We start from the raw sequence: 144,179 nt of genomic DNA, 5'->3' as shown, positions 1-144,179 counted from the left end.
TTATTGGGGGAAAAAATGTGGATTTGTGAGAGAGGGAAGAGGTAAAGCAAAGGAAAAGGATGAACTTTGGGAAGTTCAAACTTTTTTTAAACAGTATTTTATTAATTTTTTTATAATCACAAATCCTTAATGTTTTATCAGCAACATGTTGTCTGGGTTCCGATATTTAGCTTACTAATACATGTTAAACTCCTTTCTCTCTACCTCATTTTTCTAGCCATTGATAAAATGTATCCCATGTTCTAAAGTTTCTCTTTCATTTTCAGTGTAAGTCTGTCCATTTCTGCACAGTCCAAAATTTTCTTAGTTGTCTCTTCCTCCACTGGTAATTCTTCATCTTTCCAATGTTCATCAAATACAATTCTCTCTGCAGTTAGTATATGTAACATTAAATATACACGTTCTTTTTCATAATTTCCTACAATTATACCTAACAAAAATAATTCTGGCTTAAAATCTACATTTTTTTAATCATTTTCTCTAATCATATATGTATTCTTGACCAAAATCGTTTGGCTTTAGGGCATGTCCACCAAAGATGATAGTATGTGCTTGGTTTTTGTCTACATTTCCAACAATTGCTAGACATCTTTTTGAACATTTTTGCTAACCTCATATGTGTTAAGTGTCATCTGTAAAACATTTTATGTAGGCTTTCTTTGTAAGCCAGCCGCCTTTGTTATTTTAGAGTTTTTTTCCCAAAGGGAAGTTCATCTTTGAGCTGCTGCCTTTGCATGCAGGGGGCTGGCGAGAGTTAGGAAAAGCCTATAGTCTTCCAATTGCCAGTTGGTTGGAGTAGAGGCTTAGCCAAAAGGGTGGTTTCCTTCTTTTGCAAAACATCACCAGTGAATGGATCGGAAGCGTCGGAGCTTCTCATGACCAAGCACCAAGAGCCGTGGTGACGCACTGGTTAGAATGCAGTATTGCAGGCTGATTCTGCCCACAGCCAGGACTTCGATCCTAATTGGCTCAAGTTGACTCAGCCTTCCATCCTTCTGAGGTTAGTAAAATGATGAACCAGATTGTTGGGGGCAACATGTTGACTCTGTAAACCGCTTTAAACACCGTCAAGCGGTATATAAGTCTAAGTGCTATTGCTACTGCTATGGTTTGGAAGCTTCCTTGGCATTTAAAGGGATGCTGGGTCCTAATCTAGCTGGGCTCTGCCCTGTGGCACCCCACCCTTCTCCACACTGACCTGTTTTTGGATTTGCAAAGCTTTTTGCTGTTTTATGCCTCCTTTCTGGACCCAGCTGGGTGGCAAGTCTCCCAGTGTGTGCCCCACCTCTGGATCACCCCAGGTTTTGCTTAATGACCCATGCGAGTGTTTAAGGACTGCATCAGGGAGAGCAGGGAGTGGTAGTCATAAAATGAGGCCATCTCACTTAAAAGGCTGTCAGGACTTGCTGACCCTAATGAGCAGGCTCCATTATGGTAATCAGTCAAGGACTACTGCATAAAGACAGGGAGATCATTAAATCTGCTCAGTTGCCTGCAGTCTCTGTAGCAGACCAATTTGCCTTTGAATTTGCCATAGTTGCTGGCAAAACATGAAGAAATCTGTTCTATAGTTCGTGGTCACTAAACTCTGAAACCCAGCACTGCCAAACTACTTTGCTGAAGTAAATATCTTTCTTAAACTGTCTTATTTTCTCCATTATCCATCTTACTGCTAGCTCTTGGAGTCATACAAAGTACATCCATTTACTTTAAGAAATGCCCATTTCTTTGACATTTCTCTTTTCATGCTACAATCTTAGACAAAACTCCCGATTCCCTTTAGGTAAGTTCAGAATCTACAAACCTTCAGCCTATTGCCCTGGCGGCATTTGATGTGCAGCATCTGCTTCCCAACTCTGCTATCAATGTAAGCCTTGCTGCTTACCTCACCCTTAATACCAATGGATGGCTAAACCGCAGGTCTCCAACACCCTCCATCCCTGCAAGTAATTACAAGCCTTTGTAGCAAGCCGGATAAATAACTTTGCCAAATTGTAAACTGGAGAACCAGAGTTATAGCTTTAAAAGAACACAGCTTCTTCCAGATGTATCCTTCCCTTCCCTTTTTGCCCATTCGATCTTAACCATCGTGTACCAGGTTGGTTTCTGCATCACAGCAAAAGAATGGATGAGGAAAGCCATAGCTACACACATCCTGTTTCAACTGTTACTTCAACTGTTACTTCAAAGGTTTCAACACAGAGCTCTTTTGTTGAAACTAGTACTGGGCTGAAAAGCACTATTATAGCTTTTTAACCATCCATATTCAGCATGATAAAAAAAATTCCTGTTGATATTTTTCAAAAGGAAGGAAGGAAGGAAGGAAGGAAGGAAGGAAGGAAGGAAGGAAGGAAGGAAGGAAGGATACAATATTTGTATGGTGGAAATGCAATAAGATCTTCATTAGGTGGCTGAAAGCTTCCTGCCCTTTGCTGTACAATGAACCTCCTGATGGTCTGCAGCCCCCTTAGCTACCCACAGTCCACAGAAATAGTGAAGGGAGGAACACTTCAAATCAAGAGAGAGACAAAGAACGCTAGCAAGGCTGCTGAGTGACGGGAAACCTGCAATTGCTCTAAGTCTTCACTATCTCATCACAATCAAGTAAAAACAATGGTAAAAGAAAAATCAAATACATTCTAAAACACTCCCAGAATGGTAGAGACAAAGGGAAGGCTCTTTTTTCAGGAGAAAAAAAGTTATCACATTTTGGGTACAAGAACAAAAACTTTGGGCGCAGTAGATAGGCAAAACAATCAACATCAGATTCCGGAAAGAACATGTCTACCATATGTTGTGAAGAAAGTAGGCTGAAGAGATAAGAAAGTCAATCTGAAACGAGCAGCCGGAGGTAGGACGGTTCACTGCTGTGCTGCAAGGTCTGTTTAACTCAGAAACTTAGCAGATCAATGAAAAACAACAACAACTAAAGTGATACAAGAGTGCTGACAGAACGCAGCTGGCAAAGATGGAAAAGAAAGACTGTAGGAGGGCTAGTTGGAACTCCCCTATTCAGATGCCATTCTCCTCCAAGAACACTTCTGTCTTCCCCAGTCCCTGTGTATCACCTGGCCAGGGTGCAGCAATTCAAGGAAGTATGTGTGTGTTTAATTTTTAAGCAATTGTGAATTTTTTTTGTAAGTTATGTCTGAGACTCTCTGTACGCTGTATGTTCCTTTGAGCATCTCATTTACTGTGTTAAGATCTCAAAAATCCAGATTTAACAGAATTTCTGGAAAATAGGAGAACAAGCTTTAAGCACAGGATTTGTTTAAATCCAGCAATCTTACCTGTAAATTCCACAAGTACTTTAGTCCCTGTAAATTATAGATATAAGAAAGCAATTATACGATCCCACATCTCTCTGGAAAGCAGCAAAAGGAATCATTTTTTCTCAATAGTTATATGTCACAACATTTTTGAGACTTTGCTTTTATTCTAGGCATTTTTCCCTAAAGGTAATTGCTTTCATCTAACATTTCTTCAACAATGTTGTTCACTTTTTACAAAAAAAAAAAGCTTTCCAAGAATTCTTTTCCAAGATCCAATACAAAATGTGTGTTTACTTTAGCTCTTCTCCAAACAAGCTTTAAATAAACAGTGTAACACCTGGTATTCTAAATCAAAATAGTGTGTTGAGGTTTCTGTGTTGTTATTGTTGTTGTGTGTAATGTATGTGTATGTGTGTTTGTAGCATAGCCAGGTGAGTATTGAAGGAATGAAGTGGGAAGTAGAACAGCTGCATATTTCCCTGTGCCTCCAGCACAGCCACCATGTCCAGGCAAGTACTGAGCAACCTTAATTAACTCTAATTAATAAAACATATAAAGTTGCTCTAACCTGAATCCTGGTCATCTATTTTTACAGTGACTCCTCTCATTATCTATAACTTTTTTAAACAGCAATGAGCCTTAGTAATAGCACAGGAACCCCCAAGGGGCTGGGGAATAAGGTGTAATATCTGGCTATCATCTAACTAACCATGACTATTTCAACCCCAATAACAGTGCTATGAGAACCAATCTGGTGTAGTAATGGCATTAGGCTAGAAACCAGAAGACTGTAAGTTCTATTCCTGCCCTAGACATAAAGGCAGCTGGGTGACCTTAGGCTAGTCACTTTCTCTCAAGCTGTAGGAAAGAGGCACAGAAACACAGAACTGTAGAATCATATGACCGGAAGAGATCTCAGAAGTCTTCTAGTCCAATCCCCTGCTCAAGGCAGGAATCTTATACCATTCCAGTCAAATGGTTGTCCAGTCTACTTTTGGAAACCTCCGGTGATGGAGCACCCACAACCCCAGGACGCAAGGTATTCCACTGATTAGTTGTTCTTGCTGTCAGAAAATTTCTCTTTACTTCTAGGTTAGATCTCTCTTTAATAAGCTTCCACACATTACTTTGCGTCCTGCTTTCTGGTGCTTTGGGAAATAAGTTAGTCCCCTCTTTTCTGTGACAGCCCCTCAAATACTAGAAGACCGTTATCATGTCCCCACTAATCCTTCTCTTTGATAGGCTAGCTAGAGACATACCTAGCTCCCTCAACCATCATACAATTTAGCCTCCAGATCGTTTATCATCTTTGTTGCTCTTTTCTGCATACTTTCCAGGGTCTCAATTTTATTTGGGGGGGGGGGGGTATTGTGGTGACCAGAATTAGACACAATATTGCAGGTATAGTCTCACCAGCGCATAGTAAAGCGGTACTATCACTTCCCATTTTCTTGATGCTATTCTTCTGTTGGGTTGGGCAAACCACTTCTGAAAAATCTTGCCAAGAAAATTGCAGGGACTTGTCCAGGCAGTCTCTGAGAATCGGAAACAATTGGATGGAAGGGGTGGGGGGCAGAAACAGTGCTATGGATAAAACATTTTCTTAAAGGAACCACACTCTTAACCATTCAGAACCAAAATATATTGACATCTGCTATCTAGACAGAGATGAGCAAATGAGCGACCTCCATATGTTTTGGCTATAATTCCTTCAGTCTTTTATCATTAACGTTTCAATCTGGGATTTATAGAGATACTTACCTTGCCTTCCTGAGTATTTTCATAATGGATACTCTTTTATCTCTTTTATAGTTTGGACAATTTGTACACAGAAGACTCTGAAGAATGTCTGCTCTTCAGGACTTCCTTTTGTCAGTGGTGTTAAATCTCTTGAAAGTTTTAGGGTTTATCTGGACCAGTTTCATCTTTAAGGACAGAAGTAAATGATAAACCATACAAAGGTAAAAATAAAAAAATGCAAAAAAAAGTCCTTAAGGAGAAAAAATGCACTATATTCAGATTTAAAATGTCAGCATATTTAGAAAGTGTAAACATGTATTTCATTTCATGTTATGATTACCTCCAGTTCAAACTCAGTGCAGGATAACATAGTAATCATCAAGGACTAATCCCATTCTTTTTATGTTTAAAAATGTGTTCTTTCATGCCACAGATCTAGGCACCGTTCCCAGGATATTTTTCTTCCTGGTACAGGCTTTTCAGCCGTTCATTCATATAAAGGCCCCAAGTATGATGTATGGGAAAACTATTTCCTTTTTGCAAAACTTTGGACTTCTTCATTTGTCACTTTGATTACTCTGTGAGTGATTTACACTTTTCAAAACACAGTGAGAGCACACATTGTAATGTTCTTGTACGACTTGTTCCAGTGGATTATACTGTGAGAATTTTTGTCCATAGACCTTGTTATCTCATTAAGAGCCTGCTAAACCTAAGTTTTCTTATTTCAGTGAAAAGCCACTGAATCTAACATGGAATCTATTATGGCAGACATGTCAAACTTGCGACGTCACGTGACGTCGCACAACGTATCGGAACTTTTTCTCCATTGCCGGCAATGGGGTGGGTGCGGTTTCCTGATGACGTGTCTGGCCCACCCCTGTCTTATGGTAATCAGCTCCAGAATAAAAAAGGGGAAAAATGTGTTAGATGTCTTCTTAGTTTAACGACTGAATATTTAAAGAGAAAAGAAATAGGTAATTTTGATGCTTTATGGTGCAATGAGATTTTTTAAAATAGCCGAGAAATCTGTTTTGTTGGTTACATTTGTTTTCTCAAAACAGTTTTTTTTTAAAATCCCATTTATATCCCACCCTTCTCCGAAGACTCAGGGCGGCTTACAATTTAAAGCACAAATCAACGTGCTTAGCAATAGCCTTCATTCTATGTATATGCCTGCTTATTAGGGCTTTCACATACACCCCAAGCGGCATTATTACAAAGTCAGCTTATTGCCCCCAACAATCTGGGTCCTCATTTTACCTACCTCGGAAGGATGGAAGGCTGAGTCAACCTTGAGCCTGATGGGATGCGAACCTGCACTAATTGCAGGCAGCTGGTGTTACTTAAGGAGGCATTAGCCCACTGCTCCACCAAGTTTACTTTGGATCAACTGAATTCTGCTGTGATTGTTTCTTAATTTTTTTTAATCAAACTTGATTTAGTTGCCTGGCCTAACTCTTGGCAGTTCATTCAACTTAAACATTAACTGTTTGTAATATTAAATGTTCATATTTAATAAAGTATTATTGCTGCCATTATTGTCTACGAATTTCCATACAGTAGGGGCTTTTGAGAGCTCATTAGAGGCTTGTAGGCTGGCAATTCACTTTTACAATAAACGGAAGGAAATGTAAAATAGATTTTTTTTTGAATGTTGAAATAATAAACTTGAAAGTTTTGCCTTTGTGAAAGGGTGAAAGGTTACCTTAAAGTAGCTGAATGTTTTTAATTTTAAAATAAAGTTAACACAAATTCTTCTTCTTATATAGTGGACATCTCAGTTAATATTGAATAAAGGTTGGTTGTAATTACCTCACAGCTGGGAGCACAATTTAAAAATTATAACAACTATGGATTGGGTTTATCCTATTATCAATATATTTTCAGCTGAAATAAAAAGAATTGTTGACATGATTTTAGAACAAGCATTGCCAGATTATTTCTGCTTGTCTATAACTCTTTTATTTAGGATGTCTCAAGACCTTTCAATGAAATATACAACATTGGAAAGACATCCTTCATCTGATTTGGAACAATATCTTCATCTGTCAACATCTTAATATTTATTTATTTTGACAAAAGGGTAAGGAAGAAAATTTTTGAGCCATTTTGTTCTATTTCTGAATAGGGCAGGTTGGAGCCCATTGGAGAAGACGGTCTTCCAAAAACCTCATATCAACATAAGAACATTAGCAGTGCCTGCTAGATTGGCTCATGCAATCCAGCAGTCGATTCTCACAGTAGTTAATCAGTTGCACAAGAAAATCTACTACTTCCAGCAGAGGGCCTTCAAAGGCAGTCACATGACTTTCATGAATGGGTCCCACCATTTTTGAAGACAGCCAAGCTGGTGGATAGCACAAGAAATATATGGCTGTACAGGTTAGAATCAGCACTTTGAATTGTTCTTTAAAATATATAGGGAGCCAGTGTAAGGCCTGAAACCAATGTAAAGTGTTCATGTCAGCATCTACCCAGCAACACCCAGGCCACTGCATGCTGGATCAAATATGGCTCCTGGGTGATCTTTAGAGACAGCTGTATGTAGACTGAACTACATGCTATTAACTATAAATGACAATCTAACAAGAATAGGTAAAAAGGTAAAGGTTCCCCCGCACATGCGTGCTAGTCGTTTCCGACTCTAGGGGCCGGTGCTCATCTCCGTTTCAAAGCCGAAGAGCCAGTGCTTGTCCGAGGACATCTCCGTGGTCATGTGGCCGGCATGACTAGACGCCAAAGGCGCACGGAACGCTGTTACCTTCCCACCGGAGTGGTACCTATTTTTCTACTTGCATTTTTACGTGCTTTCGAACTGCTAGGTTGGCAGAAGCTGGGACGAGTAACAGGCGCTCACTCTGCTATGCGGCACTCAGGATTCAACCCGCCAAACTGCCAACCTTCTGATCAACAAGCTCAGCTTCCTAACCCACTGAGCCACCGTGTCCCTAACAAGAATAAGACTCATTAAAACATGATTTTAAAAATTGCAGGTATATGCTAGAAAATAAGGAACTACACTAATCTAGTATATCTTCCTGAGGATAAATTCCATTTAACAAGATCTCAGTTTCTCGCTGTGTACTGGATTGTATTCTAATACATACACCTATCAACTTATGCAATTCTGCCCTCTTGTGCTTTATTTAATGTATACAAAAAATTTTTTCAGGAAGGGGGTTGAGTTTGGTCGAGACTGGCATTTGAAATAATCTTTTAAAACTAAGCACACCAATCTCAGTCCTGCCAACCTACTGAAGCTTGTTTTCTTTTTATAAAATCCTAAACACATTAAATGTCAACATGCATATTATATGTCACCCAACTAAGTACCCAGTCAAACTTGGTTTATCTCATACAGGCTCAGTTAGTGCTTCAATTGGAAACCATCAGGGAACTTCAGGGCTGAAGACTAGAGTGGAAAGTAGGAAAATCATAATAGAAGTCAATGGTAACTGGCTTATACATGTAGACAACTCTACGGACTTGTCCTGAAATAATTGCAAGTCAAGTTCAATTCGGACCTGTTCTTTGTTGTTATTGTTGTTCAATTGTTAAGTTGTTTCTGACTCTTCGTGACCCCATGGGCCACAGCACACTAGGCCCTCCTGTAGTTCACCTGAACCCATGTCCACTATGTCACTGCCACTTTCTAACCATCTCATTCTCTTCCCTTTATCTTCTATCTTTCCCAACACCAGGAGGGTCTTTTTCAATGAGGACCTGTTCCTAAAGTAAAGGTAAAGGTTCCCCCGCACATGCATGCTAGTCATTTCCAACTCTAGGGGCTGACGCTCATCTCCGTTTCAAAGCCAAAGAGCCAGCGCTTGTCCGAGGACATCTCTGTGGTCATGTGGCTGGCATGACTAGACGCCAAAGGTGTACGGAACGCTGTTACCTTCCCACCGGATTAGTCCCTATTTTTCTACTTGCATTTTTACCTGCTTTCAAACTGCTAGGTTGGCAGAAGCTGGGACGAGTAACAGGCACTCACTCTGTTACGCGGCACTCGGGATTTGACCCGCCAAAATGCCGACCTTCTGATCGACAGGCTCAGCGTCCTAACCCACTGAGCCACCGCGTCCTGTTCCTACTTTATTACAAAAAACCAAATGAACATCATTTGTTTTATAATTTTCCCTATTTTTCCAGAATCCTTGACCAAAGATAGACCTTTCTGATCTCAAGCAGTTTGCAACAGGTTGCTCTTGAAAACAGAGGGAAAGAAGAAGATAATCAAAACGTTTTCATCCAGAGCAACAGCACTTCTCTTCAATCAAATTGTCACTGGAGCTTTGCTTTCTGTTCGCTGTGTTGGCATAGCACACCCATGATTAACGGGATCGTATCTTATTCAATCAGCTGGTTCGTATGATATACTGAATTATAAACTAATTACAGACATTGGATTGCACAACATAGGCAAAATGTGAGTTGCAATTCATTGTGGAAGCACATGAACTTACATGGAAAGTTTGGTTACTGTGGGATAAGTAGAAAAAAGATCTTGATCTTGTAAACTCAGATAATCTGAGATTTTCAGGCAGTTTTCAAGCAGCCCTTTTCTTTCTTCCTGAACACAGACATGTTCACATACAGTTTATCATCCACTCAGTTTATTCTGAATAGATAGTACATAGATCCAAAGGTATGGGGAGCAAATATGGTCCTAGGATCCCTGGAGATCCTCCAAGACACTCTCAGGGATTTCAAAAGCAAAACTATTTGCCGGCCTATGTTGAAAAATAAGCAATATTGTATTGTCAACTGTAACAATTGCAACCAATTTTACATGGGACAAGCATCACTTCAATTGAAAGCCAGGATCCACAAACACCGGCTGACAGTCAAACACCACGATCCCAAATCCTTAATCTCCAAACAACACCAGTTTGATTGGAGCAACACAAAAATCATCAGCCACACTACCTCCCGCCACGCTTGTGAGTTTATTGAAGCCTGGCACCCCACAAGCAATTCCATCAACAGACACACTGACCTACAAGCAGCCTACAAACCCCTCAGAATCCAAATCAATCGCACAGCCAACCAGCAACAACACTGACCCTCAACCAACCCATGCAAGCCCCCCCTCCCCCACCAGCAGTTCACCTCCCAATGACCCTGACCTGAGGTAACCTCCCCATCACAAGATTCACCCACCACAGACCCTCACTTGACATACCCACACCTGAAGCCCTTATAAACAGCAGAACACTGACACTGACATCCCCTGAAGATGTTACCTAGCCTGGTAACAAAACCCACAAGCTCAGAGAACGAATCTGCACCCTCAAGCAATATTAAAATCCTATCAAACAATCATGAGAAGTTGCAGAGCCAGTGAATGCATCAATTTTGAATTCTAATACGGTAAGTTTCTATAAATATAATCTGTACAAACAAAAGCTATTTTGAGATTGTCCGTAGTTTTCAAATATGGAAAGAGATCCCGAGAGAAAATATTTTGAGGATTTTTAAGGATTTTGAGGATTTTAAATTCAGTTATTCCCGGTTTTGTACACCAGATGGCAGTAAATGGCTGTTCTATAGGATGAAATTAACCTTGGCTACTATCATTAGGTTTCCCAATAACTGTTAATCATTCTGAATCTGAAGCAATTATCAGCTTAATACACCTGATAAGATGGCAATACTCAGATATAGTGAGCTCTAGTCTGCATTTATCCAAATAAATGACAATACAAATAAAAACTTTTAAAAACCTGTTTAGATTGCATTGCAGTTCTTAACCAGGTTAGGATGAGTGGTTAGTAATACAAGCAAAGAGAATAGAGCTGAAAGGGACCTTGGAGGTCTTCTAGTCTAGACCCCTGCTCAAGCTGGAGAACCTATACCATCTCAGACAAGTGACTGTCCAGTCTCTTCTTAAAAACCTCCAGTGATGGAGCACCCACGATTTCTGGGGGCAAGCTGTTCCACTGGTTAATTGTCCTCACTGTTAGGAACTTTCTCCTTAATTCCAGGTTGCTTCTCTCTTTGATAGGTTTCCAACCATTGTTTCTTGTCCTGCCCTCTGGTGCTTTGGAGAATAATGTGACACCCCCCCCCCTCTTCTTTGTGGCAGCCCCTCAAATACTGGAATACTGCTATCATGTCACCCGTTTCTTCTTTTCTTTAGACTAGCCAAACCCAAGTCCTGCAACCGTTCTTCATTTATAAAACAATCTTTAACAATTAATTTCTATAGTCAATATTCCATCTGACAATTTTGTTTGATTTCCCCTATCTCAAACTTATCATTCTTTGCAAGGCATTAAATTAAAACAGCTTTGTTTGTTTAACAACAGTTAAATGTAAATTTTCAATAATCCTATATATCGTTTTAGTTGCCTTATCATAGGTCCTGGCACTATATTTATTTCAGCTTATTTCCCCCCTCCCAAAAAGAATATTTACAAACAACAATCTTTTTTTTTAACACTGAACTGTATTTTCGTTGATGAATTTCATTTCTTTTTTCTCCCTTCATGTAAACCCTCTCATACTTTAGATTTCCCAGTCAATGAGTAAATGTAAAAAGAAGAACAAAAAAGACAATAAAGAATAAGAACAACTTATTTCTCCCTTAACATTCTAAATATTCTTACAAATAACAATCAATTTAACATTCAACTATATTAATATTTATAAATTTAATTCTCTTTTTTCCATATAGACCCTCTATACTTTTATATTTCTTAATAAAAATAGTAAAGAAAAACAGATATAAAGTTAGAGAGAGAAAAAGGAAAGAAAAAAGAAAATTTTATATAAATAATATATAATAAATAATATATAAATAATATATAATAAATAATATAATATATATATATATAGATAGATATATAGATAGATAGATAGATAGATAGATAGATAGATAGATAGATAGATAGATAGATAGATAGATATAGATATAGATATAGATATATATATAGAGAGAGGGGGGGAGGAAAAAATGTATATTTCTTCCAATTCAGAATATATCCATTCCTTCAATTTCCACTCTTCTCAACCTGTACTGAAAATATATTTAATCTATTTAAGCTTTAAACATTCCCTTCAATATTTCTAGTCATCTAGTCCTCTAAAGCTCATTTAAAAATATCTTTTATGTTTCATTCCTATTTAGATCATTCCAACTTGGAAGAATAAAACAAAAGAGCAAAAGAAAAAGGGAAGAAGGAAGAAATTTTTCTTTTTTCTCTGAAAATAATATATTTCAAAATTTTCCCATTGTTTAGCCAAATTCAAATAGATGGTTCTTCTTTCCCCTATACTCCAAATTGTTTAGAAATATTAAATATAAATATATTTAATCTATTTAAGCTTTAAACATTCCCTTCAATATTTCTAGTCATCTAGTCCTCTAAAGCTCATTTAAAAATATCTTTTATGTTTCATTCCTATTTAGATCATTCCAACTTGGAAGAATAAAACAAAAGAGCAAAAGAAAAAAGGAAGAAGGAAGAAATTTTTCTTTTTTCTCTGAAAATAATATATTTCAGAATTTTCCCATTGTTTAGCCAAATTCAAATAGATGGTTCTTCTTTCCCCTATACTCCAAATTGTTTAGAAATATTAAAATATTTCCCATTTGAATTAAATCATAGTTTTTTGTTTTGTATAGTTCCATCCTCCAATCTCTTTCCTCAAAGTTGCATTTAATCATCTCTGGTATCTTTTCCTGAAAGAATTCTTGAAGTGAAGTTGAATTGAAAATAAGTTGGTTCATACTCTCAGGGTTCTTCTGTATTATCTTGTAGTATAAAATCATTATCCCTTGGGAGTTTTGCTGCTTAATGTATGATTCCTTCTGTAGAGCAAGTATTTCCATTTTTTGTTCTATATTTTCAGAGATTTCTTGAAGTGAAATTACATTGAGAATAAGTTGATTCATCCTTTCAAAATTATTCTGCATCTCTATGTAATTTAAAATCGTTGTCCTTTGAAAGTATTGTTGCTCATCGCATATTTCTTTTTGTAGCATATTCATTCTTTCAGACATGTTATTGTTTACACAAGTGCAGTCCAAGAGCTTAAAAGTTCAAAAACAAAGGAAAAGAAGAAAGAGAGATCCTCATCCACCAGCAGGTGTCAGCATTTACTCATTTATCATGTCTTTCTACTTGTTTTCTTTCTCCGGACTGCGACAGGGACACCGCCCAAACAAAAGAGACAGAACAAATATTCCTCCCCCTCTCTCTTCGGAGATTTTATCTTGGGGGTTTCTTCTTCAGGAAGAGTAGATAGGATAGAGAAAATCAATATTCGTACCCAGATTCAAGCATGCTGTTTATTATCTGCTTATTTGATCACTTTTGACTTCTCTTGGCATTCAGCTGTGACTGGACGCGACGTTAGCCAGCCTTTTTTCTGTTGGTTTTTTGAGAGGGTTCTCCTGGGCTATTTGGAGAGATTGCCGTCTCTCCTAGGTCCCTGGAATTTCCTTCCTTCAGTCCACCCCTCCAAGGTGGATTCTGGCCCCTTAGGGTCCCCAACAAAAAGAAATTTCAGCCGGAGGATCAAGTCCTCTGGCTGTCTCTCGCTGAAACCGGAACAGCCAAAGTGGGTATATTTATATATTGTCTTCCTTGTCTATGATGTTTCTTCTTCTAGAAAACACATCTTTTGAAGAAGATGGGGAGATCCTTGAGTTACACTTTGTATCTAGGTATTCTCATTTGTCCAGAATGGCATGGGGTCTCCTGCTTGAGCACCAGGGAGGACTAGAAAATCTCCAAGGTCCTTTCCAACACTGCTTTCTGTTATTATTATTCTACAACCCTCCCTTTCTACCAACCACATGCACCAGCCACCTCATACAGACCTTGCAAAGTATCATGCAACTATATCAGTAAGTATCTACCTTTCTCACTTCCCCTGGAGTCCCACTGTCTCTAGGATTCCAGATTCATTTTTCTTGCTGAAACATTCCAATCTCTAATGCAAAACTTTATTGAGCACACCATATTGGCACAGATGAATATAAAACCAACTCTGGCTTAAATTGGCTCCAAATCAGTATATTAAAAATATAGAAACTCCCTTCCCCCACTGACAGTGCAGGTCACATTACCCAATTAAGCTTCAGACAATTATTTATGAGTAAAGGTTTTTAGTCCTCATAAACAATATCTTGCACAACCTTGATTCCCAGACTTCACAGCTCACATCTGCAAATGCACATTCCACTCATCCCTCCTCCCCACTGTGTTCTGTAGGGAAGCCAAGAAACTGAAATGGCTGAAGCATCATGAGGTTTCTTTGAAGCTTGACAGCAGCATTGCAGGCAAACTCTGCCCAGAGCCTGGAATTCATTCCTGAAAGGGATTAAGGTTGACTCAGCCTCCCAACCTTCCAAGGGTGGTAAAATGAGGACTCAGAGTGTTGGAGGCAATATTCAAATAATGCTGACATTTTAAACTAACCAGAGTGTGCTGTAAAGCACTATGGGGTGGTATATAAGACTAGAGTGAACATAAGTGAACATACGGACCTGGCTTGCATTACGGAGACCTGGTTGGGCCCAGAAGGTGGCGTGCCTCTGGTTGATCTCTACCCACCAGACTTCCGAGTGCTTCACCGACCTCGGACTCAGAGTAGAGGCGGGGGAGTGGCAGTAGTTATAAGAAAGACTCTTTGTCCTCAGGAGACCACCATTGTCCAAATAACCGGATGTGAATCCCTCCTCCTAAGATGTGGCCCTAGGTCACAGCTAGGCATACTACTGATATACATCCCGCCTAGTCGTACATCAACGGCCCTGCCTGAGCTTCTCGATATCCTCTCGGGGCTGGTGGTTGAATTCCCCAAGTTTATAGTTTTGGGTGACTTCAATCTACCATCCCTAGGAGGATCATCTGAGTTAGCCCGAGAGTTCATGGTTTCCATGACGGCCATGGACCTGATAGTAATTCAGGGACCGACACATGTAGGAGGCCACACGCTTGATTTGGTTTTTCTATCTAAACGATGGTTAGATGATCTCGGTGGGGGTTCCCCAATTATTACACCCCTGTCATGGACTGATCATCACCTCCTGAGACTGGTCTTCTACTATGCCACTCCTCGTTGTGGAGTTGTGGAACCATCAAGATGGTTCCATCCCAGGCGCTTAATGAACCCTGAGAAGTTCCAGGCAGCACTGGGATCTCCACCTGCCTCCTTTGCTCACAACTCGGTTGATGCCTTAGTGGAAGCCTGGGAAAAGGCTGCCACGGATGCACTTAACCTAGTTGTTCCCTTGCGACCCCTGACCCGATGCAGATCCCAATTCGCTCCATGGTTTTCCATGGAGCTCCGGGAGATGAAGCATCATAGAAGGGGCCTAGAGAGCCGTTGGAGATCCACCCCATCTGAATCTGACTGATCAAGACTAAGATCCTTTACTAGATCTTATCTTGCAGCAATGAGGATAATGAGGTCCAATTACTTCGCTACACTCATTGCATCTGCAGATAACCGCCCGGCCACCTTGTTTAGGATAACTCACTCCCTCCTTAATCAAGAGGTGAGGGAGGATCCCTTGCAGGGTTGTGCCGAGGAGTTTTGCCAACATCTATCGGACAAAATCACTCGGATCCAGACCGGCTTAGACTCCGACTGGGCAGAGTCTAACGATCAGAACATGGGTGATCTTGTCAATATTATATGGGACGAGTTCGACCCTGTGACCCCAAAGGAAGTGGACAGAATTATGAAGAAGCTGAGCTCCATCACGTGTTTACTAGATCCGTGCCCTTCTTGGCTGGTTTATTCAGCTCGAGAGGGAACACGAACCTGGATCCAGGCAGTGATATCCGCCTCCTTGAGTGAGGGTTGTTTCCCCTCCGTCTTGAAAGAAGCAGTGGTGAGACCCCTCCTCAAGAAACCTACCTTGGACCCAACTATATTAAACAACTTCCGTCCGGTCTCCAACCTTCGCTTTCTTGCTAAGGTTGTTGAGAGTGTGGTGGCACATCAGCTCCCTTCGGTTCTGGAGGAAACTGACTATCTAGACCCCTACCAATCGGGTTTCAGGCCCGGACACAGCACAGAAACGGCATTGGTCGCACTAATAAATGATCTCTGGAGAGCTCGGGACAGAGGCTGTTCCTCTATCCTAGTTCTTCTAGACCTCTCAGCGGCTTTTGATACCATCGACTATGGTATCTTGCTGCAGCGTCTCAGGGATTGGGAGTGGGAGGCACGGTTCTCCAATGGTTCTCCTCCTATCTCATGGGACGTTCGCAGTCGGTATTAACAGGAGGGCAGAGATCAAGTTCGAGGCCTCTCACTTGTGGAGTCCCTCAAGGATCGGTCCTCTCGCCTCTCCTATTCAACATTTATATGAAACCGCTAGGTGAGATCATTCGTGGTTTTGGAGTCGGGTATCACCAGTATGCTGATGATACCCAGCTTTTTATTTCAACCCCAAACCACCTCAGTGATGCCCTGGATGTGATGTCCCGTTGCCTGGAAGCAGTTCGGGTCTGGATGGGGAAGAACAGGCTTCAACTCAACCCTGACAAGACTGAGTGGCTGTACGTACCTGCATCTCGGGATACTTAGAACATTCCATCTCTTTCTATAGGGGGTGAGTTATTACCCCCCACAGATAAGGCTCGCAACTTGGGAGTCCTCCTAGATTCACAGCTTTCCTTGGAAGACCACATAACATCTGTGACTAGGGGAACCTTTGCCCAGGTTCGCCTGGTGTGCCAATTACGGCCCTATCTAGACCGAGATGCCCTATGTACGGTCACCCATGCACTCGTGACCTCTTGTCTGGACTACTGCAATGCTCTTTACATGGGGCTACCCTTGAAAACCACTCGGAGGCTCCAACTGGTACAGAATGCAGCCGCGAGAGTTGTGTTGGGAGTCTCCCGATACTCCCATGTTACACCTCTACTCCGTGAACTGCATTGGCTCCCAGTTATCCTCCGGGTAAGATTCAAGGTGCTGGTAATGGTTTTCAAAGCCCTACATGGCATGGGTCCGGAGTACCTTAGGAATCACCTGCTGCCAGCGTCAACGTCCCTCCGTCCAGTGCGCTCCCACAGAGAGGGCCTCCTCAGGGTACCGCCGTTCGGAGAATGCCGTCTGGTGGCTCCCAGGGGGAGGGCGTTCTCTGTGGGCGCGCCTGACCTATGGAACCGTTTACCGGTTGAGCTCCGGATGGCTCCCGACCTTCGCTCCTTCCGACGTGACCTAAAAACACATCTGTTTAAGCAATCCGGTCTGGTCTGATGGGTTCTTTTGTAATTATTATCTTAAGGTAACTATCTTCTACATTTGGGCTAAATTAGGGTTTAATTTATTTTTCAATATCTATATTTGTACATTCTATTATTTATGTCACTGTTCACTGAGTCCTTAGGGAGAAGGGCGGTATACAAATTAAATAAATAAATAAATAAATAAATAAATAAATAAATAAATAAATAAATAAATAAATGCTATTACTATGGCTATCCTAGTAATCTTTTTTTTATTAAAAAGTTTTAACATACATTTTATCTTTAACAATCCCCCCTCCCCCTCCCATACCCATCCCTCCCTACCCCTCCCCCCCTCCCCCCCCCGACTTCCCAGAGCTAAGTACAGGGTATAAAAACAAAAAAAACAATCATGAACATCCAAATGCTAACAACCATAAACTCTAAAATCTATCACTCTCTAGCTCATATAGGATAACTACAAACACTATTACTATTAAATATTAAAAAAAAAGAAAAGAAAGGAAGACTTATTCAAATGCTACATGAAACTTTTTAGTCCCATATTTGTTCTGGATATACTCAATCCATTTTCTCCACTCCATAATGTAACGTTCTTGCGAGTGATCTTTCAAATAAGCCGAGATCTTTGCCATCTCTGCCAGGTCAGAAACCTTTAAAGTCCATTCTTCTATAGTCGGCAGTTCCTCCTTCTTCCAATATTGACCTATTAAGAGTCTTGCTGCCGTAATTAAATTCAACATCAACTTAGTGTCCACAACCGTAGCATCTGTAATTATACCTAACAAAAAAAGTTGCGGGCAAAACTTTATCCTTTGCTTGAAAATCTTCTGCATGTTCCACCAAATTTTTATCCAAAAGGCCTTAACCTTTTTACAAGTCCACCATATGTGAAAATATGTTGCATCTTCATCGCCACACCTCCAGCACTTGGGCTGATAATTCGGATACATACTTGCAAGCTTTTTAGGATCTAGATGCCATCTATAAAACATTTTATAAAAGTTCTCTCTTAAGTTTTGAGCTTGTGTAAATTTTACGTTCCTCACCCAAATCTTTTCCCACATATCCATTGTAATAACTTCTTGAATGTTTTGGGCCCATTTTATCATACAATCTTTAACAAGTTCTGTTTCTGAGTCAATTTCTATCAGTGCAAGATATATCCATTTGATATGTGCTGGACCCTGCTTTCTAATTTGCTTTATCAGATTTTCATCAGTCATTGTAAAACCAGTTTTCTGATCTTCTTTCCACCTGGCCCGTAGCTGAATATATTGGAACCAAGTTTGAACAATCTTCTCATCTCGCAAGAGACTGTACGGTTTCAGACACCAGACATTTCTTTCCAAACTTAAAATCTCCTTATACGTGGTCACATCATGTTTAAAACCAACATTTATATTTTCTATTGCGTGTTTTGGGATTGCCCACAATGGTATCTTACAACCTAACTTATGTCTGTACTTCTTCCAAACTCTCAACAATGCCTGTCTTAAAATATGCGCTTTAAACACATTATCTACCTTTTTATCATACAACAAATATGCATGCCAGCCAAACAACAAGTCGTGGCCCTCAAGATTTAATAATCTCTCTTGTGTCAAATTAATCCAATCACTTATTCCTGCTAACGCAGCAGCTTCATAATATAATTTAAGATTGGGCATTTTAAGACCACCTCTTTCACGAGTATCCTGCATAATCTTAAGTTTAACTCGTGGCCTTTTCCCTGCCCAGACAAATTTATTGATACCTCGCTGCCATTCCTCCAGATTAGAATCTTTCTTAAGAACCGGTATCATTTGAAATAAGAATAAGAATTTAGGCAGGACATTCATTTTCACTGCTGCGATTCGCCCCAACAAAGACAATTGCAATTTTTCCCAGCTCTCCATTTCATTTTGGATTTTTCCCCACAATCTTTCATAGTTATTTTTATATAACTTTGTATTAGAGGGTGACAGAAACACCCCCAAATATTTGACCCTCCTAACAATCTCAAATCCAGTTAGTCCTTCTAAAAGAGCCTTTTGCGATACTGTCATATTTTTGGCCAAAATTTTAGTTTTTTGTGCATTAACTTTAAATCCAGAAACCTTCCCATATTGTATTATTATCTCCATCAGGTCCACAACAGAGTTCTCCGGCTGGGTCACCGTAACAACCAGATCATCTGCGAACGCTCTCAATCTATAATCCTGATCTCTAATTTGTATACCCTTAATTCTTTCCGAATTCCGTATTTTTACCAATAATATCTCCAATGTTAACACAAATAACAAAGGCGATAACGGACACCCTTGCCTTGTGCCCTTCTCAATATTACAAACTTCAGTCAACATATTGTTAACTATTATTCGGGCAGTTTGTTTTTGATATAATGCCCTAATTGGTTGCAAAAATTTATCCCCAAAATTCATTTTATCTAAAACTTTCATCAAAAATTGCCAATTCAATTGATCAAAAGCTTTTTCCGCATCTAAAAAAATTAGCGCCGCAGGGATCTGGTTATTCCTTTCCAAAAACTCTAACACATCAACTATATGCCTCACATTATTTTTCATTTGCCTACCACTGATAAACCCAGTTTGATCCCCATGAATCACCTGTTGCAGAACCCTCATCAGTCTATTAGCCAACACCTTAGCAAATATCTTATAATCTGTATTTAAAAGTGATATCGGTCTATAATTTTTTACTTGAGTAGCATCTTGATCTTCCTTCGGAATCAAAGAAATAAAAGCAGTTCTCCAAGACGGAGGCACCTTTCCCCCTCTCTGAATTATCTGAAACAGTTCCTTTAATGGCTTTATCAACTCCATTTGTAAATTTTTGTAGTAAACCGCAGTCAAACCATCCGTACCTGGCGCTTTATCCAACTTCAATTCCTTAATTGCTGTAAGAATTTCTTCTTCTGTTATTAATTGGTTAATCTCCTCTTTTTGTGCCTGCGTAAGAACCGGGATGCTAGCATTCTCCAAATATACATCAATATCCTTTTCATTAATCTTCTCCTTAGCATATAACTTAGAATAAAAGTCCAGAAAGGCTTCCTTAATGAGATCCTGTTGAAACACCACCTTTCCCTTATGTTCAATTTTGTCTATATTAGAAGCCCTTTGCTTTTTCCTAAGTCTATAAGCTAGCCATCTACCTGGCTTATTAGCATTGCAAAAAGTATTATGCCTAGCAAACCGCAAATTGGTTGCCACTTGGTCAGCCATTAATTTGTCAAATTGTCCTCTTAATAGCTTAATAACCTCCTTAGTCTTCACATCCAATGGGTTCAAGATCAAGGCCTTTTCTTTTTCCTTAATTTCGTTCTCCAATACTATCCTAGTAATCTTAAAGGTGATGTGATTCTGCTTAGAACACGACTCTATCTCATTTGGTCCTCATCAAGGGCAAGTGGAAAGATTGATCCTAGTTCATTCAATGGCCCTGTAAATATGTACAATTTCTAATTGAAACTTCTAAAATAAAATTTATTTTAAGTCAAGCTTAGTTCCTGATGAACTTCCTATTTACTTTCTGTTCTGTCTACCTTACCATATAGGTCACTGAACAATTGTAGAGGATGAAATTCGTTATTTTCTAAACAATGATCAGAAGAAAAATATACAGGTGGTTCAGCTAAAATATGAACACGAGAGCTACAAAATTTTGCATTTTAGATGATTCTGAGCATCACTCTTTGCCATATTTCCAACTCTCAGGGCTCCAGGGAAGGACTCAAATGTCTGTACCGCTAATTCCCTTAGGTCAGAGGTAGGCAACCTTGGCTCTGTTATGACTCGTGGACTTCAACTCCCAGAATTCCTAAGCCAGCATGGTTGCCTACCCCCTCTAACCTGCAATGGAATAAATTTCATCCTTCTGCTGACAAAAGTTAACTTTTGTTGGCAAAGAGGCCAATGAACTCTAAAATCTTATAATTTTTTCTCCCTTTCTGGTCAATAAGAATTTTTTAAAAGACAGATCCTATACTTCAGGGGTCTTCAAACTTGGCCCTTTTATGATTTGTGGACTTAAACTCCAGAATTCCTCAGCCAACATGCCTGGCTGAGGAATTATGGGAGTTAAAGTCCACAAATCATAAAAGGGCCAAGTTTGAAGCCCCCTGCTATACCTGTGCACTCCCAGTCCTACTGTGAGGGAGATGGGCAATTTATAAATTTGATAAATCCATTAAAACAATACATAAACAATACATAATATGAAGGATGTCAGAAACATCTTCCTATATCAGCCCAAATGCCTTTCCAGTTCAGCTTTTTATTGCTACAGTAGTGAAGGATTATCTGTGGAAAGCTCATAAACGTATCAGCCATTGTACCTCCTCTTGTTCCTGTTGCCCAGCAACTGATTAGAAAAGACAAATTGCTTTTAAAATCGCAAGTGTTGGCATTAAAAGCCAGTGATCGCCTTACCTGTTATTAATTTGGTTCTCCCCCTTGTAAAGCCAACTAAATGTGGCCCTCGCATCCTATTTTGCTAAGTTCTTTGACCTGCATTGGGTGACAAGTGTTCTGCACTTGTGTTTCTGCAATGTGGCTCATAAAAGACTTACATAGGGAGAGTAAGAACATCATGTGTGAATAAGGCTGGCATCTGAGGGTGGGATCTTTATTTCTGGGTTCCTAAAACTCATGTGGATGTGCCAAATGGTTTAAGCAACTTATTTTGTTTGCCTCTGAAACCTGACAGGAAGTCTTGCCTTTAGAAGCTTGCCACTGAATTTCAGCTATATGGCCTTGAGATACAGGGCCCACACACAGCTATGGCTTGCCCAAACCTGCACACTATGAAGTCCTTCTTCTTCTCTGTCCTGAATCTTCCATCAAAGGATTTAGAATTCTGAAAAAGGAATGGAAGTTTTTCCCTATCCACTTTTTCCATCTCTGCATTTGGAAGGACTTCTAGCATGTCCTCTATTACTTCCTTTTTTGAAATACTGTAAATTCTTACTTTTACAAAAGAAAGGTACCAAAATATATTATTTTTCCAAAGAAGGAAACTGCTTTAACTTTTTGAACAATATTTTTATCGCTCCTAGTTATACAATATATGTTTAAAGTTAAAGCAATTAGATTTCTGCTACAATAGGCTGTTGACCATGATAGTGAGGGAAAATTGCTTGTTTTCAAACAAGTGTCTCTTTTTTCATGCACAAGGTACACATCACTACTATTTTTTTTCACTAAGGATGTCACCTAAAATTATTGTTATGGTTCCTGTTCTACTTTATTACTTAACTCAGTCCATATTGGTTATGATCCTTCTTTAAGACTCGAGGAAGACATTTTTGCTATATTGTAGTCTACAACTTCTCTACATAATTGATGTTTCTAGGAATAAAAAGTTTGCTTTACATCAACGTCAAGATTTGTGGCCAACTGTGGACGTGGGAAAAGGAATGTAAAAGTTGATGAAGTTCTTTTTCTACATATATCTAGGAATGAAATAGTTTTAAAAGATCCCTTAGTTCAACTTATGGCCTCAAAAGAATGGACTGGTTTTACATTCTGATTTACATAGATAAATCAAGAATGGGGCCTCTCTGGCCCACTAATTTGGTCTACTGCAGAGGTCCCCATCCTTGGGCCACAGACTGGTACCAGTTCATGGCCAATTAGATGGAGGCGAGTGGCAGCTGTAAGCAACCGAAATCCAAACCATCCCTGCCCAGTCCTTGGAAAAAAGTTCTATCACAAAACCGGTCTCTAGTGCCAAAAAGGTTGGAGACTGCTGGTCTATAGGATGAAAGAGGGTTGAGTTAACCCTCTCTGAAGCCTTTCCCCTAATTACCACTAGCAGGAATCAAATTTGCCATGACTGCTATTATAGATGTAAGGAACTGTAACATCCCCTGCAATACAAGATTTTGTAAATATGCACGTAAGTATATGTATAAATACTCTCTTGGTTATAAGGATTATCAGAATTCTATTCTATTCTATTCTATTCTATTCTATTCTATTCTATTCTATTCTATTTCTATTTCTATTTCTATTTCTATTCTACCCCGTTCCGTTCCTACTCTACTCTACTCTACTTGATTCTATTTGGTCTTATTCACAAAAGTGAAGTTAGGTGACATACTTATAGCAAACAATTACAGCATAGGAAAGGATCATTCTCCTCAAACTCACTTCCCACCATAAGTATTTGATCTAGAACACCCAGAGCTCCAAGCCAATACAGATGGGAATCTATTTATCTCTTTTTGAGATTTATAATCTTCATCTCCTTTGGGAGTATAAGGTGAAATATACTTCCTCCTATGTTTTCCCCATATCAACAACCCTGACAGGTAAGATAGGCTCAGACGACCCAGTGAACCTCCATGGTGTAGAATGTCCTAGAGTCCACCTCCTTCACCTCTGCTGTATACCTACAGCTCCAAAATACAGGGAGTGCAGAATTATTAGGCAAGTTGTATTTTTGAGGATTAATTTTATTATTGAACAACAACCATGTTCTCAATGAACCCAAAAAACTCATTAATATCAAAGCTGAATATTTTTGGAAGTAGTTTTTAGTTTGTTTTTAGTTATAGCTATTTTAGGGGGATATCTGTGTGTGCAGGTGACTATTACTGTGCATAATTATTAGGCAACTTAACAAAAAACAAATATATACCCATTTCAATTATTTATTTTTACCAGTGAAACCAATATAACATCTCAACATTCACAAATATACATTTCTGACATTCAAAAACATAACAAAAACAAATCAGTGACCAATATAGCCACCTTTCTTTGCAAGGACACTCAAAAGCCTGCCATCCATGGATTCTGTCAGTGTTTTGATCTGTTCACCATCAACATTGCGTGCAGCAGCAACCACAGCCTCCCAGACACTGTTCAGAGAGGTGTACTGTTTTCCCTCCTTGTAAATCTCACATTTGATGATGGACCACAGGTTCTCAATGGGGTTCAGATCAGGTGAACAAGGAGGCCATGTCATTAGATTTCCTTCTTTTATACCCTTTCTTGCCAGCCACGCTGTGGAGTACTTGGACGCGTGTGATGGAGCATTGTCCTGCATGAAAATCATGTTTTTCTTGAAGGATGAAGACTTCTTCCTGTACCACTGCTTGAAGAAGGTGTCTTCCAGAAACTGGCAGTAGGACTGGGAGTTGAGCTTGACTCCATCCTCAACCCGAAAAGGCCCCACAAGCTCATCTTTGATGATACCAGCCCAAACCAGTACTCCACCTCCACCTTGCTGGCGTCTGAGTCGGACTGGAGCTCTCTGCCCTTTACCAATCCAGCCACGGGCCCATCCATCTGGCCCATCAAGACTCACTCTCATTTCATCAGTCCATAAAACCTTAGAAAAATCAGTCTTGAGATATTTCTTGGCCCAGTCTTGACGTTTCAGCTTGTGTGTCTTGTTCAGTGGTGGTCGTCTTTCAGCCTTTCTTACCTTGGCCATGTCTCTGAGTATTGCACACCTTGTGCTTTTGGGCACTCCAGTGATGTTGCAGCTCTGAAATATGGCCAAACTGGTGGCAAGTGGCATCTTGGCAGCTGCACGCTTGACTTTTCTCAGTTCATGGGCAGTTATTTTGCGCCTTGGTTTCTCCACACGCTTCTTGCGACCCTGTTGACTATTTTGAATGAAACGCTTGATTGTTCGATGATCACGCTTCAGAAGCTTTGCAATTTTAAGAGTGCTGCATCCCTCTGCAAGATATCTCACTATTTTTGACTTTTCTGAGCCTGTCAAGTCCTTCTTTTGACCCATTTTGCCAAAGGAAAGGAAGTTGCCTAATAATTATGCACACCTGATACAGGGTGTTGATGTCATTAGACCACACCCCTTCTCATTACAGAGATGCACATCACCTAATATGCTTAATTGGTAGTAGGCTTTCGAGCCTATACAGCTTGGAGTAAGACAACATGCATAAAGAGGATGATGTGGTCAAAATACTCATTTGCCTAATAATTCTGCACTCCCTGTATGCGGATGACACAGGCTATTTGTAAAATGAACATCTTATTAACATTATTTAATGAATAGATATGATAGCTTAATGAATTGGAGAAAAAAGTAGAGAGGAAAATGACATTTTGGTACAATCTAATTGAATAGGTTTGTATTATGTTAAAAAAAGCAAAATAATCAGTATGCTAGTTGAGCAGATTTAACATAGTGAGGATGACTAAGAGTAACTATGGAAATGAAAAGATTTCATTTCATTTGTCTGGTGTATGTAAAACCTAGTAAGTAAGCTTTATTGGTATCCTCTCAGAACAAGAGGAGCATAATTAATTTTTTACATATCAAAGGAGCCTCTCTCAGGGTACAAAGGACAAAGAAAAGAGTCCTTAGAGTTCTTGTGGTGGTTCCTTTTGCAAACAATTTTTAAAAAGCCTTTGATCTCATAAAAAATATGAAGTGGAGACTGATTTCCATTGTTAGAAACCCAAATTGATTAATATCAATTAGCTCCTATTTCTATGAGAGGAAGGAAGGAAGGAAGGAAGGAAGGAAGGAAGGAAGGAAGGAAGGAAGGAAGGAAGGAAGGAAGGAAGGATCATTTAAATCTGATTTTTCTTCAGAAGTGCTTTCAATGATTTGTAAATTACTCCTTGCCATTATTTCTCTTTGCTGGGTTGCCATCTGCTATTAACAGATGGTGCAACTTACAGTAGCAGAATAGCTACAAAATAAAGACACATAGGAGGAAAACAGCAAAAAAATTAAGAGGGAACATGAAGGTTTTGGGAAAATAGTTATCTGATTAGTTTTCACAAGAGAAAAACAGAATCTGCACAGAATAATTTAGCTGCTGAACATTTCATACAAAACATTGACAACATCAGTGGAAAAGAAGGCAAATGCAAGGAAAATGTCTTCACTGTGTCTGTGCATTTAAAAGCAACAGCACTTTTGCTGACCCTTTGGCTTTTTAAAAAATACAGCACCTTGACTCCATAAGTATTTGAAGTATATGTTCTTTCCACTATCAGAAACTATGATAGGCAGAAATCATGACTATGTATTTAAAATGGAAAACATTATTATATTATAAAGTATTGCTGTTTTGAATGGGTGAGGGAGGGACAAGAAAAAAATTACTACTTGACTGCACATCAAATCTGACTTTGATCAGATATTTATGATAAAATCTTGGGTAAAGCTAAATTTAGCCCAGTTGCTGAGAGGATCCTTGCATTATCAGGTGGCGAAATATGTTAAACTAATCTTTGTGATTAGTTTTGTCCTTAATGTTATTGATTTAGTCCCCGCTTTGGAACAAGTCTGCAAATTTTAAAAAGCATGGCAATGTTGTTATCTGTATTTTATACAATTGGATAGTTGATTATTCAATTATCACAAAAAGTATACATCATTGAGATGTTCCTATGTGCATTAAGTAGTTGGATAGTATGCACTTTTTATGGTTCCCAAAGTTCATTTGAGCTTAAAAAAATACTTAGAGGGAAGATAAATAAGTAACCACTGTGATTCATGGATGAAGCCTCTAATGAAAGAATCTAGATGACATCAGTGTTGAGAGGTCAGAGTAGTAAAGCTGGAAAAATCAGTGGGATGTCATCAAACAGTAGAAACTAAAATGTCAATTCATAAGGTCAAAGTGGACTAAAAGATCTGAAGATGGGTGGAGTACAGCCAGGAGAACTAGAAATGAACTTAGACAACAATCATCACTGCAGTGAAACCAAAAGGCATCTTGGTTCAAGAATAAAGGAACTGTAAGTAGATGTCAGAACTCAGAAGAAATTGACATTACAATGTTGGGTTTAGAGAGGCTTATACCAATGTAACTATAAGAATATTCTCACTTCTATTTCCAAACCAAGACATCTTCAAATGCGATTTGGTGAGGGTATTGCAAATCTTCTATCCAAGATTCCCAGCTGTGCTTATGAGCACAAGAAAGTGTAATATATATGGCTGGCTGGAGCAACCTAGATCCTATTAACATTGGTATAATCAAAGTTCTCTAAACAACATGAAGAAATTGTTTGGAAATGTATAACTGGTCAAAATACAGTGCATTTTCCATATGTCCAGGAGTAGTGATGAAAAGCTTCTTGCCCCATTCTTCACAGAAGATCATCCAGACAGCCAGTGTTTCTTCAGTCTAAAACATTATAGTACAACAATATAATTAGTTTTACCCTGACAACCAAGCTCTAATTTGCTTTAGTAACAGGGTCAATGTGGTATTGTTCTTCCAGCTTGATGTGGGACACATTAAAGAAAGCAATAGTTAGATTTTGTGTGGTTGGGGATGATATGTGATGGGTCTAGAACTAAGGAAAAAGATTATTTTTGACAGATAGGTTGACCTATGGGCTTATTGTAAGGGTCTTCAAACTTGGCCCTTTTATGACTTGTGGACTTCAACTCCCAGAATTCCTCAGCCAGAGTGCCTGGGTGAGGAATTCTGGGAGTTGAAGTCCACAAGTCATAAAAGGGCTAAGTTTGAAGACCCCTGGCTTATTGGGTAGGCTATATAACTTGACCATGGTACAGGTAGAGCAGATATTGAATATTTTAACATTTCTCAAGGACTGGTAGCAGGTTGCAAAACACTCTTTAGAAAACGTTGCCTCAAGCTTTTTCCTTCTACCATTCTAAGGTAGTGAAGAATTGGTGGTTCACTTGAAGACCTTGGACAATTTAGTAGTACTTTTGTAAGTCCTCTCTTATCTGGGAGCTGCAGGTTGTCACCTTGCCAAAGTCAACCTTACACAAAGATCTTCTGCCGCTCTTTATCCTTTCCTCCCAAATGGATTTTCTGTGCTAAGAAAAAGAATAAGAACATCGTGTGATGACAGGGGAGAGGAAAGAAAAGCATCTGAGCTTCATTTCCTTCCTTAAAATTCCTTGAATGAAGCAGGTTCAGAAAAACAATACTGTAAAAGCTTATTTGGAATTCAACAAAATGCTTTGTTATGTTACCAACCCAGTATCGTTGATGGAAGTTTTAATAATCTTAATGACTATGGGAGTTACTTTGACTAGTCAGGGTGAGTTGTTTCATACACATACTGTACACACTATACTGTGAATGATTCATTTAACATTTAACGGGTTGTGTTTTTCCCATGACAAAGGCTGATAGAAATTACAGATAAAAAGGGTTTGGCCCTTGCTCCTGTGTTTATGACAGAGAAATCTGATAATTTAAACATTCAGCTCCATTTGCATCGACTTCTTCATATGAACACTGTAGTCTGTCTAGAGAAGATGGAGCTGTTGGCATCTGATAATATAAGCTTCCTAGCTGCCTATTTACACAATAGTTTATCAGACCGCTTAGCATCACAACCATCCTACCATTGACAGCTGCTTTGTATAAAAATAATCCATACTGGAAAAAAATAAGAAAGGCAAACTGAGACCCAACTGAGCTAAATGGCAGATATTGGCAGATAGCAACAGGATTGGTTATTGTAGACATGTGTTCCATTTAGCCTACCAGCAAACCCACTCTCTTTGGATGGGATGGGAGATACTGGTTTATCACTGGTGCTGAATGAAGCCTGTTTCCTGTCTGAATGGTGTGGGTTGGACACGGTGGGAAGAAATGCCATCTTCTCCTTTCTCCAGGCAAGAAAATGCATTGGGCTAGTCTTGCAACAGGTTCAGCACAAATCTCTCTGTGGGCAATATACAATATTTATTTATTTATATTTAAAACATTTTTATTGCTGCCCATCTTGACTCAAACTGTGGGAAGCTCACAACCCAAAAATAAACAATAGAACCAACTGGCCCCACATTTGATTAGTGCAGAACCAATACTTTTTCCAAAAAGTGAAAAAACTTTAAAATGTGTCTTTCTTTCTTTCTTTCTTTCTTTCTTTCTTTCTTTCTTTCTTTCTTTCTTTCTTTTCTTTTCTTTCCTTCTTTTTTCTTTCCTTTCTTTCCTTATACAGTACATACACAGACCATATTTACAAATAACAGAATTATTTGTAATAGAGTGTTTTGAAAACAATTGCAACTGAAAAATCCAATTGATATAATTAAAAGATCTGATTTATTTAAACACATGCAGGAAACTACACACCAATCAGTCTAACATCAATACCTGGGAAGATCCTGGAAAAGATAATCGAAAAACAGATCTGCGAACAACTAGAAGCAAACAAAGTTATAAGTGGTAGCCAGCATGGGTTTGTTAAAAACAGATGCCAAACTAATCTTATTTCATTCTTTGATAAAGTGACCAAATTAGTAGACCAGCGAAACTCTGTGGACATAGTATACTTGGATTTCAGTAAGGCATTCGACAAAGTAGACCACACTCTACTGCTTGGTAAGCTAGAAAAAGGTGGAATAGACAACATCACCACCAGATGGATCTGTAGCTGGCTGACAAACTCAATGAGTAGTTCTCAATGGCACTACATCCACATGGAGAGAAAGAAGCAGTGGGGTACCACAAGGTTCCGTCTTAGGCCCAGTACTCTTCAATATCTTCATCAATGACTTAGATGAGGGAATAGAAGGGGAACTCATCAAATTTGCAGATGACACTAAACTGGCAGGAATAGCCAACTCCCCAGAAGACAAGCTCAGGATTCAAAAACATCTTGACAAACTTGAACAATGGGCCCTATCCAGCAAAATGAGTTTTAATGTGTTGAAACGTTTTACATTTAGGCAGGAAAAATCAAAGATATAAGTACAGAGTAGGTGAAACCTGGCCAAAAACAGCAACTGTGAGAGGGACCTTGGAGTCCTAGTGAACGATCACTTGACTATGAGCCAGCAATGTGCAGCAACAGCCAAAAAAGCTAATACAATCCTGGGTTGTATAAACAGAGACATAGAATCAAGATCACACAAAGTATTAGTATCACTTTATAAAAAGCTAGTGAGATCACACCTGGAAATACTGCAACCAATTTTGGTCACCATACCGCAAAAAAGATGTTGAGAGTTCGGAAAAAATTCAGAGAAGAGCAACTAAGATGATCAAAGGCCTGGAGACTAAAACATATGAAGAACAGCTGCAGGACTTGGGTTTGGCTAGTTTAAAGAAAAGAAGAAATAGGGGAGACATGATAGCAGTATTCCAGTATTTGAGGGGCTGCCACAAAGAAGAGGGGGTCACATTATTCACCAAAGCACCAGAGGGCAAGACAAGAAACAATGGTTGGAAACCAATCAAAGAGAGAAGCAACCTGGAATTAAAGAGAAAGTTCCTAACAGTGAGGACAATTGACCAGTAGAACAGCTTGTCTCCAGAAATCGTGGGCGCTCCATCACTGGAGGTTTTTAAGAAGAGACTGGACAGTCACTTGTCTGAGATGATATAGGTTCTCCTGCTTGAGCAGGGGGCTGGACTAGAAGACCTCCAAGGTCCCTTCCAGCTCTATTCTATTCTATTCTATTCTATTCTATTCTATTCTATTCTATTCTATTCTATTCTATTCTATTCTATTCTGATTTGATTTAAATCATGATTTAAATCACTAGTAAAAAGGCTTGATTTAAATCATAATTTTCAAAGAGCAGCTGTCATCTCTGTCCTGCAGTGGCTCCTCCTCTGACCCGCTGTTGACTCACCAACAGTCCCTCTCACTTTAATGGGATGGCTGGTGATGTGGCAATGACACAACAAGGTGAGGAATTTGGTGGGAAGCAGGTGAGTGGATGCCCGCTAACAGGCGCTGCCATGATGGATCTGAAATGACAGTTGCTCTTTAAATGTAAAGACTCATTCTTGTTGGTAGCTAGAATCTTTTAATATTATTTTATTTAATTAAAACACTTAGAGCCTGGTATGGATGCATTTCTCTTCAAACAATCATACAGTTTGTAGTGTACATAGATTTGCAAAACAATGGCATAAAGGAATATTCCTAAACTTTATTTTATGATTTATCTCATGGTTACTGTGAAATTATGTGAATGCATCAATGCAGTGCATGTTATCTCAGCTTGCAGAGCTTGGATTCATTGAATGAGTTTACCAAAAATGTAAATATTGCAAAATATACAGCCTCATGCTACATAACTAAGCTACATTTCATGCTAAAAAACTAAATTATTAATTTACATTACAGTATTTAGATAGACTTTTACGTCAAAAGCATTGTATTAAAATAAATTTGATAAAAATAAAAAAAATCCAATTTGAACCAAAAATCTGATTTAAATAAAAAAAATCTTTATTTTTTTTAAAAACATGATTATTATCCTTCTATTCTATTCTAATTCTAATTCTATTCTATTCTATTCATATTAAATATAAAATGAACATTGTGTCACTCTAATAGGAAATGCTTTTTTTAATCAAGACATATTTATTATGTACAAATCTTCAGATGAAGCATTATTTCTACATGAAATCACATTGCAGAACTTGGAATTGTTATTTAAAATTTTACCAAAGCACTTGACTCACAAAAGGGTCAAGGACAGGTTTTTAGGTTAACAATCTCTCTTTTACCACATTAAAACAATATGATTATTTATTTTACTACTACTTATGGTCCTATTCAGGAAATTACACCCACAGGAAGAAATCAGCCGGAATCTGAAAAGTCAAACAGCAAATTCCTAAGATTCTGCTTACAGTGATAGCTTATTGTTCTTCCTATATCAAGTATGAAATTGTAAATGCTAGGTTGTAAATGCTAGGTTTTATAATGATATTTAGAAAGTTGGGTATTTGGAGCTGGTTGTGTTCTCCTTTCTTCAACCATAAACTGTTGCCATCTGTACTATACTGTAGTAGTAAAAAATGTTGAAAAGTCAACATAAAGCTGTAGCTCTTGTCATTCACATAATGTTATGAAATAATAATGAAATAATGTTTTCTCACCCGTGTCAATGGTGATTTCAACTCTTTTAAGTCTTAGTTCTTATAAAGTTAAAATAGTACCACCTACTAGCAAGAATATAATAGCAGCTGTGAGGAAAAATATAGAGCATCTGTGTGTACGTGTGTGTGTGTGCGCGCACACGTACACACACACACACATTAGGAGAAGTAACCTTGAGGGCAATAGGTACAGCACAGAATGCATATGAACAGCCAAAATGTATGGCTCAAGAAATATTTAAAAAAAAACATAAAGAAGCAGCTAGAATCCTGAACAGAGAACATTTCACACATTTTCTTCCAGCCCCTTTTCTAAAACTTAAACTTTAAATGAAATTTAATTTTAAAAAGTGTAAAATAAACCGTAAAAGAAGCTTGAAGTAATTCATTTCCTGAGCGTGCCATATGATACCTAAGGAGGCTGTCCAAGTTTTCCAGGATGAATGACTCTGCTGCTCACATGGGTGGAATCAAGTTGCAGAGGATTGTTCAACACTTTTTGGAAACTCCCTTCTTAACTACAGTCTGATTCACCAATAAGGATAGAATGCTTTTCCAAGTTCTTCCTGTACATCTTCACGTAAGGCAGATAAATACAGGGTGCTTCTTTGTTTTGCACTGGCCAGTAATTAAACATGCACCCTTGGTTGGAATGGGATTAGATTCCCTGGTATGCTACTTAGAACAATCAGGATACAATCCAGACATTTTGAATCCCATTGCCTTCAATAATAGCATTACCACTGCTTTCTTTAACTTATACTGCATCCATATACCTAGAGCAGCGGCTCCCAACCTTTTCTATAACCCACACCCCTAGAACACTTCTGATATTTTCTCACACCCCTTACAAAGGTTCGAAATAATGACAACGAATTATGCATGTATACCAGGGGTGTCAAACTCAATTTCATTGAGGGCCGCATCAGCATTGCAGTTGCCCTCAGGGGGCCGGGCGGGTATGGCCAGGGTGGGCATGGCCTACTGGGTGGGCATGGCTAGAGTGCGTATGGCCTACTGGGTGGACGTGGCCAGCTCTACATCGTTCGCATCAAGAGTGCCTATGGGGGCCTGGGCAGGAGTGGGACAGATCTGAGGGTCTCTGGCAGGAGGAGGTCTCTGGGCCAGGGCCAAGGCAGCAGGGGCCGTCCCCTCACTGTTTCCAGGATGGCTTTGCGGGCCACATGAAACCACTTCGCGGGCCGGATCTGGCCCCCGGGCCTTGTGTTTGACATGTCTGATGTATACTATAAATGTGAAAACCCAAGTTTTCACACCCCCTGGAATATCGTCTCGCACCCCCCAGTTGGGAACCCCTGACCTAGAGGTTTAATTCTGTTTTGAATGGGTTGTCTCCCAGAATAATATCAAGAAAAAGAAGAAAAAAAGTAAAGAAACACCACCCATAGTCAAGATAGCATTATTTGTATGGCGACAAACACTTTAAATTTTGTCTAAAAAAGAAAACGTCTGTCTATAATTAATCTGGGGATTTATTTATTTTATAGTATTCCTATAACACAGGTCAAAACAGCTTTCACTTCTGATTCACAGCATTCAATTTCCACAATTTTGTAGCAATCATCTCTATTTTCTAAAACATTAACCCTAACAATTGAGAGACAACTATCTTCTGAAATGAAAAGAGAGACTTACGGTACATTATCTTACATTTTGTGTTTGTTTTAGCCACAGGGTGATGTTTATTCCACTTGTTCCTGAACTGTGTTCACATTTCTCCCTCAAGCTATTTCATGATTGCAGTATAGGATTTCTGGAGGAGTCTGTTGACAGAGTATGTATGTATGCCATTTCCTAGCTGTAATTTAGACAACTGGGAATGCAGGGACTGGATCCCCTCAATAATATTCTAGTGATTTTTTTCCTCTAAGTTTCTTTGTATTTCCAAAACACAAAGCAGAGAATGTTCTGAATACGGTGTTCCCTGGCAATGAAGAATATGGGGCAATTTCCTGTGTGTCAAATAGACCAATACACTGAATATCGAGTTATTTCTGGCTATAGCATATAGATCATAGATGGCTTGATCACCTACCCCAGTGGTCCCTAATCTTTGTGGCTTGGTAGTCCGAAGTGGGGGGAGAGGGGAATTAGGCAGCACACACACACGGAGCTTAATTTGCACAAGTGGTGGGCCTGCAAGCACATGCATGCGCACACAGCTCGACTTGTACAAGTGGAGATGTACGTGCATGTGCACACATGCTGGCTTGTCACTCGTGCAAGTCGAGCTGCGTGTGTGTGCACCAGCCCACTGCTCATGCAACCCATCGCCCAGTACGCTCACACAGAGAAGGCCTCCTCAGGGTACCGTCGGCTAGACAATGTCGGCTAGCGACCCCCAGGGGGAGAGCCTTCTCTTTGGGAGCGCCAGCCCTATGGAACCAGCTCCCCCCTGAGCTTCGGATGGCCCCAGATCTCCAGTCCTTTCACCGCGGCCTCAAAACACTCCTTTTCCACCTGGCTGACCTAGACTGACAGGGATTTTAATTATGTTTTTAATTTTTAACTCTAATTTATAATTTATTTTAATTTTTATTTTTATTTATTCTACAGGGGCCTTTAATTTTAATTTTTATTTTAACTTCTGTATTTATTGTACGTTATTGTTGTTAGCCGCCCTGAGTCCTTCGGGAGATAGGGCGGCATATAAGTCCCAATAATAAATAAATAAATAAATAAACCCAGTGCAAATAGGCCATGGACCAGAAGCAGGCCATGGAGCGGTGGTTGGGGACTCCTGACCTACCCTATATGTCCATTTTCCCCCATTACAAAGCATATGTGAACAGATGTGAACAGAACTGTCAACTTGGTCTTGGGACAATTGAATGAAAATCCTTATTACATTATATAGATCACTAGATGACCTAATTCACACATTACATTAAGCCATGGTTTAATTAGCAAACTGTCTGTTGACTAATCATTATTTGGCTGGGTTTGTGCATCACATGACTTCTCCCAATGTTTTTTCCTCACTCTAACCTATTGCCCTGGATCTCTTCCCTCTGAGCCCTAAACAGCCAGGTCCTCTTTAGTCTTTTGAGATCAGCCAAGGTCATCCAGGTGATGTCACCTACTAACACTGATAGGCCCTTAATTAAAGTTGTTTAACATCATTATGCATGGAAATACAGAACCAGAACATTTTGTACAAGTAATAATGCTAAGTAATGATGCTGATATCTAACAAGTGAACCATCAGTTTTCTCAGATACTGCTGGTAGAGAGAGCAATCCTGGAATTGTAGAAATGTCAATATCAGGGGCGGGGGAAATAGGGCAGCCATTAGCAATAATGATTTCAAAGAAAAAAGAATTAGACATCACGCATGCATTCTTTTGTGGATATATCATCCACACCTGTTTCATAGTTAATGTGTTGCTTTGTCAGCCATGTCTTTTGGTGCCTTCACTACTTGATGGTATGGTTGGACAGCATGATGTCATTTTTAGGCATTGCAGTACTTATTCTAAGGCATTTTGTGGGGGTTGATGTTGCCATGGCAACTCAAGTTGCGACTCTGGAAGTGTGAGGGGGTGGATACAGTTACTACTGTAGCAGTGACACTGACTTTAGGAAAATCTTACAGCGTTTTGTTATGATGAAGAAACAGATACGCTACCACAGAACCCTTGAAGATGAAGAGCTTCTAGAATTACCAATTCATAGGCATCATGCAGCTATGCTATCTCCCTAGCCTTTTTTGCTTTAACAAGAAAAGGCTCGCCTCTTCTATCATACAATCCTATGAAATCACAGATGATTGCAGAAGAAAACTCTTGTCTTAAAAGCCACACACACACAAAATCATAGGACACTACTAGACTCATAGACTTGTGATGTAAAAAATCATGAAGACGGCAGAAGAGAAGCAGGGAACAGATTCTCGTATGCTAAAATGTTCTCATTCTCCAAGAACAAATTTGCTGCCAGACAAGCTTATATAGTTATAATGGCACAATCTGTAATAAAAAAAGATGAGTAGACTGGTTGAATGATAAGACTATCAAAATTAAAGGACTGGAGAGAAGAACATATGGGGAGAACCCCTTCTGTTAACTTTTAAAGGGAGAAGCAAACCCAAAACATCTGAATTAGGACTGAATATGCTCAGTGGAGAGGAAAAAGAAGGGCTATAGTTGACTGCATCATTGAACAGGAACACTGCATTATGTAATTTATTGCAAGTCCCAATTGTGTAAATGTAATACCTCCTGTTACTTTGCTATTCTTTAGAAAAGTTCTTTTGACATTCAGTATAGTAATCATTGCTAAAAGGTAAAGGTAAAGGTTCCCCCGCACATGCGTGCTAGTCGTTTCCAACTCTAGGGGCCGGTGCTCATCTCCGTTTCAAAGCCGAAGAGCCAGCGCTTGTCCAAGGACGTCTCCGTGGTCATGTGGCCGGCTAGACGCCAAAGGCGAACGGAACGCTGTTACCTTCCCACCGTAGTGGTCCCTATTTTTCTACTTGCATTTTTACGTGCTTTCGAACTGCTAGGTTGGCAGAAGCTGGGACGAGTAACAGGCGCTCACTCTGTTACGGGATTTGACCCGCCAAACTGCCAACCATCTGATCGACAAGCTCAGCGTCCTAACCCACTGAGCTAAAATAGCAAAGAAGAATAGAAATATAGAGTAGCAGAGAGTGTTTTGAGATAAAGAAGCTTTAGGGAAAAAATAAATAAAATAAAATAGAAATTATACAACATATTTTCATCAATTTCAAAGTGATAAAGTAACAACAGTGGAACTTACCTGGTTTACAGTTACATTCTTTACAATAGCATCTTCCTGTTTTATTTCTTGTTTCCTTAAAATCCTAAATGATTATAAAACATTCTTTTACTTTGACAAAATCACATAATTTTGCAGAAAGTTCATTAACTAACAATGAAGCACTGAATTAGGGAATCAACTTCACATCTCTGCAAAGGGCAAATAGTAATATGGAATGGGCAGATTACTTCATATGGACTTTTCCTATTAGCTCCTCTCTTTTGTATGGAACAATAATAAGTTCTTTTTCCCTCTACAGTCTTCAGGTCTCAATATTATTAGAAATCCCATGGCCGACATTCTTTTGAAATTCAAAGGGGACTGCAAAACTTTAAAATTCTGTGTAAAATAAAATTAAGAGAATATTGTATGAATATCCATTTTAGTAAGATTATTTACTATAATTTTAAGACACTTTATGTTTTTTGTTTAAACTTAAGAGAGATGATTGTATTGTTATCTCTATAAGACAGCCAAAGGTCATCTTATAAATCTTATAAATTCATTTGATATAGTTTTTGTCATTTTCAATTTGTTTTGTTATTCCTTTTCCCTTTTATGTTAGTTTGTATTTTAATCTTTGATGTTGAAATTTAATAAATGTATTATAAAAAAAATAAAAATTCTAGGCATGAACACAACTTAGAGGTCACAGATTATTTCAGGTTCAGCTTTTATCTGATGGCTTCTGGTTATTATCTGAAAGGTTAATTCCTTTAGCCTCTCTCTTATATTAAATCTTAACAGGGACATTCAAATTACATGACAATGCATATGACTTGTCATGTACTTTTAATGTTCCCTATAAGGTATTAGATTATCAAATGCATCATCTCACTCCAGGTGACTCTTCTCATTGCAATATGGCAACCAGGAAACAGCAGTCCATTTGAATATACACTGTTGTCTACTTAGTATTTCTACATGGAGGTAACTAGGCAGAGTGGCATTGACTGGTTATAAATTTATGGGGTTGTCATCTGAACACATATGGCAAAATTTTAATATTGAAGACGAATTTGGGGGTATATTGTTGGGAAAAAATAATTTATAAAGTTCATTATAAGTGTCACTTGGTAAATTGTCATCTGAACACATATGGCAAAATTTTAATATTGAAGAGGAATTGGGGGGGTATATTGTTGGGAAAAAATAATTTATAAAGTTCATTATAAGTGTCACTTGGTAAATTGTAGTTAAACAGCAAAATGAGGATAATTCCATAAAAGAAATGAGGCAGCTGAGCATAATTATATCAAAAATGGAATATGCAAGACTTCACAGTTCGCTTCCCCCCCCCCACATTAAAGCATTCTTTTGTTTCTGTGTTATTACAAAGCTGGGCTAGGCACTGTCTCCCCCCCCCTTTTTTTTTTTTTCTTTTTCTTTTGGAGACTGGTGGGGCATGTTATTTGCCAGGAACAGTTTAACAGTTGAACTGCAATCAGGCTGATTGCAAATTAAAATTTCTTTACATTGGAGATCAGCAATGAAGAAAGCCACTTTTATTAAGTGTCAGTTTTCCCAGATACAATTTTTCCTGTATATATTTCTTATAGTAGGCCTAGGATTTATCAACACAGAAATAGGGTATGCTGGAAACATTGTTACAGAGCACATACTTGGAGAAGGCTTCACATAAAAGACTATAAAACTTGGGTTTTGTAAAGATCCCTTAAATCAGAGATAGAAAGACTTTTGGTCAGTAGGAGTATTTTTTTTTAACCAGGGCACTGAGATTTAGCAGAGATTGATGCAAAATATATTAAAGAACACGTAGTATTCCAAGATGTTTTTATTTCAGCAATATGATTGCTGTTGGTTTTATAATTAAAAAAACAGTTGAGTCAGAAACCATTCGCTGGTCTACTGGTATTCAGAAAAACTCTAAAGATCACTGATTTGCCCCTACCCCAAAGCTTTGAAAAAGCTAATCTCTTTCCATTTACAGTCTATTCCTGGAGTCTAAAATGTGCAATTTTTAGTAGCAATGCCACATTGTTTCCTTACTTTCCTGCGTTCTTCTGGAACATGTTTCACTACCCAGTCCAGCCTAGGATCTCCTGATAGCTTCCCATCCAGATTACTAACCAGATCCGGCACTGCTTGCTTTTCGAGATCAGCCGAGCAATTAGGCGCTGCTAACCGCGTTTAACAACAGAGGTGTTAGGATCTGTCACAGGTAAACGCTGCTTGGGAACAGAAGCAGCGGCTGCCCTGCGAGGCAGTGCCCCAAAAGCGCGGGGGGGGGTGTAAACCGAGGGCTGGGTGGAGAGGGAAGCATAGGATTATCGATCCGAATTCCGCAAGGAACAAATACACGCAGAAGCAGACGTGGGTGACCCAACACCGGTCGGCACAGCCGGAGGGGGAATCACCGGGCGAAGGGGGACCCCGGTCGGCTCTCAGAACCCTTACATCCGGGTCCCGCCCGTTCCAAGCAGCCACTTATACACACAACTGCTGGCAGGGCGGGAGCGCGTACGCACGCGCACCCGCGCGGCAGTCCTCTCTCTCTCTCTCTCTCTCGCTCTCGCTCTTCCCCTTCCCTCGCAAGTTACAATCGTTCAAGCGGGCGGGCCCAACAAGAGCGTTTATCCTCGTTCTTGACTCGTTTACTCTTCAGCCGCACGGTTCGGATTGGTTGGCCGGATCGAAGGCGGAACACAAGCCTCGTCTTTGGAGGCCTATTGGGCAGCAGGCGCAAGCTCTCTCCGACGATTGGCCCAGAGGCGGGCAGGGGCTTGATGCGGGGGGGAGAAGCCATTGGCTGGAAAGTAGGTTAGTGGTGCGACGTTCAGCGGCCAGCCAGGCGGAAAGTAGGTCAGGTATAGGGGTTGCTTGTGCCGGCCGTCGTTTTTTTTCCTTCGGCTACGCTGGCGAGCCGCTTTGAGAGGAGGCCAGGCACCGAGATCTCCCCCACCCACCCACCCTCCCGTCCTTCTAAGCACGGTGAGGACTCGGAGGTACCTGCAGTCGGGCTGGCAGGGAAAGAGGGTCGGGGCGGCGGCGTTGAAGGAGAGGCGAGGTGGTGGAGGAGATTCCCCCTTGGATGCCCGGGCGCGACGGAGGGGATTCGGAACGTCCGCCCGGCAGGTTGGGGAGGCAGGGAGGGAGACTTCTGCCGAGGTGGTTCCCGCGCCGGCTGCATTCCGCTTCGGTCTTCTGCTTGGACAGGTGGGCGGAGGAAGCGAGCGAGCGAGCGAGCGCTGGTTTGTAATGGGCACACTGTTGAGGGTTTTAGCGGGTGGGTGCCAGCCTACGGACCGGAGAACCGAGGAGGGCGTGCGAAAGGGCTTCAGGTTTCAGGGTAAGCTTTCATGTGCGGCGAGCCTTTTTGGGGGTGGGGGACCTCCCAATGCCTCCGCCTCCCCTTCTTGGGAATGACCCGGGGTGGGGAGGAGAAGAGAGGGAGAGAGAGAGAGAGAGAGAGGGAGGGAGAGAGAGAGAGAGAGAGAGAGAGAGAGAGAGAGAGAGAGAGAGAGAGAGAGAGAGAGAGAGACGTTTCCTCCTTGGGGGTCTCCGGCGGCATTAACGGAAAGGTTTGGGGAGAGTGGAAGGAAGATCAATACTTGGGGTTTGAACGAATTGTCCCCTTTTTCTACTTCTGGGTTATTATATCGCGGGGCATTTGCTCAGGAGGGAGATGGAAGTGAAATTAGATGCTCTTCCTCTCGATTGGAGAGCAGGAAACGAAGCGTTTATTTTGATAGGGTTGTCCTTAAAAAACCCGGAGCCTCGGACTGGCAAGTTCCGTGCCGTGGGTTTTGTTTTTGTTTTTGATGGGATTTCTTTCAAACAAATAAACAAACAAACATACAAACAAAAATCCGGTCCCCGATGTGTACCTGAGATGGAACTTGACATCGGGACTTGTCACTCTCCTCCGCCTCCCCCCTCCTCTCCCCTCCCCCAGTTTACTTACTTGCCCCCTTTCCCTCTTTTCTTTATTTTTGGAAACGGGCTTGTTGAAAACTTTTCGGCTTTTTTGTTTGTTTTTTTTTAGGAAAGCTGTAACGACCTTTTCGCGTTAATGTTTCGGTGTGGAAATGACTGCAAATGTTATGAGTTTAATCATTCTTGGGCATGTTAGAGGCAAAACACGCGGAGAGTCGAGGAGAGAGAGAAAAGATTGTGTTTCCCTAGGAAGGAAACCTGTTTACAACATTGAGAGTGAAGTCCTGCTGATTTTCATCTGGACATAACTTTCTTGTAATTGGACATATGAGTCACTTTTTTGGATTCTGGTGTTTTGTTTTTTCCTGTGAAAAGAAATCTCAGCTACGTGTTAACGGAGTCTTTTCTGGTTTAGATTTATGAGTAAATCTCATAATGTTATAATTTATAAAACGTTGTTCTGAAGTAGATATTTTAACAGTTTAATGAAGAATCCGTGTATGTTTTACATGTGGCTCTTGCTTTTAGCATGTGCCTATCACAATCACATGTTTAAAAACTTGACACAACTTATCATGCAATATTCCATCCCTTCTTTAATGCAGATGTTGATGCAAATTATATATATTTCATGGTGTCACTGAGCATAAAGTTACCTCATTTTAGCCTCATGCTGAAATAAGGACTGAATGAAGGTTTAAAAAGTAAAGCCCCAAACATGCTGTTAAAATATTTTTAAAAAAACTTGAGGGCATTAAAATGCCTAGAATGAAAAAAAAATATTGCATTACTATTTAAGAAATTTCTATCATAACATTAGCCTAACAAATGTATTTTTATGTATTTGGAGGAATTCCATGAGGCTTACTTCCTTATTTAAGCATTGCACTTGAAATTTATTGACAAGATGAGCTTTTAAAGGTTAAGATAACATAATTTGAAGTCTAATCTTGGTGTCTAAATAGTTTGAACTTTGGAGTATTTGGTGCTCTCTTGAGTGTAGTTTCTTTGCAGGTGTTTTATACTCAACTAAGTAACATCATTAGTAGTTTGGACTTGTTTTTCCCCAGTGTTCTTAAGGACCAGTATCTCTTTTTAAAGTGAATACACAGAAACATCCATTTCCTCTTTGTTTGCCATGTGTGAGCCAGTAGTCTTCAATAGATACATAAAGATAAATCACTTTTACACACCATTCAATAATAAGCTAAGAAGGAAACGAAAAGACTAAAACACATCCTCTCCAGCAATCAGCCCCTACCTTAGATAAGCGGAGATTAACACTGGACAAACATCGACCAGCAAACAGTACACTAATCAAGAAATGCCAGGAAGAAAACCTTACCCCCGTAAATACTGGCAGGGCAAGCTATTGTATATAAATAGGGAGCAAACCCCACACTCACTAGCATTGTGGGACTAGAATATAATTCCAGCCCAAGAGGTTCTTTTGATTATTAATATACCATACCCAATAGCTCCACTTCTGGGGGCAAAATGTATAATAATGTGAGTTTTGGAAACAGACATCACAAAATATGTCCTTGTCTATCTTGCTCCCCAAGTTGCTCAAACAAAGAATTTTAGGAGGAGCCTCAAATGCAATTACACCTCAACATGTGGTTAGGAATTCAATTTTATTCATAAGCAAGGTCTTTTCTAAGCAGAAAAATCATATTATTGACAGATATGATATCCTGGGTCCACATAATGCAAGGAGCTTGGTGGGATTTCTTTTTAATGGAACTAATCATGCTGCAATTCAATTGTTATTAGTAAGTTGGTTGTTTTAGCTTTTGATGTATACCATACTAGGAAATCTTTGACCCATTGGGCCATTGTTTCAGAAATATTTCCTTGGCAGATTTCTCAATTATTTCAACAATGGCAGAGGTTTTAATATATTGCCTTCGCTAGAGAAGTTCTTTAAAAACCAGGGAAATGTTTAGAGATATATCTGCCTTAAAAATAGATCATATTGAACTGCATAGCACAGGCAACATCAGGAGTTGACCAGAGGAAATGTTTTGTAAAATTTGGCCAATTTCATTTCTGTAAGAGTCATGGGTCCCCGATTTTGGATGCATTCTATAAGTTGTCCCATGATGTACCATTTTGCTCAGTTAAAAGTTAAACACAGCTTTAATATATAGTATAGTACTATATGCTAGCTATGAGACAAGAATGCTATTATTGTAGCTCTACACAATTAATTTCCCAGTGAATTTAACTGAAATTTAGTTTTGAATAAAAATGTACACAACTCTGTTGCAGACAATGACCCACAAAATATAGTTTTTAACATGCCAGGCACATGACAATTAGTGGGTGGCTATTTTTTAAAGAGAAACACCCACTCCCCCCCCACATACATTTCAAAAGTATTGCAGTTATAGGGCCAAGGGATTGGTCTCATTACTGTTCTCACTGACAATATCCAGTAAGCACTCAAGCTATCCACTTCCCACATAATAGGATCCTGAATATGCTTGTTCAGATTAAGAACATTTTCATAGCAACAAAATATTTTAATCTGAACACTAAGAAAATATAATATTTCTGCAATTAAAACTCTGCTTTAAGACATTTCATCTAGATACTGAATCTCATATGATAATTTTTTATGCATAGGCTCCTGATAAAAACTCATCATTAGAAATGTACCTGCACTAAAATTAGTGTTAATTACTTGCAAGGAAGTGTGTTTAAGACTATGTTCAAATAAAAGAAGATAACCTTGACATTATGACTAACATATTATTTGTTGTAGTTTTATTACTTCCAAAGAACAAATTTAATTATTCTGAGTACCTGCTCAAATTCTGGGTTTATAAGTTAGAATGAAATACAGCAAATAAATATAATTACTTAAATTATCAAACTTTTACCATAGCTAAAATTTTACATTGCTTCATAAAATATTCATGATTTGGAATAAGGGTGATTGTTGAAATTATGCACTGAAGTAATCTAGGTTTAAGATTGTTTTGGTCAACTTTTTGTCAATTGTGTGAGAAAGATGGAAGTATGTTGAGCCCAAACTATGACAGCTAAGGATTTTTTAATGAAATACAAAGGTAGTTAGAATACAACTACTGTAATATGTTTCACTAGACATTCTCAGAACTGTTTTTGAGCAGTAACTGCAAGTCCAGAAGGATTCCCAAGGTGCCCACTAGTCACGAAAGGGGAAGTACAGCCCCATCCAAGACTACCAGTAGTAACATTCCAAACCCTGGGGGTCCAACAATAACAGTAACTTAATCATGTTAGGATAGAGCTGAGGTCTGCTCTGCTCCATCCAGATCCAAATATCCTTCAGACACTCAGTCAGTACATTGACAGGTTCATCTGTGCAGCTCATCTGTGCAGCTCAGGGTTGTAGTGTCTAGGTCTCATCAGTATACTGATAATACAGAACTCCGCACTAGTGCAGGGGTCTCCAACCCCTGGTCCATGGACCAGTACCGGGCCGCACAAACAAGCAAAGCCCCATCCGTGGGATGTAGGCAGCACACAAAACCACGCGCCCTCTGGCCCGCAGAAAAATCTCTCTCCATGGAACCGGTCCCTGGTGCCCAAAAGGTTGGGGACCTCTGCACTAGTGGATGATCTAGTGGATGATGAACAGGAGAGGGAAGAGACTTGAAGTGTTCCACATAACAGGCCACAGGTGGGATCTCTTCTCTACCCCCCACCAACCACTGAGGAACAATTTGATCCAGTGACTGCCATTTCTAAGCTGTACAGCCAGGACAGAAGGATACTATGGTCAACAGTATTGAAAGCCTCTGCAAGATCAAGAAGTACTAGGAAGGATGCATCATCCTCATGCTGCTCTGCCAAAAGTCATCAAGTGTGAACAGAGCTGTCTCTGTACTGGATCCTGCCCTAAAATCAGACTAAAATGGTCCAGATAATCTGTTTCCTGCAAGAACCTCTGTAGCTGTCATCCAGCCAGCTTTTCTACTACCTTCCTCAAGAATGGAAGGTTGGAAACTAGCCAATAATTTTCCAACAGGAAAGGATCCAGTGATGACCTCTTGAAGAGGGGCTGTACCACTGTTTCCTTCAGGTGTGAGAGGAACATCCCGTCTCTCAAAGAGGTTGAAGCCACCATTGTTAGTCACCTCCCAGACTGCTTTAATAACCCAGGAGAGCCAGTGTCTAACAAACAGGTGGCTGAACAAACACAAAAAAACCTTACCCACTTTCTCAAATTCAGTCCAAATAACATCACAAGATTGTCCCTTGAACTTGCCTAGTCAGAATCTAACTCTGAGAGATTTTGTCTGCCAAGTTGCAGGAATATTCATTCCTCAGCGTGGCTTTGCAGATGATTCTATGCATTCCCCACCCCCTGAACAGCTTACCCTAAACAGGGCCATTGGACAGCTATCGGGAGATGCTACAGGGTGGAAGAATAGCAACTTTTCACTACCCTTATCACTGTGATGTAGGCTCCCACTTCTGTTTGTTTGGATATACACTTTGACTTTCTCAAACAGCACTTCAGGCATCACTTCTAGCATTTAATCTCCTGGAACTCCTCAGAAGACTCTTGGATTGATGGACAGAAAGAGGCTGCCTAGGAGCAGTCTGATCCAGGGTGTCAATCACATGCTTATACTAGGCTGAACCCAAAGTCTCAGCCAAACTGCCTGATAAAACCCTAAGCTCCCCCTGGGACCCAAAATGGCCCATCAGTTGCCTGGGGTGGACCAATCTGTTAGGTCCTTTCAGATAACAGAAATGGCAGATTATATATAGTAGCGACTAAGGCTACAATTCTTTTGTGCCTACTTAGGTAAAAATCAGTTCTATTTCTAAATACAAGTATATCAGATTGCTGAGTGTGATGGGAAGTTTGTCTGAAAATAAATCTCTTTACTTGAATGTAGTTACATATTTTGAAAGTAATGTATTTCGTCTATTCTGCTAACAACCAGTAGGTTATGGGCTATTATATGAAGAGAATAGCAAAAATGTACTGCATTAGTGACCTTACCCTATTACACAATACTCTTTAGAAAACAGTATAAAGTAGCCCCTGGCATACTTCAGAGTTCTGCTTGGAACTAAAGAGAATACAATATATAAATGGACATATTTGAAAAGATAAAAAAAACCTCTTCCACATTTACAAATGAGGAAAAGCTAATAACCTACTGAAGTAAATGGGGAAAAATCAGTAATTTCTCACACCCCCTGAGTCTGAATATCTGTAGTTACATACTTAGTATGATTAAACTGTCACTGACAGACATCTTTTTTATTTTATTTATTTATTTATTTTTATTACATTTATATCCCGCCCTTCTCCGAAGACTCAGGGCGGCTTACAAGCTTAGCAGTAGCCTTCATTCTATGTACCGTATATGCCTGCTTGTTAGGGCTTTCACACACACCCCAAGCGGCATTATTACAAAGAGCTTATTGCCCCCAACAATCTGGGTCCTCATGTATGTACAGAATTCCAAAAACTAGTTATTTCTTATTGTCAGGAATTCCAGCTGTGCTTCCTTCTTCAGTACTCATCTCTTAAAATATAATTGGATAGTGCCTACAGTGACTGCCTTTATATCTTGATTCATTGTAACAGAGAACCTTTAACTGTAGGAGCATTCATGTTGATCATGTATTAATTTGTTCGGGCCCTGAACAAGGAGTATATATCGGAGGTGGTGACCCTTTGAGAGCTGTATGCAACGAAATTTCATTTTGATGTATGCCGATTGGTGTACATTCAAAGTGACAATAAAGTTATCATCATCATCATCATCATCATAAATGTGTCAATAAAGCTTTTGCCATTACTTTTTCCTGATTTTTTTTCAGTTTAATGTTATGACACTCATTTCAAAAAGGTGAGATAATATTCAAAGGATAATTTCTGGTTTATTTATATTACACACCTAGAGAAAAATATTTGCTGAATGAGCAGTTGTGTTTTATTGTTTTTATGACTCGACCATAGCCAAGGGGTTGGATTTTTGTTTTTTGTTTGTATTACAACAACAAGCCACTTCTCACAGTTCATCTTTTTTCACATACAAACTTAATACGTTTTAGGTGCTGTACATAAACATTATAACCTTTTCAACCTCATGCTATTTGAGAAGCTTGGTATTAAGAATTTCAACAGCTGTAAGATGTTTCCAAGTCAGCTGTACAAGCTGGAACAACTTGTGATATTGGTTTGATGCCATGCTGTAGTGTTCTAGTTGATTTCTAGTAGGAACCATGCCATTACGCTTATCCTGAAGCAAGCAGTATTATCAATGAATGGCATTAACAATTATAAAGTTCTTGTAACTTCAGTCACACTTCAGTGAAGCTTATTCATAGACAAAACTTAAATACAATATACATCATACAATTCAGACTATCTACTTGGAAGAAAATCTTCAGATTTCAACTGGAGCTGACCTCAAGTGGATCTTAACGACTTTTTTTGAAGATTACTACAAGTCATATTATTCCCACTGAGGGTAATAGGAACAATGTTTATCTTGGCTTGCAATATAGTAATAAGAAATTTAGTTTGAATTACTTAAAAGACATCATGTGACAAAGCTGCAGTGGAAGGCTTGCAAAATTCTGGCACTGGAAAATGATAATTATGTAGCTTAAAATGCAGCTTTGAGCTCTTTGAAGGAAAGATCAAACAAAGCACCGTATCTAATGTGGCAGAAAAATAAAGTACTTGCGTAACTTTCTCTTCCATGTCCTTTTGGTTCAGAGACTATATTTTTCACAAATCCTCCAGGAATTACTTATTTAACGTAAATAAAAACTTCTTTAAAGACAAACATTCGGTGATATCCATTTGATTTATTTTGCTGCAATGCTTAAATCCTGCCTTAGAGAAAGTAGATGTATGGAGTTTGCCCAATTATATTTTCACAACAATATCATGCACTAGTAAGGACTGAAAAAGGGAGACTGCTCCAAGGTTTTATTTATGCTCCAAAGTAAAATTAGGAATGTGTTTCGGTATAATATTAATGGATAAAACAGATTTGTATGTATGTATGAATCCTACTGGGTTTAGAAAGATGATTTGGGAAGCTTTATTAAATGGGCCTAATACGACTAGCACGCATGTGCGGGGGAACCTTTACCTTTAATATATTCTGAATTAAATTCTTTATTATTTATTAAAACATTTAAAACTGTCAGCATTTTTTCATATATTGAAGTTAGTTTGTGTGTGCTGGAATGCTAAAATAGGGTTGAAATAGTGGAAATAATGATTCCTTATTTATATTTTTTGGAAGGACAAGCATTTGCTATGAGGCATGTATGAATTATTATTGCCATTTGTTACAGATTATTTGCTATTTTATTGACTACTTGATAAGCATAATCTGTATGCAATTAATGTTGCTTTGCCTCTTAAAAATACCATTCTTGTTTTGCTTATGCCAATAAAAATAATGATGATAAGGCCGTTGTTAATTGTAATGTTTGATCTAGTATATAACAGCTCCATAGCTACACATAGTACGCACTTTGGAAGTGTACATATATTACAGTTTGTTGTAGTATAGCTTTGGTTTTATCTCTCTTTTTCTTTTATGAAGAGTCCTGATAATCTGCGTTTATAAGAAATTCAACCCATAGAATGTGGATTATGTGTGAAATATGGAATGTTTGTGACGACTTGCTGAAGTAGAAAATGCACAGAACTCTTTCCCTGTGGGATTTATTTTGGTACTGTTCTGGCAGTGTAGTGACTTCTCTGCTGTAGTGTTATCTATTTGGTATTCTCATTGTGCTCTTTTCTTCAGCAAGGTATTTAGAAAGCAGCACGGGGAAGATATGAACTATAAGGAAGAAATACGGTAGCTGTAGAAATTGTTGGATATTGAGGAAGCCTGCTGATTAGAGGTCAAGTCAAAGTTGATTGAGGATTATTAGAAAGGAGCAACAAATAAGGCAAATAAAAGAGCAGTTTAAACTGAGCTGAATTCATAAGCTTTGGAACATTTGGGGCAAAATAGTAGATCTATTTTAAAAATGAATCTGGCTAAGAGCCAAGTGGAGATTTTGCTGTTTTTATAAAGAAGCATGTAAATAGGGCAGTTAAAAAAAACAGAAAAAAGGCTAAGGAAGAAATTGCAGCAAACATGGCAGTGATACTTTCCCCCCCCCCCCCTCAAAAAACTGTCTCAGGAATCTTAGTAGTGCTTGCAAAGTTTCTGACCAGTGGGGGAAAAAATTATAAAAAATTGTGCTTGCTGTTAAGCCCTTAACATTTTATATATTTACATGCATATAATTTTGTGTAGAGTGCCGGATCTGTGAATCCACTGTACAAATAATTCGTTTCTACTGTTTAAATTATCACTATTCTAAGCTGTTTTTATGATTTTATGCCATAATTATTATGCATAGCTTACTAACTTGATAATGTGTGTACAGCAGAATAATGCCTTACACGGCTTTTGAAGATAGTAGCAATAACGATTTAACTGGCCATGCAAGTAACCTTATCTCTTGTTTCTTTCTATGTCATTAGATTGTATATTACAATATATAGCAGCTAACAGGTAGTCTTACTAGAGGTATAGGTTTGGGTAAATATCACAGTTTTAGATGGCTGTGTGGATGTCAATCATCCCATTTAGTCATCTAGCAAAGAAAGATTCCTGGCCATTTGTTTTTGCCAAGAGTATGCTTTACTGAAGCTTAGGTGGTTACAGAAGTAGTGTAACCTGAATCTGAGGTTTTCCTGTGCAAACAATACAAAGTAAATTTTCCTGTTTCCCCTTCCCCTAGTTATCTGTAAATGTCCAATTAGGTGCTTGTATATTGTTTAGGAAACAGGTTCTCAGTTCCCAATTCTGCATATCGATAATTGACCTTGCCTGGCTGAAGTTTCTCACAAAGCACAGCTGGGCTTCCATCCTCCCCTTCTTCCTTACATTTCAATCTTTCTCTCAACTCCCTCCTCCCCCCCCTGCGCTAATGTCAGGCTGTCAGCTCATGAAGCTTGGTTAGGAGAGATGCAGCCATGACAGTGGAAATTAGTTTTAGAGGAAGAAACTTCCCAAATCACTGTTTTATAGAGAGCTATGATGTGGGGCACCCTAACTTTTTTCTGTGCTTGGTCCCTTTAAATGTACAAGTTTCTTTGTCTGAAACAACTCTCAGCGGTGCCTCACATTGACCAACATTTTTAAAATTCTTCCCTAGATAATAAATGCTCTCTATTATAATTAGTCATAATAGGAGATGGACAAAATTCTCTTAAATGTACAGAACAGGAAGTATTAGACTAGTATGCATACATGTAATGCATAATAACCAGGCAAAAGTATATTAAAGACATAGCTGAAGATTTTTTTAAAAAAAATTGAATTTAGAAGGTTAATTATCTACAGTATAGAAATGGGCCACTCTGAACATGCATTTTCATTTGTACTGTTTATGTTTAAGGATTGTTTTTATTTAACATTGCAATGGAATGAATAAGAGGTAGTAATTTTTTTAAGAATAACTTGTAATAGGTTTATAAATACTTGGACAAAGGATTTCCCAAAAAAAATCCTATATAAAGAAAAGAATGTTTTCATGTATCTGCTTTTGTTAAAAACTTTCAAGAAAGAGAAATTAAAACAGGCTGACAGGTTGCTGGCTTTAATACAAGCCCAGATAAAAATATTGTCACATAAGGCTGCAATTCTGTGCCTGTCCACTCAAAAGCAAATTCCAGTAAGTGGGTCTTTCTTCAAAATAAATGAGCAAAGTTTTGCAATCTTGTTTTCTCCCACACTTTTGACTCCTTTGGTAATTGTAACTTCCTACTATGCATGTCTTAAAATATGCTGTGGAAACTCTTTCAGGACAGAATTGAAAGCAGCATGAAGGACTGTTTCTTTGGATCAACAGATTTGGTACTGTAGAAGTCATGTACAGTAACAAAATGTTGAGCAATAGAACATTTGCAATTATATTATCACTATCAAATCTTGCATTAATTTTTAAACAGCCATATTTCAAATTAGGAGTACACAAAACTTTAAACCATTTGGAGGTCAAACATCTGGCTCATACCACTTCCAAATGGGTGGAGGTATTCAATGGCTTTGTGCTCAAACAGGGTTTTTGCAAACTTTTGTGCTTGAAAGAAATTTTTTTTACACGTCCTTTATTTCAGGAAGCTTTCTAGCAAATAAAAATAGGCTACTGTTTTGATATTTACAAAGAGTCGTGATTGATAACTATAATACAGCATTTTTAAACATAATAAATGTTGGAATGTAGATAAACGGGGAAAGCCAAAGCAACTGGTACTCTCTAGAGATTTTGGATTATGTCTGGACAATTGGCCATCTTGTTTCTATACATATGTAAATTTTGAACATTTAGATCACACAGTCTCAAGTTAGACATTACTCATTGTATCTTGTCTGGTTTATTGTTAATATTCCAGAATTTGTTAGAGCTGCCCTTTAGGAAATGATTGGCCAATTGGACAGAGTTACTAGACTTCTAGATTTCTTTTTAACTTTGGTTATTAAAACCCAGCTCTTTAAAGAGAACTATGTACTGCTTCTTTCTACTTTCCTAAAAAATGCTGTGGAAAGTGTTCCAACTTTTGGAACCATTTTAGAGGACTACTATGGGATTGACCCTTTCCTGTCTAATTGGTGGTCATTTCTACTACTAGATTGTCCTAAAAGAGCTTTTTAATATGACTATTGAGGCATTATCAAGCACAGGTAGATCTATAGAAGAATATCAAAATTATTGCCAGTAAATGATCTAGAAATATGTTTCTGATGCCTTGGAAATGAAAAATATTTTTCATCACAGGGTATGCAACAGTTTACTTACTGCAAGTCCATATTCCAATTATAATAATAGTGTATAAATAATCTGGAATGAAGGAAAAATCTTCATCCTTTTTAATCTTTAGTTTTGTTAAGTGTTTAAAAAAGAAACAGAGGGAATTTGCATGCTGTTTGGATTTTTATTTTTATTTTTTGCATTTGCTCATCCATCAAGTCAGATTGAGTGTAACATTTTGTTGATGAAATATTACCTAAAGAAAAAAATCTTGGTTGTTATGTATATGGTACATATTCATTCATTATGGATACTCACCTTGATATTTTTGAATTTTAGGAACAAATGTTCAGAAGAGAAATTACAAAATAGATAAAGTATTTTCTACACTTTAGAAAATGCATTTATTAAATGGGGACAGTTGTTGCAGTATCTTTTCACAAATATGTAAATAAGAGCATTTTCATTGATATTCTTTAAACATTTTGTTGACTTTTCAGTCTTAGACCTTGTTCCACACTAATTTTTATGTGACAAAAGCTGACACAAGAGTATTTATCTTATCAATCACATGACATATATTTCACAGGACTGCATCCCATGAGATAGTCCTACTGTAACTATATTAACTATCTCAAAAGAAAGCTTATGAACAACCATGGAAGTTTCTTCATCAGGGCATGTCCATTAAAATAACTGCAAGGACCAGTAAAAAGAGGCTTTTCTCTGTTTATATGAAGAAATTAATTCAGCACTGATCAATTTCTATATGTGTGAAAAAGCAATCAAATGGCATGTTTGCCATGCATTTAATCTATATCTGTAGCAATGCTACAAATCTGTAAATAACTGCTGTCTTAATTGAGCAGCAAAATTTCTTACCATGGGCAATCAACCAAAGATTTACTGATTGAAACAGAATAATCTGATTTTTTTAAAAATAGAAAGTTCCGATGTGCCTTGCTTACTTAACAATGCTTACAGTCAAGCAGAAAAATAGTTTAATGTACTCATTATTTAAGTACATTGTGCATGTAAGAAATGTTTCTGATTTCACAAGTCCACCTTTTCTACACATTTTCTGAGTTCAGTTCTGACCCGCTCAAGTTTGACTCAGCCATCCATCCTTCTGAAGTCAGTAAAATGAGGACCCCCATATTGTTGGGGCAGTATGCTAACTCTGTAAACAGCTTAGAGAAGGCTGTAAAGCACTATAAAGTGATACATAAGTCCAAGTGCTATTGCTAAATGTGCTAGCCTAAGGAAGAGGCAACAGCAATTATCCTACCAACTTCAGTATTGAGTTTGTGTAGGTAAGGTAGAATGAAAACAAATCATCCAAATCATTGTGCAGTTCTGCACTATAACTATGAAAGTACATGTAGAACTGAACATTAAATAATAATGGCTTGGCATTTTGATATAAGCATGGGCTAGGATCATAATTTGGTTATTCTGAAATGAAGATGAGTATAGACTTCCTGCCTTGCATAAATTTCATGATTGTGTCCTTTGACCACACCGACATGCATTTAGACTTGTTGATATCTTTCCCAAAGTATGGTATATAGTTTTAACATACCAGTGTTTAATGTGCCAGTATTTTGTTTCCAATTAAATGTGACAAGGAGTCAGAATATTCTGAAGGGTTTCAGTTACAGTTAAGTCTATTAGTTGAAGAGTATTGGCCATTGGAGGAATGCCCTTGATGAAAATATCTTTGAATATAGAGGACTTAATCTGTCATTCCCAGTTTATTCACAGAACAATTCTTTCCTAGCGAACACAACTACTATAATTCAACAGTATTTGAAAATCTAACATTGGGATAATGCTGAACCATTGTATATCCCCACAGGGAAGATGGAGATTTCCCCAGTTTTGTAAATTGGGAGAAGGGCTGTTTTCCTACTTCTGCTGGAAAATGTGGTTGAAAACCGGAGAATGGGTGGAAGATGCAAATAAAGAGCTGAAATCCAGATAGAAGAAGAGAGAAAAGCTGCTGTGGTTCTTTCTCTCAAAAGGAAAAGGAGAAAAAAAATAAGTTTAACACATTGTCTGAACTGAATTAGAAGTGTTAAACATATTTACCTTAGAATAAGAGTCCCTAAAATTGGAGTAAGACTTACTAAATCAAACTTACTACAGATTAAGCATACAAAAGTTTCTTGTGTTGCAGTCTAGCACAGAAGTCTGCAAAAACTTGTTTCCTTGTTGAAAACAGAAACAGCTCAGTGCTACAAAATCTCTCCCTCAGTTCTTACCAATTATCTGGAGAAAACTGGGCTAAACAGCTATTCCCATTGCATTGCATATTTACCAGAATATATACTGTGGTCCAGTCCATGGACTTGTTACTGAGCATGTCTGTCTATCAATCAGTCATCTATCCATCATCTGTCTATCCATTATTTGGGGGTTGGGGGATTCCAGAATTGGTTTCGGTGGAGATTGGTAGTTTTAGATGACAAACAAGTAAAACTAGACAGTACACAGGATTTTTGTATATATTTTTAACCTTTAATTTTCCTTTGGAGAGAGGATTGTCTTAAATTCAAAACTTGTCTTCTTTTGGGATTAATAGAGCATGTAATCTTACTTGGCCACTAAATAAACACTATTGTCTGCTTCAGATATTTTTATTCTTCCAAATTTGGACTGAATGTAGGAGTTTGTGTTCTTCCCTTCTCGACTGAGTTTCTGAGCATGGGCTCAACTGAGTCCATAATTCTGTACTGCTGCACAAAGAAATAAAGATAACCAGAATGAAGCACAACATGAAGAGTCAGGAATATCAGTAAAATATTTTAAGTAAAAAAAACTAATGACAATTCTTACGTGTTGAAATATAATTAATAAAATTCAAAATATTCTAAATAATGTATGACAAAAGATAGAAAAGTAATGAAATGTCTACAGTGGAGGATTATAAAGTTAACTAAACCTGCAGAAATGGAGAAGCTGACCAGTTTGGTCAGGGGGAAAAAAGATAAAGGCTTTTTTGAATATCTGGAAACCCTATATGGGGATTTTGTTTAAAGAAAAAAAAGACTAAATTGATGGGTTTTGGATTTGGGGATTAAAAAGGGCCAAAGGGGATGAGGAAAAGAATAAGATGATAATTATCCAATAGAAAGGTGGCTGGCATAACTATATGTTTTTATTTCTCTTTTCATTCTTTTTATCTTTCTTACTTTGGATACTTCAATAATTTTACCTTCTCGAAAAATTTTAAATACCTAGATATGTGTTGGATTTAATGTAGGAAAAATGTTAAAATAAAGTTGACATTTACTAATTTTCTTCCAAATGTTTTTCTTGCATCCATCAATCTACCATCTATGGCTCGGTTTGTATATGTAAATCATAATATAATTTTTCTTCAAAGTTTCTATATGATATGGGTATTTTTTCAAAGAATGTGGAAATTACATAATGGTTTCTCGCCGTATACATGCTTGCTCCAGTGATTTGTCAGGGTTTTACTCTCACTGTGGAAGAGCGTATTTCTTTCCATTCTGCTTCGTGTCTTTCCTTTGGATTGAATTGTTTTAAAAACATCTATATTGGGGGCGGGGGGAATCAAGTTTCAAAAACAGGTTTGAAGTGAAAATAATAGCAGTCTGTTTATATAGTATTTCCCTAAACAATAGTAGTGGGATAGCTGTTATTCATGGTGGCCATATGCTATATACAGAAGCTAGGAGGGGGCCTAAGTAACAAAAATGGCATCTTGTTATCACAATGCAAATATTCTGCCTTTTTTGTATCTGATTCATAATGTTGTACACATATCTAGGAGGGATGAAGCTTACATTGCAAGGGTTGCTGCTGCTCTCATTTTGACAAAAGCCTTTGATTCTGTGAAGATTTCTGGCTACCCATTTCAATAGTAAATTGGAAATTAGTAGGAGAGACTTATTATCTTTCAGTCCTACTTGCTCTTTCCTATTCAGGTAGTCCTCAAGTGATAACCATTGCGATGGTGCTGAATGAGTGGTACCTATGATGAGTCCTTGAATTCTATCCGTCATACCTCCCTCACAGTCATGTGATTGCAGTCCGGGTGCTTGGCAACTGGCACCCACACGATGGTTGCAACATCCTGGAATCATGTGATCATCATTTGCAACGTTCCCAGCCAGCTTCCCACAAGCAAAGTCAATGAGAAAGCCAGAAGAAAAGTTGCAAATTGTTCCTGCTGCTTTTTTCTCCCCAAGGAGATTACAAGGATCTAGTAGTGATCTTCGTAATGACCTTCGCTCATTCCGCCGGGACCTGAAGACCTGGCTCTTTGAGCTTTCTGGCCTGGACTGAGAGTATTAACTGGGGTTTTAATTGTATTTTAATTGAGGTTTTTATTTCAAGGTTAATGTAATCATTTTAATTGTTTTTAATTTTTGTAATTTGCTGTATTGTTTTTAAAAAACCTTGTGAACCGCCCTGAGTCCTACGGGAGAAGGGCGGTATATAAGTCTAATAAAATAAAAATAAAATAAAATAAATCCTTGCACAGTAGCATCCCCTCCCTAGCCTCTATACACTTGCATTGTGCTGCAACACACTCAGGTGCTGCCCAGGGCTTAATCTTCCAGCTGTTTCCCCATTGCTTTTGCTTTTGGGAAGATAGCAGGAAGTTGCAAGTCACAGCGAAGTCTTTGGTTAACGTTCCACAATTTTCACTTAAAGTTGATGGCAACAGGGACTGCCAGGATTGCTGTCACTAAGCGAAATGGTAATGTGACTCCATGCTTGATGACCATATCACTTAGCGACAGAAATTTTAGTCCCAATTACTGTGGTTATGCAAGAACTACCTTTACGATATGATATATGATAGTCCATCATGTATCTGGTCTCTGAACCTTTGCTCTGACCCAGAAATTTTTTTTCTTAACAATTTTCAACTTAGGCAATACTTTCAAGCGCATTGAAAACAAAAACCCATATTGTATACAGTATGTGCAGCTTTTCATCTTCGTGTCAGTGTGTACAGTGAAACCCTGCATATATTTTTCATTGCTGCTGAATTCCTTGTCCTGCAGACTATCGCTGGTACAGTATTTAACAAATACTGTTTTCGTGGTTAGTGGGCTTGAGAATTTGGTCTTGTTGGATGCCGATAATGAATGTTCTCGTAGGCAGGAGGAGAGGTCATTTCAACGTTGCCTGTTAGAAGGGGTCTTGGCAGGCTTTTCATGGTTGTGGTTCTGACCTTGATTTGCTCAGTGGGATGTTTATTTTATTTATTTAAAACGCTTATATAGCTGCCCGTTTTGAATTGAACCCTGGGCGGCTCCGGTTTTGATGCTTCTGGTGCTTATGATCTGATTTGCTGCATGATTCTGTGAAAAGAGGCAGTCTCTAAAGAGAAGCCCCAAATCAAGCCACTGGCTGCCTTCTATGTGAGGAAGGGAGGAGGAGGAAGACAGCATATATGTGTCTTGGCCCTTTATTTATCTATTTCTCTCTCAAAAACTGTAACATTTAAGATGAAGCAGTGAGGAGAGAATAGCAGTGTTCTTGTGTGAGAATGTCCTTGGAAGTATCTTGGCAACAAGGTTTGGTCACAACATGAAGAAAGTTAATGGTGTTTTTGCAGTCTGTTACAGCAGGCAAATGCTGCCTCATTTTCAGAGTATTTTTATAGTGCTTCAATAAACAAGAGGAGTAAATCTATTCACAGCATCTCAACTCATTACAGTACAATAAAACGGACAGCTGTTGCCTCCTCATTTAAAATAAATCACAGCAGAGATTATGAACAATTTATTGAGTTACAAATTACGGAAAGAAGACTTTTAAAGATTATACCTGAAACTGGATTTTGAAAAATATATGGTTTTCACTTTGAGTGACAATAAAATAATTAAATATTGGTATAGTTTTTCCCTGCAGTGATGACTAGGAATTCTGGGAGTTGTAGGGAAAAAGATTCACATCTCTGATCATTTACGGTGTAGCTTTGGCCAAAGCTCAATACATTCAATGTATGTATGTCATTCAATGTATGTATGTCATCGCTTTAGCACAACGGTGGAAAGAAGGAACTTTGGAACTGTGAGAATGTGGTGTGTGGGAGAATTTATATGAAATCTTGGAATTGTAGCTAAGATCCATGATAAATACTTGAGTTTTGTAGGGAATTTTTAAGGGAAAATTAGATTATGTGAGTTGATATTCGAGTTAAATCTGTTGAATAATAAATATGATCCATAGTTGAATAAGCTCTGCTGGACATTCTTACACAGTGGGGATGAAGGAGAGTAATTTTCATTGATGCAGTCTTTTTTCTGCAGCCAGCCCTACCCATGAACTCTATTTGAGAGTATATAGGTAATCCTTTTTTAGCATCAGTAATTGGGACCAGAATTTCTTTCGCTAAGTAATGTCTTTGTAAACATCAAGTGATCACATTGCTTAATGACTGCAATCCCAGCAGTCCTAGTTTGTGTCATTAACTGAATGCCACTCAATGATTAGGCAAGGACCTATCCCAATCCAAGCCATTTCTGGCTTGATCCCACCCAACCTCAAGACTCCTCCTCTTCAGCTCCTCCCATCTGCCTATCTCCCCCCATCTGTGCCCCTTTGGCTGCCATGCAGCTTGTTTGCTCTGCTACAGGTCTGGCCGTGTGTTCCACTCTCTGCTGCCCTACACTCCAGTGATTCTGCCAGCTGTGCCGGTCCTAGCTGTACTTGGCTTCTTCCTCCCATTGCTAACCTTCTTCCCATGAAGCCTTATCCTGATTGCATGGGGCCTTCTTGCTAGGCTAGAAGCAGCAGGGCCAGTGGAGTGCAGGGTAGTTGGGCCAGCAAAGATGGCAGAGTGGCAGGACGGCCAAAAGAACAGAGATGGGAGGGAGAGATAAGTAGGTGGGGAGAATTGAAGTGCCTCTGTGGTCCTATGTGTGGGCAGGTTGCCAAGAACATGAATTTTGATCATAACCACCGGGATGCTGCAATTGCTGTAACTACCATTCGTTCAGTACTGTCATAATTTTTAACTGGTGCCGAATGAGGGGTCATTAACTCATGACTGCCTGTACTGAGCAACCTGATAGGACAATATGTTTAAGGGTCCTACAGGAGAAAAGGAAATAGGAATAAATTGTTCTTCCTGTTCATTCTTTGTAAATAATTAATTAAAAGATCTTCTCTGTTAGGCTTACTTAAGTAGATTGGAGCCCTTTTTTTCTTTCTTGGAACAAAAGATTTGGATCCAGTTTAGTATATATAATTAGTGTATTGGTGTATCAAGTAAACAAGTGGTAAAGCTTAAGTAAGAATGTCAGGCTTACAGGCTCAATTTGTATTTCTTGACAGCAATCATACTTATTTTAAAATCCAATATGATAAAATCTAATGAAGGGTTAGAATTAACTGCTGTTAAAATGTAGTATAAGTAGTGGAGAACAGTGTTGGCAGCAAGGCTAGATCATATTTTAATGGAATGTGGTTTAGATTTTGTATCAGTATGTAAATATGGAATGCAGTTAGTTAGCATTGCAGGGTTTTTTACAATATTCATATGAAGTTATTGAGCTGCCAGGGTGTGTATGCCTGTAAAATATGCATTATGCAAGGCATGGAATGTTAATCTCTTTAAAACTGATGCCCAAGGTTATCTCTAAAAATCATTCATGTAAGTGTTTTTGGCATTTAGACGACCTCCCAGGTAGTAATGGGAAACATTTCATTTGGAAATTTTAGTAATCCCGCCTTTATCTTTTTAAAACCATTCTCAGCAAAACTGGAGGAAGAAAAACAGGGATTTCCTAGCAAAGATTTTGTATCTTCTGTTTATCGTTTATTTTTGTTGTGGAGTCACATTTCATTTGGGTGGCCTTATAAATCCACTAAATATACAAGTATATAGATATCTCATGTTTGTACAGATCTAAGATAACAAAAATAAATTGATCTGACGCTCTGTGCAATTTTGTTTTGCATTAAAATGAATTGCAGGCAGCATTTCATTTGTATATAAATCAAATATATCGATTGATTATGAGGTATTAAGATACACCATACATATCATATACACTAAACACACTGGAGCAGACATGTCAAACACAAGGCCCGGGGGCCGGATGCGGCCCACGAAGTGGTTTCATGTGGCCCGCAAAGCCATCCTGGAAACAGTGAGGGAACGGCCCCCACTGCCTTGGCCCTGGCCCAGAGACCCTCCTTCTGCCAGAGACCCTCAGATCTGTCCCACTCCTGCCCAGGCCCCCATAGGCACCCTTGATGCGAACGATGTAGAGCTGGCCATGCCCACCCAGTAGGCCATACACACTCTAGCCACGCCCACCCAGTAGACCACACCCACCCGGCCCCTTGAGGGCAACCACAATGCTGATGCGGCCCTCAATGAAATTGAGTTTGACACCCCTGCACTAGAGTGTGAGAAAAAAACAAGCTTTTGAAACCACTCTAAGAAAAAAGTCATGGACCTGTTGCTTCTCACTAAGTATGAGCATATCTCTGATTGTTTGAATATATGCATCTACTTTACGAAACACTTGGGTATCTTGGATTATTTTTGATGGTCAGGAAGAAGGGAATTCCTTTGGCAGCCTGCTCAGAAGATCAGTCTTTCCTTGGTGCAGATTAAGTGTGGGAAGCAATAGAGAAGGAAACCTCTTTGTATTAATGGAAGACCTCAGCTTTAATTCCATGCAGGGAGTGATTTCATCTAACTCCAATACCAGCAGAAAGATCCTACAAATACCAGCCTAAAGTGGAGAAAGGTTCTCTTATGCCCAGGCTCTCCTCTGTAATGCAGAACAAAATCTCCTCCATGAATAGGTTTTGTAAGCATGATCGTTCTCTTTCTTTTCTTTCTTTTTCTGGCTGTGGAAAGTGCCCAGCTAGAGATTAGTTGTGAGTTAGTAGATTTTATTAGCATAGTGTCAAGTCAGCAAAAGCAAGCAGTATGTAAGCAACTCTAATTTAACATGGTTCTGTGAAACTCATATAAAGTGAGAGTCTTAATTGAGGTCTTGTTGTACTTTTGACCATACGGCTTGCTTTAATTTATGGAGAGAAATTCTGGTTGGTTGGTTGGTTTGTTTCTTTAAAGGTCAAAGACTATATCCAGTGATTTGGTGGTAGTAAATTGACAGCATGATATTTGTTTTCTTAGCACAGAGGCACCTTGAAAGTGTTGACGAGCAAGAGTGGAGGAAATGAAAGGACAGTTAAGGTAACTGGGTTGTTTTGCCGTTGGCAACGGTAAAACAGCACAGTGATTGCAGAGTGATTCTAGGATTAAAGAGATCAAGCTTACAGGTAAGCAAAACCACAAACTTAACCACTGCTCTATCTTTTCTTCCACAGAAAGAGAATGTCTCTTTTTCAGACATTAGATGAAACTGATTAAAATTAATTGTATTGCCCCACTTTTTCTCCCTTTAAATTTATTTAGAAGTTTAAAAGTTATTTTTTTTCCCCTGTGTTGCTTTCTCTTACGAATCCAGTGTTGTTGTTTTGTCTTCTTTTATTTCTTAATTAGAGACATCAAATAATTACTCAGTGCATTCCAAGAGCTTCAGGCACACTTGTTAGGAATATGAGCTTGTTACGCTACTTCAACTGTGGTAAATTCATACCATAATCCTGTTACCCTAGCTTCAGTTTATCAACTAATACTTTTCTTTATATTTCAGTCAGATTTGACTCTTGGCAACTCCATAGACAAATCCACACTGTTTTCTTGGCAATATTTTTCATAAATCTTTTCTAGGATTCTTCCTAGGGTTAGAGAAAGGGATGGCCCAATGTCATCCAGCTGGCTTCCATGACTAAAGCAGGATTAGAACACACAATCACCGGGTTTCTAGTCTGGCACCTTTAACCTTGACATCACCCTGGATCGCATAATATGATAGAAATAACATCAAAAAAATATATATCTTGTGACAGCTAAAATATTGCATAGAAAGAATAACACCAGCTCTTACCAGGTTCACCTGTTTGTTTGTTTTTTACAAAGTACATCAGTGTTCAACATTTGTCCCAAGGGCATGAGAGTTTGACTTAAATGAGATATATGTGTTTCTCAAGGTCAGTTATGAACTATGAATGGCCCCTGGGTCAGCCAACTATCTGTTGGCATTACAGTGTTAAAAATGACAGATCTATCATTAGCAGCTATAATCAAATGTCCGTAGTTAGAGCCTTTGGGACATAAATAATCTCTTGTTCGTGAGCTCCCCAAGAGCATGTAGGGGAGCGTGATATAGCATGGGACTTCTTCTTAACTGTTCGTTCTAGCACAGAATTTCCCCATTTTTTTTCCTATGCTACCCCAAACCGCTTGTCAAAAAGTCCTTTTTAACCAGTGTAATTAAAACACTTTAAATCAATTTAAATGTTCCCGTGATTATTGGGTAATGGGTGTGTGTGTCATAACCCAAAGAAAAACCGCTTTTACCCAATTTTGGGTAATTTACCCAGGTTTGGGAAACTTTGTTCTAGCAGGTGAAGAACGTTGCTTTCCTGTTTGATGCACAGTAATGCAAAGGGATGAAATAATAAATCAACTGAGCATTAGAGTACAAAAAACTATGTAACTATACAAACAACTGTCTTTTTTGTGATGTAATCCTTCAGTGTTTCCTTCTTAATAATTCTAGGCAATCCAATGGCTGACCAAAGGATGGACATTACCTCCACAATCAGTGATTTTATGTCACCTGGTCCCACTGATTTGATCTCTAGTTCTCTTAACTCTTCAGGAATGGATTGTAACAGGAAAAGGAAAGGAAGTTCTACCGATTACCAGTAAGTGTTTCCAACCCATATCACGCTTCAGGTGTGCCTTGGCTTCGTAATGCATTCTGTTTTGGCATTTGCACCTTACTTTCCGCAAAAATTAGTAGGTCTTCTTCAACCTGTATAAAGTGCCAGCATGGATCTAATAATCCAAAGTACACCAAAGTAAATATGCGGTCGTGTATAAGTAGTTTGCTTTGCAGACCTTGTATAAGAAGTCCCAATCTCAAATGTATTGAAGAACAAAAAAATGATCTGAGACTTTATTTATAAAGTCTGATTCTTGGAGATTGTCTGGACAAGTCCCTGCGCTTTTCTGGGCAAGAAGTGGCATGGAACTCAAGATCATCTAGCTGGCTTTGTGCCTAATATGGGATTAGAAGTCTCCTGGTTTCTAGTCTGATGCCTCAACCACTATACCAAACTTCAATGTTGAAAATAGTTAAAAATAAAATTAAAGGTATTGTCACTGTTCCAGTTGTACAGTTTTCACAGTTGGAACAAATGCAGCAAAAATAAAGTATTTTACATACATACATATAATACATAATATAACGTACCGTATATATATTTCATAATGTGTGTGTACATATGAATACAGCTAGGATTTCTTAATAAATGTCTTCCTTCAGAGTGCAGTTTTTCAGCTAACAGTGGAAATTAAACTAAATGGACAGTATGCAGATAGACATTTTTATTAATAGTATAATGTACAATTTATCTCTTTTCAGACTCGATGGGTTTTCTTTTGAGTAAGTATAAAATTGTGTGGTGGGGGAATCTTATTATAGAATTGACTATTTAAAAGTACCTCAAATAAGAACAATGTGAAATAGATTCAGTAGCACTAAATTTTAAAATCCTGATACAATGCTTTTAAAAAGCAAATACTTGGGATCATGTACAACAGATAGGAAAAGTTTCAGTTTAAACAAATGTTGGTTGCAGTTGAATTGTTAGCTTTGTGCTCCTAATAGTTTCTAAATCATTACCTAGTTTAGAAAATGCTGGACCTGCTATTTGGGGATCACACACATCCCTGTAAGTTGTAATATAACCTCCAGTGTTTCATTCACATTTGTTTTATAAATCTCTTAAGAAATCTCTAGAAAATAAGTTTTTCTCTTTTTCTTATGTTCTGAATAGTTTTCTAAAGATTTAGGATTAAAAAAAGAGGTTAATAAATTATTGTGGATAGACACTGTTGATGGCAGAACATTTATGTATGTATTTCATTTCTGTTCTAGACTTCCTTTCAACAATTTAATCCCTATTCTGTTTTCCACAGTCATGATTTTTTTTAAAAAAATATTGGTTTCTTTCCCCCCCCTCCCCAATTTTCTAACACTTGGGCTAGACTGGGGGGGGTATGCAGACTTTACCAGATTGAATACTGTAGTTAGTCTTTAAATCCATATTCCAAATCGTACTTTGAACTGTTTGGAGGGAATATAATTTAATAAGGAATTTTAAAGAAACAGGTTTATAAAAACCATTTTTATGTTGTTGGAATCTTGGGGGTTGGTTAGGATTAATGAATTGAAAGGAATAAATAATTCAGCATTTCAAAACATTTTTTTATATTTCAGTAATATATTAAAATGGCTATTATAATAAATGATAAAATATAAATCAACACCCATCAACACCCCACTCAACTAATAAAAAGACACACACACCCAAGAACTACATAAATAATATCCATAGAATAGACCAAAGCACACATTCTAGTGAGAGAGAAGTTCTCTGAGGATGGGCACCAGTGCAAGTCCAAAAGCTCAGAAGACAAGTCTCTAGTCCTGGTGACTGACCCATATTGGATCCTGCAAAAAGCTAACTTTACCTACAGTTGTTATTTGTGCTGCTTAACATTCCAGTGTCTGAATATTGACAAGAGAGAAAAATAAACACATATAGAACCTATTATTCAAACAAAAAAAATCATATTGTATATTTCCCCTGGGACTAGAAAATTTAATAGCTAATCTTACATGAATTATGAAAATTATTTGCTTCCTGCAATATACAGTACAATATGCACCACATAATAGGTTTCATGTTCTGATAATAATATAAAATCACACTAGGCATGCCAAAGCTATAGATAATAGGGAAAATTTCCATTTCTTGGTCTTCCCTTCTTACTGAGGGAGTAGGGACAGGAAAACCTACCCGAATCTTTCTCATTTTCTTTCTGAGTTTTCCCATTTTTAGCCATGCCTTTGATATAAAGATGAGGGACGCGGTGGCTCAATGTGTTAGGACGCTGAGCTTGTCGATCAGAAGGTCGGCAGTTTGGTGGGTCAAATCCTGAGTGCGCGTAACAGAGTGAGCGCCTGTTACTCGTCCCAGCTTCTGCCAACCTAGCAGTTTGAAAGCACATAAAAATGCAAGTAGAAAAATAGGGACCACTACGATGGGAAGGTAACAGCGTTTCGTGCGCCATTGGCGTCTAGTCATGCCAGCCACATGACCACGGAGACGTCCTCGGACAAGCACTGGCTCTTGGGCTTTGAAACAGAGATGAGCACCGGCCCCTAGAGTTCGAAACGACTAGCACGCATGTGCGGGGGAACCTTTACCTTTACCTTTACCTTGATATAAAGGCTTACTGAGTTTTGTTTCATCATTTGGACTGGACCAAGATGGTTACTTTGATTTTTTTGTTTCTTAAAGATGAACTGTCAATGGAAAACTTAAATGTTGAAACACAGTTTTACAAATTAGAGAGTAGAAAGTACTACACATATAGAACGTATAGTATTCATTCTTAATTGAATGAATGCTATATGTTTGTTTAGGCATTAATTCTATTGAGCTAAATGAATGTGCTGCTGCAAATAGTAATGGAGTGTATGCCTCATTGTTATATTTTTTGAGGGGAAATATAAACCCCTTTGCTTTGATTCATATACCGTATATACCATCCTTAACAACAATCCACACTGATTATTGTTGATGGCAGCAGAAGCAAGAAGTATTGCATTGCGTTGCATTGCTACAAAACAAAAGATGCTATCCAAATGGAGCCAAAACTAGAGATAACCCTGCTGTTTTTTGTTGGCAACCATCAATATTAATATTTATTTGATTTTCATTGATCTCTTCTACTAAACGTGGTTTTCCATTCTTTTAGTTAATAAAAAGAATGCATCAGAGAATTAAACAGTATGGGCAGGTTTAGCTACTTTGGGAATAAAAAGCTATCCGTGGCATCTCAACAGTTTATTTCCCAATGCAATTTATATATTCACTGTATCATAACATTTGATTCCAATGATATGAATGTTTCTGTTTTACCAACATGGTATAAAAAGTTACAATTTTTACCTCATTTAGTGTCATGTTGATTTTTCTTTTCTTTTGATTTTATAGCGAAGGCATGGATACAGATAAGGATGATCAACATGGAAGGTATTTATTGGTTCATCGTTGACAAATTGATTGGATTTTGGAAAAGCTTTTTTTTCAAAAAATTTTCCAAAAATATAATGTTTTGATTATTCTGGAGATAAAAGGATGGTTTTGCTCCATATGGATTATAGTTAGGATCTCTGGGAATCTAGGAATGTTCAAAGGACCAGATTAATAGTACCGGAGTGTCAAATCCTAATAGAATACCCAATGAGAAAGAAATGGTAATGTTGGTGAGAGAATATACATAGTGATCCTTTTGAAATTGAAATAACCTCAGTGACATTGCATCTAGTGCCACGTATTCAGTGAGGCTTTGAGTAGCACTTTATTTGATGCCGTCTGTCTCCTGCTGCATTATAAATAGTGAGCTGCTATCAAATCTAACTTCTGTCACTTTGCTTTCCACTAGGTTGGAATATACAGACCAACAAGGCAGAATAAAAAATGCAAGGTATGGTAATAACAATCTTTATAGTTGTCAGTTGCGATAAATGCAGATTTTTTAGATGTATTCCTAAATGGAGTTTCATGCTTGTTTTTTTAATTACAAAGATTTTACATTTATCAGTACTAATTTATATTTTTAGGCAATATAAGAATATATTACTATATTTGAAAAAATACTTGTATTTACTTACTGGGCACAACAGTCTTCAGTCATCAGCTCTTAAAATAGCTTGCATTGGCAATCTGTTTTGTAGATAGCCCCCTTAATTGTGTCCAATCATTAGATAGCAGTTTTAAAAGAATGTTTGTAATCTGAAAAAAAAAGAATTGAATTAACCATGAAAAATAAGTCATAGTTTAAAGTGCGATTTATAAAAATAATGGTGATTACAATTTGCCATGAATTCATTAATGTTCATCTTGCAGTATATAATATCTGCTCCTGATTAGTTGAGAATGCTGTGGAAATCCAGAGTTATTCAAGGCTTATTTTTCACTATGGGCAGCCCATAAATTAAATATTTATGTATAAAAAAAAACTCCAAACATTCATAGTCATGTCCCGGAAATACTACAGATAAGAACTGAATTATAACATTGGGTACTGAGTATGTCATGATTTTTATTTCATGATTGCTTAGAGAGGCTCACAGTCAGATTGAAAAACGGCGTCGTGATAAGATGAACAGCTTTATTGATGAATTGGCTTCTTTAGTGCCAACGTGCAATGCTATGTCCAGAAAGCTAGATAAACTTACTGTTCTGAGAATGGCGGTTCAGCACATGAAGACTTTACGAGGTAAGTTTGAAATAAATGTGTAGATAGAATGATTCCATATATGAGTTTTAGGTACCGAGAATTTTTTTTTGAGTCCTTTTGAATAATCAAACCACCTTGGATGAGGATTTCAGGAACACTTGGAAGCCTACAGTCAGGAGGGCCAGCATTAGCTTCCCCTCTTGTAAAAATCTACTGGGAGAATGGTGGCTTTCCCGAAGACAGCTAAAGAGTGTGTGACTGAGAAAATATTCTTAGCTGCCGTTTTCTTTGAGTTTCAGATTAGCTAGTAGTAGTTTCCTGTTGCTGAAAGGTACTAAATAAATATGACAGTTGATCATGGTGTTACTGAACACACTGATTTCAAACTAAAAATATTACAATGTAGCTTGGTGATTTATGAAAAACGTCAAATTTATTTTAGAGTTTCAAGCAGAGGGTACTGAAAATTGCTTTAAGTTACTGAGCATAGCTGCATACATGGGAGTTTAACACATGTTCCACATAATGCAATAAGATTGTTTACTTAAAATATTTTTCTTTTTCCTTAAGGTGCTACAAATCCATACACTGAAGCAAACTACAAGCCTACTTTTCTCTCAGATGATGAATTAAAGCATCTAATTCTTAGGGTATGTATAAGCTTCAGCTACATGAATGTGTCATAAAGGGTGATGAAAGAGAAGAGCTTTTTGTTTTTTTTACCAGATACACTGACTGCAGTTTCTTTCAAAGTAACAGGTGGATGCTCTAAACAAAAACCTTGGTCCCCTTTTTATTGGTTGCCTTGTCAGGCCAAATTACTTAGAGTTGGTTTTCAAAGAACGTGGGGCGAGCAAATAATGGATGCAAAAGGCACCCTGTAATAGCACTGATGATGTTACCTAGTTTGGGTAATGAAACGTCTGCAAGAAAACAAGCAAGCTCAGAGAGCACCAAGGACCCCTCATTTTAACCTGATCTACAAATATTCTCCTTAACTGGATGCTAATACACCTTCCCTCTTCTATTCAATAATAAGCCATCTAACTACTTTGATGAGTAGTAGAATAGACACTGCACTTGCCCCAGTTCCAAAACACCTCTCTGGAACCTTTTTCAAAATGTTTGTCAACATTCTCCCTCTGAGCTGGTTTATTGGCTTCGAAGTTAGAATCCCACTTTACTGGAAAATCTACAGTGCTCTTGTTTTAGCATGTCAATATTAATACAGTTCACTTTTTTTTCATCATAAAAGGAGGTTTTTATTACAGCTGTGCAGAGCATCTGAAGAGGTTTTTGTAGAGTGCACATTAGCCATCCTCAAAGGTTAAGGCAGACAAACACACACAGATCATTTTTGAATCCTTGAATTGGCCTAACACTAATAATACATTGATTGTATTTTATAGATAGTCCTTGACCAGTTGCTTAGTGACTGTTCAAAGTTATAATAGACTTCTCCAGGACTACTACAAGCTCGATTCGAAGTTCTGATAGCCAGGCTCCCAACCAAGAGTCAAGTGATCGCATTTTGGCCATTTGGCAACCATCCCACATTTTTGGCCATTTGTAGCATCTGATAGTCATGTGACCATGATTTACATTTTTTTTTTACTGGAAACGGCATTTACCTCCAATTTCCAGCAAAAAACAGCCATTGTGGATAATAGATTTGCATAATGACTATGGTGATTAATTCAACAACTTCAGCAAAAAAGGTCATAAAATCAGGCTGTCACTGTGTTGATTCACTTAATGACCAGCATAATTTACAATCATAATTCCAGGCTCAATTACAGTCATAAATCCAGGATTACATGCATTTTTGTTTTCATATGACCGTCATTGCTGTCTTTGCTTTCTAAAGCAGTAAGCACCTTTCAGTTTGTAATGGAAGCTTGGTCAGATCTTCCTAATAAGATATTCTTGAGATGATCTGTTGAACTATCATAATCTTCAGCCAGTCATCCCAACGACTTCGTTGACTGGTGTTGGTGGGCCATGAAATACAACAAATATGGAAAAGGCTAGATTGGAAAAAGTTCAATAAATACCTCAGCAGGTCCACAGAGTACAGACTTTGGAAGTTTATATGAAGTCACAGTTGCATTGTTGTGCTTTTGTTTTGTGATCCTGGCATATAAGGTCTTCCAGAACATGCAGAATGACAGTTTACAAAAGTAACATGAATTTAAATGACCTATTTTTTTAAAAAAATACTTTTTTTCCTTTCTGTAAGCAGATCCTGTCAGCAGTCATAAAATTAAAATCAGGCATTTTGCCTTCTGTGCTTCTGTGGCTTTTCCAAACACACTACTCCTGGCAGCTTTTAATAATCTGCAAAGATTTACAACAGAAAGAGGAGGAAGAATGAATTGCCTAGTCTTTCTCTTATAAAGACAATAACAAAAATATTTCCCCATAGGAACCTTTAAAAAGACAGAAAAACTGTTTTTGCTGTTTTATTTTTAAATCAATATAGTTTAAGGTCACTGGATTATATATTTTTAATTAGATATTTAGCTGGGACATGGGATACTGATTTTTTTTGTTTATAGCACTGCTGAGACAGTAAAAACGTACGCAAATCTGCTTTAACATTTTATTATGTGTTAATCTTATTATCTTCGGAGAAAACAGTGTAATTCAGTTGCACTTAAAGTTATAATTAATTTCAAAAATATGTAAATAAGATATAACAATTGTTTTATATACTATTAGGCAGCAGATGGCTTTCTCTTCGTTGTGGGATGTGACAGAGGGAAGATACTATTTGTTTCAGAATCGGTCTTCAAAATCCTCAATTATAGTCAGGTATTTTTTTGCCTATTGCATGATTTGAAAGAAAAAAAATAGAAGATGAAAGAGAAATAAAATATTTATAAATTGGGAGAAATGTTGAAAGTTATAGTTTATCAACATCTGGAATATTACTCTAAATGTAATGGTGCATACAATCAAATATGTGCTTAAAGAATCATGACTATCTCCATTTTATGGTTGAAAAGACTTTTAACAAACTTAAGATTGGTCCTGAACTAGGATGTGAGATTCCTTTTGGTTGGTTATTAGTTGGTTGGCTTTTGGGGTTTGTTTTGTTTTGTTTTGACTTTGGTCAGCTGTCTTTTTCTTGATATATTTTCTTTTCTTTTCATCATTCTGGCCCTCAAAATTAAAAGAATAAAAATCAGATGAATAAATTAGCCTATTCTTGGTACAAATTATATTAAGCAATCATATTTTATTTTCCCAGTACTTTGAATATCAAGAAACTTAGTGAAACCAATGCTTTTCTTTGCTGAAAGCATCGTAGCAGATTATAATGACTTTGCTAGTTGTATGTATTTTCTCTTGATAGAACGATCTGATTGGCCAGAGCCTGTTTGATTACCTGCATCCTAAAGATATTGCCAAAGTTAAGGAACAACTCTCTTCTTCAGATACTGCCCCACGGGAAAGGCTCATAGATGCAAAAAGTGAGTACTTGGGCAGTTTATCCAACTTTTATTTTTATTTTATTTTGGGATAGTACACAGTAAAAATACTTTATAACAGTAAATAGTTTTTTAAAAAAGTTGAGATTTTTTTCTAATTACAAAAGACTGTACATGGTCATTTAATATATCAATATTATCTTATACTAGCTATAGCTGTGGAGAAAGCTAGGGAGTTCCAGAAAAAACATCTACTTCAGCTTCATTGACTATGCTAAAGCATTTGATTGTGTGGATCACAACAAACTGTGGCAAGTTCTTAAAGAGATGGGAGTACCAGACCATGATATTTGTCTCCTGAGAAACCTATATGCGGGTCAAGAAGCAACAGTGAGAACTGGACATGGAACCACTGATTGGTTCAAAATTGGGAAACGAGTCCGGCAAGGCTGTATACTGTCACCCTGCCTGTTTAACTTATATGCAGAGCACATCATGAGAAAGGCAGAGCTAGATGAATCAAAAGTTGGAATTAAGATTGCCGGGAGAAATATCAACAACCTAAGATATGCAGATGATACCACTCTAAATGGGAGAAAGTGAAGAGGAACTAAAGAGCCTCTTGTTGCAGGTGAAGAAGGAGAGTGCAAAACTTGGGTTGAAACTTAACATTAAGAAAACCAAGATCATGGCATCCATCCCTCTCAATTCCTGGCAAATAGATGGGGAAGAAATGGAGGTAGTGACAGATTTTATTTTCCTGGGCTGCAAGATCACTGCGGATGGGAACTGTAGCCAAGAAATTAAAAGACGCTTGCTCCTCGGGAGGAAAGCCATGGCAAATCTAGACAGCACACTAAAAAGCAGAGACATCACCCTGTCAACAAAAGTGCGTATAGTCAAGGCTATGGTCTTCCCAGTTGCAATGTATGGCTGTGAAAGTTGGACCATAAGAAAGGCTGAGCGCCAAAGAATTGAGGCCTTTGAACTATGGTGCTGGAGAAGACTCCTGCGAGTCCCTTGGACTGCAAGGCGATCAAACCGGTCAGTCCTAGAGGAGATCAACCCCGACTGCTCTTTAGAAGGCCAGATCCTGAAGTTGAAACTCAAATACTTTGGCCACCTAATGAGAAGGAAGGACTCACTGGAGAAGAGCCTAATGATGGGAAAGGTTGAGGGCAAGAGAAGAAGGAGATGACAGAGAATGAGGTGGCTGGATGGAGTCACTGAAGCAGTAGGCGTGAACCTAAATGGATTCCAGAAGATGGTGGAGGACAGGAAGGCCTAGAGGAATGTTGTCCATGGGGTCGCGATGGGTTGGACACGACTTCGCGACTAACAACAACAACAAGCTATAGCCTTAGAATGAATATTAGTTATCGGATGTGCAGTTGATCTGGCTGAAACCTCTATCACCCCACTGATCACCAGGATTGACTTGGCTGATCTGGCTGTCCCCTTCCTCTCTCACTGCTCCATGTGTGTCCCTCCCACTGTGCCCTTTGGTGAAAGATCCCAGCAATCTCAAATAAGAGGAGTTATCCCACTTTTTCAGTCCAGGCTATTTGAGAGCTGTGCTGTCCTGCTAGAATCTTCAGACAAATTTAAGTCCATGTGTAGCAGAACCTAGAATAATAATTAGTTACGATTCTTCTTGGAACTTTTGTGAACTATAGTCCTATACTAATTCTGAAGTTTTCTGTTATTAATATTTATAACTAATTGATTAATTGTTAATGAATTACATAAATTAATAAAGGTGGGATAAACAGTGGGGCTAGGACAAGGTTGTTGGGATTTGTTTTTGTTTCCCATTAAAATATAACTCAAACTAAACATAACCAGAGTTTGTAGACTTGAAAATGAAAGCTTGGATCAGACATACTCAACAGTTTGGAATTAATACTTTTTCTCTTCATGCAGCTGGACTTCCAGTCAAAACAGATATAACACCTGGGCCATCACGACTGTGTTCTGGAGCAAGACGATCATTTTTTTGTAGAATGAAATGCAACAGACCCTCAGTGAAAGTAGAAGACAAAGACTTTCCTTCCACCTGTTCTAAAAAGAAAGGTATTATGAAGCTCTAAGTGGCATTAGGTGATACAATATTTGTATACAAAGTAGGATAAACAGTTATTTTTTACAGACCCAGGCAACAAATCCAGCAAAATCTACGGTAAATTATTTGGTGTTATATAGATAAAGGCAATTAACTGTTGTGATTTATGCCAGCCTGTGTATTGAATGAAGAAAAGCTATTGGGGAAAGCAGTTTTCCTTAGTGTCCTAGAAAAACATCTTTCAAATGGTATTTATTAAGACTAAAATACCAACTCAATCAAAATTTAAAAGCAGAATATAACTATAACTATAATGTTTATTTGAATGCAGGATAGGTTTTCCATGCTGATATGATTTAAAAACACCTTAGGTTTATGAATAGAACTTAAAATCATCTCAGTTTAAATGAATTCACATACTGAATTCAAGAACAGTTATAACTTATAGCTTGTTTTCTTAAGTAAAATGTCAATTAAAACACAAAATGCAAAGCAGGTGAAATAAAAATAGGATTCCATTTAAAATATATAACTACAAAACCCATAACTACATCTTCATTATAGAGAATGATGAAGAGATTGGTCTTCAACAGTCATCTAAAAATATTGGTGTTGGTAGCTCACAAATCAAAGCTCCATTCGAAAGTGGAGGCAGTATGCCGAGAAGGCCTGTTAACAAATAATCATAATATGACACTCTGTGGTTCTGGACACGGTCAAGAATTCATCCCCATTCAATTTTAGCAATTGATTTACTAGGGCAATCTGTCAACTATGATGGTTTATTCCTGGCTTCAGAACAATAGCATGTCTGTGGCCGCCGAATCAAGTGTAAGGGCAGTGCTGATTAAAGTTTATTTTGTTTGTATTTTTCTTTCTGGTGCCTTTGAGTTAGTGTTGGCTTTTGGGAACTGCCTGAACTAATTCTTGCGATTTCCTTAGCAAGATTTTTTGGAAGTGTTTTACCATTGCTCTCTTCCTAGAGACCCCATCTCTGTCTCCATTTACTGGTTTATAACACGCAGTTTCTCTTGATTCCAAGCTGTGAATGTATTTGTTTGCGTATTTATTTAACCTTATTTTGTTTTGTAGCAGATCGCAAAAGCTTTTGTACTATCCACAGCACAGGATATTTAAAAAGCTGGCCACCAACAAAAATGGGTCTAGATGAAGACAATGAGCCTGACAATGAAGGCTGTAACTTAAGTTGTCTTGTTGCAATCGGACGTTTACATCCTCATGTAGTTCCGCAACCGTTAAATGGAGAAATCAGGGTTAAACCCACAGAATATGTTTCACGACATGCAATTGATGGCAAATTTGTATTTGTAGATCAGAGGTAAGAACAGCATTTAATTCTTCCTTTGAGGACAATAATTCTTATTCTTTTGAGATGACCATAGGTGGCTTGTTTGAAGCAACAATAATGTTTGTATGATGATGAACAAATTGCAAGATACTTCAGCACTTTGATATAATTGAACCGAGTATCCTAATTTGTTTACCCTTTGTAACATAAAATGCAAACTTGGAAAAAAAAGATCCTTAAAAATATTGACAATTGGCTGAATGATGACCGTGGTAATGTCTGAATGGAAATACTGGCACAATGCACAATCTATCTTTGCTGTGCTGAAGTGAACTTTGAGCTACTTTCCCCTGCCCAACTCCCAATATAGTACAAGAAGCCAAAGTGAGGCTATCCTTTCACAGTGCAGCATCAGCTGACACAGGCCTTATCACCAGAGTCATGAGAGGTCTCTGTCTAAGAGATACAAGTATACAGTCCTCAATTAGATTGTAAAATGCACTTACTAGATTTTAAAAACAGTTCCTTTGATATCTGTTTCTCTATAATTTTCCTGCCTGAGCAGCAGGTTGGACAAGAAGACCTCCAAGGTCCCTTCAAACTCTTGTTATTCTATATGCTATTCTAATTATGTAGGAGGGAGTAAAAGGTTCTATTAATGAGTTTATTTACTTTTCCAAAGGGGAAAGTATAGGAAATTAATTAGAATGCAAGGGGCTGCTGAATTTATTGCATCAGCTATAATTAATTTTCAGCAGTTGTGTTAAGCCGAACAATAGCTGTATTAAGCCAATGCCAGATGTATTGCTGAGAGCATTGGAACTGGTATTTTGTAAAAAAAACCAAACCAAATCAAAATAAAACAAAAAGCAAAATAAAAAATACTGTATGCCAGTATATGCAACCTAACTCTAGATTGGTAGGAGCTGAGATTATTTTGAAGAAAGGTATGTGTACAGTATGTGTACTGGGAGGGAAGATAATTTAAAACCTCACCCTTATTTCAAAGGTCCCCAATAATTAATTACAACAGATTGTTACCAGACAGGCTGAAATTCTGAGTTCTTTCTTCACTTTCCAGTGCAGCCATAGGGAAAAAAGTAGAGAGGAAGATGCTTTGGATTGTCCCAACCAAAATCCAGAAATACAAAACACAGCTAATTTGTATTTATAACTGTTGCATTTCTCATGAGGAAGCTTTTAATGAGAATTTTTTTAATTAAACCAACAAAATTCCAGTGTTAAACCAATCCACAATAAATAAAAGTTTTATTGCGGTAAAGGGAGTAGAGAACAAAATAAACATTCTCATACCCAAGGAATTCCAGTTAAAATCAATGTAGTCAGTCTAGCTAAACCAGTTACTTGGACCTTGGCGTATATCCAGCATTCCCTGCTCAGAGAAAGCTTAAAAGATTATTGGTATTTTCTGCTTAGCTATTGCTACACAGACCTTTCTGCCATAATATCTTTTGAACTTTATTCAGCTTCATGGAATGTGGAGGGTAAATGGAAGCCACCCTTAGCTTGCTCTAATCAAGTAAAATGCTCTTAGGTCAAATCAGCAAATTAGAAAATCTCCCTAATGATTCCTTGTTGAATGATAAAGTTGCAGATTAGTTCTACCAGATTATAATAACATGGTTATGTGTGGGGAAATGAAAAAAACTATTTTGCATAGTCAGGTTCTTCAAGATGGGTAAAGGTAAAGGTTCCCCCGCACATGCGTGCTAGTCATTTCCTACTCTAGGGGCCGGTGCTCATCTCCGTTTCAAAGCCGAAGAGCCAGCGCTTGTCTGAGGATGTCTCCGTGGTCATGTGGCCGGCATGACTAGACGCCAAAGGCGCATGGAACACTGTTACCTTCCCACCGTTAGTGGTCCCTATTTTTCTACTTGCATTTTTACATGCTTTCGAACTGCTAGGTTGGCAGAAGCTGGGATGAGTAACAGGCGCTCACTCTGTTACGCGGCACTTGCGATTCGACCCGCCAAACTGCCGACCTTCTGATTGACAAGCTCAGCGTCCTAACCCACTGAGCCACCGCGTCCCCATTACAAAGTGCTCTGGGCAATGCTTTTATCACGCTAGCATTATCACAGCTACAGTTGTATAAATGGTATATAGCTGTTTTATGTATTTGCTATGAATGACTTTTGGTTTATTGTCATAACATAATAAAGATACACCTTAGGATACATTTCTGAGTATAAAATACTAGTTAATGTTTAAAACTCTTTTAAATGTTGTCACAAAATTCTATTTAAAAATAGAATGTATGCTGCTTTCACTCTGAAATGACATAAGCATTGAATATATTCATTTTGGAGCCCTTCTCATAACTCATGTATTCTTGTATAAGAATTCCTTGTACTACATTGCATTCTTAAATTTATGTACACTGCAGAATTGGTGGGTGAACTCTAGGTTATTAATATTTTGAACTATATAAATCTTATGTGGTAAGAATTTCTCAAAAAAACTTAATATATCTACATTTACCATAGTGTTCGTATGTTTCTATTTGGTGGTGGTATCCTATATTACCAAATAAGAATCTAATATTGTGCAAGTTTAATGGAAGACAAATGTTTATTTAAAATGTATATAATTGTATAAGTAATCTCTTTTTTTAGGATGACAGCAAGGTTTAAAATACTTGGTAACATTGATTGGAATTATATGAAATACAATTGCTAAAAATTGGTATCTAAAGTTTTAGTCATAAAATATTCTTGCCAAAAGAATATTTGCTTATAAAAATGTCCAATATAATGGTAACAAAGAAGACAGTATTACTAATAGCAAAATATAGCAGGCAAATTAAAGATGGGGAAACACATTTCAGGCATATGTACAAGACTGAAGACTATTAAGTATAGGAATATGCACATAAACGTATTTTATACACACACAAACACACTTTCACATTATGTTGCAGGGATTGTCTTGAGAATTTTAAATAAATTTTGTCAATAATCAAACCCCAATCTACAGTTATATATTTTAAGTTGTGTACATATTCCATCACATCTGTGTTAGGGCACATTATCTGTTTGTGTATGTGTTTATGTAGCTCAGTTTTTAACTGTTTTTTGTGTTCTCTAAAATGGTTCTCATTTTGAGCTATAAGCACCATCATTTATATTTGTTGCATGTGCTATTAATTATAGAGAAGAATTTGAGTTCTTTATAACTGAACTCCCAATTTGAGTTTTCCTTTCAAAAACAGTGTATTTGAATTTTTATATTCTAGTTGCAGTCTGATTTTCTTCAGGCGTAACTGTCATAATAATTTATGACTTTATGACAGGGTATTACATAACAAATTGAGTATATTAAAGAATTGTTGATTTCCTTATGGACTGTAGCATAACAATAATAGCCTAATTTATGAACATTGTCCAACAGATATTAATTTTTGAAGTAGTCACATCCCAATTTCTGTAGTTTAGTGTCTCTTAAAGATACAAGAAAACAGCAAATTGATTTTCTTTCTACTTTTATACTAATTTCTGCATAATTAATTAGAAACAGTGAAGCATTTCTCTATTTTAGGGCGACTGCAATTTTGGCATATTTACCACAGGAGCTTCTAGGTACATCATGTTATGAATATTTTCATCAAGATGATATAGGACATCTTGCAGAATGTCATCGGCAAGGTAAAATGTTATCTGTAAAGTAGCCAAATGGTTCAGATTTTTCCCCCCTGACTAGAAAAATGAGCTAAGAACCTTGGGAAAAATTAATATGACCATTGTACTTGTACCACACACAAGACAGTTGTACAAACCTGATCCTTTTTGTCTTTTTTTCAGTTTTACAGTCGAGAGAGAAAATTAGTACTAACTGTTACAAGTTTAAAGTCAAAGATGGATCTTTTATTACACTGAGGAGTTGTTGGTTCAGTTTCATGAACCCTTGGACCAAAGAAGTAGAATATATTGTCTCAACGAACACTGTGGTTTCGTACGTATTTTTCTTTTCTTGGTGAAAAAAAAATATAGTTCACTCTGCCTTTTATGTATCAAGTTTGCTAAATTTGATAAGAATCCACAACAATTTATATGTTGCACAGTAACGAAGCTGACAAAATGAAGTATTTTGCTATGCTAAATAATTAGTGACATAAAATGATGCATTTATGTTTCTTCTGAATCCCCAGTGCTAATACGCTTGATAGTGGAGATACGTCTTTTCCACAACTAGCAGCTTCACCTCACAGCATGGATAGTGTACTCCAAGCAGGGGAAGGTAATTAGAAGACTGTAACAAACTTCTTTTGATTTGTTTTATTGAACTTAGTGCAATTTGAAATGCTTAATATGTATTTCAAGCCTGTAACTATGTGTTCCTTCCGTATCACACTCAAGAAGCTGAAGAAGTATCAAGGAGGGGAAAATTTAAAAAGCTAGGAAATGTCAAGAAAGTTGAGCAATGGGGGTGACAGCCCAAAGTGATCCCTAATCCAAAAATAAATATAACAAATTATGTGGAATATAAAGCGAAATATCAGGGTGGTGGATGTTTTCCACCAAAAGCCCCATGCTGTCCTTTTTCTTTAGCACATGATGAAATTAAATGCATGGTGGATAGAACCATTATTTTGGATCTATATTATGGATTTATATTCTAGTTGTATTATTTTTTATAAATAATTCAAGGTGATGAACATACATAAGACTCCTTCCTCCTCCTATTTTCCCCACACCAACAGCCTTGTGAGGTTGGCTGCTCTGAGAGAGAATAATTGACCCAAAGTCACCAGCTGGTTTTCATGCCTAAGGCAGGATGAGAATTTACAGTCTCCCGTTTTTTAGGGTGGTGCCTTAACCACCAGACCAAACTTAACTACAAACTTTTGACAGAAGGAAGAACATACATGCTGTCCTTGCCTGCATATAAACAGAGATACAGATTCACAAGATTTTCTCTGGATTTTGCATAAATGGAAAAAGAACTTGAAATGTCTCCCTGGCACAGAATCACTTGTGAATATGCAAAAACCTACTGTAGGAGATTTTTCTCTCTCTAACTATAACATTAGATAGTGGAAATACAGTAATTCTCTCTACTTCCCTTTCTATGCTAAGATCCTTAAATGTTATTGTTCCTTTAATAATCAAGAAAGCTTCAGTGTAAGAAGCTAGCTAGGAACCCAAAGATGTTTTAAGCATCTCTCCAAGTGGCTACTTTTGTGTTATCAAATAGTACTAATATCGTTAGTAGCTCATAAATGTATGTTCCAGTGTTATTGGTTAAGTCGAATGCATAGTGTTTCAGCTGATTTCCAATAACTGTTTCTCAGTCTGATCCAAGATCTGTAGCCTCCCAGGAATTACTGCCTAAGGTTAGCAGCTTGTTGATATAACAACAAAGAGACACTTGAAATTCAAAGCACATTTTTACTAGTAATTATTGTTATCTGCTGTTTCAGGCAACTGAGTTATAGTACTCTGAAAACCTAACCTTGCCCATTTTGTACTTTTTTGTTGTTGTTGTTGTTAGCTGCGAAGTCGTGTCCGACCCATCGCGACCCTATGGACAACATTCCTCCAGGCCTTCCTGTCCTCTACCATCTTCTGGAGTCCATTTAAGCTCACGCCTACTGCTTCAGTGACTCCATCCAGCCACCTCATTCTCTGTCGTCCCCTTCTTCTATTGCCCTCAATCTTTCCCAGCATTAGGCTCTTCTCAAGTGAGTCCTTCCTTCTCATTAGGTGGCCAAAGTATTTGAGTTTTAGCTTCAGGATCTGGCCTTCTAAAGAGCAGTCAGGATTGATCTCCTCTAGGACTGACCGGTTTGATCGCCTTGCAGTCCAAGGGACTCGCAGGAGTCTTCTCCAGCACCATAGTTCAAAGGCCTCAATTCTTTGGCGCTCAGCCTTTCTTATGGTCCAACTTTCACTGCCATACATTGCAACTGGGAAGACCATAGCCTTGACTATACGCACTTTTGTTGACAGGGTGATGTCTCTGCTTTTTAGTGTGCTGTCTAGATTTGCCATGGCTTTCCTCCCGAGGAGCAAGCGTCTTTTAATTTCTTGGCTACAGTCCCCATCTGCAGTGATCTTGGAGCCCAGGAAAATAAAATCTGTCACTACCTCCATTTCTTCCCCATCTATTTGCCAGGAATTGAGAGGGCCAGATGCCATGATCTTGGTTTTCTTAATGTTAAGTTTCAACCCAAGTTTTGCACTCTCCTGCTTCACCCGCAACAAGAGGCTCTTTAGTTCTTCTTCACTTTCTGCCATTAGAGTGGTATCATCTGCGTATCTTAGGTTGTTGATATTTCTTCCGGCAATCTTAATTCCAACTTTTGATTCATCTAGCCCTGCCTTTCTCATGATGTGCTCTGCATATAAGTTAAATAGGCAGGGCGAAAGTATACAGCCTTGCCGGACTCCTTTCCCAATTTTGAACCAATCAGTGGTTCCGTGTCCAGTTCTCACTGTTGCTTCTTGACCCGCATATAGGTTTCTCAAGAGACAAATAAGATGGTCTGGTACTCCCATCTCTTTAAGAACTTGCCACAGTTTGTTATGATCCACACAATCAAAGGCTTTAGCATAGTCAATGAAGCAGAAGTAGATGTTTTTCTGGAACTCCCTAGCTTTCTCCATGATCCAGCGTATGTTGGCAATTTGATCTCTAGTTCCTCTGCCTCTTCGAAATCCTGCCTGTACTTCTGGTAGTTCTCGATCCACATACTGCTGAAGTCTAGCTTGTAGGATTTTAAGCATGACTTTACTAGCATGAGAAATGAGTGCAATGGTGCGATAGTTTGAACATTCTTTGGCACTGCCCTTCTTTGGAATTGGGATGTAAACTGATCTTTTCCAATCCTGTGGCCACTGTTGAGTTTTCCAAATTTGCTGGCAGATTGAGTGTAGCACTTTTACTGCACTGTCTTTTAAGATTTTGAACAGCTCAGCTGGAATACTGTCACCTCCACTAGCTTTGTTGTTGCTCAGCTTTTCTAAGGCCCACTTCACTTCACATTCTAGGATATCTGGCTCGAGGTCAGTGACCACCTCATTGTGATTATCTGGGATGTTAAGCTCATTCTTGTATAGTTCTTCTGTGTAATTTTGCCACCTCTTCTTAATCTCTTCTGCCTCTGTTAGGTCCCTGCCATTTTGGTCCTTTATCATGCCCATTTTTGCATTAAACGTTCCCTTCATCTCTCCAATTTTCTTGAAAAGATCTCTGGTCCTCCCTATTCTATTCTATTTCTTTGCACTGTTCATTTAAGAAGGCATTCTTATCTCTTCTAGCTATTCTCTGGAATTCTGCATTCAATTGGGCATATCTATGTTTTTCTCCCTTGCCTTTCGCTTCCCTCCTTTCCTCAGCTATTTGCAAAGCTTCCTCAGACAGCCATTTTGCTTTCTTGCATTTCTTTTTCTTTGGGATGGTTTTGGTTGCTACCTGTTGTACAATGTCGCGAACCTCTGTCCATAGTTCTTCAGGCACTCTGTCTATCAGATCTAATTCCTTAAATCTATTTGTCACCTCTACTGTATATTCAACAGGGATATGATTTAATTCATACCTGAGTGGCCTAGTGCTTTTCCCTACTTTCTTCAGTTTAAGCCTAAACTTTGCAACAAGAAGCTCATGGTCTGAGCCACAGTCAGCTCCTGGTCTTGTTTTTACTGACTGTATGGAGCTTCTCCATCTTTGGCTGCAGAGCATATAGTCAATCTGATTTCTGTGTTGACCGTCTGGTGATGTCCATGTGTAGAGCCGTCTCTTGGGTTGTTGGAAAAGAGTGTTTGCTATGACCATCGTATTCTCTTGACAAAATTCTATCAGCCTGTGCCCTGCTTCATTTTGTACTCAAAGGCCAAACTTGCCTGTTATTCCGCTTATCTTTTGGCTTCCTACTTTAGCATTCCAATCCCCCATGATGATAAGGACATCATTTTTTGGTGTTAGTTCTATAAGGTGCTGTAGGGCTTCATAGAACCGGTCAATTTCATCCTCTTCAGCACCGGTGGTTGGGGCATAGACTTGGACTACTGTGATATTTAATGGTTTGCCTTGGATTCGAACTGAGATCATTCTGTCATTTTGAGGATTGTATCCCAGTATTGCTTTTCCTACTCTTTTATTTACTATGAAGGCTACTCCATTTCTTCTGAGGGATTCTTGTCCGCAGTAGTATACCTGATGGTCATCTGAATTAAATTCACCCATTCCTGTCCATTTTAGTTCGCTGATACCTAAGATGTCGATGTTCAGTCTTGTCATCTCTTGTTTCACCACGTCCAGCTTTCCTTGATTCATGGATCTTACATTCCAGGTTCCTATGGAGAAAAAATCTTTACAGCATCGGACTTTCCTTTCACCACCAGACACATCCACAGCTGAGCGTCCTTTCGGCTTTGGCCCAGTCGCTTCATTCTTTCTGGCGCTACTAGTACTAGCCCTCTGCTCTTCCCCAGTAGCATATTGGACACCTTCCGACCTGAGGGGCTCATCTTCCAGCGTCATATCGTTTTGCCTTTTGGTACTGTCCATAGGGTTTTCATGGCAAAGATACTGGAGTGGGTTGCCATTTCCTTCTCCAGTGGATCACGTTTTGTCAGAACTCTCTGCTATGACCTGTCCGTCTTGGGTGGCCCTGCACGGCATAGCTCATAGCTTCATTGAATTACGCAAGCCCCTTCGCCACGACAAGGCAGTAATCCATGAAGGGGATTTTGTACTTAGTTATATAAAATGGCTGGGTATATTTAGATATATATATGTTCAGGTGTGATGATTTGGAATCAAGTGAAGTAGCCTCTGCAACATCATACTGAAAGAGGAGCAGAAGTTTCTCCCAAATAAAACCCAGCCATGTGGAGTTGCTGAAGAAATCATGGAGTATGTGTGCCTAGTATGTTAGGCATGTGGGAAGATAGCCAAGAAAATTGTGTCTTGAAGGAGATTTTGTAACTGGTCAATAAGCTTGCATTTCTCAGTTGTATCTTTTTTTTTAATTCCATTTATATCCCACCCTTCTCCGAAGACTCAGGGCAGCTTACAAGCTTAGCAGTAGCCTTCATTCTATGTATATGCCTGCTTATTAGGGCTTTCGCCCCCCCCCCAGCGGCATTATTACAAAGTCAGCTTAATTGCCCCCAACAATCTGGGTCCTCATTTTACCTACCTCAGAAGGATGGAAGGCTGAGTCAACCTTGAGCCTGGTGGGATGCGAACCTGCACTAATAGCAGGCAGCTGGTGTTACTTAAGGAGGCATTAGCCCACTGCTCCACCAAGGCTCTCTATCTTAACAATAGAGATACTGAAAGTTCTTCATCTTCAGTGATTTCCTCCTGTAAGAGGCTTGCAGTGCCCTATAAACCCATTGTGAAATGCAGTAAGGTTGGCTAGAAAAGCCCATTAAATGACTTTGTATCCCAGGGCAATCTTTTAAATCCCGTGCTGTAAGGTTACTTTATTTACAGGCACTTAACTTTGCATAAGTACACCAGGGGCTACCCACAAAAAGTGGTTGGTAGGATCAACTTTAAAAAAAATAAAGATTTCAATTTTTCGCCATTTAATGAAAATTGAATATCATTAACATAAGAATTGTAGCAGGAAATAGAAATTAGTTCTGTTCAACAGGTAGAAGGACTTTTATCCCTGGAAAAACATCATCTGAGTTTTAAGAGATTTCTCTTACAATGAAAGAGAAAATGCATAAAAATGCACTGAACAGCTCTCAAGAATCAGGATTAATAGGATCAGGCTTTCCGTAGGAATGCATGCCAGTGACCATGAAATATATTAAAATCACATTTTAGGCATAAAGCACACAGTACCTTACTCTTCATGTAATCTTAGAACAACTTAACTGCATTGAAATTAATGTTTAGTGAAATAAGATGAGATTGAAAGCAAAGGGAAAAAATATAATAGAATTAAAACAATTGCAAAGGGTATTTGAAGTATGGAGGTGCAAGTACAGGTAATCCTCAACTTACAATTTGTTTAGTGACCATTTGAAGTTACAATATCATTGAAAAGAGTGATTTATGATTGTTTTTCACGTTTGCGACCATTGCTGCTTCCCTGTGGTCATGTGATTAAAATTCAAATGCTTGGCAACTGGCATGTATTTATGATGGTTGCAGTGTCCTGGGGTCATGTGATCATCTTTTGCAACCTGACAAACAAAGTCAATGTGGAAGCCAGGTGCACTTAACAATTGTAGCAAGAAAGTTCATAAAATGGGGGAAAATTCACTTGACGTCTTGCTTAGCAATTGAAATTTTGAACTCAGTTGTGGCCATAAGTCGAAAACTACCTATATTCAGAATAAATGTGTACATTGCAGGCATACTGTATATTAGCTTGTGTGTCCTTTTTCTTTCCCTTTTTATTTAATTGCATTTTCTTTCTTTTTTTTTTTTGGAAAATCTTTTTAAGGTGGTCCAAAAAGGGCCCTTCCCACAGTTCCTGGTATTCCAGGTGGAACAAGAGCTGGTGCTGGTAAAATTGGAAGGATGATTGCTGAAGAAATAATGGAAATTCATAGGTAAGGAAAAGCTCATATTTTAAAATTATTAAAATTATTAAATATTTTAGGATGGTTTATCTACAATAAATAAGCAGTAATTGTGGAAAAAGTTTAATAAATCCAATTTCTCAGTTTCCAAGATTATGATGAACAGTAGTCAACATATTGCCTTCTAAATCAGAGGTCACCAAACTTTCGTCAGTTGGCCGACCGAAGGAAAAGGGAGGAAGAAGCATTTTATATACGTGCATGCACGTGTGCGCGCAAGGGGCCGCAAGCATGCACTGAGTGGTTTTAGCACCCGCATGATACTCACTACCCCTGCCCTATTCCTGCATGGCGCAGCGCCTTGTTTCTGCACCCCATGGCATGGTGGTGTCTATTTTTGCACCTTGCAGTGCTGTGGTGGTCTGTTTTTGCAGTGCGGCAGTGCCCATTTTCGTGCCCCAAGGCACGGAAGCAGTGTTCCATTTTCACACCCCAAGGCGCTGCTGTGGCATCCTGTTTTTGTGCCCTGAGGCACAGCAGTGGCCCATTTTCATGCCCCGAGGCACGGTGACAGCCTCCTTTTGCACCCCGCATCCATGGCACTAGAGCAAGTGAGGAGTTGGCCAGCAGGCCACGGCCCACAACCAGGCTGCAGCCCACAGGTTGGGAATCCCTGTTCTAAATCATAGTAATCACAGAAAGGCAAAATAGACTGAACTTCTGGAAATGTAGCTTGTTTGCCAATTTTATTTTCCTTTTGCCATATCCAGGCATGTACAGTACATAGCAAATTAGAGCCATGTTTCTTAGGAGATAAAAATCCAAAACTTAATCCTAAAACCTGATAAGAATGCTATGACTGTCCCACCATGAACACAATGTGAGTCTAGAAACTGCAGCCTAGAAACTGAGTTTATGATTTACTGGAATATTTTCTAAATATAATGTACTAAAGAGAATTCTTTAATTGTGTGTAAACTCCAAAACTCTAAGCACATATATAGGGTTTCAGATTATAATTTGGGGGTTGTGATAATGTCATCCTAAAAAAATGACTTAATTTTTTGTGCCTTTTTTAATTTGGCTGACGTTGGTGTAACAGGATACGAGGATCTTCCCCTTCAAGCTGTGGCTCCAGCCCCTTGAACATGACCAGCACACCTCCCCCTGACACTTCATCACCAGGAGGCAAAAAGGTGAGATGGGAGAATTTAAAAGAGGTTTTGTTTTTTTTTAAAAAAAAGCTATATTGTCAGACTTTACCAGATAAATTAACCAAACCATTATAACAAATCTGTAAAATGAATGTATTGCAGCGTTTGCAATCTGTTGAAATAGATGATAGACTGGCATAGTAATATAATAATTCTAAGTGGGTTTTTTAAAAGTTGTTTAAAGAACTTTTAAATGCAAACACGAATATGAACATATTTTGCCCTACAAATGTATAAATCCATCTATTAAGTTTAAACATTGAAAGCTTCAGAATTCAAGCTTTAGCAGAAATTTGATCATCATTCAAAGGAAACAAAACTGCTTTCATAATACAAAGAATACCTGTACTAATAAATACGTATCATAGAAATAATTTCCCTTATTGACCAAGACTTCAATAATAGGTAACAAATTTGAGTACCATTAAAACTGATTTAATAATGACAAGTACCCATTTATAAATTTGAAGAGCTTATTAAATGTACTTGAGGTAGGGTTCTAAGTACATTGTGGTTAATGGTATCCTGGCTCTAAGTAGAAATAGTATGTAACTATTGATCGTGTTACAGTATTTTCTTTGTGGGTATCATTAAAGAAAGCCTCAAGTGTGCGTGGCATATTTCCAGAAAACTGGAGCTGTGGATCTATCAGTTCCTTATTAAATGTTCAGTGGAACGAGATACAGATATTTATAGTATACACAGGATGCCTATGAACCAGGGTGCCTAACATAGAAAAAATAAGTTTTTCAATTATTACTCACTGCTATGTGATTATCAGTATAAAGCTACTTATATCTTATCAGAAATTTACCAAAATATCTCAATATATCCCTGGGGATCTAAAGTAAAAAAAAGGAAGGGCAAAATATAGCAAAGTTTATCGCTTTCCATCACCTAACTGCATTTTATTTTTTTATTTATATGGTCACCCATTTCACCAAATGTGACTCTGGGCAGTGTACAATTGAATTGGTGCTGTTTGGTGTCAATGTGGGTAGCGATTAGGCATTTGGGATTGTGGCAATTGACTGCCAGCTGGTGTTTATGGATTCTGGTTTTCAGTTGAGCTGATGTTTGTCCCAGTAGAATTGGTTGCAATTGTTACAATTGGTTTTGTAAATTACATTGTTTCTTTCATTCCTCCTGTATCATGTCTTTGGTTCTGGATAATTCCTGGCAGAGTGTGGCTGTGGGTTTGTGGGCTATTGTTATTCCTGAGGTTGGAGAATTCTGGCTGGGGAAGTAGTCTTCTCATTAAACATTAGAGGGGTTTTATAAAAATTTGATATGTGACGTTGGAATTCTCTCATAATTAAAAATAAAATAAATAATTAAAAAATGGGTGACCAGGGGTACATTGAAATATGGCTTCCTGGGGTTTTCAAGATGCACTTTTTGTGACTTCCCCCCCTCTTTTCTCTTACCATAACAAGCAGAAAATAATTTCATTTTTAAGTTGCATTCCTTTACAGTACTCGTTTCTGGCCTCCCACCTCCCTGTAATTGGTAACAGCAGCCACAAAATAATATTACTATAAGTTAGAAATGACTAAACAGAATTTTTTAAAAGAATTTTTTCTCTGCAGTACTAGCAAAATAAAGCTTTCTCCCTCTGGTAAAATCTACATTGCTATGTATGCAATCCTATATGTTGGCTAAATATGACTAGTAGTAATCTTATATGCTATCCCTACCTCCTACTTTACTATTACTTTACAATTAAGGTAACTGCCATTCTGTTTCTCAGATTGTCATTCTCTTTCTTTGGCTGGTTGAATGTGATATCTCTCCTCTCCATAGTGATCTTCTGAGTAGATTTTGTCCCACAGAGCTTCCCTTTGGCAGTCTTCTCCAGGCCCTGCCCCTCTCTGCTTCAAGTGTGTTTAGGGTCCACTTGAACTAAGAAATCTTCAACAGTTCCAAAATTACTCGTTTTGATTTGCCATTGCTTTTTCTTAAATCGACCTGTTTCAACTGTCAAACCAATGTTGGGTCCATCATGGTTTGCCAGCCTTTATACCTCCAATTCATTCTCCAAGTCCATTTTTATTATTTTTAAGACTCCACCTCTTTGCCAACTCAGCACCAGCTTCTCCCTTGAGAAAACGGTCTCCTCATGAGAAAATGTTACCTACTTTGTTCACCAGGTTCTACTATCAGGTAAAAGAACAGCATAACAAGGTGTTAAAAAGATATGGGCATTGGGCAACAGCCGGCTGTCAGAAATATAAATGATCTACTCCTTTCCTAATGATGCAGCTTTATCCAGTTTTCACAAGCTGAAATAGATTCAAATTTAGGTCTGCAAGGACAGAACAACAGACGTTGGCTATAAGAGGGGCTCACCAAGAGCTTATGGAACTCTATGAGATCATTATCTTTGAAAGAAAGTAGATGAGGGTGAGAATGATGAGGACGACTACAATAATAATGGTCTCTAATTCCTTGTGGTGTTTTTAGTATTCTTTAATGGTTTTGTCTTTTTTCCAGCTTGATCCAACCTGATTCTATCATTGTAATAGTTTGTTTTCTTCTACCTTTTCTGTTTGCTTTATCTGTCTATATATGTTGGCCTTCCTGGGTAAACCAAACAGAAAACCCAATTAGATAGATACGGAAAATCTACTATAGTAGAATCTTACCAGTCTGAAAATAACAAACTTTCCCCCACTACTTTTAACTGCTTGATCCATTAGGGTGAGTTTCTTTCTCTGACCCTTAAGCCACTGGCAGCTCCTGCCTCTCTTATCTGATTGTTCGCTAGGCAGCATCTCTCCCCCTTTCCCGAGATCATTCCCATATTTCATTACACAATATGCTACTAAACTCTCATGCCTATAACTTTTAACTGGGTGAAACAGTACGTCATAAGGCAAGTATTTTTGAATCAAAGTACTTCAAATGATGACACTATGGAATGTGTCCAAAATCTGGGTCCCATAACTCTCCTTGAATTGAAATTTGGCAAATTTGTAGTCACCTCAGTGTTGCTCTGCTACTAGTTGGAGGTTCACTAGACTGGCCTGCCCTAGCCATCTGGCCATCTGGAGGGCAGGTAGACTGCCCCTTCTTCAGCCACTGGGAATCAGGTAGACCAGTCCCATCCTAGTCCTCCAGAGATAGAAGAGACCACTCCCACCATCAGCTGCCAAAGGACGGTCAGCCACAGTCAAGTGGGCAGGAAGTCAGAAGTTGCTCCCACTTGTACTGCTTTTTTGTTCTTGGTCATCCTTCCTTGGTTATGTAAGGCAATATCTCTGAAATGACCCAACAGGTCATGGGTTATCTAATAGTATATAAGAATGTGGTGTAGCCATTACATCTGAAGAATAAATCCATTCTTCCATTTAAAATAATGTAGTCCTGAAACGATTCCTACTTCCCAGAAATTAAAAAGATAGGGCACACTATCTTATGCAGTCACATTTGATTTTGATAAGTGATGTAATTATCTAATTTCATTTTGTCTACATAGAGCATCGTGTGGAATGTAGTGTCATCACTTCGGATATGTGTAAGGGTAATATTGGTGACAGCATTGTTTTTGAAGTATGATATTACAGTAAGCATGTGCGTGTGAAGTTTTGTAACATAATGAATCAATTTTATTTCTGAAGACAAGGTTTGATAAGTGAAATAATCACATGGATTTTTCACATGGTGAATAGGATCTTACTAACTATGAAGCATAGGGTGTAGGCAAGATTCACCAAATTTGGTTCCCTGTTAGAAATCTCTAGAATGATTATGTCAAGAATGAAACTTTGGCAGTTACGTGCGTCTTCATTTCAGCTTGCCATTAGAGTAAGGAGGGGAAGAGTTGCTTTAGAATGGGTTAGATGGAGAAACGAAGCCTCTACGATTCCACTGAAGACCGTGAGAGCCTGAAACCTTTCCAAGGACATCGCAGCAGGTGTGGAAAGGAAGCGGACAATTCCCATAAGAAAATGAAATTGTCTACATGGACTACGTGAGAAGTTGGGGGTTTGGCTGGGGAAAATATTGTTTAATTCTATGAACTGGTGTCTGGGAACCTCAGAGTTAGTTTGCTTCGACATTACCATGCAATGTATTCAATAAATAATAAGATTTTTGGGAACGGAATGAACCTGGAGTTTTATTTGGTTTCTCAAGCTGGATGTTGACAGATTCTAATTATAGCAGTAATAAACTGGTATTCTGCCTGAATAGGACTTCTTTGACACTAAGTTGATGGGTAAACCTACAAAGCAAATTACTGAGGAAGTTGCATGGCTATGTAATGTAGACAAAAAAAAATGTATAGAAATATACCGTCATTGCCAGTTATAGATTTCGTTGAAGTGTTAACTTTATGCTAGACTTTTATGTGTAAAATAGACTGAATATAAAGCCTTTTATTTTGTTTTCATTTTCTTTTAGATTTTGAATGGTGGAACACCAGACATTCCTCCTGCCAGTATATTGTCTGGCCAGATACAAGACAATCCAGTCTATCCATATTCTGACAACAACTCTATTCTCGGTAGGCCAATTCATGAAAAATACAAGATTAAAATGAGGAACAGAAGAGTAGAGCCCTTTCATTGTATAGCTAGGTCAGGGGTAGGCAACCTCGGCTCTTTTATGACTCATGGACTTCAATTCCCAGAATTCCTGAGCCAGCTTTGTGGGAACGGCCAGAATTTGGTCTCCCAAGAATTTGGCTTTTCACCTTTCAGCCTTTCCGTGCCTTCCTAGTTGGGCCTCTCGGCAGCTTCAGTGCAGAGCACACTCTCCTGGCTGGGAGGGGGGCCTGGCATGTGGGAGGTTTGGGAAACGCTATGATAAAGACTTCACATACATCTTATGCTATCTTGTTTTTGTGTGATCTCATAAGCACCTGAGTATCCAATTATTTCTGTGTATCCTGGTTGTGAGAGACTGATGTAATCTTTGTAATATTGGAGGTGAATAAAAGTTCAGCGGGCAGTGTACTCTCCAGAGTTCTTTTGGAGACGAGGCTGCCCTGCTGGTTCAGGACAACTCTATCGACCCGGGTCTGAATTCCTTTCCCTTTGTCTTAATTCTTTTCCCTTCATCTAGCTTGGCTGGCTCAGGAATTCTGGGAGTTGAAGTCCATGAGTCATAAAAGAGCCGAGGTTGCCTACCCCTGAGCTAGGTGAAATCCTTAAGGGTGAATCCTGCCATGGAATGAATAGAATTTCTAAGGAAAGATAGATAAAATTAAAATATGAGCATATTGTAGAATGTATTAATAAAGCCTTTGAGTTTTGGAGGATCATTTTGTTGGTAGATGTTTTTAGTTAGGTCCAACATTGTTTCCTAAAAGAAATTCTACAATTTTTGGTAGTATACTAATAATTTTCCAAGTTACTAAAATGTAAGATTAATATCTTAAATATTCCAATTTAGAATATTTTATATTGATATTTTTAATAAAAATAGGTTATTTTTTCAATTTCAATCTACCTTATCCCTCAGAAAAACTCTTAAGACACTCTAAACATCAACTAGCAGTATTTTATCCCACTTTTAATTATTTATACTATAATGTGGTCAAGTATATAATGCCATATGGATGTTTCATTTCATTGTACATTTGACAGGTCAAGTCAGCTGTTAAATAAGAGAGCTCATAATACGCAATTGCTCTAAATAGGGCTCTCAATTATACTGTATACTTTACAAAGTGTGAAAATTAGCTTAGAAATAGAATTATTGTAACATTGAATTTTTCTATTCTCTTTCCAGGGGAAAACTCGCATATAGGCATTGATATGATAGACAATGACCAAGGATCCAGCAGCCCCAGCAATGATGAGGCAGCCATGGCAGTTATTATGAGCCTTTTGGAAGCAGATGCAGGGCTTGGTGGTCCAGTTGATTTTAGTGACTTACCATGGCCCTTATAGATGCTGCCCATAAGCTTTGACAACAGGATATATCAAAGTGCATTATTGGTGGAGTTCTCCAATCTGTGAAGCTTGCTGAATTGCTTTGGTGTTTTAATTTGATAAGCCATATCAGAGAACAGTCATACTTCTCCTGTGTGTACTTTCTGACCAAGCGGAGATGAATTTGCGATGGTGTTCCTATACTTTTTGTTAGCTGTGTATAACTTGCATTAGCTGTATATTTTGGGTACTGTTTTTGTGTTGACTTTTTTAAAAAAAAATATCACTGTGCAAATTAAGCAGTAGCATCACTGGTAGGTTTTATATGCAAATGTCATTTCAGCTAAAATGGTGTTTTTACACTACAGAGAAGGTCCCCATGTGGATAAAGAATATTTCTTATACTAATATATCAAAACTGTTTCTTGTAAGATCCTTTACTATAAATATTGTTGAAGTGTAATGTATTAGACAGTTAAATATTTTTAAAATAAAATGTTTTCTTTGTTCTAAATTGGAGCTACTTTATAAAATAAGGTCCTCGATGAAATTCGTGATGTTAAAAATAGCAAGCTTCAGGCTGTTTTATGCAACTTGGTTGACTTACCTAATAAGCCAAATCCAGGATGAATATAGTTTTACTATTTGCAATGTAATTTTATCAACTGCAATTTGAATGGGTGTATTTATTGGATCCATAGATTTGTAACCCCATAGGAATACTTGAAATACTTGAATTGGGTAAACTTTTTAAAAAGGAAAATTTTCTTTCTTCCTTCCCTCCTTCAACTCAATATATGCAAGACTTTGCGCCTTGTCTTGCTTGCTTTGCTCCTCTTTCTTCCGACATCGGGCAAAATAAGAGTGTGCCACAGAACAAAGGCGCTTAAGTAGTTATGTATGGTGGCATTTGGAAAATGTAGATTGCTCCATGAACCAATTACTGTCTCATTCTTGAAGATAAAACTATCCTACCAACAACAGAATCCCTGAGGCATACATCAAACATGATTTGTTTTGGAGTGGGCCCATACTGAAGCACAGCATAGTTAATACTCATAGTTATTATATTTTTTAATATTCATATAGTTCAGTAGCTTCCCTATTGAAATGAGAGGAAAGTAAAGGATTGAAAGAGATGGGAGAGGGAGACCGGACTGTTTCCTGCTGCAGATGGTTTCCCGAATATTGGCTGAGTGATTGCTGATTATTTCGAGTGAATGACCACTATGTTTTATTAGAGTCTTGTTCTCGCTAACCTAGCTGGGGCAGCTCCAGGGGATACGTTAACAACCCAGTTTCCAAAAACCTAGATCAACAAGCAAGGAAAAAGTTTGAGCAACCTTTCTGGGTGTGGTGGTGGAGGCGCATTTATGCGTGCGAGCACAATGCATGCATGCACAGGGCCACGCATGCACAGGGCCACGCATGCACAGGGCCATGTGTGTACGTGATGCAAATGGGGCCATGACTGCCTGCACGATGCTTGGGCAATCCTAGTGCCCATGCAATGCCACTATGCTAGCGCGAGTGGGGATATTGCGCTTGCAGCAACAATTGCGCCAGTATGCCACAATGATAGCGCAAGTGGGGGCGTGCACTTGTGCACACATGCATGCACTATCCAGCCACTCACACGACCCAGTGGCCAACAGCTCACAGCCCGGTAGTGGGCCAGAGACCACAGGTTGATGACCCCTGCTCTAAGCAACAAGTGAGGTAAGCACCATTGTGACTTGTAAAGAATATGTAGTATTTCTCTTCCAGCCTGCCTACAAACACTAGACTGCATTCCTGCAAATGTACTCATTTAAAAAAAAGGACTGAAGAAGTAAGTTGTAATAGTGGAATGGATTAGAAATAATAGAAGTTTCTTGACTAAATAGAACTCTCCAAGAGGAATTGGAATAAATACCAATAAGTGAGGGAGAGGACCTCTCTGGTGCAGGCAAGTACATGGCAGAATGTGATGCAAAATAAAATAATCACTGGTTCCAAGCCCTCCTAGAGGAATATTAATAGTATTAATAGTCACTTGGGCAAATCATATCACTGAACATGTGGAAGAAGACCTCGTACAAGTGAGAGAAATTGCTGTCAATTTGGCCCAATATTGGGTAAATGTCTTTTAATCCCATTTCACATACTTTTTACACATGCTATATTTCTATGACTTATTTTATACTTATTTTACTTGTTCAGTGTTGAATGTTGTGTGTCCAAAATTTGAATGTGCTTCTGACAGAAATTTTAAAAAAACATGAACATTACAAAAAAAAACATTTGGGGCCCCCACGGACTGAAGAAATCTCAGAGCTTCCTTAAGAAAGGTTATGTCAAATTGATTGGTGCTGCCCAGTTTGCAGCCTGATCGTTTGTCAGAAAGTGTAAAAAAGAACAAGGGAGTCTAGTGTCTTGTACCCCAGCCCAGAGGTCTCCAACCTCTCAGTTGGTGGACAGGTGGGAAAGGGAAGCATTTTATGCACGCCCCTGTGCACACACAAATGGGGCTGCGAGCATGCTCAACACAAATGGGGCGGTGCTAACGCCCACATAACACCTGCTAGCACCGCCCCGGATTTGCCGTGCTAGCACCTCCCCTTTTTGCCATGCGGCGCTGTTTTTAGAGGCAGCGGTGCTAGCGTGAGCAGGGGTATCAGCATGCACATGCATTGGATAGCCTGTTTGGCAGCCCGCTGGCCAGCAGGCCACAGTCCGGTAGTGGGCCGTGGCCCACAGGTTGGGGACCCCTGTCCTAGCCCCAGTAATAAGAATTTGGTTAAAGTGAAGGAAACTGGTACCTTGGAGGAAACTGAACACATTGTCCCTTGAATTTGTGATGTCCAGAGGACTTTTGGGGAAGAATCAAAGTCTTTCATACTGGACTTCAGAAAAGCAGATCTTGATGAACTCCAATTTTGAATGGAATGTGAAACGATACTGAATGCAACCACAATCTCCATAAGGAAAAGGGAAAGAACTTTGAGAGATCAGCATGGATCTATGCAGAGCTCTCTCAAATACTGAAAAGGATACATACGGGAAGAAGAAAACAACCTAACTCTAATACAATGTAGTAGGAACCTTTCAGAAAAGCAAAAATTCAAAAAACACTGAAGCTTGCAAGAGATGATGGGCATCCTTGTCAACTACAAGTTAAAACATGTTGGCAATGTGATACACCTGCTAAAACAGCACATACTATCTTGTGGCACATTAACAGGAATACAGAATCCAGATGAAGGGAAATAATTATTCCACTTTCCTTTGTCCTAGCAAGACCCCTTTGGAGTACTGTGGCCAATTCTAGAGAGCAAATTTAAAGAAAGAACAGTGAAAAATTGGAATAAATTCAGAAGACGCTACTAAGACAGTGAAGAGTATGGGAACCAAGCTCTTTAGGAACCATGCTCTAAGAGAAATGATTAAAGGATCTTATGTTTAGCCTATATGTAAAACTAGGGATAGATATGGTAATCTTTAAATATATAGAGTTGTCACAGAGGAGTGGACTTAATCTACATTGTCATAGAAGACACAACCAGAACTAATGGATTATTAAAGCTAAAGAGACATCTAGACTTCAGGAGGAACTTCTTGACTGTATGAAATGTCGACCAGTGGAATGGGCTGCCACCTGAAATGGTAAGTTCTCCTTTAGGCATCTTCAGAGGTGGATAGTTCTCAGAGATGCTCCAAATTTTTTTTCACTGAGCAGTGAAAAGTCCAGTGATTAAGGCATTAGGCTAGAAGCCAAAAGACAGTGAGTTCTAGTCCCGTCTTAGGCTGCGTGGCTTTGGGTCAGTCACTCACACTCAGCCCAACTCACCTCATAGGCTTATTGAGGACCCAGATTGTTGGGGGCAATTAAGCTGACTTTGTAATAATGCCGCTGGGGTGTGTGTGAAAGCCCTAATAAGCAGGCATATACATAGAATGAAGGCTACTGCTAAGCTTGTAAGCCGCCCTGAGTCTTCGGAGAAGGGCGGGATATAAATGGAATTAAAATAAAAAAATAAAAATAAAATTATTGTTGTGAAGAAAACTGTAGGAGGAAGGAGTACTGTGTTTATTGCCTTGAGTTATTTATAAAAATAAAGGCAGGATATAAATATAAATTGAAGAAAGTAGATTTCCTTCAAGACCCCTTCTAGTGTTATGATTTTACATATCCACATAGAAAATCACTGATCATCATGGTTTCAAATGGCAATTATCAAATTTGGGAACAATGAATCATGTTGATAATATATAGTCAGATTTATCAGGATAACATCCATTCTGAATAGAGAAAAGTCAGGAAGTACAAAGTCAAACATCAGACAAAACAGAGTGCATGTATTTCCTTTTGTGTTGCTTAAACTGAATTTTTAATTACGGTATGTGCACATGAATGCTGTTTTTTGTCATTCTGAATACTAATTACTTAATGATTATAAATTACAGGAAATGTGTATCACAGAGCTATGCAACACTTCATCACAGCACCTATCAATGACTCAAAGCAATCAGTTCTATTCCCAGGGTTCTATGGTTGCTTTAAGGCAGGGGTGTCAAACTTGCAACATCACGTGACGTATTGTGACTTTTTTTCCCCATTGCCGGCAATGGGGTGGGTGCGGTTCCAGCATGACGCTTCGGGTGTCATGTTGCAAACATAAACTATATTCATGATGCCCCATGCTCTGAAGCATCGTTTCCAATTTATTTCAGAAATACTTTACAGGCATTATGGAAAGGCACTTAAGTTTCCCATTCATAATTTATATACACCTCTAAGCCTCAATTTTTTATTCCAAAGAATATTGTGTCAAAATTAGATAAATTTTGCCAGCTCAATTTATCCCTTATTAAAAACAAAAGCCTTGTTCCCGATGAATTTAATTGGTCAATGCAGATGACAATACATTACACAAATATCAAAGGTCAATTGACCCTGTCAACCAATGCAAAGTTATTAGTCTAATTCTACAAAATATTTGATGAAGTCAATTCTAGTCAAAAGCAGTCAGATAACCATATCATGAGAATTTCCAAAATCTCATGAGTTGCCCTGTTTTGCCTTATTTTCCAAGGAAAAGTCCAAAAAATGGGGAATCGTAGAAAAAGCAAGCCACTCCATATTAAATAGCAGATAATCTGATTTTTTTCTGTAAAATGTAAACAACGTAGACTGTTAATCAATTTCAGAAGAATGAATAAATTATATTACTGCTAATATTAAAATAATGGAAATTTTATTTGAATGAAAAACTTGTTTACAATCAGTTATTAAGTGAAGAGTGAACAATTTGCATTTTTCTATTCTATGACACATATGAAAAACCTCTCAGTAAATAAATATTTCTGTGAACAGATTTAAGATAAGGCATTTTTTTAAAGATAAAGCCCATATCAGTTGTTCCTGACCCTTCAACATGGCTCACATCAAAACATGAAAAGAATTCACTGGATAATTCTGAAAAAAAGTAGGCTGTTGGATCACAATCCAAAAGTCCCAGTGGCAAGAATGTTGTGCTCATTCATTAGAGAACAAATTAAGTAACCTATTGCCCCTACTCAGAACAAACTATTTACATTTTGCTGAATAATCTCTGAAAGCGGCACTCTGTTAAGAGTCAACATTCTGCACCCAGACTATAAAAATGGCTTTGAGAATATTTTTTGTCCACCATTTGTAAAGTGCCACTATCAATTTTAAATCTCCATTTTGCCCACTGAGTACCAAAATACTGAAGAAACCATAGCTTCGAAATCCTGCTGTTTTTGACAAGAGTTTGAGGCTAATAATAGTCCACCATACAACCAATACCACAAAAGCTACTTACTGGGAAACAAATGCAGGTATGTAACTGAACCTCATGATGTTATAAATGTACTCCTACAAACCATAATCAGATCCCACTTTGGTCTTTGTGAAGTCCATACTGCAATATCCTGAAACATTTTATGTTCATTACACAATGGAGAGAAGCTGGAATTGCAGTGCAGTATGAGCTCATTACAGCATCTTCAATTTTTTTAATAATAGCATGCTTTTGTTTAACCAGCAGTTTGGATCAGAGTGGCAAGTTCTGTCCTTCAGGATCTGTATCGCTGTTGCTGGGTTGAGGATGAATTGGTAGACTATCTAGCTCATCCACCTGGGGTGTAGGATGCATCACTACTAGCTGGTCCTGGGGAATGTCTGCTGCAGCTGCTGCTAGGTTGGTAATTGATTTACTTTTCACACACTGGAAGTCAACATGGCGACTTTTCCCTTCTTCCTTCTCCCATGACATCCTTATGAACGGTCTTTGGACATAATTATAGATTACCTCCGGTCTCCCACCAGGTCGCTTCTTAACTTTTTCTTTGTATGTAGGATAACCTAAAAAAAAATGCCAACAACGTTTATAATTTTATTTCACTCAACACTTGAGAACTCTGTAGAATACAGCATATTATTCAACAAAGTATTTTATTTATTCAGCATATTTAAGGCACTCCATTTTGTAAATCCTTCCTCCACTGTTCACTGCAGTTTTATTGACACTCTACTTTCAAAACTTTTTTGTAATTAGATTCACTTCACAAAAGATAAATGATTCATTCTAAATTGAAATTTCAAACTATGTTTCTGTATCAGAATAAGCCTTAAACTTAAGCACTTCTGTTTACCTGGATAAGACACAGTACTGAAGAAAAGACAACACAGTGACTACCAAGGCTTATCTCTTTTTTTGAAGTCACCATGTTGCAGTATTATGTGGTCCTCATTTAAGAACCACTTGTTCAGTGACTGTTCAATCTTATGACAGCGCTAAAATAGGGTACTTACAACTTCTCCTCAAGGTTCTGGCTGTTGCAGCACCCCTGCATTCATGTAACTGCCATTTGCAACTTCGACTGCCAGCTTCTGATAAGCAAAATCAATTGGGAAGCTGGTAGGCAGCTGCAAGTGTTGTTGTTAACAAGGACTACCTGTATTCCCTCTTATTTCACAGTGGTTTTAGATCATAAGTGTCTACATCCTAGTTTTTCACAACATGTTGGATTAGTCAACAATATCAAATTATCTTACCTTCTATACCTAATCGAATCTTCTTAAGACCCCTTTCCTTCAGTACTGATTTGGCCACATCTCTGTTCTCAATATACTTGAAGAACCTATATAACTTTGTGCTATAAATAACTGGGGAGAAAATACATTTCATGAAATAAACGAACTGTATATAGCCAGTATACAATAATGGTAAAAAACAACAACAACTAATGCATTTTGAAACACATTTTAAAAATATGCATATTATTATTTATATTATCTAAGAATGCATGTTTTAATAGACTGAGGAGTGATCCAACATGATAATCCAGTCCAATATACCCCCTACACTCTGACTACATTGTAACACTCAAATGGAACAATGTGATTGTAAGCCAACTATACCTCCAATTCTCCAAATGACAGATTTGACAGGGCACAGGGAACATTACTCAATCAATGTGCTGAATTGCCATAAAAATTATGTCTACTTAATGATGCATGTTTGCACAATGCAGAGTGATCCGAGATAGGGCCAAAGCACATATGGATTTGGAGATGATGTTAGCATGCACAAACTTCCGTGTACCTCTGTTTCATAAAAATATATGTGGAACTACCTTAAACTATGATATATGAACACTGAAATTTGCATTCTAAAAAAGCTTTTACAATATATTGCCACTTATATTTCTCATAAGGAGCCTGAAGTAAAAAAAGCAAGGATGTAGTATAGCAGAAGTAAAAAAGTATTGCTCAAAGAGGCTCATCTATATCTCTTTTATGCCTCCCAAATATTACAGTGTAAGTAGGGCAAAACATTTAGACACTTTTTACTGTAATGGGAGGGGGGGGAATTAAAGAAGCAAAATGGATACTTAAGCTTGAAGATGCTTAAGGAACCATTTTGAATTCTGAATCCCTTTCCCAAAATAGACCCCAGATTTATTTATGGAGTCCAAAAATAACATATGACACCAAGCCTTATGCAGCCTTAAATTTATTCAAAGCTGATCATTCCTGCTCCATATTGATGTACTGTAGTACATATGGAATAGAACAGAATAGAGAATAGAGAATAGAGAATAGAGAATAGAGTAGAGTAGAGTAGAGTAGAGTAGAGTAGAGTAGAGTAGAGTAGAGTAGAGTAGAATAGAATAGAATAGAATAGAATAGAATAGAATAGAATAGAATAGAATAGAATAGAAATATTCTTTATTGGCCAAGTGTGATTAGACACACAAGGAATTTGTCTCCAGTGAATAAGCTCTCAGTGTACATAAAAACAATGTGATAAATCATGATCAGTCATTGTAAAAATACATTCATCATAAATCATAAGTGATAATCACAGGATACCAAATAAGCAATCAACATAAATCATACTAGGATACTAAATAAAACAATATAAATCATAAGATACAAACAACAAAGTTATAGTAATAAGGAGATGGGTAATAGGAAAGATGAGAAGAATAATAGTAATACAGCCTAACTAGATAGTTTGACAGTGTTGTGGGAATTAGTTGTTTAGCAGAGTATTGGCATTGGGGGGGGGAGAGAAAACTGTCCTTGTGTCTAGTTGTTCTGGTTTGCAATGCCCTATAGCATCATTTTGAGGGTAGAAGTTGAAAGAGTTTATGTCCAGGATGTAAGGGATCTATATTTTCAAAGCCCTTTTTCTGGATTGTGCAGAATACAGGTCCCCAATGGTAGGCAGGCTGGTAGCAATTGTTTTTTCTGCAGTTCTAATTATCCACTGAAGCCTGTGTCTGTCTTGTTTTGGTTGCAGTGCCAAACCAGTTATAGAGGTGCAGATGAGAGACTCAACAATTCCTCTGTAGAACTGTATCAGCAGTCTTGGGCAGTCTGAGCTTTCTGAGTTGGTGCACAAAGAACATTCTTTGTTGTGCTATTTTGATGTTAGGTGTCCATTTTAAGTCTTGAAATATTATAAAATCTAGAAACTTGAAGCTCTCTATTGTTGATACTGTGTTGTCTAGTATTGCAAGATGTGGTACTATAGTAGGGTTTCTCCTAAAATCTACTATCTTTTCTATTGTTTTGAGTGTGTTTAATTCAAGATTGTTCCGGACGCACCACAAGGCTAGTTGTTCAACCTCCCATCAGTATACAAATTCATTGTTGTCTCAAATGAGACCAATCACTATTGTATCATCTGCAATATTTTAGTAGAGGGATCACGAGATGCCATCATTGGTATAGAGAGGAGAGAGCACACAGCCCTGGGGACCCTGTGTTATTATACCGGTATGATATGATTTTGCCTAGCTTCACCTGCTGCTTCCTGCCTGTTAGAAAACTTATGATTCACTTACAAGTGTGGTCAGGCACAGCTAGCTGATTTAGTTTAGTGAGAATATATGGAATGATGATATTGAATGCCAAGCTGAAGACTACAAAAAGGAGTCTTGCATAGGTCTTTGGAGTTACAAAATGTTATGGGATGTAGTGCAGAGCCATATTAACATCATCTGCCGATCTATTTGCTTGGTAGGCAAATTGCAAGGGATTTAACAATGGCTCTGTGATGGTTTTCAGGTGGGCCAGCACTAGCCTTTCAAAGGTTTTCAACTACGGATGTCAAAACAACCTGTCTGTAGTCATTCAGTTCCTTGATGGGATTTTTTTTAGCGCTGGGATGATAGTAGAGCATTTGAAGCAAGAAGGAACCTAGCACAACTCTAGTGATTTGTTAATGATGTGGATGAAGATGAGGGCCAGTTGATCAGCACACGCTTTCAAGCAAGATGGAATTACCTCATCTGGGCTTGGTGATTTTCCAGACTTTTCTGTGACATAGACCTTGCACATCATTTTCTATAATCACCAGAGATGGAAGGTCCAAAGGGATGGGGTCAGTTGTAGGAGGGTGTTGTTGGTGTATCTGAGATGGGGATGGTAGATATAGGTGGCAGTGGTTTCCTCTCAAACCTACAGTAAAACCCATTCAGGTCCATCTGCCAGCTGTTGATTTCCTTTGTAACCAGTGATATTTTTAAGTGTTTTCCACATATTTTCTGGTTCATTTGTTGAGAACTGATTCCTTAGCTTTTCAGAGTAGATTCTTTTTGCTGCTCTGATCTCCCTTGTTAATACATTTCTGACCTGATTGTACAGCATTTTATCTCCTTTCCTGTAGACTTCCTCTTTGGCATGACGTACCTGTTGAGTTTAGCTGTGAACCAAGGCTTGTTGTTACTGTATACCGTATTTTCCGGCGTATAAGACGACCCGGCGTATAAGACGACACCCTATTTTTAAGAAGTTTTTCAAGGTTTTTTGTCTTATACACCGGAAAATACTGGGCCGTCCTGCCTCTGCCCCTCAGCGCCGCGCTCACGGCGGCTGCCTGCTGGCTCATGTCGGCCAGCACCGCCTGGCGGAAGCGCATCCCCGCGGGGGGGAGAGCGGTGCTGGTGACAGGTGAGTCCGGCGGGTGCGAGGCCCTCCCCTCGGGCAGCGGCAGGACGGCCCAGCACCTGCAGGACGGCCAGCAGCTCCACGCGCAGCAGCAGCCGCCAGCTCAGCAACAGGTCCGAGCGCAGGAGCCGCACCGCCAGGCTGCCCAGGAAAAGCAGCCACACCGAGAGGCTGCACGCCCAGTCCAGCTCCATGAGGGGCAGGGCGGGAAGCCAGCCGGGAAGAGGGACCAGGAGCCCGGGCCGAGCGCGCCTCGGCTGACGGTGAGAGGGAAGCGGCACATGAAAAAGAGGCTGCGGGTGGAGCTGCCCCGCCCTGCGCCGAATGGGAGACGTTCAAGGCCTAGGGGGGGAAGCAGGAGGGGCGCCGGCCGTGGCGGGGTGGCGGCTGCCCTCCGGCGCTGCCTGCCGCCCGGGAAACGCTGCACCTCGGGGGCCGGCAGAAGCGCGGGAGCAGCGGGACGGCCAGCGGGGCCAGTCGGGCCTTCGCCTCCTCTGCGACGGACAAGAGCCGACGGGCAGCGCCACCTTCGCGTGGGGAGAGCCGCCCAATGCTCCCGCCCAGCCGTGTCCCAGAGCTGCGCCGGAGATAGCTTGGTTGCGCGGGGCGGCCCGGCTTTGCAAGAACGGGGACGCTCGACTGATTTGTTTTTTTTCCCGGCGTATAAGACGACCCGGCGTATAAGACGACCCCCCAACTTTTGAGAAGATTTTCATGGGTTAAAAAGTCATCTTATACGCCGGAAAATATGGTATTTGCAGGTTTCTGGTCAGCACACATAGGTCTTCACAAAAACTAACATATGATGTTACAGTATCTGTGAGTTCATCCAAGTCTGCAGCGGTATCTTCGAAAATGTTCCAATTGGTGCAGTCAAAGCAAGCCCACAGTTTTAGCTTTGGCTCCTCAGTCCAAGACTTCACTGATTTAATTGTTGGTTTTATGGTTTTAAGCCTTTGCTTATAAACAGGTAGAAGGTGAATCATACAATGATCAGAGTGTCCCACAGCTGCTCGTGGTAAAGACCGATAAGCATCTTTTAATGTTGTGTAGCAGTGGTCTAAAGTATTCTTGCCTCTAGTGAGACAGTTGACGTGCTGAAATTATTTTGGTAGCTCTTGGCTTAAGTTAGCACTGTTAAAATCTCCTAACACAATGAGGAGTAAATCTGGGTATTTTATTTCAGCCCACAAAATATGGTCAGCTAGGAAAATTCTCGTGGAGAATAAAACGGTTTGCAATTGATAATTAATGTCTCTTAAGTCCACATTTCTTTTAGTGTAGTTACATTTTTGCACCACTGGCTGTTGATATAAAAGCAGAGACACTCCCCTTCTTTTTACCAGATGTTTCTGTAATTCTGTCTGCCCTCTCTATCTGAAATCCTGGGATATGCAATTTGCTATTATCAATTGACTCATTTAGCCAGGTTTCAGTGAAGCAGAGAGCTGCTGAGTTGTAAAAATCAGAGTTGCGTCTCTTTAACCGATGTATTTCATCCATCTTATTAGTGAATGAACGTAAAGTAGTCAGAAACAGTGGAGGAGGAGGAATTTTTATCCCCCTTTTCCTTAGTCTATTCAAAATCCTTGCTGGCTTATCCCTTCTCCGCCTCTGTCATCTCCTCTTGTTTTTGTTTTTCCATTGTTCAGAGAGCGCGTTTTTTCTGGATGAGAATCTCTTCTGTGTTTGTAAAAAAAAAAAGGGGGGGTAGTCTCAGAAAGCTGCCCATTAAAAAAACACTGCTTGATGCTTAACAGTTCGTCTCTTGAGTATGAAATCCAAAGTGAATCACAGAGAATAATAAAAAAACCCCAACAGAACTACCAGAGAGCATTTCACTGAGGCCACTGGTGGCGGCGCCATTTTGAGGTGACTAATTTGAAGTGATGAATTTGAAAATTAATGATATAGAAATTATAAAATTATATAGAAAAGGAAATGAGATACTTATGTTACTTTTCTTTACAATTCATGAAAAAAATACTTCATTGCAGGTTTACTGAAAAAATGACTGTTGCTTTAAGTTCATGGTATGTTCTTTGGAAATGGTGCGCCGTAACCGCCTAACTTAATTAACTAAGCCTAGGTCCCGGAGCCAACTAACTTACTTTGAGAATATTCTTCTCCCATTTGAGGTGGGTACTCTTCATCCCAATCAACGACATCATCATCAGTGAGCACTACAATATGACATTCTCTTTCCCCACTCTGAGCACTGGCTACCATCAGTGGCAGTATCATTTCTTCAAGGTAAAATTCAAATTGCTTCCGAGCACCATCATTTGATAATTCATGCATGAGAGCACCTGAAATGAGAGCAATCAAATTCATTACTCTCTGTTCATAAGAATGCTGAGCTGAATGTTAATGAGCCATTATTAATTGCTTCAATAAAATATTACCTTTGGCACAATAGACATGCAACATCTCATAGTTCTCATAATTGCTAAATGATGCTCAAAGATTTTAAATATGTTACCTTGGTACTTCCTAGCTTCTGGGCTTAGAACAATAATCGCTGATGTTTACAAGGCATCTCTGACTTGCATATAAAGATAAATAAGATGGACCCAAAATAATGTAACACAAGAATTAATCAACACATCAAAATTATTAGGGTTTTCCAGGCACCTCAAAAATCATGTCTTGCAAATGGTCATAGTTTTTTGAGCAGGTAACATACTTTCAATATTTTTCATTCTTCTAGTAGCAGAGTTCAAAGGAGTTATTTATCACCCTTAATATAGCAAATAAAAAGGACTAGTAATTTACCTGCTACATTGAGCAAGAATACTGCCATCGATGTTTTATGGGGGGGCCCTTCGGTCCATATTTCATTTTGCCTTTCTAGAGAAAGTCTAATCTAAAGGTTTAAACTGAATAATCCAGGCCCCCCACTGTCTCACTAAATGTATACTACCTCTAAAGACTGCAGTGTGTAAAGGCTAAAGTATTAATATTAAACAATTAGCTAAAATATATATATATTTGCCATCTGGCAAAAAATAATATGCCTAACTGTGGAGGATGAATTCCAGTCTGTTTGGAAGTAATTCCTGTTAGATAAATAAAGTTGTCTAAGACTCTCTCCTTCCTTATTTACTATCCTTGAGATTTGATTAAGTCAGCTCTGTGCTGAAGCAGCAAATATCAAGTGCTAATGTGGTGTAGCAGTTAAAGTGCTACTCTTGAAACCTGGAGACTGAATTCAAGGTCTCACTTAGGCATGAAAATTGGCTGGGAGACTTTGGACCAGTCTCTCTCTCTTAGCGCAAGTCACCTCATAGGGTGGTGGTTGTTGTTGTGCGGAAAATAGCGAGGGAAGTAATTAGTACAATTGCTATCTTGAGCTGACAATACGAAAACACAAACACACACACACAAATAACAACTCTGAATCCAATTATACATTACTCATCTAATAATATTAATAGGTATAAAGCCTGATCTAAGTACTGCTCCAAATCTCCCTAGTATTGACATCACAGCAGCACTTGCAGCATATCTTATTCAGTTAAAAGCATTCAAAACATAGAAGGGGCACTACTTTGACTGTTTTGAAAGAAAAATATAGGAAAATCCTACACTTGGGACATTTAGGTCTCTGAAAATTTAGAGAAGCTGAGTCGATTGAGCAAGTTCTCCTTCAGCATATACACATTGGAAATATTCCAACCTTTTCACTAATTGAAAAGTATATAAAAGTAACAGAGTTCAAGCTATGCCTATTTATTAGACTAGAATCCCTTTATTAACAGCTTGGTAGTCTTGATATTATTTATGATTCCTACATGTCGTTTTTAGAGTTACGATGTTCTCTAGAGTTACGATGCAAAGTTTTAGTTCTAGGTCCCATAGCTTAGATAGCTTATGTTCAGTGACATTTTTTGTGGTTCTCTAATAAATCTATTAATATTTTTAAATATATTTTATATTGCATCCTCTATATAATCAGTAGAAATATTTAATGTTAGACATTTGTAATTGTAATGCTAATACTTTTAAGTATTTTTTCCATTGTACAGTCCAGATATATGGAGTTGTTGGTTATATGTTGCATTATTATATGCTATGAGGCTGGTCTATGAGTGAAATAAAATTTTATATATAAACCTCCACTTAACAGGTATAACACTTCAGTATATATTACTAAACACAATAGTCTACCCAATCCACAATCTACTTTATAATATTAACATTGATAAATGCTCAAATATTACTTATGGGCAGAAAACAGCATCCTTAAAACTATACATATAGGAGGTTAACAGCAATGTTATACTTACTGAGGTCTCTACATTTGATAGTACTATAATCAAAAGAAATACATAGATAGTCACACGCTTCTCGTAATTCAGGAATAGATATTCCATCAGGACAACGTATCACCCCAGTTTTGTAATAATCCTTAAATTAAAAAAGAAAAAAGAAACTGACTTATGAGAAAACATTTAATTTGTACAGAATAACACTTCATTTTTCTAAATCCTTGCATGTTTTTCTGCTGCTGCACACAAATTGGGTACCCAGTGGTGCTGCAGAATGAAGCAATCTCCTTCCTGTCATAGGGAGACTGAGAAGAGACTACGATAGAACTAGAACAACAATTAAATTCTTAGAGCAAATCAAATTGCTTGGCTAACATTATGTCTAATGAATCTTAGGAAATGTCTCTTCCCTGAGAAATGTTATCAGACAAAGATTTTAATGTCTTCATTCTGTCTCTCAACTTCAGTCTTCTATCCCCATACTTACAAATAGCATAATTGAGAAGTTTCAGAACTCTGGTGTTTTAGGGGGCACTTAAAAACCTTTTCAATTAATATATTAGTAATCATAAGTGCATTTTATGAAAAATAGCTTGCTCACTATTGCTGGCTTTCCCCAACAATGCACTGCCATATTCCAGAAGAAAGCACACAGATGGTAAGCCCAAAAGGAATGGCCAAAATCTTAACTAAGCCAAGAATCCTTTAACATTCAGACAGATTAAATAAGTTGTGGGAACAGGGAAGTTTCAAAAATCACAGACTTACACCTAAATACTTTATCCTTGAATTTTCCAAGTTTTTATAAAATTGCAGCATGTACTAGTAGTACTTAGAATACCGTTTAAATAAATTATAGATGTTCATGATAAGCTTTTATAGGAATGACTTTCCATTTTTTTAATTTCATAAATGTGAAAGGGTGGGAAGAACAGTAACTTATGAGATCTCACCAGGATAGCACGAAACACAGTGGAACCAATTCCTTCAGCCACTTCATATTCTCCTTTTTCATTGGGCCGTGTGAAGTTATGTTCCCTTCCAGAACCAAACATCCTATATAGAGAAAAAACAAAACAAAAACATGTTATTCAAAATCCACATAGAGCACATCAGTATTTGAATTCAATTTGCTAAAACTTTAGAAGGAATTATAGGAAATTCAGAATATGCACTGTTAAGAGATTTGCAGACTTTACAAGTGGTTACATTATGTTCATATATCCAAAGGAAAATATTTTGAAATGTTTAGTATATTTTAATGCATGCAAAATATGCATTTATTCAAAAACATTAATCTCTGAATTCAAACTTTAAGATAGAAGTGTTTTGCAACTTTTAATAATGTGTGTGTGAAACTGGATGAATAAGGAAAAACAATGATTTCCACATTAGTAGTATTATTAAACAGGCTATTCTTCAGATTCTTCTGAAGATGAAACATTATTTTTTTAAAGAGAGATCTTCCCTACATTAAAATAACCAACCACTCTGTTTTTTGGAAGATTTGCAATATTGAACTGACATGTTTCAAAATAGCAAGTTAGCGGAGACTGAACATGCAGTACATTAAGCTTCATATCTGTTGTGATTCCGTGCCAGCCTGTGTTCCTGGCAGCTGAGTCCGGGGAATCAGAGGAGGAGGAGGAGGAGAAGGAGGGCCCTGAGGAGCCATCAGAGTCGGAGGAAGGCTCTGATGACTTACAAGACTTACAAAGTGAGGAAGAACCTGGCCCCTCCACTCGTGGTCAAGCTGAAAGCCAGCTGTGCTGGGAGGATGAGTCAGACTCAGAGGCAGCACAGCTGGAAGACCTCAGAGACACACGTAGACAGGTCACATGAGTAAATCAGAGGAAGGCAATGGGTCGACTCCAGGGGAGAAAGCAGTGAGAAGCCACGCCTTGGGGGCTGCATAACAAAAGAGGAATGTGTGGGCAGGGCTGGTTGCTGGAGGCAACCATTTGCAAAGAACTTCTGTGTCAAGAGATGATGCTCTGTTTATTTTACCACTGAATTCTCCTGTTTTGGCTCATGCTCCATTTTGTTTTGTGAATAAGGTCTGTACCTCAAATAAAAAAGGGTTTATTTTTCCAGTCTACTGTTAAAAGAAGGGTTGCCTTGTGAAGTAACAAGGGCATACGTAGGCTGGGACAGAACAATATCATGTTCATCACCACCCTTTCCACAAACTTTGGCCTTGGTTACTAGAGCCTCTCCAAAGTTGCCTAACTGTTATGTTTAATTAGGGAAATTAAATAGGAAACAATAACAGCACTGTTACATTTTAGTTAAGTTTAAATATAAATTAAATCAGCTGTTTTAATTACTTCTTGCTTTCCCCTTTTCTGTCCCTATTATTTTTCAGTGAGGCTCACAACGTATTCAAAAGCCAAGTGTGGCCCTTGGTATTTAAAAAAAAGTCTCTTACTATAGATAAATGCGTTGTCAATGTATGCATCCTCATTATCACATACTCTACTCCAAAATGAATTTGACACCACTGAAAAATTTTACGTTAGGTAATTTCAAAATAACAAAAGTATTATTTGAAAAGTAATTATTGAGAAAAAAAGCCATGAAGTGTCTTATTTCCAGGAAGGATAGACTTGTCTAAAAAGAAACCACACAACAGCTAAATTGTACTTCATGAAAAATATAGTAACACAGATTAAAGGAGACTAACTGCATCTGAAATGTTACAGTCAAGTGTTCCGACAGCAATAGCACTAGCAGTTATTTATATACTGCTTCACAGTGCTTTACAACCCTCTCTAAGCGATTTACAAAGTCAGCCTATTGCCCTCAACAATCTAGCTCCTCATTTTACCAACCTCGGAAGGCTGGAAGGCTGAGTCAACCTTGAGCCAGTGAGAATCGAAGTGCTGGCAATCAGCAGAATTAGCCTGTAATATTGCATTCTAACCCCTGTGCCACCATGGCTCTTTGACAAAAACAGCAAATAGTGAAATCAAAAATATTTCACAATACTAAGATATTTGTTTTTAGCCATGATTTACAGGGATATCTGATGGTACATATGCAATAAAAAGCAATACCAACCTGCCCAGCATTGTATTTGGCTGTGCAGTAAAAACTGAAGGATCTACAACAAATCGAGTATTGTCCACTATAAGTGTTACTCTCTCTGAAGTCCTTATGTTCCGTGCGCCCTCTTTTGCATTCTCATACACAAAAACCATTTCTCCGGCATTCTTGCAACTCCCGTCTGAACTTGACTGGCTGCTGTTTCTACTACTGTTTCCTAGACTGCTAATGGAGCCATTCGGAGAAACTTTCTGAGGACGAGGGCTGCTTGGTCGAGATGAACTATGATCCTTCTCACGTTCTGCAATGGAAAAATAATACAACTATTTAACACTGAATTGCAGTATCAGAACACATTATCTCAGGAGCATATTTACAATGGCAACAGTTTTTCCACATTAAGCCAAACATATTTTTTAATGTTGGTTTGTTGCGAGTAGTAACTCAGGGTACTACCTCAGGATATGTCAGAGAAAAGAGGCAGTCTCCTGGCACTAGCATTAGGTATGTTACTTATAAATTAATAAAGGTAGGACAAAAACAACTAATTAAGAAATTTATTTATTTATTTATTTATTTATTTATTTATTTATTTAATTAGCTTTCTATACCGCCCTATTCCCGAAGGACTCAGGGCGGTTTACAGGGCAGCATATAAAAGACAATATAAAAAGCTAATATAAAATTAAAATGAATTAAACTAATTAAAGCCCAACAATTACAACAATATTAAAAAGCTAAAACCCCTTCAGTAATCCAGCATAATCCAGCAATGAGATAAGACTTTAAATTATTCTAAAGTTTGATGTACTATAGACCAGTTTTCCCTAATGGGGTTCTCTCCAGAAAGTTTGGATTACATACTCCATCACAAAAGGCTTGCCAGTATCCAAAACATAGGGAAGAGGATAGATTGACGAAAATGTCATACAACCAGTTTCCATGCTTAGGCCTCAAGACAGCATATCATACAGAACATACACATGTAACATTGTACTCAAACATTTCGAGGGTTAAGTAATTTCCTCAGTAATTTTTACTTTCACACAAATTATATATATTAAATGGTGAATGAGTTTTATGTTTCTGCCATCCCGGAGGTGGTTACTGCATTATTAGATTCCTCTTCCACTCTATGGTATACCCTCCACTATCTTAGATATTTTATTTTTAATGTATTTATTCTCTTACCATTTTAATCTTTTATATTGTTATACCACATCGTAAGTTACCCAGAGTCATGAGATATGGGCAGAGAATAAATGTAATAAATAAATATTCCCAATGGGAATCTTAATAATGTTAATTTTAAAGCTTTCATGTTTTAGGTCTGTGACACAAGAACCCAAGATTTTATGTTTGACAAAGATACTTACTTTCTAAAAAAAAACCTAGAGAGTAAATAACTAAAACATACCTCCTTGATGTTGTCTTGTTGGCGAAGTAACATTTCTGATGCATGGAGTGAGCTGGGACTCAAGACGTTCATGGGAAGAGTCACGTGATCTATCACTTGACCTTCTTCGCTCTCTTGATCTTTCATGCCCACCACTTGCCCCATGAAGACTCATTTTGCTACAATTGTCCGTAACAAGATGAGATGAAGTACTAGAAGAAAAGTGAACAGGATGAGATAATATTTAGAATCTTTAAGTAGTCAATATAAAATAATCTTATATTGTGAATGTTTATTTTTTCAATTTCAATAGTAATCTGTTTAGAAGAGCCATGTCGCTTGTGGGAAAGTCATATTTATATGGTAGGATTTTTACCTTTTCATGACACCCTGACAACGTGTTCATACTGAGTTGGGAAATGTCTTAGAAACAAAATGAGCCAAATCAGAAATGCAATGGATGTCCGGATCAGATGCCTGAAGGCTGTCAGGAACTCATGCTGCATCACACTTCAATGATTGCAATATCCTGGGTCATGAGATTGCCTTCTGATTAAGATTCTTAAGTGTGTACAGAAACTGTTAGTCCATGTGCAAACAGGTGAAAACTGTTTCACAAAATAATAACTCAATTTTAACCAGTGTACTGGCTGCCAATAGATTTCTGAGGATATTTCAAAAGCTGATTATTACCTATAAGACGATATGTTCCTGGTAGAATCCAACCTAACATTTGAAATGTGATTGCATGTTGTATCTCTTCAACCCTTATGGCGCTAAGGGGAAAGGGATCAAAAATATGGCCTTTCCTTTGAAACAGCCTGACACTGTCCATTTATGAATGGTTCCCTCTCTATCCAGTCTTTCAAATATTAATTGTTGTCATATATTATTGTTATATATTACCAACCAGGCTTATTATCTTTTAACTATTTTGAGATTTTTTTTATAGTTTACAGATAAATATGAAAGCTACACAAAGTTCTTTGGCTACAGTATTATATAAATCATGAAGTATACATTTTACATTATGAAGCATGTTATTTTTTAAAATCTTCCCTTTTCTATAGAAATCTCAATCTGCTCTATTTGAAAAAAAAATTAAAGTATTTCAGGCTACATAGAACATTTCTACTAGTTGCTTAATATCAAAGTAAAGTGCTAATCAACTAGAACAGGGGTGTCAAACTTGCAATGACATGTCATGACGTATTGTGACTTTTTCCCCATTGCTGGCAATGGGGTGGGCGCAGTTTTGCCATGATGCATCCAGCCCGCAGGCCAGCAGTTTGATTACCCTGAACTAGAACATTAAAATCATATTTGGCCTGGTAACATTCTATTAAACCAACTAAACACAATACGAAAGGTACCTACATTTTTTCCTCTTCTACAGTACTAACAGAGCTTCTTGTCATCCTCTCGGGACTGATGGTTGAGTTCCCCAAATTTATGATCTTGGGTGACTTCAACCTACCATCCCTGGGGGGATAATCTGAGTTAGCTCGGGAGTTCATGGCTTCTATGACGGCCATGGACCTGACGCAGGTAATCCAGGGCCCGACTCAGGTGGGAGGGTCACACGCTCAATTTGATTTGCCTATCTGGACAGTGGTTAGATGATCTGGGTGGGGGTTCCCAATTGTTACGCCCCTGTCATGGACTGATCATCATCTCCTGCGGCTGACCTTCCGTTTTGCCACTCCCCATCGTGGGGTTACTGAACCAACGAGATGGTACCACCCCAGACGGCTAATGGACCCTGAGCGGTTCCAAACAGCGCTTGGGTCCCCACCTGCCTCCTTTGCTCATAGTTCGGCCGATGCCATGGTGGAAGCCTGGGAAAAGGCAGCCACGGAAGCACTCGACCGAGTTGTACCCATGCGGCCCCTGACCCGGTACAGATCCCAGTGGGCTCCATGGTTTTCTACGGAGCTCCGGGAGATGAAACGTCAGAGACGGGGCCTAAAGAGCTGTTGGAGATCCAGCCAATCCGAATCCGACCGATCGCGACTAAGGTCCTTTACGAGGTCTTATCTCGCGGCACTGAGGAGGGCAAGGTCTAATTACTTTGCTACCGTTATCGCGTCTGCAGATAATCGCCCAACTGCCCTGTTTAGGGTGACCCGCTCCCTCCTTAATCAAGAGGTGAGGGAGGATCCCTTACAGGGTCGTGCCGAGGAATTTAGCCAACATCTGCTGGACAAAATCGCTCGGATCTGGACCGGTTTGGATTCCGACTGGGCAGAATCTGACGATGAGAACATGGACAGTCTTGTTGATGTTACCTGGGAAGAGTTCGATCCTGTGACTCTGGATGAGGTAGACAGGATCATGAGGAAACTGAGCTCCACTACGTCCTTATTGGACCCGTGCCCCTCCTGGCTGGTTTATACGGCTCGGGATGGGACACGAGGCTGGATCCATGCAGTGATAACTGCTTCATTGAAAGAGGGCAGTTTTCTCGCCGCCTTGAAAGAAGCGGTGGTGAGACCCCTCCTCAAAAAACCTGTCCTGGACCCAGCTGTTTTAAACAACTTTCGCCCAGTCTCCAACCTTCGCTTTCTTGCAAAGGTTGTTGAGAGCGTAGTGGCGCATCAACTTCCTCTGTTCCTGGAAGATGCTGATTATCCAGACCCGTACCAATCAGGTTTCAGGCCTGGACACAGCACGGAGACGGCATTGGTCGCTCTGATGAATGATCTCTGGCGAGCTCGGGACAGAGGTTGTTCCTCTGTCCTAGTCCTATTAGACCTCTCAGCGGCTTTTGATACCGACCATGGTATCTTACTGCGGCGTCTCAGGAGGTTGGGAGTGGGAGGCACTGTTTTTCAGTGGTTCTCCTCCTACCTTCTGGAACATTCACAGTCGGTGTTGGCGGGTGGGCAGAGATCGACCCTGAGACCTCTCGTTTATGGAGTTCCTCAGGGGTCGGTCCTCTCACCTCTCCTGTTTAACATCTATATGAAGCCGCTAGGTGAGATCATCCGTGGTTTTGGAGTGGGATATCATCAGTATGCTGATGATACCCAGCTTTTCATCTCGACCCCAAACCACCCCAGTGATGCCCTCGATGTGATGTCCTGTTGCCTGGAAGCGGTCCGGGTCTGGATGGGGAAGAACAGGCTTCAACTCAACCCGGACAAGACTGAATGGCTGTACATACCGGCATCTCAGGAAATTCAGATTATTCCATCTCTTACTATTGGGGGTGAGTTACTACCCCCCGTAGATAAGGCTCGCAATTTGGGTGCCCTCTCAGATTCACAGCTCTCCTTAGAAGATCATATAGGAGCTGTGACTAGAGGGGCCTTTGCCCAGGTTCGTCTGGTGCACCAGTTGCAACCCTATCTGGACCTGGATGCCTTGCGTACAGTCACTCATGCACTTGTGACCTCTTGTTTAGACTACTGCAATGCTCTCTACATGGGGCTGCCCTTGAGGACCACTCAGAAGCTTCAGCTGGTAAAGAATGCAGCTGCGCGAGTTCTTTTGGGGGTCTCCCGATACTCCCATGTTTACACCTCTGCTCCGTGAGCTGCATTGGCTTCCAGTTGCCTTCCGGGTGAAATTCAAGGTGCTGGTGATGACATACAAAGCCCTACATGGCATGGGTCCAGATTACCTACGGGAGCACCTACTGCCAGCGTCAACTTCCCTCTGTCCTGTACGCTCCCACAGAGAGGGCCTCCTCAGGGTACCACCGGTCAGAGAATGTCGGCTGGTGACCCCCAGGGGGAGAGCATTCTCGGTGGGCGCACCAATCCTTTGGAACCGCTTACCAGCTGAACTACGGATGGCCTCCGACCTTCGCTCCTTCCGGCGTGATCTAAAAACTTATCTATTCGAACAAGCCGGCCTGGCATGATGGGTTTGGGGTTTTAACATTATTTTTAACTAACTTACTACATTGGGCACAATCATTTAACTTTAAATCTTGTATCCTGTACTCTTATTTTTATTGCCCTGTACACCGCCCTGAGTCCTTCAGGAGAAGGGCGGTATATAAATGAAAGAAAGAAAGAAAGAAAGAAAGAAAGAAAGAAAGAAAGAAAGAAAGAGAGAGAGAAAGAAAGAAAGAAAGAAAGAAAGAAAGAAAGAAAGAAAGAAAGAAAGAAAGAAAGAAAGAAAACCATTCTTGTGACATCCAATGGCCTTCTACAACCGAAGACCCACAGATGTGCACAAAGCCTACAACTGGAAGGCATGAAGATTGACAAAGCCACTGTAATCCACAATGTTTCAAAACTACTGAAATTGGTTACAGTAATATCCAAAACAGTGGATACAATTCAGGACCAAATAAAAGTGGATACAATAAAAGTGGATACAATTCAGGACCAAATAAAAGGTCACTTCTAAGAAAGTGAATGTATTCAAAGAATGGATCCATTTAGAAAAAAAATTAGAATTGCCACATGAAGTGCAGCAGCAGTTTTTATCCTGCTGAGCACCTCAATTATACGGAATCCATTAGACCAGGGATGTCTTCGCGACGTATCGCAACTTTTTCCCCATTGGCAGCAATGGGGTGGATGCGGTTTTGGCATGACGCATCCAGCCCGCGGGCCTGCAGTTTGACACACCTGCATTAGACTTTGGGATCAATATCACTACAGTCTCAATTGTATATTAGGATACTGTCCTAGAAAGGAGGAAATGGCAAACCATTTCTGAAAAACCTTGCGAAGAAAACTGCAGAGACTTGCCCAGGCACTCTGTGAGAATCCAACATGACTGAATTGAAAAAAGCACCAATACCCCCAAAAACTACAGTTTTCCGGCAATTAAAAGGGGAAGGGAAGAAGCGAATCACTGGTAGCAATGTGAACTCCAAATCCCACCCCCTCTCTTCTGCTTGCATAGCTTTAGGTCAGAGGTTCCCAACCGAGGTCCGAGACGATATTCCAGGGGATGTGAAAACTTTGGTTTAGACGTTTCAAAATTATAGCGTATATGCATAATTCATTGCTGTTATTTCAAACTTTTGTAAGGGGTGTGAGAATGTCAGAAGCGTTCTAGATGTGCGGGGTATAGAAAAGGTTGGGAATCGCTGCTTTAAGTGGATGAAGGAAATGGGGACACAAAGAGATACTAATGTGAAAGTATGTATTTATCTACACATTTAAAATAACCAATGTTATAGAACTACTTGACTACATTAAACCAATACATTAAATGAAATATAACATTTCTTGTATTAAAATAACTTTATCTGAGAAAGAAAGAAGACAAAATTACATAAATTAGGGATAGCAATTTATATAACTTTGTAATTTTCAAAAATAGTAATTTTTTAAATGTTACTGGTAAACACTGAATGTTCCTTGCTGCCCAATATTGTATGTTATGTTTTCAAGTCCAAGACCTATTATGTTTAATGGCCCTTGCTTGTGAGCCTGCAATGTTGGTAATATTAAGCAAAACATTGGATAACAGATTCATAAAAATACTCAACTAATCCATTAAAAGGTTTGGAAGTTATAAAATTAATTATAATTAATTAATTATAAAATTATACTAACAACCGACTAAACATAAGATCTTTTAAATTCTGAATGAAAGGAACTGAACTAAAATATACAAACTAGACTTAAAAGCAGAACTCAAAGTGTACATAAACAGCTATTTTTAAATTTCATTTTAATTGAGCACATACTTTTCAAAGTTCTACTCATTCAAAACAAATAACTACTTCTCGCAAAGTTTTATTAATTACATCAAAAACCTCCTTCTTTTTAAAATGTAAGATCTTTCCATATTTTAAACATGAATAGAATAAAAAAATGAAATCAATGGCAATAAAGTCTCAGGAGAAAAATATTACCAGTACTCTTAGCACCATTGTTGTAAGCCAGTCCTAGAGTAGCCCCACGGTTCAATACATGTATGCATGCATACATACATAGATTTGAAATTTTAAAATTCCAATTATATTAGGCAGTAAGGAAAGAAACTCTTTTAAATAATGATAAAGAAGAATAACAATCTTCAAAACTTTAATACTTCATACAACTGATCTTGGAAACGTCAAAAGTTTTGATCCATTAGCAAGGAATTAATTTTACATATTAGTACAGCTAACCATGTTGAAAAGCACTCATAGCATCAACTATGACTGATAAATTAAACAAATGGATATGTATTTTATCAAATCATAGCTTTCACTAAGTACTAATTGCTTAGTCTATAATAAAACACATTTTCTATGTACTAAAATGGTTTTTAGTTTTTTAAATTTTAATTAACACTGAAGTTTTTCTATCAACAGAATTAAGCTAAAATATAATAATAGCCAGAATATACCTCCAGTATATATATTTGCACCTGTTATATTCTGACCATGGAAATTCCGATAAAAGAAGATAGAAAAGTTATCACATTTATTTAGAAACAATAACAGTAATTTTATAGACACAAAGATGACAAATTTATCAGGAAGTTATTTGTCACATATGTAAAATAAGTTTTTTTTCTTCTAAAATAACAATATTTTTATCCAGTTAGTATATATTCCTGCTTCTGCACTTGAAAGTTATTTTCATTCCAATGGCTTTACATATTCTGTATGGATAGATGCATGGATAAAATATGCCTAAAAATAAGAAAGACAAGTTCTTGGGAAAATAGAATTTGTTCTTAACCAGCAAACCACAAATAAATCATATCACAGAAATTTTGTATTATGAAAATACACCCCATATTCCATCCAAAAGAAATAGAAAATGGGAAAAGCATACTGAAATAACTCATATTGTATTTTATTATTTCTCATCCTTTCCTTTTGAAGTCATTTTCCAAACCTATAAGCTGCTTTGGCCACCTAATGAGAAGGAAGGACTCACTGGAGAAGAGCCTAATGCTGGGAAAGGTTGAGGGCAAGAGAAGGAGGAGATGACAGAGAATGAGGTGGCTGGATGGAGTCACTGAAGCAGTAGGTGTGAGCCTAAATGGACTCCAGAAGAAGGCCTGGAGGAACGTTGTCCATGGGGTTGCAATGGGTCGGACACGACTTCGCAACTAACAACAACAAGCTGCTTAAGGAGAAGTGTTAGTTGATTAAAAAAAAATCTCAAACCCTACAGCAGGGAATAAACAAAAAGGTAACTTTAAAACTCTGCAATTTAGTCATGATGGAATATTTTCACCAAATAAGTAGACATTTTGCCCCTATTTCTAGACATATATGAAATCCATTTGTCCTGTCCACTGATATAAGAGCTGGTAAGCATTTTCCCCCTTTTATTTTCATCCCTCCATCCACCTAATTAGTTCTAGATACTCTAGCACAGGGAAATGTGATGCCGAAAGAAAAAAATAGGAAACTTCAATTACAGGAGCAAAAATCTGCTTACCACAGCACTAGATGAAACACAGTTTTTGCTCATTCCAGAAAGGTTTGGCTCAATAGCAATCTTATAAAACCCGCATAATGAAACACAATCTTCTTCAGAAATTTCCGAACACAAGCCAAGTTCATGCATATTAATACTTGGATGTATCTACAGTAAACACATGCTACAGGAAGCATGCCTCATGACTCAGATAAAATGCTTCCTTCTCAAGTGATTAAAAACTCTAGTGAGATAGTAATCATGCTACAAAAATTTCCTCAAAAACAATAGTATAAACATTTGTACCCAATGTTCTCATCAACCAATTGAATGACATTCATTAAGGAAATAGATTTTCTCTTGTTTGCAGATTCTTCCTCCAAATTTACTCAAGATTCTGGACAACATACCCAAAAAAGATTTGGGTAAATTTGCAGGGGAAAGTGAAATGTCTTCAAACAATGTTATCATGTTAACTCTTAAGATTCCTAAAAACAAAATGTTTAAATAGTAATGAAAATATAGTTCTCACTGCTTTAGTGAGAACTAAACACCTTCAAAGTGAATCTATTTCACATTTATATTAGAAATTAAATCACACTATAAAAGTTATAGTGTGTGTCTGTGTGTGTGCATGCGTTTGAAAATGCACAGGAAAATTTTACAGAATAACACTAAAACAGCAGCTTTATAATGTAAAGTTCAACCAGCCGTATTATTCAACTTTCCCTCCCCATTAGGTTTTGATCTTATCTTGCATAATTCCTTTCTTTTGTCAAATTCCTATTAGTCAACTGCTAGTATTGTCTTTATTTTTTTCTTCACTTTTAAAAAATGTATGCAGTGTCTGAAAGTGATTTGTTTATGGACATTTCATTCCAAGAAAAAATACTGCCAAATACAATTTAGCTTTACTTGAATATTTACTGTATATCCAAGCAAATGAGCTATGATTTCCCATTCTCCTCAAATATTTTAGTTTTGTTACATTTGTTTAATGAGAAAAGTAAACCTTTGAGATATTTATAAAACATGTTAAATTAAATGCCTCCTTTTAGTTTTGTTTATTAAAACAGACTATTCTGCTAGATTAGATTTCAGTTTCTCACTTTGTCCCCCTAGAAAACCCATGTTAATTATAAATCCAGGCAGAAGACTTTATAAGACTCCATATAATTAGAATACTCTTGATATACAGGGATTTGTAGCCCAGACTTCTAAGTTCAACCTCCTTGCTCAACTTCTATATATTGTTGTTATAATACAATGTTGCTACTATATAGCAGGCTTTTCAGATTGTTTTGGGGGTGATAGCTGATCCAAGCTATTTCCATAAAGCAATCTGAAATGTGGCTTGCTGATAATAATTTACTGGCCAGCCAATCACATACAGCAGAAACGTCTTGATAAAATACATTCATATAACTTTTAGAGATGCTCTTATGGAGTAGATCTGTATTATGACACTGTAATTTATTCTAACTCTTCAAATTAATAGATTAAGCATCACAAATAACAGCTGGAAAAATGCACAACATTATTAACAGAAACTAAAAAGTAAACTGTAGAAAGATATGATCTATTTTCATACTGTTGAATAAGGTAAGGATGATATGACATAACTTGCATCTTACACTCATGAACCATCTTTTTACTTCCTTATTAAGGCAACCAGAGTGAACTTAAAACTTTAAACACTACCTTTATAAATTCTTGGCCTAGAAGGCCACAAATAGAGCAAAAAAAAACTAAAGAAAACTAAACAATCATCAAAAACTTTACATAATTTCATATATTTTCTATTTTTGCTCAATTCAGCTTTTGCTCAATAATATTTTTATTTATATTATAGCTGCTATTTTAAATCCACGGTCACACAGCTTCTCTTTATCATATAAATATTTCAAGAGATCAATTACACAAAGAACTATTCCTCTCCTTTATATATTTCCTTCTCAGTTAAGTACTGAAAACTGGATTGGATTGGATTGTTAACAGATACGCACCTGCTTTTTGGGTAGAAAAGGGTAGGAACACAAAAACACGGAGAAAACGTTGAAAACAAAGTACAAAAGAAATCTGCTGCTCCTCTCCAGCCTGCAGGTGTAGAAGCCAGTTCAGCATTCTCTGGCATTACTTGCTAAGTTCAGCATATTTGTTATTTCCATTCTCCTCTCAATAATCTACAGCATTATTAGCCGCATTTTCTAGCAGCCTCCTTTCTTCTCCATCTCAAGGGGAACACTCTTGTTACAGCTTTTCAGTCCATTAAGTGCTCAGAGAGGTAAGCCCCCAAGATATTATTTCAATTCATTTTCTCACAGCCACTGACTCAGCCGTGCACAGTGCAGCACTGACGTCTAACCTCAGAGCCTCCAGTAAGCTGAATTGATGCTTACCGTTTCCTTTTTTGTAAGCTGCCATTGGCTGGCATATTTGATGGATAGCGTACAGAACGCATAAGGAAAGAGCTGCCTGGTATACTGCCAAGTGCCATCTGTGAAGCTATTTCTAGCCCTACCCGCTTGTCAAGATTTTAATAAACTAATAAAGCATCTGAAATGTTTCTTCAGTCACCCATCTTTCATGCCTTATTCGTTAGGCTTTCATTGCAGCAGAAACAGCAGAATTCATTCAGCATATAATAATCTGTCTGGACAGAAATTCACAGCAAAAGGTTCTTAATAAAAGCCCCGTGCTATTTGTTTAAAACACAGGAAAGACAAATGTCGTGAGAAATTTGTGTCAAGAAAATGCATGTACAAAATAAGCGTGAGATACTCTTTGTTCTAAACATAATGTTTTGTCCCCCAATGTAACATATCAGTTACACTAGTACAAAGGAAAATCTAAGGTTTTAATTTCAAAGAGCAAGCCGGAAGAACAAAAATATAAAGTTTCTGATCTAAAATCCCAGCAAAGCTCTGAATTTGGAAGAGATGCTGTGCAATATATAGGGGATACAGCACCCATCTATGACTTATTGAAACAACCGTGACTGTTTCCCAACTAAACGGCAACTGTCAAAGCCTTCACAGAGCAACTCCGCAACTACTGTCTTACATCTGTACCATACTAATCTATTTTTACACCTACGACCTGTCTGCTTTATTCAGGTCTTAAGATGCAAATAAAACCATTCTTTCAAGGAATGCTAAAAAAGAGGAAGGGACATAGCTCAATATGCAAAAGGCATAAAGCAAATATGGCTGGCAAATTAAAAGGCCACATCTGCTCACATAGATAGGGATGGACAGGTTCTACCACCCTAGGTTAGGGGCTGCAAATCAGCTTTCTCACCTGCCAGCAGGCCACAGGAGACCATCTACTTAATGTCATTGGAAGGCACAAAGCTGGAAGATGTTAAAACAATTTCAGTTAAAGGCTAAGGGGGGGAATGGATTGCATAGCCTCTCACATGAAACTATATCCATTATCCTTTGCATTTTCAAAGAAAAGCATTATTATATTCACTTACTTCTTATTATATGTAACTAGATATCCAGAATCCAAATTCAGATTTAAGATTTTTTTTAAAATCTAGAAACAGCTACAAATACATAAGGAAACAATAGCAAACGACTTCTAAATCAGGATGCAATTCTGCAGAAATGTGAAAAATGTGAGTCATAAACTAAATGAAAACATTTTGTGTATTTAGCTCTCACAAATGATGAGAATATTTTGAATATATAGAGTTGTATTCAATTCTGCCTTCTAGAATACCACCTGCCATACAGGCAGTCCTCATTTAGCCGCCACAATTAAGAGCCAGCAATTTGGTTGTTAAATGAAGTGACTGCAAAGTGTAGCATCATGATTTTATTATTCTATTTCAGCTTTCCTTTACTTTGTAGATCAACAAAGCTCATAAATACAATGAGTGGTCACAAAGTTGGTTTTTCATCACCAACATAACTGCAAAAGTCTCTAAGCAAACGCAGTCAGATCAGACTTTCTTCAATATGAGCTTGTTCAACCACCACCTTTTCAAGATAAATATTATCATGTCCGCTCCCAAAGAAAAGAGGACATGAGGTCTACCCCTATTTCTCTTTTGCACACCTCAATTTGCATAAAAGTTACTAGAATCTCTGGAGTGGGACATAAACAGAATTGTGCATGGGAAGAACAATGGAAATCATTGTTACATGAGCAACTTACAGACATAACACTGCAGCCAGTACTGCAGCCATGAAACCATGTTGTTTCTAGAAAAATAGAAATTCATCATGTTGAGATTAAATTTAAGCTTGTTTATACCCATCACAATTCCACAAACTGGGTTAAACTGGCTGGAAATGTTTCCAGCCAGGCTCAGAGCACCAATGAAAAGCTGACTATCATCAGTGGACTCAAGATACCTTGGACCAAAGAAATATATGACTTCTCTCAATAGCTTCATATACATGCTACAACCACCCTGACAGTTTCTTATCCACTAGTACCAGCTGAAACCACCCACAAACAGAAGAACTTTTGCAGAAAGGTACCTTCAACCCTTTACCCCAAAGGCAGCCCAGTAGGATAACATGACAGTAAGAAAAGCTCCGGAGAGAATCTGGATTGAAAAGAATTTCATAAAGGTTCTTTATACCTGCATCATCAACACCTCGCCTTCTGAACAAGAAGTACCAATACCACAAAAGGGAAGTTGAAAATAAGGCAACAATTCTCCAACAAAGCTAGATCAGACTTTGTCTAATATAGAAGTTTCTTTAAATCACCACCTTGTTCAAGACAGGCAGGATCATGTTTTCTTAGAAAGAAGCATTAGCCATCTCTTGGATCCAGGCACTGATATATCTATTCAATGCTAGAAGGAACCAGGAAGGGCATTGTGCCTGATCATATGTACCAACTTTCACACTAGAGAGAGCCCTCAAGCTTCCCAAAGTTCAAACTAATCTCAGATAACATTACAAAATATTATCTCGCATATTGTCACATCAAAATCTGTCAAAGAAGCTTCAAGCTTAAAATTAATATAAGCAATTTTATCCTTGAATTATTTGGCAAAAGTGTCACAGTTGCCAGTTGAAGCAGTTCCACTATTCCTCTAAAGAAGGGAGTAAGCGAATCTAAGCAAAACCACTAGAAATTGCAGACACAATAAAAACAGAGAAGTCAGCATGTTTCACCACCCTTAACAATGTCTAACATATTACTGTAGAACGTGAGCACATACCTGTGGCCAGTCTTATTCATTTCTTGCTAAAAGGCTGGAACTCACATAAGTTACAGGAAAGGAGAAGGAACATGAAGCAACATGAAGCATCAAACTTACCCTTCTCTTAATATCTAACTTTCTATGTGCAGGAAGATAATGTCCCTAATTGGGTAAAGCTGGACTATGTGTATAAACAAGCTAGAATTATGGTTCATTTTTTAACCCAATCTTTTTAGTTTTTATTAAATAAATACAAATTGGCATCCTATTAGAGATGGGGTATTGTTGTCTGAACAATTATTACAACCATTTAACTGGTGAACCATTCAATAAAGACTGATAGTGTCTTTGTGTACAGTGGAAGCTGCCTTTGTGGAAATTTTGCAATGATACAACTGCTATAATTATTTGATTAATCAGATTATCAAAATTTTGGGCATATTGTTTCACCCAAAACTTATAACAATATTCTATCTTCTGGTTCCTGAAATCCATGAACATACAGAAGGTTTTCAAAAGAACCATCACATGGAAAAAGACCAGAGACAACCTTTCAGAAATGCAAATCTATACTAATATACCACTTGAGTTTCTAATATGTTGATCTAAAATTGTTTTTGCACATTTTTGAATATCCATATACCAGTAATTAAAATGAAATTTCATTCAATATTGTTAAAAACTTTATTTTAAAAATAATTAATGATTTATACAAAACATGTTTTCAATAAATATAATCCATAATTAACATAATTTGATCATTACAAGCAGAAGCTATAAACGGAATATATTGGTTTAAAATTTATTTCTACCTGAATTCACCCAACCCTAAACAAGGCTTTATTTGCATTAACTATAGTTCTGTATCAAATGCACTAAGTCATGGTGCAAAAACCATGTTTTTAAAATAAGCTATAATTAATTCAAAATCAAACAGAGTCCATTCTATTTTATTACAGAGAATCTAGCTAGGATTTTGAAAAATCAAAGCATATACATAAAATTATACTCATTCATCACAACTATTTGAAAGAAACCATCTCTGCATGAGAAATATGCTTTGTTCCATAACAGCCAATTGGTCATATTGTTGGTCTTTTCCATGGAAACATTTCTCAGTGGAAGGTTTTATAGACTCCAATTATGGCAGCTATGTACAAGGATTCTTATAAAGACTGCCTTTGGCACCTGGGAGTTCGGCCACCATTCTATTCTATTATTTTTTAAAAAATATTTTAAATAAATTAGGAAAGTTGCCATACTGTTAAGTGAAGCAGCAGATTTTAACATTACCTTTATTTTGTAGAATGTACTCCTAGATGTTTCATAGGCCCAAAAGGCAGTCTCAGAAAACAATAATAGCGAGTTGGTGCTATATACTGCTCTGTTTCTAAATTTGTCCAACTGCCCAGATGCGTCTCCCTGCTTAGATAAAATGCCAGAGTAAGCCAATCAAAACTCAGGCATATAGTCCTATTAACAAACAAGCCTAACATAACTTCAAATGTAAAAGACGTATATATTTTAGATCAAATAAGGGCAATACCAACAGGTCTACTTTAGGGTCTGATTAAGGGAAATGTGCACAAACATAAGGCCAAATATTATGGCTCTGAGAAAGGAGGCCGTTTTACTCTTCAAACTACATTTTAATATGTTCTGCAGATGAATAAAGAGACTGTTTTAACTGATTAGATACTTATATTCTATAAAATACTATTACAATTGATAAAATGATCATTCAGAGAAGTAGTTGTAGCTATCTAAGAATTAGGAATGCACATTACCAAATAAAATAAAATAAAAAGTCAATAATACAAATTAAAGGCAAATAAGGATAAAGCCACATCAGGAATTAGATGATCTTACTTTAGGCAGCAAATGTCTATTATAGTTTGTAACTAAGATGTTATCAGATAAGAATTACTTTTTATTTATTAAATGTATATGATACCCAGTTGGTATTAAGCAACTCTGTGTGGTTTAAATTTGTACAATACATTAAATATGACCCAAAATAAGATAGAGGTATGAAATAGAATAATAGGATATTATAGTAGTGCAATGGCCACAAATATCTAAATCACTGACAGACTTATTAGTTATTAGTAGCAAATGAACAAAATTATCAGGATTATTTCTACGTGACTACAATGAAATTGTACATTTTATAAGTAATTTATAATTTAGAAGACAAGAATTGTGCATTAAAACATGAGTACCCAAGTATTTAAAAAAATTGTGTATTAGCCCATGAACAGTAATCTATTTTACACTATACAATTTTAATGATTAATCTGAATCTCTGGAATAGTAAAAGAAAAATACTGATTTTTAAAGAATTATAATTCAAGAAAACCCAGTTATGAATTAGTATAACAAAAAACTTAAGAGGAATAAAAAGCATGTGTGTTCATAAGGCAGTTATACTATAAAATAAATGATTAATAGGCAATTTTTGTTAGACAATACCAGCCAAAGGACTATTATTTAATCTACTCAAAGGGTTATATTAGTTAAAAGCTTTATAAAAGTGTAGATGGTGTCAAAAGAACAGGTAATATCTAATATGACTCTCCACTAGAAGGTATTGTCTAATGAAAGAGAGAAAGGGAAATTTCTCACATTGCCTCAGTTTCATTCTTAAGGACAGTAGCCCTGGAAAAGTGGTTATGGAATACTAAAAGTCGGTGACTGGAAGCTTCTCCTGTTCAAATTCTATTAGAATCACTAGAGTGCTAACCAATGCTTTAAATATACTATGTAAAATACTAACATTTAAATTAATAGAGAATTAAAAATGTTACTCAAGGGTCGCAAAATACATGACAACCTGGAATAATAACAGTCATTATAAAGTACTGGATTTTTTTTATAGTAAAATGGATTACATAACTTGTGGCTCTTACGATACACATAAAAAGTCCCAGTTAAGATAAACTGACGATGTTCACACTATTAATTCACAACTTATTGAAAACCTTGTCTCTGGATACCAACTGTTGTTGGTATTAACTCAAACCAGCCATCCTAACTCCAAAAACAAGATGTTCTCCACATTCACCACAAACGAGATGTTCACAAACAGGTGGTGGTGTTGTCGTTTTGTTCGATTCGCACTGCAACTATCTAAATACAGTGCAGCATTTCCAATGAATTTTCCACATAAAAGTGCGGAAACAATATAGCATAGTAAAAGCTTTTGGCCAAACATGACGGGCCCGTCTCCCATTTTTTTTTTTAAACAGGATCACCACTTCGTTAGCTAGCTCTAAAAACAAGAAAAAGCACCAACGATAACCCACAGGTCAGAATTGCGCAAAACAGAACGAGTCGAGGCCATGACAAGGCAATTTTCCTAGAAACTGCCACGCACACAAGCCCTCCAAAAGCCCAATGCCGATCACCAGACGCGTGGAGGCGAACGGGAAACCTTCATCCTCGGCGTCAAATTACCTATTTTTCTTCCTCGGGAACAGCTTGTTTGCCGCAACGGAAACCACTCACCTCGATCTCCCTCTGCCCATCGCCTCCCCAGAAAAGCAGTGACTAGCCTCAAACTGCCATTAGCGACGTCTCCCTCCAAACCACCCCCCCACCACCCCGTCATCCTTCTTCCCACGCTTGTCTATGTCGCACCCGGTACCTGCCAAGCCGTTTTAGCTGGCACACCTGGACGACACAATTAATTTACCCACAAGGCCATCCAACCGGCATCCTCACAGCCCAGCTGGCAACCTACAAAAACTCTCCCAAGTATTTCCTCCTCCTCCTCCTCCTCCTCCTGAGATCTCCGGTCGAAGAAGCCCTACCTTCACCGGCTGTCCAACCTGTTGGTGTCGACTGCCCTTAAAACGACTAGAAGTCCCCCCAAATCGGCAGTTTCCCAAAAGTGGGACAATCGGGCTCTTCTGGCTTCTCCGGCGAGCTTCCTATCTATAAGCGAAAGCGCGCACGCATACGCACGATACACACGTCTGGGATGTTAGCGGAAGATAAGAAGAGACCCACCGCCAAATAGCCTCCTTCGGTTCCCTACCCGACATGTCATCCATACAGCTGGCTTCGTTAAAAAAAAACAAAAAACGACCCCCGTATCACGAGTCCACCACCCAGACAACCACCACCACCCCGGCGTCCATCTTTCAGGGGTTCCGAGTCTCAAGGCTTCCCTTTTACGGGCAAAGGGAACCGAAGGCGACGGCCACCGCCTCGGTCTCAGCCCTCAAGGGAGGCTTCCCGAACCCAACATCCCGACGGTTCTCCTTAGCGACAGGCAATTAGCGGTGTAACTAGGCAATTGCCCGCCCCGCCGCCCCGCCACTGCTACCTCCACGACCCTGCTTCTCCACCTCACCTGCCGCGCCCGACCGTCGGGGCTCGAACGACTCCCGCTCCCCACGGCACCAACTACGGCTAGCACCGCCAGAGATACAAGTACGATTGGCTAGGCCCAGCCAACCGTCCGCTCGGCTCCCGCGAGAAGCGGACGAGCTCTATTCTGACGTCCGAACGCTCGCGATAGCTCGACCAGAAAAGGGGGAAGGGAGTCAAGTCAGTCGGGAGAAACCGGATCGAATTTTTCCCCGGGGAAAATCAGCTGATCTCTACCGCGCCTCGGATCAAGTCGCCCGAGGGGGAGTTTGTGGTTGCGCGGCGACGGCCTGTTTCTTCTCGCTGCCCTCGTCCTCACGTTCCTTCCAGGAGCAGCGGCGGCGGCGGTCCCTTCCTTCTGGCACTTAAATGCAGGGAACCGGCCCTTAAGGACCTCCTCCTCCCCCCCACCACCCGAGCTGTGGCTCGGGGTGGACGGCCTGGCCCGGTATTTCAGCGCCGTTCCTTCTATGGTGGGTAAAAGGCACGTTCGGCTCCCCAGCGGCTTAAAGCCAAATCGTCATAGCTTCTCCCAAACTAGAATTTACACCAGGGGTAGGCAACCTCGGCTCTTTTATGACTCACGGACTTCAACTCCCAGAATTCCTGAGCCAGCCATGGCTGGCTCAGGAATTCTGGGAGTTGAAGTCCGTGAGTCATAAAAGAGCCGAGGTTGCCTACCCCTGATCTATACCAAGAGATGGTTGATAAAATACAACGGTAAGAAAAAAAAGGAAACCAATCTGCGCAGTTGTGACATTCAAATTAAAGAAACTGCAGCAGAGGGTGGCTTGGCCATCTTAACGAGAAGGAGTCCGGACCGCCTTTATTGAGAAATTCTCATTTTGTTTAGTGTCTGTTTAGAAAGAAACCGCCTCAAGTTCCCTGGATATTGGTTCAGATTACAGGTTATAATCCCGCACTTGATCACTGAATCCATTGAGCTTCTTTGTGGCCGGGCATGGGGATCATTGGTGCTTGTCTCGAAAGAAGAGCAAAAAGTCGGAAGGCCATTTACCAAGCACGCCTAATACCCGTGTGGTAATATGGGTCACTGGGCTAAAAATAGGAAACTACCTAATTTGCTTTGCAAATCCAGATATATTGTGTTATTCCATCAGAAGAGATTCCATGTAGTTTAGGGTTGAACTATGGAGTCCTTCATGCTCTCTGAGCTTGTGTGCTTGCAAGTATTTCATTATCTGATTAAGTCAGGTCAGTGGGAGTGAGTGGGGTTTGCTCCCTGTTTAAATACAATAGCTTGCTCTGCCAGTGTTGGTGGGGGTGTGCTTTTCTCCTTGGTGGTTACTGGATTAGAGTACTGTTTTCTGCTTGATTGTTATCGAGATTGTTAACACCAAACAAATAGAAAACAAACCTAATCTGGGAATTACCAAAGAGAAAACCACACACACACACACACACACACACCCCTACCCTGTTAGGGCAAACAGCTGTATATAAACAGCAAACCCACATTCACTAGCCCTTATGTTAACCTAGTTGGGTCATGTAATGTCTGCAAGTAAGCAACCAAGAGTATTATATTGTTTAATACTGCCTTCATAAGTTATGTGTAGGTAAGTTGTGTGGCATTTCACATGCCTTTGCAGCTACAATAGTTCCTCGTTCATAAACCATTTTTTGAAAAATGGTTTAAAAGACTTGAAATTCATGAAGTCTGGTCAAAGTCAGGCATATCAAGAAGGAACTGTTTGCTTCTGTCCTCAATTTTACCCTAATGCTGTTAAAATTTAAAGCAAAACCACAGTAGAGTACCTCAGGCGACCCTGTTCCAATCCTGTTCAAGACTAAGCAAAAGAGTTAAACCTCAGTACTGAACTTACTGAGCAAGGCCTCACTCCATTAGATAATTAACAGTCTGGGATTATTTGGGGGTGTTTGCGGCCTGATCCAGAAATTAAGTTTCTAGATTCAGATAACATTCTGAACCTTTAAATGAAATGGTTAAAGCATATTTGGTGAATTAGTCCCTGAAATAACCAAGGACTACAATAGCTATTTTGGGAGCAGCTATCTTGTATTTTTGAGGGTTGTCAGGCTGTCCTTTTTGTTTTGTTTCATTTTTCAAAATCTACAAAATGATACAAAGCCAAGGGCCCTTAGGTTGGAGCTACTACATCTAAACTACAAGACTTTTGGGGCTGTTTCACTAACTAGCACACTCATAGAGGATGGAAGAGAGGAGACAGAGTTGCTTTAGCCTGTGTCTGTATTCAGAGGCTCTAGAACAGACATGTCAAACTCATGACGTCATGTGACGTCATGCAACGTATCAGGACGGTTTTGCCATTGCCGGCAAAATGGCTTCCAGATGACACATCCAGCCCACGGCCCGGCAGTTTGACAACTTGCTCTAGAAAAATGTTAAATTAACACTTTGTTCTACCTGTACAAATGAATGTGATGTACAGGTAGTCCTTGACTTACAGCAGTTTGTTTAGTGACCACTCAAAGTTACAATGGCACTGAATTTTTTTTTCACACAACTGTTGCAGCATCCCCATGATCATGTGATCAAAATTCAGTCACTTGGCAACTGACTCATTTATGACAGATTAGTGTCCCAGGTTCATGTGATCACCGTTTGTGACCATCTGACAAGCAAAGTCAATGGGGAAGCCAGAGTCACTTAGCAACCGTGTTACTAATTTAACAACTGCAGTGATTCATGTAACTGTGGCAAGAAAGGTGGTAAAACGAGGCAAAACTCATTTATCAACTGTCTCGCTTAGCAACAGAAATGTTGGGTTCAATTGTGGTTGCAATTCGAGGACTACCTGTACTCGGGGTTACCTGAGAACAGGCTTTATACAAACACAGCCACAAACAAGCCAGATAACTCCATTTCAACATTGAGTATTCCATGAACCCAGTCCTTTTCAAATAGAAACTGTCTTGTATTCTTCAGTAGAAAATTTGTCCATAAATGTAGTACATTCATAAATTAATATAATTCTGTTTAGAAACAGTTTGGCCAACTTTGAATCTAAATTTGTGATTAAATTTGCAATTCTTAAAGAGAAAGGAACTACCATTTTCGATACAGAGATTTTTCCATTGTATTGCTGCTGACCAGTTCCCTTTATGTCCAACCATTTGATGTACTTGCCGAAGTAGAAATAAAATATCTGAGAGTGATACTTTATTTTTTTAAAGCTTGCATAGCTCCATCTAGTGGCGTGAATTGTAAGTATAAGTATTTCTGGTCATTGTGTTTTATACCATATCAGCGACCATTCAAAGTTACTATGATGCTGGAAAAAAGTGAGTTATGTCTGGTCCACAAAGTTACAACCATTGTAGTACCCCCACAGTGAAGTGATCAGAGTTAGTGTGCTTGACTGCCCACCCATACTTGCAATCACTTCATGTCAACGCTGGTAACATTGAATGTTATTGCCTGACAAGAGATGAAGAAGTAGCCGTTTCATATGTTAAACTTGTGTATTGCTTTAAAAGATTAGTTTAAGGTTGGGAGGAGGGATGAGTAGGAATGCACTTTGAAGGCCATCTCTCTAACGAAAGAAGATAAGGCCTTGTTGGGTCTTCTAACCGAAGGGAAACTGATTCTTTAAATTAATTGGAGAATATGATTAATGACAAAATTAGAAAGGTGGAGAATTGTGTTTTAATATATTGTGCAAGGGGCGGAGATTTCAGATTCCAGCTTCGAGCAAGCATTTGCCGTGTATTAGGCTAATAAAGGACTTTTAAGGTAAACAATGCCTCAGAGTCACTGGAAAAGCCCATACATTGGAAACTTGACACTTGGACTCTCCAGATCCCTTCAGTCACATATCTGTACCATCTGTGCTCTTTTGACTATCCTGCATAGCAGCATTTGGCAGCAGAGGGATTGAAATAGAGGCTTGGGACCAGCCAGGTGTTACTGCCCCCAGACCTCTATTTCAGCACCAGCACTGCTGCTGCTGCCACTGAGAAATGCCACCTCAAACCCCAAATCTTGCTACACCCGGCTGACCTATGGCATCATCCTCTCACTCTAAGGCAGTGCTAACCATGCCAGGCCTTCTTCCCAAGGCCGCTGGCACCATTATTCAAACTGCCCGTGCCATTCTCGAAATCGTAGTGCATCCCATCTGTGCAGTGCTTTCGAAAGCCTTTGGAAAGCTTCTAAGGTCTTCCAAAGTATTGCAAAGGCAGGAGGGTGTCTACCTTTTTCCAAAGAGTGTGCTAGATCAGGGGAAGACGACCCCCCACAACCGGCAACTGCCTGATAAAGACGCTGGGAAAGCAAGAGGGAAGGAGGTCAGCAATGGGAGGAAGCAGATTGCAGAGATCATCTGGGAGTGTGGGAATGGATGGGTTGGGTAAGACTTTTTGGCCAAAGCTTTGCACCGTGCTCTTGGCACTTCCCAGAGCATGGCAACTTTGTGCCACACTTGGCATTTCCTGGGTGTGGCAGCTTTATGCTACACTTTTGGTCCTTTCTGGAGACACAGCAGATTTATGCTGCACGGCTGGGCTGTAAATGGTGAGCCAAGAAGCCCCTCAGCCCTAGTGTATTCTTGGTCTTGCCACCTTGTGGTCACACACATACACACAGTCATCCCGCACCATCTTTTCCTGGCCTCCGTGAGTTTGTGTTGTACTGCAACACACACACCCCAAAATAGTGCATTGCCTGTTTGCACCCTCCCCACCTCCTGCATCACCTCAACTCCTTACCTGGGGCTCCTTCACTTCCTGCTTAACAACCCATGCTGGAGTTATGATGACAAAAGGGAGTGCTAGGATTGCTGTTGCTAAGACACATTGTCACATGATCTGTTTTCTGACCACCTCCCTTAGCAATGGAAACTCCAGTGCAATTGTTATAATTCAAGGACTACGTTTTCTACAGTTGTGTTTCCATAGCACACCCTACAGCCCACCCCTTGACATATTTAATGGGGTGGGGTGAGGTTTGGCTCCCTGATGTTCCACTGTTAAACTCTCCCACATTAGATCTTTTTTGCTAAATGCTATAAAGGTGGTTATAGATCACAGAATTTGGATAAATGGAGACTAAAATGGCAGCTATTTCAAGTTTGAGCAGCATGGTGACTACATTCACACACCATGCATGCTTACGATTAATATTGTTTCACTGAATCCAATTTTCTAGGTTTGCATACACCAGTGGTCCCCAACCCCTGGGCCGTGAGCTGTTTGGAACCGGGCTGCGGAAGCAGCAGGCAAGCCCATGTATGTACGTGTTTATTCCCATTTCTACAAGCAATGGGTGAGCATGTGCATGCTCCATTGGTACAAGCAATGGGGATGTATGCACACCACTCACGCAAATGGAGCTGCACCCACTTGTCAACATGTGGAACCATCCCCCACCCTGCTGATCTGCAAAGCCGGCAACTCTTGCATACACCAAATCATTAAATAACAAGCCATATTTAAAGAGCTTGGATTGTTGGTGCTTCGGTGTGTCAGGCAAATAGCAATATGTTCTTTGTTAGTGAATTCAGCTAAATTATTTCATTATTTTGTATTAGAAGAAGAATCATACAAATAATGACAGAAATGCTGAAGAGTTGTGCTTTTTAACTACTACTGTCCAACAGCTTTTGGTCCATTTATTTGATAAGGCATTAGCAAGATACAGTTATAAAGGAATTAAATTGAATTTGTGTAAAGTAGATGTGAACATACAACAAAAGAATAAATAAAAGGTGCATTTTTAAAGTCTTGCTTCCATAACACAATGTGTCACATCTGAACCCTGTTCCCATGGAATACTACTGAATGCGATGTAGATTCAAGGGTCTGTATTAGAGTAATTCCTTGTTGTCAGATCAAGTCACTTAAAGTACAAAAGAATATTCTGACTCAGTTAAAAACTTTGCCAGAGGCTTTTAAGAAGCCAGAACATCAGTTGCAGATGCAGCAAAATGATTATCAGATTATTCACTTCTAGATTAAAATGGTGAATTTATATTATTTATTAATCAACTTTTGCAGAATGTCTGAAATGAAAATCTAAGAGAAGGTATATAGAGACCATATTAGGTAAATCAATATAGAGTATGATTCTCATGTTTAAAAAAGCTAGCCTAGTTCATCTGGAATAAATGCAGTGACCAGCATGTTTTATGGCTCCTTGTGTGCTTGAGCCCATCCATACTGTCTTTATTCCAAAGTTAGTTTCAATATGTTCTGTGACCAAGAAACTAGGTGTAGATTCACAACTTCAAAATAGGTTTCTACATTTTTTTTCTTGACAAAAAATTACCTTCTAGGGGAATATATTCAAAATTTCAGATTCATGTAACTTGAAAGTTCTTTTATAGGGTTGTGCAATTGGTTGTTTGAATGATTAGGGGCTACTGCCCAATCATGTCATTGTTAAACAGCTATATATTGTAAGAGTATGAAGAAATATGCATGTACAACTGCATGTTTCTCCTTATCCAAGTGGTGTTTCAGATTTGAATGTTATGAAATAAAATGTTCCCTTGAGATAAAATAGGCATTTGAACCTAAATTATTTTCATTGTGTTAGGATATTAAAAAGTGATTAAGGCATGATTCTCCAAGGACAAGGCCCCAGTTGTTGCTACTGCATATCTTTCTTGCATTGTCATCTTCTGGAAAGTAACCTAAATAGAATTACCAGGATCTATGCATTCCTTTGTTAGTATGATATGTTAATGTGCTAAATCTGGAAATGAAGCATCCAAAGCAATAAAAAAACATATCACTGGGAAAAGGCCTTTCTCATTTAGCCTTTGGAAACCCCAATAGTAATGTAGATTACTCAATGTGATCTCACAATTCATCTTGTAAGCTACATGGACAACTGAAGAAACAGTGTAAGACATGGGATCCACTGACAATAGGCTATGGAAAAAAATGCACAAAATAAGTACATCCAATTTTCAACAGGTGAGATTATGCAGATATCCTCTTAAGACATCCTTGTTTTATAAATAATAAATAATAAAATGCCCTAATTGCTCATTACTACTGAATTGGAAAGAAAGGCTATGGTACTTTCACTGTGGTTTGGTTTTGAAGGTGATATCTTTATAACCTTTGTTCCAATCCTTTGGTTTCTTTTGCATCTTCGGCTTCACGTGATCAGGGCGCAGTCTCCAACTCCTCGCTTCTCGGGGCTTAGTTTCTTCAATAGCCTCAGGTTCATGATGCACAGTTTGCAGTTTCTCAAGGAGCCAGTTTTGCCGGTCTGCTGAATGTAGGTGTTCTCCCAAGTCATGCATTATCTGTACTTCACTTACAGACCTCTTCCTGTAATGAAGAAAGAGGAGAAAAGACAATAACCTCTTGGAGTAGCAAAGAGGCTAGACCTTTAATTCTGCATAGTCACAATAATTGTGACCCAGTGTAATTAGGGGGGAGAGGGCATTTGGAAAATTGATAGGTTCGGTGGGAGAAGTGACCTATTCAGATCTTAACAGAATAGAACAGATTGATGAGAAAAATCGCTTCAAAAATGGCAGCATACTTAAAATACTAGCTGCTAGGGAGAAATAACCGAAGACTGAAATTTCATTTCTACATCAACTTTCACAGTGCATCTGATGGGTCACTGTGGGACTCTGAATACTATTTATTTATAATATTTATATTAGTTCCCATTTCATACTTTGACCAGTGAACACAAAGCAACGCAGAAACAATAGCAAATAAAAAAGAACAATATATTTTCATGCACAAGTGCAGCGCATATACATGCTTTGACCCGAACATAAGTTGATGAGTACTTTGAAGTGGTTTATGGAATATAAAAAGACAGTCCAGGATACCTGTTCAAGGGAACTTGTTTAAGATCTTGGGGGTTCTGATGGAGATACCATTCTGCTCACTCTACCCTTCCACCTTTTCATAAGAAAGGCATTTTAGCAAAGACATTGGGGTGTTAGGACTAGACAAGCAGATTTGATTCTAGCAACATGATGTCCAATGCTACACCTTAAAAGGCTTTAAAGGTGAAAAATAGCACTAACTATACTGCAACGAATCACCAGAGATTAAACTTTGTTTTTGTTGCTCCTCAACACTTGTCACTTTCCCATAAAAGATATAGCTTAGTTATACAGTATACTTACATCACAGCTTTTCCATCAGAATTTATGAAGAAACAGATAGCATATAAGATTAATGCAGATTTAGTTATATCCCTGATTGAAGTCATGTTAACTGGAAGAAAAGTCAAAATACATTTTCACAGATTAGAATTATTCTGAACAGTATAAACAAAATTGTAGAAATGATGGGAAAATTATTTATAAAAGGAAAGTGTGTTTCTTCGTGTAATAAGAAGAAAGGAGAGAATTGGGGGTTAAATTAATCACAAATATTTATCTAACATTTGCTATGATTTGGATTCCCCTGCCTTAGTGCCTCTGTCTTTATAAAAGATAACAATATATGGTGTTTGTATTGCTGCCAATAATTTAGATTGAGCTAGCAAATATAAATGTTTATCCATCATATTGATTATCTTTCTGTTATCTCCTGCGATATCCACATTAAATAAATATGAAGTGCTTTTAACAGGTTTAATGATTTCCACATCTCATATCACTCCATCCAAATAGATTTGGAAGTCAGCAAGTATGACAAGGACCACAGTTTAGAACATCATCACTATTTCATTAACTCTTTAATTCCATATTGGACAGCATATGGTTAAGATTAGAAATCAGGAGACTGTGACCCCCCCCCCTCACCCTCCCTTATGCATGGAAGGTGGCTGGATGACTTGGACTCAGTCCATGCCATCCCATAACAGCTATGGAAAAAAATAGGCAGAACGTATCTTGAGTTGTTCAGAATAAAGACAAGATATACAGTAAATCTATTAATAATATCACCTAGGCCACAGGTCTGCAACCCGCAGCTCCAGAGCCGCATGCGGCTCTTTCAGCCGTCTCCTGCGGCTCCCAGTCCTCTGCCATGTGCAGTCAAAAAAAAAAAAGTGGGACTAAAAAAGTTCAACCAATCAATTCAAATATGCAGGGCATGTACACACATGCACACACATTTTTGCGGCTCCGTTTTTCCTTTTGTGAGGGAACCGGTTCCGAGTGGCTCTTTCACTGTTTCAGGTCGCTGACCCCTGACCTAGGCAATACTATGTACGTATTTTACGTGTGTGTATTTTTTATCAAAATGTTTATAGAAGATTAAAAACTAACAAGAAATAATATAAAAAAGAAAAGGCAACAAGAAAGAAAAAAAACTTGGAAGAAAAATAGAAAAGAAAGAAAAAAAAGATATAAGGAAGTGGCTTCCGATAGTCTCCACAGCAATTATGTATACAAATATATTTTAACCTTTTTTTCTCCCAAGTTACATAATTTTCTTCTTCTTTCTCTAATCTATCTTTTTCTAATCATCCAAACTATAGATCACAAATTCATTTTTTTCATGTTTACACCAAAAGTCCATTAGAGGCTTCCAGTCACCAATAAAATACTCTGTACAGTTTTGTTGACTAAATTTGGAAAAGGATGTAATAGCTGGGAAAAACCCAGCTACTTCAGGCAACCAAAACTGTCAGAGAGCTTGAATACCTTCCTTATGAGAAAAGCCTAGAATGCCTCGCCTAGTAAAAAGGAGTTTGAGATGGAATATGAGCAAAGTATGCAAAACCCTGCATGGCGAGCAGAAAGAAGACAAGGATAATGTTGGCTCTCTTTTCTGCAGCCATTAGGATCAGAGGTCATCCCTAACCAGAAATAAATTTAAAATTGACAAAAGAAAGTACTTCATGCAGAGTATAATTAACTCACAAGACCTGGTGGCCACTTGGATTACTCTAAAAGGGGATTTGATATATCAATGGGTCATATGTCTATTATATCTTGGCAAATCTTGATAATGCAATGTTACTTCCAAGGGTTTTTTGGGGGGAGGAGGAGAAATTTGCCTTTATCTATCACTTGCAGGGGAACAAAGGTAGAAAGGTCCATCTCCATCTCCTAGGATCATGCACCCCAGAGACATCTGGTTGACTACTGTGAGGAGCAAAATGCTGAACTAGAATAGGCCTTGGTGTGATCAGCCAGGCAAATATATCCATATTTAAGCAATAGCAAATGTCAATTCAAACCATTTTTCAGTCAGGTCATGGGACTTTCTCTTCTCCAAATCCTGCTTATGTATATCCTAGTTTGCTCTACACTGGTGCAGATCTGCATCATACATAACAAAAGAGAACTCATTCAGCATCTATTCATTAATTAAGAGATGGCTAATCCACTAATTCTGATGTAATTATTTATATAGTGGAAGTCACGTTGGCAGAATACTTTCAATAAACCCTACTTTGCTGTATCAAACCATAGATATACCTTGTCTCCCATTTTCTTTCCAACAGCAGCCATCCAGCTGTTCTCAGGAAATATACAAAGTGTAGAAATTAATAAAGTTCCTGTTATTTATCTGCTATGTTTCTATGTTGTTTTCATGGATAATTCTTTCAGTCCTATTGAAAGTTTGCAGATATTGCCACATTTTGTTCTACTGAACTTATGTAAGTTATGCATTTTTTGAAGAATAATTTATTTTTTCGCAAAATCTTTTTATTTATCACCAATAAGGGATTATCTTGGTTTTGGTAAAATGAGGCTTCATAGACCCAAAATGAATTTCTTGATTGCATGACTTAAATGGATCCTGTAGTTTTAAAACATAGTGATGCAGTCATATGGTTGCTTTAACAGCTGTGTTAATTTATCTCATGTTAACTAGGCAGAACTGATTTTTCACTTGACAGATAATCTTGTGCTTCCAGGTAGATAAAACTTAAGAGATGGCTTTGAGATGTTTTAATCCAGTATGGATGAAAGTGGGAGCAGGGGGGAAGCATCCAAAGCAGGATGTTCAAAATCATATGCTGAATATTGCATGCATGTTCTTGGATATATAGAAGCATTTCCCATCTGCCACTTAGACCTATTAATTTTCATCTTACCACTTAGACCTATTAATTTTAATCTTAACAACTAACTCAGTCCAATGAATGAACAATTTGACATATTTAACCTATATATGAAGTAAATTAATCAAAGTCAGAACTAAAATCACAGGCATAAAAGAACTGTTGTTACTGAGGTATTTTTTTATTTCAAATGGAAAAAAAAATAGGCATTCACTTAATTATTAAATGGCTATTGGTGGTAGAAGGGCAGCATAAATCAGGTACAATGATCCAATTTGTCCCAAGGGCTGCAACTTGCCTGTTCTGGATAAACATTGATACTGAACCATGACTGGGAATCATTAATTTGACTGGAGCAGTCAAACCAATTTTGTCCCTAACACAAACCTCCCATCATTTAGAAATTCATTGTGCTGTAAATGAAACTGCAACATCTTTTTTCCTTTCATCATCTTCCTATTTTAGCTGTAGGAGGCATTTTGATTTATTTTTTTCCTCTGGAAAATGTGTAGGCATCAAAAAAAATTGTTCTTGAAAGCATCATAAACTGATTATTATTAGAAATTTTATTGACAAAGCTGTTTGAGTTTCTCGGGGAAGAACAGAAAAGCTGATAAGTATTCAAGAAGTAAAATCCAGTTATAAATTCCAGTGTAGTTTTGATTGGCAATGAAATGTATAATCTCAGATAAACTTTTTATAAAGGTGCTATAGCAATGCTAAATAAAATATTAAGCAATTTACAGTTTCTGTATATGCATTTTTACCACAACCTAAACATAAATATAATTTGGATAGTTCATATTCCTATCTACATTTCTTTTATCCAATTTCATATACGTATATGAAAATTAACTTTCAAAATAAAACATAGAGTATTCTTACCAAATAGCTTTTAAGTTGGCTCTTCCTTTAGATAAGTCTCAGCAAGCAGAAGTTGATTTGAAGACTGCTTAATTGGTCTAGAAGACTCCTTAAATGTAACTTTAAATAGAACTTCTCAGTAGCTAAGGAGCCCTTTTATTGTCTTCTTTTGTTGATGTCACTTTCGAACACACCCCTGACCTTGATGTACCACCCATCATGTGCTTTTGTTAATGGGGCATTGAAAGAATAGAGAAAAAAAGGTTTAGGGCAAAATACAGTAACCTGGGAAACTTCACAAGAGTTTGACTTTTAGAGAAGTTTAAGGTTGGAAAAAAATGCATATAAAGAGATTATGTCAATTAAGCAATGAAGATCAGCTTTAGATGTTAATAAATCCTGGGATGACTAAAGGCTAACCTTTTTTTGTGTGTGGGGGGGGTATCAAGGTTCAAGAACGTGAATGGCCAGCTCCAGCTGCAGGAATCTTTATTCAGCGTGTTATTAAATTTAGTCTATTCAAATTGGGAAAATTAACATTCCCCAGGGAATTTTACAAATCAGAGACAAACCTTGAAGTCCTGTAAATCCAGCTTAATTAATTAATCAATCACAATTGGGCATCACTTTAAGTGCAAACATGGACATTGCTGTGATTGGCAGACATCCAACTTCAGTTTCTGTATTCAAAGAAATAAATTATTAATAGATACATACTTTCTCTCAAATATATACCCAGATGGAACTGTTTAAGATAGTAATTTGTAGATTGTAGAGACTTGTAGAATGCATTCCTCAAAGACTAACTGCTGAGCCCTCCACCCCAAACCAAAATAAAAATAAAATAGGTTTATGCTTGCTTGTTTTCTCCTGCAACAGGTGGCTTGATTTACTTATCTGAGACAGTGCCTCAATTCTGCAACCAAATTCTTATATTCAAAAGCATTATTTTTCTAGTTAGACTCCAGCATAGCTTATTGTAAAGCTATACAGTAGTGCTTCATGAAAAAATATAAGATTTTTGGAACATTTTGTGCATATGATGTTGTATCATTTGCTTACAAATTAGTGAATGCAGCAGGACAAGATTTAAAAAGGTAAAGGTAAAGGTTCCCCCGCACATGTGTGCTAGTTGTTTCCAACTCTAGGGGCCGGTGCTCATCTCCGTTTCAAAGCTGAAGAGTCAGCGCTTGTCCGAGGACGTCTCCGTGGTCATGTGGCCGGCATGACTAGACGCCAAAGGCACACGGAACGCTGTTAGCTTCCCACCGTAGTGGTCCCTATTTTTCTACTTGCATTTTTACGTGCTTTCGAACTGCTAGGTTGGCAGAAGCTGGGACGAGTAACAGGTGCTCAGTCTGTTACGCAGCACTCGGGATTCGACCCGCCAAACTGCCGACCTTCTGATCGACAAGCTCAGCGTCCTAACCCACTGAGCCACCGCATCCCTTGAGAACAAGATTATCACCACGATTTATTTGTAAGATTCACCAGATAAATAAAGTTACAGGGTTTGAATAGGTAACAGTTTACCTGTGAATGGTGCCAATAATTGTCCTATTATGCTAGAAGGAATATAAAAGACAATGTTTTCACTTTGTGCAACAGAAAAGCTATTTCAAATTTTGCCCTTATTTTATAGAATGCAAGTCACATATTAGGTACATTAATATTAAAGGTGGAAAGGCAGATAGATGAGAAGAATGTTCACCTTATTCAGAAGCAACCATCATTTGTTGCATTTCTGTATGAATGAGATGAGGGCTGCAACTATTTATTTATTTCCTACCTTTATTATTTTTATAATAACTCAAGGTGGTGAACATATCCAACACACCTTCCTCCTTCTATTTTCCCCATAACAACAACCCAGTGAGGTGAGTTGGGCTGAGAGAGAATGACTGGCCCAAGTTCACACAGCCGGCTTTCATAGCTTCTAGTTTCTAGCCTGGTGCCTTAATCACTAAACCAAACTGGCTCTCAATAATTACTCCTACCCCTAACATTATGTGCACCCACTTGCTTTCATCTATGATACGGTAGCTGTGTGTTTATTTCAAGCCCTTGCAGTAAGGAAGACGTGTACATTTTATTCAGTATACAAAAGAGTCTCCATCATTCAGATATGTGGATGCTGCAGGCCAACATTTCTTTCTTGCAGATATCTCCAGTGACCTCACATGTGGAGAAGCATCCATTCACTTTTACACATTGATTCAGCATGAATGTTTTATTTCCTTAAAAGGACTCTTGTTTGGGGAAAAAACACTTTAGGTCTAAGTGCAGTCTCTTTCATTGGAGCAAACACACATGTTTAGTAGATAAGAAAGCTTGGAAAAAAAACCATGGAGAACACATGACTAGAAAAGGTTCATCTTGAATGTGACAATCATAAATTAACTTTTGCCTGATCAGGAGACCCTCCGGCATCATTATCTCTTGTCTTAAATTTCCGTGAGTGTCCAGAAAAAAGCCACTTTAGTATTAAAAACAGCTGATATGCACAATATATCTTATCACTGCATCTCTTTGAGTCCGCTGTTTGTTTATCTATAATCTATAATAATATGTGAAGATGTACAATAAACATTATAATGATGACATTTGCTTGATTCTTGAATGTACCAGCTCCGGGCATCAGGAATTTGTAGAAGGTGGTGGTGACAGGGCATGAAGATGCTGGCTATCCACTAGAAGAGAAAGAGCTGACAAGACTTTTTCCGCTGAAGAGATGAGCAGCTATCCTTCGCTAACCTTCACACGTGCAGCAGAGCAAAGCATGACAAAATGTTGCTGCCATTGCACTGTAAGAAAGATGTGCAGACATGCAGCTATTCAATACCAAGTGATAGAAGAAAGTACCATTCATGCTGATGTATATTTGCCTTCCTACTGTATCAAACACAGCTAGCCGTGCATCTATTTGTTTTCCAGTTTTCCAGTGCTTTGCTTACTAATTGGGGATACTGCAAAAGGGATGGTGTCTTTCAAAGACCAAGAAATCATGGCTTTCCAATGATTGTTCACTCAACACTGAGCTCTGGTTTCTCTTCAGATCGTATAAATATTTCGCCTTTTATTAACACTGAGCATTATAGCTAGGTATGACAGTAGTTCATCAGTACAGGTAGTTCTCATTTAGCAACTGCAATTTGTTTCTGTGAAATGGTCACTTAGCAACATGGTCACTAAGTGAACCACATGACAGAGGGGGGAAAAAAGATCCTGCAAAGATTGCTGGTTGCTGTTGTCTCACTTAAAAAAAAAATTCTTATGCAGCAATGCTACCATTACTCTCACTTTGGCTCATGCTGTTCTCAGGTTCAGAAATTTATGGCATTCATTAACCAGAAAGTGATTTTTTAATTACAGTTTGCTGTTGTTTATTACTACGGTTGAATTTGCAAATTTTTGTCATCCAGGGCACTTGCTAACAAAGATTACCTATCTCTTGAAAGTCAGAAATTCTCATCACTGTTTCTTGCTTATAATAGGATCAGGAACACTTTCATTTGTTGATAGATATCTTATAAGCTCTGAGGTAGTAGGTTGATTACAGCTCATGGAGGAGCTCTTTTGCTTTCTTTGAAGGCTTAAGTGCATTTACTAATATATTTAGTAGATTCACTACTTCCCTGAAAATTGTTGTTGTTAGTTGCGAAGTCGTGTCCGACCCATCGCGACCCTATGGACAATGTTCCTCCAGGCTTTCCTGTCCTCTACCATCTTCTGGAGTCCATTTAAGCTCACACCTACTGCTTCAGTGACTCCATCCAGCCACCTCATTCTCTGTCGTCCCCTTCTTCTATTGCCCTCAATCTTTCCCAGCACTAGGCTCTTCTCCAGTGAGTCCTTCCTTCTCATTAGGTGGCCAAAGTATTTGAGTTTTAACTTCAGGATCTGGCCTTCTAAAGAGCAGTCAGGGTTGATCTCCTCTAGCACTGACCGGTTTGATTGCCTTGCAGTCCAAGGGACTCGCAGGAGTCTTCTCCAGCACCATAGTTCAAAGGCCTCAATTCTTTGGCGCTCAGCCTTTCTTATGGTCCAACTTTCACAGCCATACATTGCAACTGGGAAGACCATAGCCTTGACTATACGCACTTTTGTTGACAGGGTGATGCCTCTGCTTTTTAGTGTGCTGTCTAGATTTGCCATGGCTCTCCTCCCGAGGAGCAAGCGTCTTTTAATTTCTTGACTACAGTCCCCATCTGCAGTGATCTTGGAGCCCAGGAAAATAAAATCTGTCACTACCTCCATTTCTTTCCCATCTATTCGCCAGGAATTGAGAGGGCCGGATGCCATGATCTTGGTTTTCTTAATGTTTAGTTTCAACCCAACTTTTGCACTCTCCTTCTTCACTCGCAACAAGAGACTCTTCAGTTCCTCTTCACTTTCTGCCATTAGAGTGGTATCATCTGCATATCTTAGTTTGTTGATATTTCTTCCAGCAATCTTAATTCCAACTTTTGATTCATCTAGCCCTGCCTTTCTCGTGATGTGCTCTGCATATAAGTTAAATAGGCAAGGCGACAGTATACAGCCTTGTCAGACTCCTTTCCCAATTTTGAACCAATCAGTGGTTCCGTGTCCAGTTCTCACTGTTGCTTCTTGGCCCGCATATAGGTTTCTCAAGAGACAAATAAGATGTTCTGGTACTCCCATCTCTTTAAGAACTTGCCACAGTTTGTTATGATCCACACAATCAAAGGCTTTAGCATAGTCAATGAAGCAGAAGTAGATGTTTTTCTGGAACTCTCTAGCTTTCTCCATGATCCAGAGTATGTTGGCAATTTGATCTCTAGTTCCTCTGCCTCTTCGAAATCCTGCCTGTACTTCTGGTAGTTCTCGATCCACATACTGCTGGAGTCTAGCTTGTAGGATTTTAAGCATGACTTTACTAGCATGAGAAATGAGTGCAATGGTGCGATAGT

The 144,179-nt window shown here is 38.5% G+C and overlaps 2 protein-coding genes and 1 long non-coding RNA gene across 13 annotated transcripts; 1 reads left to right on the top strand and 2 right to left on the bottom strand.

Moving 5' to 3' along the window:
* The first annotated feature begins 39,734 nt into the window (after positions 1–39,734).
* On the top strand, positions 39,735–91,892 carry BMAL1 (basic helix-loop-helix ARNT like 1). Of its 4 annotated transcripts, none has more exons than XM_083366854.1 (19): positions 39,735–39,827; positions 60,718–60,863; positions 62,210–62,357; positions 63,080–63,100; positions 65,724–65,762; positions 66,175–66,216; positions 66,854–67,011; positions 67,543–67,622; positions 69,694–69,786; positions 70,331–70,448; positions 72,330–72,479; positions 73,561–73,807; positions 77,336–77,442; positions 77,599–77,749; positions 77,946–78,034; positions 84,207–84,315; positions 85,388–85,481; positions 89,904–90,006; positions 91,236–91,892. In XM_083366854.1, the coding sequence occupies exons 3-19, from the start codon at positions 62,218–62,220 to the stop codon at positions 91,394–91,396; spliced, it is 1,902 nt and encodes a 633-aa protein (XP_083222980.1). In that variant the 5' UTR covers positions 39,735–39,827; positions 60,718–60,863; positions 62,210–62,217; the 3' UTR covers positions 91,397–91,892. The 4 variants fall into 4 exon arrangements, 3 of the variants coding, with proteins under 3 accessions (XP_083222980.1, XP_083222981.1, XP_083222979.1); XR_014492982.1 differs by having other exon boundaries at positions 39,777–39,841; positions 60,723–60,863; positions 87,563–90,006; positions 91,236–91,371; XM_083366855.1 differs by having other exon boundaries at positions 39,777–39,841; positions 60,723–60,863; positions 73,564–73,807.
* LOC310642968 lies at positions 54,129–69,798 on the bottom strand. Of its 3 annotated transcripts, XR_014492995.1 has the most exons (4): positions 69,688–69,798; positions 68,850–69,309; positions 66,404–66,524; positions 54,129–54,307 (listed from the first exon to the last, which is right to left on the bottom strand). It is a non-coding gene; the product is annotated as an uncharacterized lncRNA (long non-coding RNA). The 3 variants fall into 3 exon arrangements; XR_014492996.1 differs by lacking the exon at positions 69,688–69,798 and having other exon boundaries at positions 68,850–69,659; XR_014492997.1 differs by lacking the exon at positions 69,688–69,798 and having other exon boundaries at positions 68,794–68,860.
* Positions 91,893–95,503: 3,611 nt separating the features above from the next.
* Positions 95,504–127,591, bottom strand: BTBD10 (BTB domain containing 10). Of its 6 annotated transcripts, XM_083366922.1 has the most exons (9): positions 127,420–127,559; positions 124,356–124,487; positions 110,580–110,770; positions 109,178–109,463; positions 107,071–107,173; positions 106,136–106,256; positions 103,958–104,155; positions 98,442–98,552; positions 95,504–97,748 (listed from the first exon to the last, which is right to left on the bottom strand). In XM_083366922.1, exons 3-9 carry the CDS (start codon positions 110,731–110,733, stop codon positions 97,438–97,440), a joined length of 1,284 nt encoding a protein of 427 aa, XP_083223048.1. In that variant the 5' UTR covers positions 110,734–110,770; positions 124,356–124,487; positions 127,420–127,559; the 3' UTR covers positions 95,504–97,437. The 6 variants fall into 6 exon arrangements, with proteins under 6 accessions (XP_083223048.1, XP_083223049.1, XP_083223050.1 ...); XM_083366923.1 differs by lacking the exons at positions 124,356–124,487; positions 127,420–127,559 and adding an exon at positions 126,875–127,125; XM_083366924.1 differs by lacking the exons at positions 124,356–124,487; positions 127,420–127,559 and adding an exon at positions 126,519–126,537.
* Positions 127,592–144,179: the final 16,588 nt, after the last annotated feature.

The sequence above is a fragment of the Vipera ursinii genome, assembly GCF_947247035.1.
Source record: "Vipera ursinii genome assembly, chromosome: 1".
Lineage (NCBI taxonomy): Eukaryota > Metazoa > Chordata > Lepidosauria > Squamata > Viperidae > Vipera > Vipera ursinii.
The sequence above is the reverse complement of the archived record's forward strand: the minus strand, read 5'-3'. Positions and strand labels throughout refer to the sequence as shown.

Excerpts from the sequence above, each read along its gene's own strand:
- BMAL1 (XM_083366854.1), top strand. The coding sequence starts at position 62,218 with ATGGCTGACCAAAGGATGGACATTACCTCCACAATCAGTGATTTTATG. Across the intron at positions 65,763-66,174 it reads AAGGATGATCAACATGGAAG|GTTGGAATATACAGACCAAC; the intron begins GTATTTATTGGT and ends GCTTTCCACTAG. Across the intron at positions 90,007-91,235 it reads TGACAACAACTCTATTCTCG|GGGAAAACTCGCATATAGGC; the intron begins GTAGGCCAATTC and ends TTCTCTTTCCAG.
- BTBD10 (XM_083366921.1), bottom strand. The coding sequence starts at position 110,733 with ATGAGTCTTCATGGGGCAAGTGGTGGGCATGAAAGATCAAGAGAGCGA. Across the intron at positions 109,464-110,579 it reads AACAAGACAACATCAAGGAG|AACGTGAGAAGGATCATAGT; the intron begins GTATGTTTTAGT and ends TTTCCATTGCAG. Across the intron at positions 98,553-103,957 it reads GGGAGAAGAATATTCTCAAA|TTATTTATAGCACAAAGTTA; the intron begins GTAAGTTAGTTG and ends TTTTCTCCCCAG.